This window comes from Panicum hallii, chromosome 1 (assembly GCF_002211085.1).
Source record: "Panicum hallii strain FIL2 chromosome 1, PHallii_v3.1, whole genome shotgun sequence".
In the NCBI taxonomy this organism is placed as follows: Eukaryota; Viridiplantae; Streptophyta; class Magnoliopsida; order Poales; family Poaceae; genus Panicum; species Panicum hallii.
Window position 1 is genome coordinate 7,894,916 of NC_038042.1, and position 123,751 is coordinate 8,018,666.

The window sequence follows — 123,751 nt, forward strand, 5'->3', positions numbered from 1 at the left end:
CCGGACTGCAATAACCCAGTACATCCTGCACAAAAACTAGTTGGAGGGGTTTCTGGAGCTGACGTAGACAAGCAAGCATGGCTAGCAACTTATGCTACCGGGCCGAGTCATGACAGTATGCACTCGGCCCCTGGATTACAAAAACTGGAGCAAATCAGCGCCATTCTGAGGGATCAGTTTGGCATATTACCAAAGATCAGAGCGATCGGCTATACTAAGCCGTATCCAAGTGACTATGATCTAATTCCATTGCCGCCCAAGTATCGGCTCTCTGAGTTTACCAAGTTCAGTGGAGCAGAAGGTTCTAGTTCTATCGAACATGTGAGCCGATATTTGGCACAGTTGGGTATGATCTCTGTATCAGATCCATTGCGAGTAAGGTTCTTCTCGCATTCGCTCACAGGACCGGCCTTTGGTTGGTATACGTCATTAGGTCCTGACTCCATCCGAATCTGGAAGCAGCTGGAAGAACAATTCCATATTCAGTACCATTCAGAAGCTGCAGAGGCGGGAATTGCTGATCTGGCGCAGCTCCGACAGAAGCGTGGAGAAATCGTGGTAGAGTTCATTCGACGCTTCAGGGAGATGAAGAACAGGTGTTATTCATCACGGATCGCAGAAAAGGAAGCTGTTGAGTTGGCGTCATTGGGATTACTGAAGCCGATCAGAGATCTGGCTTTTCAATTGGAGTTCACCTCCTTGGCGCATCTAGTCCAAAAGTTGACGACGCATGAGCAGCGTCACCCTGAGCTGTACCAAGAAAAATTTAAGCGCCAAGTAGCACTAGCTGATACAGAAGAAGCCGATGACTCCGAGGAAGAAATGGAAGTATCAGTTGCAGAATGGGCTCGTGGTGCAAATCCCGTACCATGCAAGTGGGTAAAGCAAACTGGGCCGGCAAAGGGGTTTGATTTTGATGTGAGTAAAGTGGAACAAATTTTTGACTTGTTATTAAAAGAAAAGCAGTTGAAGTTTTCAGAAGGATACAAACCTCCCACGGCGCAGGAGTTAAAAGAAAGATCATATTGTAAATGGCATGATTCTTTTACCCACAGCACCAGTGATTGCAAGGAGCTCCGTCGGCAAATCCAATCGGCTATTGAGCAGGGCCGATTGATTCTAGGCCAGACCGCTATGAAAGTCGACACTCAGCCGTTCCCTGGTGTCAACATGGTGGAAAATTACGACCGGACTGCAAGGCGACAACTGGACTTCGCGCTTGGCATCAACATGGCGGGGGTGACATCACGCCACCAGGGTAAGAATAGAGAGGCTGATCCCAGCGATCGACCCCAAAAAGAGAAGAAAGAGTACGTCACAGAAAGACAAGTAAGGTATGTAAGGAATCAACGGCCAACTTCCTCTGATCTTCTCAGGAAATATGAATACCAGTACCAGCAGCGCCTCCAGCGGGAATCTGAGGAAGACGAATATGAGCGCCGCATCAGAAAGCGCTTGAGGAAGCACGAAGATGCCTGTGATCATTGGCACTGCCCGTTCTTCAGGTACTGTTGGGATTCAGGTATGAGCCGGCTGCCTACTATCAGGGATTGCCCAGAGTGTGGACCGATGAAGTCAGAAGCAAGAGATTCAGTTTTCCGGCGGCTAAGACCTGCTCCAACCCGGCAAGAGCGGGCTCGGTCACCACGAGAGGAAGATGAAGAAGAAGATAGGTATCATCGTCCACGTTGGTGCCCCGATGGACTTAATCGTTCCCAGAAGCGCAGGGTTCAGCGGCTGCGTAGCTTGGAGGAGGCCGAGGCCAAGTACATCGAGACTTTAAGGAAAGCACGACCAGATCTGGCAGAACAAGTCCATTATGTGCAGGAAAAAGAGTCGCGCCCACCCAGGAAGTTATGGCGGCCCAAGTCAACAAAAGCCGATAAGAAGGTATCGGCTGATGCACACATGGTTTTTGTACTTCCTGCAGAGTTTCATGCTCGGGCCCAGGAGGGGCCATCGGTAGCCCAACTTGATTTGGGACCACGGCCGGTAATATTCGAAAAGCCACAAGCCAAGAACTACAAGCATCTGAAGGCCTTGTATGTTAAAGGGTATATTAATGGTCAGCCCGTTAATAAAATGCTGGTGGATACGGGAGCAGCAGTTAACATCATGCCGTACTCAGTTCTGCGCCGTTTGGGGCGGTCCACCAGAGATCTAATCAAGACCAACGTCATGCTAAATGACTTTGATGGGCAGACTTCAGAAGCTCAGGGCGTCCTCAGTGTGGATCTCATCATTGGAAACAAGATTGTCCCGACTTCGTTCTTCATCGTCAACAGCAAAAGTACCTACAATGTTTTACTTGGCAGGGACTGGATTCACACCAACTGTTGCATCCCCTCCACAATGCATCAATGTTTGATCCAGTGGGATAGAGACGAGGTGGAAGTGGTCCAGGCAGACGACTCGATCGAAATTTCGCATGCTGCCATGAGCATCTGGGATGCAGAAGATCAAGAGCCGATTTCAGGGATGAGCCTAGAAGGGTGTGACCGCATCGAGGCTACAAAAAATGGAGTAAGGCTGGTCTTATCCACCGGCCTTACAGAATAAAGGAGCCGCAAGGAGTGAGATGTTGCAGCGAAGCCACAGAGACCGATTCCTGCAATCGGCCCCAAAAAATTGAATTTGTGAGGTCAAGTGTTTTACATAGTTGTTATGGGATGGCCAGCGCTGGCAGCCGGCCTTATTCTTTTTGTAAAAACTTGGAAAATGATGGGATGCGTGGAACGGCCGATCTTAAGGATCGGTCGGAATTCTTTTTACTGTCTTCCTTTTCCATCTGCATCATTGATTTAACGGAGGAGGGGAAACTAGGATATGGTTTCACGTCGGCTGATGAACTTGAGGAGATAGATATTGGTCCTGGGGATAAGCCACGACCAACGTTTATAAGTAGGAAGTTGCACCCATCTATACGAGAGCCGATGATAACTTTGCTGAAGGGATATGCCGATTGCTTCGCTTGGGATTACACAGAGATGCCTGGGCTGGATTGGAGTATAGTCGAGCATCGGCTCCCTCTTAAGAGCAGGATTTCGACCATTCCAACAGCGGGCACGGCAGATGAAAGCCGAAGTCCTGGTTGAAGTAAAGAATGAAGTAGAAAAGATGTTAGAAGCTGGATTTATCCGGACTTGCAGATACGCTGAATGGATCTCCAGCGTTGTGCCCGTACAGAAGAAGGATGGCCGATGGCGGGTGTGCGTGGATTTTAGGAATCTCAATAGAGCCACTCCGAAGGACAAATACCCAATGCCTATTGCAGAGACATTGATCAATGCTGTTGCCGGCCATAAGATTTTAAGTTTCATGGATGGTAATGCAGGTTACAATCAGATTTTTATGGCCCCTGAAGATATACACAAAACTGCGTTCAGAGTGCCCGGAGCGGTGGGCCTGTTTGAGTATGTAGTTATGACCTTCGGCTTGAAAAATGCTGGTGCTACATATCAGCGCGCCATGAATCACATTTTGCATGATTTGATCGGCAATCTGGTGGAGATTTACATCGACGACGTTGTGGTAAAGTCAGCATCGGTCGAGGGACATCTCAGGATGAATCCAAAGAAGTGCGCTTTTGGTGTGTCAGCTAGGCAATTCTTGGGTTTTCTGGTTCATGAAAGAGGAATAGAGATTGGCCTAAAAAGTCAGGAAGCCGTACGCACTATGGTGCCACCCACCACCAAGAAGGAGCTCCAGCAACTTATTGGCAAGATTAGCTTCGTCAGGAGGTTTATTTCTAATCTATCTGGGCGAATTGAACCCTTTATGGAGTTAGTTAAAACCAAGACCAATGACGAGTTCCGCTGGGGGGCAGAACAGCGGCGGGCATTCGAAGAAATTAAAGGATATTTGTCGAGACCGCCTGTGTTGGTGCCACCACAACAGGATAGGCCATTTTACATATATTTGTCAGTTGGCGACACCTCTATTGCTTCAGTGGTAGTACAATTATATGAGGCAAGGAGAGGGTGGTATTTTATCTCAGCAGGAGAATGTTGGATGCAGAGACAAGGTACCCCGATATGGATAAACTTTGTCTTTGTTTATTTTTTTACGTGCACCAAGCTTCGCCATATCCTACTATCGGCTGAGGTAATCATCATTTGCAAATCGGATGTCATAAAACACATGTTATCAGCTCCTGTATTAAAAGGCCGACTGGGAAAATGGATGTTTGCATTATCAGAGTTTGATATCCGATATCAGCCCGCAAAAGCAGTTAAAGGGCAGGCGTTAGCGGATCTCATTGCTGAGAGGGTCAATACCGATATAGCAGCACTTTCTATACGAGCCTGGGCTATGTACTTCGACGGATCAGTTTGTGGAGACGGATGTGGCATCAGCATCTTACTGGTATCGCCTCGGGGGGCAACGTATTCTTTCTCGATCAGATTACCTGCTACCTGTACCAAAAACCTTGCAGAATATGAGGTGGTGCATAAAGGCATGGAATTGCTTCTGGAGGACAGAGCTGAAGCAGTGGAAGTCTTCGGGGATTCAAAATTGGTAATCTCCCAACTTACAGAAGAATACAGGTGTGAAAGTGAGCTGCTATTCCCGTTGTGGGTTCAATGCCAGGAGCTAATAGCCCAGTTCAGGTATATAAATTTTTATTGGATACCTAGGGCTCAGAATGCAGAGGCCAATGATCTTGCGCAACTGGCTTCAGGGTACAAAACTGATGGGTCAAATCATCAGGTGTACTTACTGGACCAGGGAGATTGGAGAGCCGATATCTTCAATTACTTGAAGGATTCGACTCGGAGGGCACCCAAGAGGATACGGTACAAAGCCATGAGGTATGTCCTGATAGGGGATGATATGTTTTACAAGACCTTGGAAGGATTATTGCTTAAGTGTTTGGGGCCGGTCGAATCCAATCGGCTCCTGCATGAAGTTCACGAAGGAACGTGTGGGACTCATCAATCGGCTCACAAGATGAAGTGGCTAATTAGGCGATCAGGGTACTACTGGCCCACCATGCTTGAAGATTGTTTTAAGTATTATAAAGGGTGTCAAGCGTGTTAGAGGTTCGGGAAGATCCAGATGTTGCCAGCGTCCGTGATGAACCCCATCACTAAACCATGGCCGTTCAGAGGCTGGGGTATGGATATGATCGGCAAAATCAACCCTCCATCTAGCAAGGGTCATCAGTTCATTTTAGCTATCACAGATTATTTCACCAAATGGGTGGAAGCGGTCCCAATGAAATCGGTGGCATCCAAGGATGTGATTCAGTTTGTCAAGCAGCACATCATTCACAGATTTGGGATCCCACAGACCATTACAACGGATGGTGGTTCGGTTTTTATTTCAGAAGAATTCAAGAAGTTTGCCGCTGATATGGGTATCAAACTGATTAGATCATCTCCGTATTATGCTCAGGCAAATGGACAGGCCGAAGCGTCCAATCAGAGCCTTATCAAGTTGATCAAGAGGAAGATTGACGAATACCCCAGACGCTGGCACAAGGTTTTGTCAGAAGCATTATGGGCGTACCGTATATCTTGTCATGGGGCGACAAAAACTTCCCCTTATCACTTGGTTTACGGGCAGGAAGCCGTGTTACCGTGGGAAATTACGGCCGGGTCAAGGCGCGTAGAATTCCAGAATGACTTATCTGCTGATGAATATGCTACTCTAATGAGTGACAATGTGGAGGATCTCTCGGAACTTAGGCTATGGTCGCTAGAGAAGATTAAAGAGAACAAGGCTAAAGTAGCCCGTGCATATAATAAAAAGGTCAGGCCGAAGGAATTTCAAGTAGGAGACTTGGTTTGGGAAGCGGTATTACCATTAGAGACTAAGGACGCGGCATATGGCAAGTGGTCCCCAAACTGGCACGGGCCGTACAGGGTTGACCAGGTCCTACCTGGGAATGCGTACAAGCTCGAAGAATTGGATGGAGTCAAGTTTCCAGTGGCAGTCAACGGCCAACATCTTAAGAAATACTTCCCAAGTATGTGGGTCGACGAACAGTAAAATCGATGGTACCCATCAGGCAGCAAGCCGATATGATCAGTAAGCTAAGAAAGGTGACACGGGCCAAGGTGATGGCGTTTTGGCGGGGCAAGAAATGAAAAATGAGGCCGATGAGTACGATCGGCTCATACGTTAACGAAACGCATTAGAACAGCCGATGTAAAACCATCGACTTTAGAAGTTTTTTGTAGCAATTAAACACCACAGGTTACCAAACAGCCGATGTCTGACCATCGACTTCAGGGGCACGACATGAAAAAACGGAGTTCATCTTGGGCAGGTCTTCTGGAGGAAATCATTGATGGCAGCAATGGCGTCAAGACGGATGTGGTCGACTTCAGCAATCACCGCTTCGTCCTCTTCATCTGCCCCCGGCACCATTTGTTTGCTCAGGCCACTCAGTTCGGCCAAGTCCGCCTTCAGCTCGGCAGTCAAGACCGCTGCCTCCTGCCTAGAGCTCGCGATAAGATCCTTCTCCTCCTGAATGCGCTGCTTGGTGGCCCGGACTTTAGCCTCGAGATCCTCTAGCTCTCTCTCCAGGAGATGAAGTCGCTGGGCAGAGGCGGATGTGTCAACCTTGGCGTCGAGTGTGGCTTTCTTCCTGTTGACCGACTGGCATGACTCAGCGATGATCGTCCTTAGGAGTGATTGAGAACGCCAAGTCTCAATCCTATGGCGAGCTTCTACTACCTTCGCTCGAAATGAAGAGAGGCACCCGGCCGGTAAAAGCTTGGCTTGAAGGCTCACAGGGAGCTGGGGGTTGACCTCGTCAAGGGCTTGTTTCACCGCGCTGAAATCCTGGATCAAGGCGTCGATCGGACCCGACAGGAGATTCTTCACATGGAGAAGTCGATTGGCAGCCCTGGTCGCATCCAAGGGAGGGTCATCGGCTTCTAGTATCGCCGACCCGATTGATGCAGGATCGAACGCAAGGAGTTCCGAGAGATTCAGAGTCTGGAGGAAAAGAGGGTAAGTAAGGCACTGCGGGAAAAGACCAAAGTAATTACAAAGAATAAGGCACACCTGTCCTGAGAGGGAGGTAGCGACAGCCGATGAAGGAACGATCGGCTCCTGGGGGCGCGTCCCTTCCGAAGGATGAATGGCGACGGTGGAGGCCGAGGGGCCACGCCTCCAGAAGAAGAAGTGGCAGCCGATGAGATAGCGGTCGGCTCTGCTGGAGCAACAGCCGATGGGATAGCGGTCGGCTCTGCTGGATTGGCCTCTCGAGCAGGAGAATCAGCGGTAGCTGAGGCGGTGGATGGTCCCTCCAGAGAGGGGCTAACAGGGGACACGGTCACGACCGGCTCCCGCGGACCTGGCGAAGCAGCCGGAACATCAGCCGATGCAGAAGGACCCTTCAAGGCTGCCGCATTAGGATCACGAAGGGTGATCAAAGCTCTAATGGGCACGTCCACATCCTCCGGTACCTCCGAAGCTAAACCCTGCTGGCAAGGGAGTTCTTCTCCACTAGAGACATCCACAACGACAGGCTGCAGAGGGAAGGAGTGGAATTAGAGAGGATGGCCGTGAGCAGAAGACAGATCATATAAAAAGGAGGAAGGGATCCAAACGTGGCTGGCGACTGGGACTTCTAGGTTAGGGGAAGATGGTGCTGCTTCCCTCCGGATTTTCCTGACGAGGACTTTCCTCGTCTTAGCACGAGCACGGGGGGCAACAGCTTCAGAGGATCGTTTTCGCTTAGGGGTCAGCTTGGCAGTGCTCGGCTGGATTTGCATTATGCTCTTTGAAGGAGAAGGCGCATTCTTGCCGAAGAGGACCACAGAGGCAACTGGCAGGAAACAAAAGGGGGACCCATCTTCATTCATCGGCTCTAGGCCATCTTCCTGCTGCAGAAAATGGAAAATGAGATCAGAAAGGGTTCAACAGGGTCAAAAGAGAAACACTAGTCGAGAAGCAATACCTCGTCAGCGGGAATTTCATATTCGGAATGGATCTGCTGCAGCATCGGACCCAGAGCTCTTCGGAAAATATGAGTTTTCCACATCGACCACCACCCATCAAAATCGACAGCCGAAGAAGTGAAGGTAAGATTGGCAGGGACAGATAGGGAAAGGTCTATAAACAGACTGTAGCACCTCTGGGTGGTCAGGGCGTCAGGGAGATCCACCCTATTTGATGTCAAGAAGTGAAGAAGAAAATGGGGAGACACCTGCCTAAGACCAAACTGCCGGGCTGCTATGACCGGCTGGTGGAACTCATAACCGGGCTTGATGATCCGATTAGAGGTACTCATGCCAACTGGAAGAAGGCAGGGCCGAACCATGATGGAATATAGGCGCCTAGTGTCGGCGTCATGGGAAAGATCGGCCAGCCGGAACATAGCCGAATTCTCGAAAAGTTCAGAATCGGCATATGGGAGGAAGTCTGGGCTATCTAGGCCTGTGTAGAAAATCCTAAACCAGCGAGAGGCATCTGGGGGATTCAATTTCCCACCGGGAAGACTGTATAAAGCTTGCCCAAAACTGGTACACCTAATCTGTCTCCCACTCAGATCAGGGAAAGAGTTGTCGACCAAGGAAGGGAAATTGGGGATGGAACTTTAGAAATAAAGGTGAGCCCACAATTGGATGAACCACCACGGACCACCAGTTCTGAGTTTCTTTTGTGAAAGAATGCTCGAAGTCATCAGATGAAGGTATCTGTAAAGTTCCCCAAGAAATAGTTTACCAAGGCCAATAGAGTGACCCTTGGCCAGCTCGTAAGCAAGAGAGAGGTAATTCTTGGTTGGGGCAAGGGAAGGGCCATAGAAGAGGAAATGTTCAAGCCACATATTTAGAAAGGCCGTGTGCTCCTTCTCTGATACAGGGCCCTTGCTTTTCTGGTGTTGGCTCAAGTATGCACTCCAGTTAGTACATTCTGCTTTGGAAGACAGTTTGAAGGGGACTACAGAGAGCCTGTAAGCAGAGGGGTAAGCTAATGATATGTCTAAGCCGGTGATCATCATGACATCCAGCAGCGTTGGTGTCATCGGACCATGCCGAAAAAGGAAGCAATTCAAGGCATCGGACCAGAAGTAGCCGATAGTCTTCAGAAGGTTCTCATCTTTTTCAAGAGGAGAAAGGAATAGAGACAGGGCATCGGCTATCCCGATGGATTTCCATAGGGGCTGGTAGGCATCTGCCATTCTGTTATACCAAACTATCCAACCTTCAGGAGGATTTGGCCAAGCGCAGAGGCTATCTGACCAAGACTCTAGGTCTATGTCCTGACTCACGAAAGGGACCCGATTGGCTTCGGATGAAATCAGATCTATGGGCTTCTCGAAGGAACGAGGCCCGAGGCAGTAGGAGTTGGGGGAAGAAGGGTGTGGTAAGAAGATATCGGAAGCCTGAAAAAACCCCAAGAAAAAAGGTTGCCGAGGAAAGAGTCATTTAACCACGCAGTAAATTTCAAGGTTGCTGCATTAGATTAATGGGGGTCGGAGTTTACCTTCAGACCGAAGACGGTGGCGGCGGTGTTTGAAGATTTCGCCATCGGGAGTCTTGAATCGAGATCTTGGAGAGTAGATCTAGGGTTGGCGGCGCAGGATCGAGTGTGCATTTCAAGGAGCCGAGAAGGATTTTGCGGCTAAAGTTTATGAGCAAAAGAGGTGCGCAGTCAGCCTGGATTCCAGAATCACTAGAGATCTGCTTTGGATTTGAGGACCGGCAGAGGGTAAAGCAAATTGGAAGGTTATTTCGGATCCGGATCAGTATATTCTAAGGCCGATGCGTTGCCATCGGCTCTTGAGCAGATTGTTATGCGCAAGAAATTTACTGACAGAAAAGAAGATTCTTTTCACAGCAAGGCAGTAAGTACAAAAGAGGAGCCGACTGCTCCTTGAAATAGCCTAATGGCGATGCTACAGTCTACCACCAGTACACGCCGGCGGTCCTGCGGCGCTTGGTCCGCGGAGCAACGTTAGCACCACTATCATCGCTACTGCTGTTGCCGCTGTCGTCATCTCCACCGCTGTCGCTGGTGAAGCCGTCATCGTCTTCGGCTTCGTCGGTGTCGTCGGAAGTTCCATCCGATGACTTGCCAAAAAGGAAGGTACCTGCCATCGGATCTTCTTCGGAGGAGAAGGAATCGGCTCTTTCTTCCGAGGAGGAGAGGTCTCCCCCCCAAGATGCATCATCTTCATCTTCCTCCAGCTCGGCTCCGAAGAGGAGTGCGAGATCCTCACCGTCAGTCAAGGATTCATCATCCTCTGACTGGGAATGGAAGTCCCATTCCTCTGCATCCCAATGCAGGGGGGCACGGGCTTCATAAGCGGCAATCGGATCATATTCTGGAGTGGGCTCTCGGGAAGATTCGGATTCATAAGAAATGACGGAGGAGGCAGAAGAAGAAGAAGCCATGGCAATAGAAGAGAGGAAGCGTAGTTGACAATGGCTGTGAGAGAAAGATGACTGGGGAAGATGCTGGGGGTAAGTTTATAAAGGCAAACAGAGAGGTGAAGTGAATCGGCACCGTGACGGTTCCCTAGGAGACTGATACAGAGCAGTCACATCCATTGGAAGTCGAAAGGGCGTGGCTGTACGGATCGGAAGCCGAAGGGTCGGGGCGATTTTAAAGATAAGGTGATTTCAGAATTACCATTGCCGAAACCAGGGGGGCATGTGTTATCGCCATAATCTGACCGGGCCAGAAGTGGGCCATGGAGCAAGACGGGCCTAGAAGATAGTCACGATAAGCTTGCGAATTGGACCCTGTGCAGGTGATTGAGGCCGGAAAGGCCGTATACTTTAGGTATAAGTAGTTAAGATTCGTGTCGTGTTTGGTTAGGGTTAGTTAAAGAGGATAAGTCTATGGACTATAAATATGTACCATGAATAAACGAGAAAAACAGAATCATTCATCAACAACTCTCGGTGCATCGCCTACCCTGTTTTAGACTTTTCATCAGGTAAGTGTCATGCGGCCCCGATCGCGCTCTACGCGATCGGGGTAGCATTACCCTTGCTCGTTTGTTCATATGTTGCTCGTTCTGAAGCCTTGTAGATGGCGAGTAGCATTAGTTATCCTAGCATGCATAGAGTGATGTTATTCTTCTTACATCTTGATCATGCTCTGTTCGTTGCTCTCGCGTGCTTAATCGTCGTGTTCGATCACGGATGCGATGATTGTATCTTGTTTCGCCTTTATCAGTAGATGCGATCTGTTATGGCTAGTTTCTATCTATTTAGAGGCTCGGTTTGATATGTGCATGATTAGGCCTTGCAAACGAGTTGAATGTTCCGGCAGTATGCTTTAGTATCGGCTTGTAGCTTGAATAGAGGTTGCTCTTGGAATCGGCTTTTCGGTTGTTTCTTTGATCTCTGTTTAGATTATTTGTTCTGACGCTTTCGTGTATCTGTTAGGCTCAATCACGCGTAGGATGTTCCGATCGTGCAGTGACGGCTCAGACTAATCTTTACATATGTCTATGCACGCAGGAGTTTGACACGTTACACCTTCCTGATCAGGTGCAGGATCAGGTGGCACGCCTAGCGACTTCAAGCCAGGGTGCGCGCCGGATCGCTGGGCCGTTGACCGAGGGACCGGGGCCCACCAGCCGTCCCGGGAGTCTCCCGGCTCCTCGTGTTGCCAGTCACTGCCCGCCGGCGGGTTTTGGCCGACAACAAATATCAATTATACTAAAAACAAATAAAAATACTAAAAACTATTCAAAACATAACTACTCTATAAAATATTTCCTAGATTATAGTTATTTTCAAGTAATTATACGGCTAGAATAAGAATATACCTCCAAATCGACGTGTGAACAGGGCTTCGCCGCTTCCTCTTCTCTCTTCCTCTCCTCTCTTTCTTTTTTTTCTGATTTTTGCTGGATAAAATGAAATTTTTGGGGCAGGTTCGGGCTTATATAGCCGGGCCGCCCGCTGGCCGGGTGGAAGGCCTGTTTTAGGAACCTCTTCGCGAATAAAAAACTTTTCTTATTCACGAAGAGGCCCCTAAAAATTTTTTTCGAACCTCCACCCGATGGGTGGGCGGGAGGTTCCTTTCCGCCCGTTCAAAGGGCGGGAGGTACCCATTTTCCTAATTTTTCCCACCCGGCTCCCCTTTTTCGAATTTTATTTTTTTATCCCTTTTTTAAAAAAACCCGCGGATCTTATCCTGCTGATGCCCTCGCCCGAGGAGGCAGCGGCGGCGCGGCATGGCCACCACCGTGACGGCAACGGCGATGACGACCGCCTCCCCTCCGACGTCCACGCTCCCCGTCCCCTTCTCGCCGGTAGGCCGTGCCCTCCTCATCCTTCCCCTCTCCTCATCGATTTCTCGGTTCCTCGGTTCTTGAGGTGCTTGCCTGAGGTAGTTGAGATCCGTGGCGCATTTGTATAGGATCTTGATTCGATTTCTAGGGAAACCCGAGGTCGATCTGTTCTTGAGCTTCTTGCCCTAGGTCGTATGTTACTGTGGTCGATCCCTTCTTGGTTCTTGAGGTACTTGATAGATAGCAGAAGCTGGAGATTTTTCGCTGTTATCTGCATGAGATTCAATAGAATGACTTTTCTGTTGCATATCAAACTAGATTGGTTGTGAATCCAGTAACAAGAATGGTGGTATACTGTGAATCAAACTAGAAAAGTTTACGGGCTCTTTTCTGTACAAGATTGAGTTACTGGTGTGTAGCAAAAGAGCACAAGGTCACCGGCTCTTTTTCTAGCTCTTTGTTTCTGCTCAACCAAAGAAAACCGTCAGGATATACCTGCGAAATTTTGCATCAAGTCCAAGTTTCACAGGCAGTTGGATTTATAACTTTCGAGTGATCTAGTAGATTTCTACTGTTTGACTTTAGGAACAAAAGTTTTTCCACACCATAAAAGTTGCTGTCTGGATTTGATGGGATTCTGATTTTCTTTACAACAGTAAAACATCTGCTCTTACGTTACATTACTTCTGAAATTTTCCAAAGAAAACAGTTGCTGTCTATTTCTTGCTTTGGAAAAGGAACCTATCGCTTTGACTAAACTCAATATATTAGTTTCTAGCAATTCTTTGTATATTATTGTGTCATGTGTCTGTTTTGACTTGCAAATGTATGACCAAGGGGCACTATAGGCTTGCTGCTTCATACTCAAAATTGTAATAGCTTGCCTTTGTGCGTGCTAGCATGGTTATCTGCTTCCGATGTGAAGTCACTTGTGCGTATTACTGGTGCCCTTGAGCTGTTAAATCATGGTTTCTTGGCATTTTACTATGTGTACATTCTGCACTGCACAAAGTCGCAATCCTTTTGATGTCTGATTATTACTGGTGCTGATGTTCAAGGAACTAGCTTTAGGGAACAGCAATGGTTGATCTCTATTCAATCTTTTTGCATATCTTCTATATTGAGTTCCTATCATTCACTTTGCTGAACACAGAACAGAGTCATTCATTTTGTTAAACTGTTCTCCTGTCATTCACTTTGTTGCAGCTAAGTAAATTAGGCCATGACATGATTTCTTGAACATATGTTGTTACCTAACTATTCAATAAGCTGCCAATCAAGCTCGTGATTAAATAAAGCGGAATGCAACAAGTATGTTGACTAACCCATATCTCTCAGTGGTTTAACTGTTTGAAGGAAGATGGTGTCAAGGAAGATGAGTCAGGGGTGCCACCATCTTCATTGTCTTGGAGTGTAACAAGTTCTTGCATCTTGTCCAGGCAAAAAAGTGATTTCATTGTTGCGTCTGATGGAGTGTGTTTGTATGGTAATTTATTGCTCAAGAACTTAAATTGTGTTTGTATGTGCCGGATGAAATGAATGAGTTGGAATTAATTACTGTAACATTTGTTATTCCCCTTGTTTGGTCGTTTGGTTGTTCTCTGTTGGGTGATATTAAGTACTGTGACATTGGTCGTTCCCCGTGTTTACATTCCTGGTCCGTCGAACACTAGTTTTGCAACCCTATTTCAAATCCTGGTCTGAAATGGATGCTGACCAGGATCGAGTGTGTGACCAGGATCCACTTGATCCTGGCCAGGATTGGAGTTTGGTCTGGATTCAAACTTGAAGAACTGAACGAGGCCTCAACGGTTTTGGTTCATGCAGATGAAGCAACCGTCAGAAACTTTATGACTTTCACAGAACACCATCACCGTCAATGCCTATAAATCCTAGGAGAGAAATCAAGGAGCTCCACACCTCCCGATCCTGGTTATTTGCAACATGCTCTATCCGAAAGGAAATGGGAACATAACGCTAGCTACCGTGTTCAACAAGGATCTCATGCAAGCGGATGATCATGGATCATTAACATTAGACGCGCAGCGCAGCGGAAATAGAGTTGGGGTAGCTCGCCCCAATATAGTCGCGCGTCGGTGAAAAGGAAGCAGATCACGGCTCACAGCTCCTCCTCCTTGTCCCTCCGATTAGAACCACAGCAACGCCTCCTCGAAGTCCACACGTATGGGGCGGGAACTCCGGTCACTAGTGTGCTAGCACCGCGTGCTCGGCTAGGGTGCGTGGAGAAGAGAGGCGATGGCATTTAGGGTTTATAGCACAAGAGTGTTCACCGCCCATAGCCCCGCCTCTCATTATATAGATCCCACTTAGTGGGCCTTCACGCTGGAAGCCCATTAGGATTCTAATCCTTCTCGGATCAATATCCGGCCCACGCATGATTTCCTCTTGGGTATATCACCAACAATCTCCCACTTGCACTCGAGACAATCATAAATGCAAGTTTTCGTTGCGTGACCCGTAAGGTTTATATGTGAGTAGTTGTACTGCAAGAACCATTCTTGCACCACTAATCAGCAGAGGCACCTAGCAAGGCGTGCTGACTCCCGCGCACGTATAAAGATCATCTCGGCAAAAATCTTTGGATATACATATTCACTAATTCCTTTGCCTCAGGATACCAGTCAAGCTCAAGACGAGTGTCGTGCCATCCTTGTGATAGCTCGACCATTTAACTCGATCTTGCAGCGGATTACAATTTATGACTAACTCTTTAGTCCCTTTGTGATTATCTCTTTAATCACTTTGGTATGGTCATGTACTTTCTTAATCCAACCGTATCGAGGGGCCCAGAGATATCTCTCCTGTTGTCTAGGAGGGGCAAATTCCATTTTGATCCGCTCACATCCCATTCCATGTTTCATGATACACCCAAAGACTACTTTTATAGCCACCTAGTTACGGAGTGGTGTTTGGTAGCCCCAAAGTGCACCATTACGCACAGTGATAAACAATAGCCATCTTAGGTCAAAGGATTTAGCAGGTATACCACTCAAGACCAACTGATGGCACATTTTAAGACAACTACCTCCGCAGTGTCTCGAGGTGGGTCAATTCAACACCATGTTCCCTAACGTATGCTAGTGTCTCCATATCCATAATCTGTGAAATATGATCATCAATCAATACATATGCTAGTTTATAAACCATTGTTGTTCCTCGTAACAGCAAAACTAGGGATCATTTCAGATCATGTAGAACAAAAATATAATAATAAGAGAGTTTCACAAACAAGCCACGCACTTGTTAATCAATGTAAATAATTGTCATTTAGGGAACAAATAACACTTTATTGAATAAAACATAAACTTAGACATGATTACAATAATCTCCCACTCACACTAGAGTCAACCATGCAAATATCTAATACCCATGGAACTCATATGGGCCTAATGTCGGTATTTTTACCGTCGGCCTACCTAGGGATACCCTAAGGTAGGTGTTTATTTGGTGAGGGATCGCCGGATCTGGAACTTGAAGGTGAACGCAAGGACACAAGACACAGATTTAGACAGGTTCGGGCCGCTAGAGTAGCGTAATACCCTACATCCTGTTTGGGGTGTTGAATATTGCGCCCTGCGCTTGGATGTTGAGCTGCCTATAGGCGGCTCTCTGTTAGATCTCTCCCTCTTGGTGGCTCTAATTGCTCTTCTAGTTGCTCTGCCTATCTAGGTACCCCTGTCCTCCTTTATATATCCTAGGGGGCGGGATTCCTAGTAGGATTATAAGGTAGGAGTCCCAATTGGATTACAGCATATGAGTCCTAATAGGATTACAGCGGAATCCTAGTAGGAATCAGACTTCTTTTAGCTCTCGGGTAGCTTTCTTGCGGTACCCAGGGGATCTATCCCTGACACCTAACGCTTCTATTTTGAGAGGGCCTTCGTCAACGGATCAGCAATGTTTAAATCCGTGTGCACCTTGTAAATCTTCACATCACCTCTATCGATTATCTCACAGATAAGGTGATAGCGTCGCAATACGTGTTTGGACTTTTGGTATGATCTAGGCTCCTTAGCTTGTGCAATACCACTATTATCACAATAGAGGTCCATTGGACCGGATGCACTAGGAACAACACCCAACTCAAAAACAAACTTTCTAATCCAAACAGCCTCCTTCGCAGCTTCCGAAGCTGCTATGTACTCGGCCTCCGTTGTGGAATCTGCTACAGTTTTTTCTTGCTTGGAACTTTTTCGGCTCACTGCCCCTCCATTGAGGCAGAACACAAAACCAGATTGCGATCTAAAGTCATCCTTGTTAGTTTGGAAGCTAGCATCGGTGTAACCATTTACAACGAGCTCCTGCTCACCTCCATAGACTAGGAACTTATTCTTATCCTTAGTTTTTCTAAAGTACTTCAGGATATTCTTGGCTGCAAACCAGTGAGCCTCTCCTGGGTTTGACTGGTATCTACTTGCACACTTAGAGTATAGGCTATATCAGGGCATATACAAAGCATGGCATACATGATGGACCCAATAGCCGAAGCATATGGAATCACACTCATCTTCTCTTGCTCATCAGATGTCGAGGGACACTGACTCTTGCAGAGACTGACACCATGTGACATTGGCACAAAATCCTTCTTTGAATCCTGCATATTGAACCTTTTCAATACCATGTCAATAAATGTATCTTGGCTTAATCAATTAGCCTTTTCAATCTATCTCTATAGATCTTAATACCCAAAATATATGCAGCCTCACCTAAATCCTTCATTGAGAAACTTTTTTCTACTGAAGATTTAGTAGCTTCCAACATTGGAATGTCATTTCCGATCAATAATATGTCATCAATATAAAGGATCAGAAATATAACCACGCTCCCACTAGCCTTTTTATAAACACAAGACTCTTCCTCATTCTTGATGAAGCCAAACCCTTTGATACTTCATCAAAACGAATATTCCAACTCCGAGATGCTTGCTTTAACCCATAAATGGACTTTTGAAGCTTGCATATTTTTCCAGCACTTTTAGGATTGATAAAACCTTCAGACTGTATCATATACACATCCTCACTAAGGTTTCCGTTCAGAAAAGCTGTTTTGACATCCATTTGCCATATCTCATAGTCAAAAAATACGGCAATAGCTAGAAGAATCTGAATATACTTTAGCATTGCGACTGGTGAAAATATTTCATCGTAGTCAACACCTTGAATTTGTTTAATCAAGCTTTATGGATATGAACATTTCCATCCATGTCTATCTTTTTCTTAAAAATCCACTTGCACTCCACCGGTCTCACACCATCTATGGGATCAACCAAGTTCTAAACTTGATTTCCGTGCATGGATTTTATTCGTATTTCATGGCTCCAAGCCATTTCTCAGAGTCTGGTCCCATTATTGCTTCAGTATGGGTCTTAGGCTCATCATTATCCAATAACAATACGTCGTGCTGCCCCGCGGTTAGGAGTATGAACTTTTCAGGTGCGCGACGTGCCCTTACAGACCTTTGTGGGGCTCGTTCTTCCACAACAGGTTCTACAACTCCTTGTTCATCCCGTTAAGGTTCAGTGGGGGCTGAAACCGTTTCAGGTACTTCCTGAATTTCTTGAGGTTGCACCTTGCTCCCACTAACTCCTTTTGAGAGAAACTCTTTCTCCAAGAAGACACCATTGCGGGCAACAAACACTTTGCCTTCCGCCTAATTTAAAAATAATATTCTTTGGTTTCCCTCGGATACCCCACAAAGAAATAATTGTCTGATTTTAAGGTGAGCTTATCGGATATCAAACGTTTGACATAAGCCTCACATCCCCAAACTTTGAGAAAAGATAATACGATACGTTTCCCAGTCCATATCTCATATAGAGTCTTTTCCACAAATTTAGTTGGAACCTTGTTCAGTGCAAAAGTAGCAGTTTCTAGAGCATAACCCCAAAATGACAGTGGAAGATCAGTTTGGCTCATCATCGACCTAACCATATCTAACAAGGTTCGGTTCCTCTATTCTGATACCCCATTCCATTGAGGCGTTCTAGGCAGAGTCAATCGTGGAACAATTCCACATTGTTTCAGATGATCACCGAATTCGTGGGTCAAATATTCACCCCCACGATCAGATCGCAGAAATTTAATTATCTTGCCCAATTAATTTTGTACTTTATTCTAAATTTCTTTAAACTTTTCAAATGATTCGGACTTGTGCCTCACTAAGTAGATATATTTGTATCTACTAAATTCATCAATAAAAGTGATGAAGTATTGAAAACCACCTCTGGCTACTGAGCTCATTGGTCCACATACATCGGTATGTACAAGTCCCAACAAGTCACTTGCCCTCTCACTTTGACCAGTAATGGGCGCTTTAGTCATCTTCCCAAGTAAACAAGATTCGCACGTGTCAAATAGTTCAAAATCAAGTGAGCTCAATAAACCATCTTTATGGAGTTTTTCTATGCGCTTCTCATTTATATGACCTAAGCGAAACCAAATAAAAGTGGGATTCAAATCGTTCGGTTGAAACCTTTTTGCATTAATGTTATAAACAGGTTTATCCTCAAGATCAAGAATGTACATCCATTCACCAATGGACAATGAGCATAAAGTATATCATTATAATAAATTGAACAACGCTGGTTCTTTATTACAATCTTATAACCATCAACTTCTTCCAAACATGAAGAAGAAATATTGTTCTTACTCAAAGCAGGAATTCAATAACAATTATTTAATTTCAAAACTAATCCAGAGGGTAATGATAAGTGACAAGTGCCGACCGCCATGACCCCAACCTTTGCTCCATTGCTGACACAAACATCCAACTCGCCCCTTGCAAATCTTCTAGTCCTTTGAAGTCCCTGCAATGATTTACAAGTGTGAATCATCGACCCAGAATCAAATACCCATGATTCACTAAAAGATATAGAAATATTAATTTCTGTAATATTTATAACATTTAATAGGTGCAGCTATTGGAAAAGGATATCAAAGTTCTCAACTTTAATGAGGGAAGCTATTCTATCATGATTAAAAGCATATCGACCATATGAAAGACATGAGAGAATAGCATGACAGATAAATAAACATCACAAGCATATAATCATATTATATTGTGAACAGTATGGCCTTTTGCATCACAATGGGCTCCATCGTCATGGCTCCACGGTGACCTCCATTGCCATCCTTCTTGTCTTGTGGTGATCACCATCACCATCATGCTTGAAGCCTCCAAGGACAAATACTAAGTTACTACATCTAATAGCACTAGTAAAGTAAATTACATGAGGGGATCAAGCATCACATGTCGACACGCAGCCCGTTATACAATAATAGGACAACCTCAACCCAACCCAGTTGTTTCAACTTGTGACTTACAGGTTACACAACTTATTACACACAGATCATCATATGATATTGAGGTCATACCATTCACATCATACCCTACAAAGATGAGTTAGGCGCAGAACGTATTCTACCGTAGGGGTATGAAGAGGTTGCTATCAATAGATTGCAATGGCTCTTCGGGAAATCATAGATCGTATCTATAGAATCGCTACGAAAATCTCATCGGATTGATCCAATCAAGCCGATTTAGGGTCATTCATAATGTCCCTTATTTTCACTAGATCAATCACATTGACCATCGCGACAGATACATCGGAGAAGACCGCAACATATGACTTAGATACGTTGGTTCAATCTCTTCTGGTTTGCACAGTTAGCCCAGATGGTGATTCCAGCCGGTATGGGCATGTCTTGCACACAGTAGAGAAAGAACACGAACCAATCTACAGTTATCTTGATGCTATCAACTCTTACCGATCCTACACTAATCTATACATCGCATATGAACAGATTGTAAAACCCTAAACAAAGTATATCTCTATATGCGCATCCAGACCAAAGGCTAAACATGATTGCTCTGATACCACTAAAAGAAAACGAGGATGCTATGCAGATGATCATGGACCATTACCACTAGACGCGTAGCGCACGGAAGTAGAGTTGGGTAGCTCGCCCCAACGTAATCACACGTCAATGAAGAGGACGCAGATCACGGCTCGCAGCTCCTCCTCCTTATCCCGCCGATCAGTACCACTGCAACGCAACAGCGCCTCCTCGAAGTCCACACGTACGGGGCAGGAATGCCACTCACTGGTGTGCTAGCACCGTGCACTCGGCTAGTGTTGCGTGGAGAAGAGGGGGCGACGGTAGTTAGGGTTTGTGGCGCAAGAGTGGTCACCATCCACCGTCCCGCCCGTCATTATATAGACCCCACTTAATGGGACTTCACGTTGGAAGCCTATTAGGGTTCTAATCCTTCTCGGATCAATATCCGGCCTACGCATGATTGCCTCTTGGGCATATGACCAACACTATCCAACCTTCTTGGTTACTTACAGAATCATATTAGCTCTCCAAATTAATAAAACACCTGAATTTAGAGTCAATAATCAGACACTTTCTTCCACCTCCCCATTGCCTTCCTCCTCCTATTGAACTAGGTTTCAATTCCCCCCTTGTCTAGGTTGTGTTCCATACCTTGTGCATGGTCTGGCCTCCAACTCCTACACGCGTGACAGACTGATATGCAATTTGCTAGCGTTATAGAATCGGCTCGAGGTCTTGGGTAGGTTAACTAGAATATCCTTTTGCTGGTCTGATCCTACAACGCTAGCAAATTATGTAATATCCTAGTGGGGACCTCAAGGACACAATGTTACGATAGAAAAATACATGTCTTGCATGGGCCTTATGAGAGGAGGTTCCAGACAATGCCCTCTTCATCCCTAAACCCGAGCCTTCTAATTGTAAGCCTCCCGTCGGGCTTGCTCTTCTTTTTACCCTCAACAACCCAAGCATGATTGAGCTTTACTCCAAATAGAATCATAACATATGCTTGCGCATTTCAAAATCCAATATTCCTTTAGCATGCTCTTTCAAGTTCCAACCCAAAACAAAAGTTCAGATGGGAAAATAGAATTGTTCAGCTCAGAAAATTTATACACCCTAACATATGCTTGCGTCTATCACCTTCCAAAGTCCAAACCATTCTTTCCTCAAAACAAAAAAAAAGTCTGAAGCATTCATTAGCATGCTCTTCCAAGTTACAACCCAAAACCAAAGTTCATGCGGGAAAACAGAAATTTTCAGAAAATTTATACATCCAAACCTCAATTCTTACCATTCTTCAAAGTTAAAGCAAAAAAAATGGATCCCTTCACAGCATGCAAAATACATAACCATTTACACGGATGCCAACATAAGACAATTTCGATGCACACATCAGAAACATTAGGTCAATTTCCAGCAAAAAGTAATCATGTTCCATACATACATACATACATATGTACGTACGTACATACATACATACATACATACATACATTGCTGTATAAACATGCTATGCAAGCAAATTACATCGAGTTAATGAAATAAAGAGAATAGAGACATGCCTTAGAGAAGATAACTCAATCCATCGTATATTGTAACGGCTTGTATTTTAGGCAGATGCATATATTCCTTCTTTTGATAATGGAAATGTTATCTTCCATATAAATATAATTTATTAATCTCTTGGATCCAATTAATAAGTTCGATCAACTACCCTCAAGAGTGTCACACTGTAGTTTGGTTACTGTTGTTTATTTTCCAATTATGTCTGATATTTATTGTGATTTGAGAGGTATAAGAGGAAGGATGTGCGCACTCAAGTTTTTATCCTTCAATGCATTGCAGTATTTGCATAACAGCTAACAGAGAAAACATAGTAAGTTAGTATTGACAAATGGATTGACAAATGGATTGAAGAAAGCTTATACGACAAGCACTCACCTTGAGGGTAAATGATAGGTGTTAGCGGTGGTGAACACGTATTAGATTATCATGGAACACGTGGCGGACATGGTGCTTGCATGGTGGTGGTTGGATGACAAATGTAAACAATATGATAGATGTCATTCCGCTATGTATGCTTTGATGGTGGCATGAATGACATTTGTCATCGGAGGTAGCACCTAAGGCGGGGATGGTCTGCGGCAAAGATAAGTACAAATTTTGTTCGGTGACAGCTGCCAGTCCATGACAAGAGTCGAGCCCTATAAGAGTAGCCAGCTCGAGGTGGAAATTAGAATAGGAATCGCTGAGCAACCAACAATCCCGTGTGAGAGTGATCTCTTCTAAAGCGACAATGCTTTCCCCACTGCTTGTGGAGGAAGACACCGCTGCCAATAAGGTGCTTACCAATGACGACCTTCTAGGTGAGATCCTTCCGCGCATCCACTGCCCTTCTTGCCTTTGCTTGTGTCGCACTCACCTGCAAGCGGTGGCTCCGCAACGCCTCCAATGAGACCACCATCCACCGCTTCCGTTCACGGATATGATCCCATCTACTCGGGGTCTACGTCTCTATTGATGGCTTCTCTAACCCGAAGTTCGTTCTGCTACCTGATGCCTCAAGGCATGAGCTTGCAGTTGCACTCCAGCATGGTAACTTTAGTTTTAGTAACATGGATTGCCCATTGCTGTGTATTTGGGATTGCCGCAACGACCGTGTCCTCTATGGATTCAGCGAATCCTTTAATGTTGCCCTTGGCCCTGCTGTGAGGGCGCCACTACGGTGCCCTGGAGAAAATACGGTCATACTCCCGCCACAACCATCCACAACCTGGCCCAATTGTCCCCATGCTATGCTCCTTCCTGATGATGACAGTGATGACACCTCATGTTATCGTGTCGACATCGGCAACAAGGACCGGACAGTCTACGCGAGGGTATTTGTCCTACGTGCTAGCACCTGGACCACTCAACCCTGGCTGATCTCGCTAAGTCTCCACAGAAGATCCTGACGATGACTCTGCTCATGCGCGGCAGATTTACATGTTGACCATTGCAGGATACATTGGATCTAGCCACCACAGGATTCTCTATTGTTGATCTCCCGAGAGGTGTGGAATTTGAGTACACCGGCAACCTTGTCCCTTGTCGGGGAGACAACACTGTTCTCTACCTCTTCAATGTGAAGGGAGACAAGCTTAGTGTCTGGTTCCGGATGATGGATGACAACAGCAGCGTTGGAAGCCGCCCTGGCGAGTGGCTACTCAGGGACACCATTTCCCTACTTGACACATGTGGCCATCTCATGAAGCAGGGTGGGGAGCCGTTAGATGGGCAGGAGTGGGAGGAGGCCGTTGTGTCGATCGTCGGCGTCGAGACAATGCTGAGTTCGTATTCTTGGAGTTTGAAGAAACTGGTGTCATTGCGTACATGCATCTCAAGAGCAGAAAGGTGAAGAAGGTATACCAGAGGCACCCAGACAACGATTTTGCTATAAGTGTTCTTCCGTTCATGATGGTCTGGCCTGTCGTCTTCCCAGAACTAGGTGTAGATGAAGGTGAAGGACTGCAGCAAGAGTAGCCACCCCAGTATAATAACCAGGACCTTGGCATTGGATGTCGCGCCGTCCTAGAGTTTATATATACTTTCTTTAATCTGAATAAGCTAGTTTATAGGTTCAGGACGTAGAAATGGAGCCTTGGGCATTGTGAGATTTCTGTTGTTCTGATCTTTGAACAGCTTTGCTTTTCTCTGGTGCTCCTTAAGACTTCAGCTGCATTAACAATTATGGTATATTTGTTCGCATTCTCTAATTCGTCCGGTCCGTGTTTGATTTAGAAGCTACAATTTTGTCGATTATTACACCTTCAAATTTGAATGTTTGTACAGGGTTTAGAAAAATTGCGTAGGTTTACTTTCTGCAGGTGATGAGATACTAACTCTACCTAAAATCTAACTATGTCCTGCTGTGCTGATTACTAAATCTACACATTTACCAATCCACAGTTCAGTTTTTCCTTTTCTTACAAGTCTCGATTGTAAAGGAGATAACGGACGAGACAACGTCATACTACTTGGCCCGGTAGTGACGCGAAGACATCGCACCTGCACACCGGGCACGTCGAGTGCCCGTGCAGCCACTGGTCGATGCACCGCTGGTGGAACACGTGCAGGCACACCGGCAGCCGCTTCACCATTTCCCCCTTCTCCACCTCGCCCAGGCACACCGGGCACTCCGGCGCGCCGTCCGGCAGCGCGCCGCCCCGCTGCTCGTACGCCGGGATGGCGGCGGCGGCGGCAACCGCCCGTGCACCGCCGTGAACCGGCCCCTCCCTGGGCAGCACGGTCATGACGGCCTGGCCTTGCCGTCGTCTCCGCACCGCGAACTGCGGCAGATCGCTGCCGCCGCGGCTGTCGTCGCCGCCGGCGCTCCAGGCTCGCCGCGCGCGCCTGCACGGCAGGCAGAGCTGCGACCCGGCGCCGCGCAGGCACCGCAGGAGCGCGGACCACGGGAAGAGCGAGGCGCAGAAGACGGGGTAGATGCTGGCGTTGACGCAGACGACGGCGAGGATGATACGAGGCGTCCTCATGCCGCGGACGTGCGCGTAGACGAGGAGGCCGGTGCCGCCGACGCCCACCGTGTTGATGAACGCCAGTATCATCACGCGGCAGGCCATGGCGGCGGCTCGGCTTGGGCCCCAGATTGCTAAGTGCTTGCCTTGCTACATGCTCCGAGTGATGGAGTGATGCGGTTGAAGACGAGTGAATTTCCTTGGTGTGGACGCCGGAGAGATTTCGGTTGAAACTTGTCTGGTTTTGCCAAGATCAGTAATAGCCTCGCACAAGTAGTGTTCCTGTAGAAATTGTTTTTTTAAGTATCGCACATAGGAAGCAACAGTTGGAACTTGGAAACCAACAAAGAATTCTGTTCTTGTCGCTTCTAAAAGGGGATGACTTTGGGGACACAATTTTGTTAGCGGAAAGCCAAACAAAACTTGGTGTTTTGGAGACATCCAACATACTTCACATTGATCCACACTCCAAAACAGCAAAAGCAGAGCAGCAGCAATGGTACAGCATAGGCCACGAGGCCTGATTTACTCTATTGGCGTGTCATATAGCGAGGAAATAATCGGAGTTGATTTTTGTGTTCCTCTTTCCTCAATGGCACTCCCGACTCGTGACGTCGCCAACTTTTGGGGACAGTCTAAGTTCAACGCGCGTCTATTCGTCAGAGCTGCGATGAGAATTCATATTCATCCAATCATATCAATCGTATCGCCTCGGTTCCGCCCTCCAGCAACCATCCCGGCGGCGTCGCCATCTTCGATCCGCCTCCAACACCCACCTCCACGCTAATCCGGTGACGTCGAGCTCGCCGTCCAAAATCCGGCTCCCCGTTATCCCCCGACTGCTGGGAGCCGGCAGCATCCCCGCCACCTTGCCGCGCCATCCTTGCAACCCGCCTCCACTGCTGGGCTTCCCTACCCCTCCTCCCCCTGGTGGCGGAGGACGGATTAAAACTAAGGTGTTGCAGAGTATATTGATCTTCAAGCAAATCAATATAAATAGTAGAACTGAATAGAAAATAGTTAAAGAATTGTACTAACATGGAAAAACAAGATATGGCAACAACCATACCCTGCCATGCTGGTTCTCCGCCACTGCTCCCCCCTTCCCACTTTAAAATTGCCGGACCTCAATGAGGAAGATGAGCAGAAGCACGGCAGTGGCCTCTGCGATGCCTCGTATCTCATCCGTGCGCGCGGATGAATAGATTCCGCTTTCCTCCCTGCCTAACTCTTCCCAATTAAAATGGTCCAATTTGTCCTTTTTTTCGAGGAGACCAACCTAAACCACCACCTTAGAAATTAGGCTGCAACAAGTATAATTGGCAGGGCGGCTCATGTGTTTTACCGTTGAACTTTATTTCAAGTTGGATGAACAACCCAATTTTATGATTATCACGTTACTTTACTTAATGAAAAATCTACAATATATAGGAATATAAATATGCAAATAAAATAATTAGAAAAATATAAGATAGAGTATTTCAATATATAGTGAAACACTTGAATTCAATAATCCAGAATACGATATGAAATATTTTCTATGAATACTATGCAGAGCCTCCCGTGTGGTCTGTGCGTTTGCTGAGTATTTCCGGACATGATGGATGTTGGGTTGGTATGGCAATGACACGGAGCCAGCCAGCAGAGACAAGAAATGTACGTCGGGGCGAAATGGCACCCAAATCTTTGGAAGAAACGTGTCACCGCTCCTTTTATACCTTTTTCTTTACATGTGCCTATAATTTTTCTTTTTGCGAGGTGCCTATACTTAACAAAACAATAATCAACTGTACATTTCGCAAATCACCATACTACATAATACACGGCCAATTTATGGCTCTAGAGACGAATTGGCAAGATGAAGAACGACGTCATACTACTTGGTCCAGCGGCGGTGCGAAGACGGTGCACCGGCAGACGGGGCACGTGCAGTGGTCGCGAAGCCACAGGTCGATGCACTCCTGATGGAACGTGTGCAGGCACACCGGCAGCCGCTTCACCATCTCCCCCTTGTCCACTCTGCCGAGGCAAACCACGCAGTCCGGCGCGCCGTCGGGCCGCGCGCCGTCGCCCGGCTGCTCGTACGCCGGGATGGCGGCGGCGGCGCCCGCCGGCGCTCCGCCGCGCACGGGCGGCTCCCGCGGAAGCACGCTGATGGTATAAGCACGACGGCCCTGCGCCGCGAGCTGCGGCAAGGCGGCGCCACCGGCGTCGTCGTCGCTCCTCCGGCGACGCCGCCGCGCGCACCTCGACGGCAGGTGGAGCAACCAGAGGGCGGCGCCGAGCGGCGGCTCCAGGCACCGCCCCAGCGCGGACCACGGGAAGAGCGAGCCGCAGAAGGCCGGGCAGACGGTGGCGTTGACGCCGAGCCAGAAGACAAGGAAGACGGAGACGACGGCGATGCCGCCCGCGCTGTGCGGCGTCCGCGCGAGCTTGACGAGCGCGAAGACGAGGAAGGCCGTGCCGCCGAAGCACACCGTGTTGGCGATGGCCAGCCCGTACACGCGGAAGCAGCAGTCCATGGCGGCGAGCACGGCCGGCGCGGCGATGGAGACTTGGCTGTGGCCGGAGCCTGAGTGCCTGACCCGATGATTCACAGCTCGCCCTGGTCACGTTCGCCGCGGCGTATGGGCATCGTAAGACGATAGGATTCGTAAAATTCGCAGAAATTCATCGGGAAGTTGCGAGGTCCTTGCTCATTTGGGCTTGCGAAACGGCAACGGAGACATGGTAGAAGAAGCCGTGTGTTTCTCTGGGAGCAGGAACCGTCGCAAGTGACAGGTCATCGGCAAGTACAAGGTATTCTCCTCCGTCGTAAAGCCAGCGGAGCAAAACAGGCGATGGTGTATTGTATTCTGGCCGGGCCCGCTGATTTCGTCTCTGTCAAGGGTCAACCGTATTTCAATGGGGACATTATCGTTTTAGAATTATTAAGACCCCGTTTGGAAGCTAAATTTAGCAATTATGGATCCAAACACGTCAGCTAATAGAGTAGCTAATGACATTCCAACTAATTAAAATAGTTATCTTATTAGCTAATTGAAACCAGCTAAAAATGTTAAAAGACCAATTTACCCCACCCTTGTTGATTTTCCCGCACTACCAGCATCCTTGTTGTCGGTTCCAGAAATGGCTGGCAGCTAAACCAACTCGAAGTGTGTATCACGCGTTATGATCGGATTTTCCCGCACTACCAGCATCCTTGTTGTCGGTTCCAGAAATGGCTGGCAGCTAAACTAACTCGAAGTGTGTATCACGCGTTATGATCGGATGTGGTCTAGCACGTAATGACTCAAGATTTATACTGGTTCAGGCAATCGTGCCTTACATCCAGTCGGTGATCAGTCGGTTGTATTGCTTGAGCCCAGGTGCTCGTGAGAGTTTGGGGAGTTACAAGCTTGCGAGTGGATGATGTGGTGTGATCGAGCTCTGTCGAGGTCTAGGTTTCTTATCCTTCCTAGGCGGATGACCCTTCCTTTTATAGTCCAAAGGGGGTCACCCATTACAGGGAAACTAAAGGTAGAAAGAGTGAGGTAGAAAGGGAGAGTGTTCCTTCCTTCACCGGTCGGGATTGTCAGCTCCACCAGCCGAGGCCACCAACTCTGTCAGTCGGGGCCGTCCAAAAACCACCGTCCAAGTCCTGCGTCGTGGGGCGGCCTTCTTGTCTTGTCCCTGTGCGTTGTGCTCCGTCGGTCGGGGGGCGAGGGTGCGACGATAAGTATGGTACGGTAGTCACGCTCTGTCCTGGCGCTATGCCCCGTCACTCTGTTGTGACGGAGGCGTGTCCGCCGCATCATGATGACATTGCGTCCCGTCCCTTCGTGAGGACGATTGGTGAAACTGCATCCTCCTGTAGTGGCAGTAAGAGGGACTGTAACCCCCATGGGGGGATTGGTTGGCCCTGTACGGTAGTTGACTTTGGTGCATTCGTGCTTATCCTCAGCACCTGGCCCCAAGGACGGTTAGCGTGCGAGGCCTGGATGGCCCCATGCCTCGTCGGTCGGGGAAAGTGCTACGTACGTGGCGGAGTTCAGTTGGCGTCTTAGGTCGGAACCATAGTACGGACCTAGACCTTGGTCGTCCCCTCAGAGGGGACATGGGCCGAAACTCCAGCCGACCGGCCGGTCGGCCGGTCGGGCCTGTGGGCCTGGACAGCCTAGGGTAAGTCAAGGCTCACGAGGACGCCTATTTGACCCACGCGTAGTCTTAGGCCATCTAGAATGCTAGCAAGAAGTGGGCCCGCTAGGGACCCTAGGTCCCTGGACCCGTCACAGACCTCCGAGGGGCTTTGCGATTTGTTTAATTGCGAAGGCGCTATTCTCACCGCGCCGTGTTTTTGCTTAGAGTAAGAGGTCGCATCGCTCTGCCTTAGCCGTAGAGAGACACCGTGTAAGAGAGGCTCCCCCTTGTGACCACGAGTCAATCGGGGTTGCCTTGATCTGACCGTGCAATAAGTGTGCCGCAGCGGTACCAGCTGCCTGCTTTTTGGTGTGAAACATCAAGGCCTGCCCGATCCGTCGCATCGGCCTACCGCAGAGGGGCTCCTCCCTGTTTCCTCATGAGGATTTCCATCCTTTTGAGGCAGAGCCGCGCTCCACACGGCGAAGCTGCCTTTCGGGAGAGGGGGTGCCCGAGCGGCTATAAATAGAGGCCCCCAGGACCCTATCTTTGAACCCATCTAGAACCTGAGTCATGGGCAAGCCTTGTCTTGTATAATGGAGTTGCTCTCAGCTTGTGTGCGTCCGCCCGACGGAGTCGGTGGTTCCTTTAGCATCTAGTGCTAGAAGAATGCTTGCGAGAAGCAGGGGATAGCGCGTAGGCAACATGGTGCGCCCGAGCTTCTTCCAAGCTTGGTCCTCCGAGTGCTTGGCTCAGATGATCGAGGGGAGCGGGTGCGCAGGCAAGGCACCGTCTCCATTGGGCAGTCGGCGCGGCTTCCCCAGGCGCCTTGGGCGACCACGGGGGAGGCATCGGCTCCATGTGGAGGATGTGTCAGTGTTTCCACCGTTCGGGTCTAGGTACGGGGAGGAACTCCTCGTCCCTTCCTAATGCGGAGCATGCCTGCGGGAGTTACCTAGAAGATCGAGCTCCTCGCTATCACCTGAGACGGCAAGGGAGTTCAGTTGGCAGCGGCGGCAAATGGACTACTCGCTGGCGTCCCCTGTGGAGGTGCCCTCGGTGCCCTTGAGGAAGTGGGTGCAAGAAGAAGTCTTGCAAGGAAGAAGCTCCTCACAATCTTCCCGCACTTGTAGCAGCCCTCCTAAGGTTACCAGCGTTACCACCCTGGTGGTGGTAATGGGTTTTTTCGTACTTTGCAATGGCCGTAGGCCGACTGTACTTTGTAATACTTATTCGTGTTTATGCCGAGGAGCATTGTATTTGCCACGCCCGTCCGTGAGTCCGGTCGGAGGCTAGAATTTTTCATCTTTTTCGAGTGGAAATGCAGTGCCCCGACTCGCCGCACCTTTGCTACGAAGGAGGGCAGTCGGGTCGACGGCGTCCTGGGCGCATATGCGTGGAAGTAACCCCGTCCACGGTCTCCGAGACCGGAAGGGTTGAACCGTCATCACTTGCCTCGATGGCACGAGTGACGGGTTCGGTGACCTCTTAACGGGTGTGCCCGAGCATAATTTTGGGCGTCCGAGTGGAATCCGGATCCGTCGTTCGTGACGGGGTCGGCATAGCTCGTAGATGCCATTCCACTGCTCCGCGACCTACCTCCCAGCAGATGTCCGAGTCGTCCGACTGACTCAGGTGGCCCACTGGCCTCTCCTCGATGGAGATTCTGTAGGCATGGCTCGAGGTTCGGATCGGACGAGAAGATTGAAATGACCCGAATTGCTGCCCGAGCAGGTCGGGCGAGTGCTGCTGGGGCTCATCTGTGTTTTTTCCCCTGGCACCATTTGATGCAATGCGGTCTTGAGTCCTCCACGGACCGGCCTTCGAACCTCAGTCGGTCGCATTCCTGAATCGGGATCCATTAGCACACTTTCATCGGCTGCGCTTTTTTTGGCAGTTTTAATGTTTTTCATGAATCAAACGATTAAATACGATTATTGACTAGGGATGTGACGCGTTGAGGCTTACTCGGGAGGTCAGTGCGTTGCCCCGTTTTTCATGCCCGCGTCGCGATTGTGGTGGGCCACCGACCAGCTCCACGAACTTGGAAAGAGCTTGGTGCCGGTCCCGACGGCGATTGCGGAGGCATCCACCATGGACTAGGTGAAGGCAGCTCACCGCGCGGATAGGGAAACATCCCTGGGCAGCTGCGGCGTCCAAGCAACAAAAGCCGGGTCGAGCGCCGCCCCGACTACGCTGGCCCCTGGCCAGGGGGCTCCTCCGGTTGACCCTGCAGCGCGGCCCCTCCCGCCCATATTGTCGGCCAACGTGGACGGGGTGCCATAATAAGATGCATTTGTCGCGTAGTTAGCTTTCATTTCTAGAGCAGTTTGTGCGGGGTCTTGAAGGGTCCCCGAGTGAACGATCTAAGTGCTTGTAATCGCTTTCGTTTTATGGTTTTTGGAAGCTGGTCCCGCCCATATCCCTTTGTTTCCTGGAGTGATTTCTACCTTCGCACTTTTCCTTTCGAACTTGCTCGTTAACCGTAGGCTACAGCGTGTAGCTGGGGGCTGGCCCGAGTGGCGTCAACTGCTAGTTTACCATAGGTTGTGATGAGGGTTCGGTAGGTCCGGTGGCCCAACAAACATCACTTAGGTCGCGTCAAGAGAACGGGTCGCCCTTTCGCTTGGGTGAAAAAAGTTGCGTTTTTGTGCGTGATTTACAAAAAGGAAAGAGGGGGTAACGGTGCGCGTGGCGGTGTATCCCCGTGGGGCCTTCGAGCGACTCGGGCCGAGAGTGCTCAAGCTGGGGTGCTGTAGGAGCCAAAATTTAAATGAAAACATGTGAAGGGACTGAATTTAGGGGAAGGAGCGATGTAACTGTTTGATGTTCCAAATGTTGGTGAGAATGTTGCCGTCGCTGTCCTTCAGTCGGTAGGTGCCTAGTCGGACCACCTCCACAATCGTGTACAATCCTTCCCAGGGTAGAGCGAGCTTGTGCCTGTCCTTGGTCGACTGCGTCCTCCGCAGCAGCAAATAACCAACTTCGAGGGTTCTTCCGTGGACCTTCCTCTCGTGGTACCTATGAAGGGTTTGCTGGTAGCAGGCAGCGCAAACCAGGGCCATCTGTAGTGCCTCCTCCAATCAGGTCAACCGCGCCCTGCTGAGCTTCCGCGGCTCAGTCAGGGTCAAAGGCTTTGACCCTTGGGGCGCCATAGTCTATGTTGGAGGGTAGCACAGCCTCTGACCCGTATGTTAGGAAGAATGGGGTGAACCCTGTGGATCAATCGGGAGTTGTCCTCAAGCTCCAGAGAACAGCTGGGAGTTCCCCAACCCAGCGCTAGCGAACTTTTTAAGCTGATCGAAGATGCGAGACTTGAGTCCTTGGAGGACCATGCCGTTCACTCTATCAACCTATCCATTGGTGCGTTGAGGCGACGTCGATCGCCCTTCTTCCTTTTCTCCCACCTTGAGGAGGGGCCCTCATCCTGATCCTCCCGCTTGGCCTCACCCTTGGCCCGACTATCAGTGAGGACCGCCCCGACCGCCTCCTCGCCGGAGGCTTGGTTCGTGGCGATGTTCAAGAGCTTGCGGGTGGTGCACGGCTTCCGGCAATCGAGCTTGTGAACGAGGGATTTGCAGGTGGTCCCAGAGAGGAACGCGCTTACGACGTCTGCGTTGATGATGTCAATAACCCTCCCAACGTATCGAGAGTCGACTACATCACCCCTCAACTATAAAACTGGATTTATTTTTAACCCCTCCAACTTTACAAAACTGTTTAAAGAACACCTTGAGGTGGTTTTGCCACGCAGACAAGCTAAGGTGGACTGAGACGCTGATGTGGACTAGTGACAAGAGGGCTCCGCTTGTCACTAGGCCTATCTTCTCTTCTCCACCTTATTTCTCTCTCTTCCTCTCATATCTCTCTTCGCTGTCGATATACCTCGCGCCTCCACCCTTTCGATTTCCCCATGGAGAGGCGCTTAAGCTCGAGGCGGCCATGGCCATGGCGAAGCAGCGCCCAAGCTAAGGACGGCGGGTAGGCGCGCCCGAGTGGAGGGGCCACGAGAGGAGAAGCGTAGTAGCACAACCACGGCAGGAGAAGTGCAGCAGCAGGGCCAGCGGGAGATGGTCACAGCGAACTGAGATGGATGAGGACATCGCCGTGGCTGGGTGAGAGGAAAGAGAGAGGAGAACAAGACTTACAAGCGGAGCCCACTTGTCAGCCCGTCCACATCAGCATCTTGGTCCACCTTAGCTCGTCAGTGTGGCAAAACCACCATGCAAAACCACCATATGGAGTCCTTTAAACGGTTTTGTAAAGATGGAGAGGTTAAAAATCCGATTTTATAGTTGAGAGGGTGATGGAATCGACTCTCAATACATCGGGGGGTTACGTAGATTTTTTCGTAGATGGTTTGACACACTCCATAGCAGTCACCTCCGTCTCAGCTTAGAGGGCACACAGCTTTTGAATTGTTCAGCAATACAGGACGCATCCCTTTCCAAAGAAAAATACCATTTACTCCGTCTGTTTCACTATGTTTGTTAAAATCGATGCAATTAAATTTCCGTTTCTCTCATGTGAATGACAAACATGCGTCGATCCACAAAAGACTGATTTCTGAAGATATACTGATTTCTGAAATCGAGCACTGATAATCGAGAGAGAGAGAGAGAGAGAGAGAGAGAGAGAGAGAGAGAGAGAGAGAGAGAGCGCGAGCGAGCGAGCGCAACGGCGCTAACCAAACAGCTTCCGGATCGAACTGCCGAATGAATTGAATGGAATTGGGGAAAAGGAAGTTGGTACGTGGTAGAGCAGGAGCGAACCAGGAAGGAGAACATTGGGAAGAAGAAACATGATCACAAAGGCTGACACGACATGGTCGAGAAACATGTCAGCTTGGGCGTGCTGCTGCCGGCGTCCGGACCCACGCTGCACGGCGCTAAACATGTCGAGGAAACGCGGCTACTTTTGTTTCCGCCGTAATCTGAACCTGATTTGCTCCTTAATTTCACACTTGAAAAAAATACTAACTGAACCACTAGGCTCCGTCTCCGGAAGCGAATTCTGACTACTTATTGCCGCGCGCAAGAACTTTGGCCGCAACTACTAGGTAGGCTAGCACACTGCCATCACTCCACTGATCATGCCGAGCTTGTACACGAGGCGGCTCTCGGCGATGTCCGGCGACGGCGGCGAGGCAGGTGACGCGGCGACGGCTACGGCGTCTTCGGTGGCGTGGCCGCGGACGCCTGGTCGCTGATCGTCGCGTCCTTCCTGCGTGCTCGCCGCGTCCGTCATCATCTGGGAGGCGTGCGCCTTCGCCGCCATGGCCGCGGCGCCCGCCGCCGGCGCCGCCTGGTGCCTGAGCGTCGTGGCCGCGGGCTGGAGCGCGAGCCGCGGGGGGTACGGAGTATTCGGCCGCCGCGCCGGGCGGCGGCGCGCGCGGGCTCGCCGAGGTGGACATCCGCGCGCTGCTGCGGTGCTGCCGGTGTCCCCGTACCACCGCCGCGCCGGGGGCGCGACGTGCTAGGTGTGCCTGGAGAAGGTGCGCGGCGGCGAGATGGTGCGGAGCCTGCCCGGGTGCCGGCACTTGTTCCACGTCGGCTGCATCGACCCGTGGCTGCACTCGCAAGTGACGTGCCCTCTGTGCAGGTCCGACCTCTCGCCCCGGCGACGAGCCACCATGGCCGCAGTTGCAGGACTACAGGGTGGCTCTGGCTCACTATCGGGATTTGCCGTCAATGTAGAGTTGTTTAATTGAAGAGTCACATTTAAAAAAAAAACCGTTTACATGTGCGTGTGTTCTGACCACTTTGGCCACCACAAGGGGAAAATGTGGCCTCACATTGAAATCTGGACGTGAAAATAAGGGAAAATAAAATCAGCGATGCCAAGTTTTTGTAAGAGAGTGAGAAACCGTGCTAAACAACAAGGCCAATTAGCCCTCTTGCCTATCCTTGGCTACCTTGATGTGTTATGGTGGCTCCTCTGAAATATGCGACCTTGAGTCGAATAGATGTGTTTTGAGCTCTTTCCATCCAATGTGTACATGAAGATGGCAATGGATCCATGAAGAAACAGGGTTGGAGCCTATTAGTGCTGATCAGCTCAAGGGCAATTTCTTTTTATACACATTGGTTTTTCGCCGAGTTGGTTCGTATTCCATGACTTTCTAGTAATCCCGATCTGTGGATATCTTCAGGATTGTCCAGGAATGTTGAATCAAGATATTTTGGTGTTCCTGGTTTCTTTATCCGGATTTTGCACCCCATCCTTTGAGTCGCAGAAGTATCTGTTGCCTTCGCTTTGAAGCAAAGCTCATGTCTCATGAGCTTAGATCTCCACTGCCTTAAAAGACTAGGCTTGCTCAGGCGGGTTGACCCCTTCGACCAAATGAGACCCAATCTTCTTTGCCAATTATTGTTCATCCTTTAGAAGTTTGTTTTGTGTGAGTGTGTTATCCAAGAATGTCCCATACATGTCATATTTTCTATTGTATTGCAATACACTCCAAGTAGACAACATATATATATGAAAATGAGATCATCTTAGATGTCCAGTAGCATAAGCATATGATTATGATATCAACCAGCATTAATATGGGTATAAAACCTATGCATAGTTACTGCAAATAGTTCTCCTTAATCAATTTTTAGAAAAAAATTTATGATTGCATATTCAACTAAGTAAAATAACTTTGTTTTCTTTCTACTTATGCTCGTCTAAAATAAGTTATGTCATCGTTTTAATAGTAAGAAAAAAACAACATGAAATCAATAATTAATTGAGCAATAATATTATAAAAAATATTCTAGAATATTGCATATGTGTACATTACTAAATGGGAAGCAACTCCTCTGCAGTTATTGCAGAGGGACTCAGGTGGCTGACTGGTGGGGCCGACATCCATCAGGCCCACATGCCAGGGGCACAGTCCCTCTGCAGTAACTGCAGAGGAAACTCATCCTACTAAATGTGTTGTAATTTGAAACTATGTTAAACAAAAAAGAGTTAAATGTTACATTGGAGGAGGAGCCCTTTTTCAAGTGAATTACAAATATTGCGGAGCTTTCATTATAGGATTTTTTTCTCCATTACATCCGCACCATCCCATTGACCATCATCTCCAAATAGTCTTCAATTGTTACAAGACCAAAAATACGTGTTTTAGGTGGAACTTGTAATGAAAGGACAACAAAACTAGCGCTATCCAAGAGCTTCCCTCCAAAGATATAGTCAATGATGGTAGATTATTTTGGTAATTTATGCTTTTCAATTTCTTCTATACATAGATCATCAAGAATATATTAGAGAAGTTCGCTATCTTGCATATGGCTACTGCACTTGAAGCAAATTAATGAAAAAAGATCGTCTGTGTTAAGTAGATAGTTCTCCTCTTTGTTTTCTTCACTTCCATCCTTCCTTTCTTCCTCCTCTTCCATCCTCTCCAGCCTTCCTAGTCCCATACCTGCTTCCAACCTTCCCATCCTTCATAGATTTCTCTTCCTCTTCTCCATCTCCTTCCTCCTCTTTCGTTTTTACATTCTTTTCCTTCTCTTCTTTCTTTTAGGCTAAAATTGAAATTGTAAAGGCATGGGTTACAAGGGCTGCCATCTCCAGGGGTGCCTCACCTTAATCATTATTTTTCGTGAAAAGCTTCTTTAAGAGAGTAGAAAGAGCCCCTTTTGGACTAGATTCTAGGTGTATCATCATCTTGTGCACGATACGAAGTGCAAGTAGATTCTGTAGGATGGCGTTGAAAGAAATATTTCCACGGCTTTTCATTCCTTTCATAGTAAAGCTCAACGATGAATCAATATCACCAATTCCATCCACTTATTTAGACATGGTAATTGAAATATCCTTCTCACATGAGAAGCAATATTGTTCCAAAATTTTTGTAGCCAACCAATGTTTATTTTCTATGGCACGTGTTCTAGCATGGCCCCGTGGCTTACCATATTCTTTTGTAGCACAAAAACGTTGAATGCAATGCAAACATACCCACATCACCTTTGCCAACTTTGCCTTTGCCTTTGCCTTTTGTGCCACAGTACGGGCCACATTACCAACTTTCTTCGGCTTGGCTTTCTTTGGGCATATGACATGTCACAGAACCCTTGGAAGATAACAACGCTGTGACAATGTTGTTCAACTTATTAGCATCACCATATGGTGAGAACACTGCATGGTATCCATGACATCCCCCTTGAACTATCCCCATGCACCTCCAAGGGTATTGCTGCCGCCTTTGTTTCTGTGGAGAATGTGGTGGGCATAGGCACCTTAGATGCATCCGATCCACCTCCTGTGCTTCCACTCGCGCGCCCCCCTCTATCTGCTTGGTGGCCGCAAGTATATCATCTACCAGCCCGTCTACCAGCCGAGTGATCTTCACCACAGTCCAGAGCCTCTGGATCTCCTGGGCCTTCTTCATTGTTGGCACATCCTATGGCTGCTTCCCCTCCATCACCTTCTTCTCCATGGCCACCTTTGAGGGCTTGGCCTCCGCCTGCTGCTCAGGTAGAAACTGGGCCTACTACTCGGGTAGCACCTGGGCTGGCACGTTCTTGGGCGCCTCGGAGGCATCCTATTGTGGGGCGGTGGGATTCTTGGCCTTAGCCTTGGCTAGGGGCGGAGGACCCGGTATGGTGAGGTATGGCGCTCACCATACCTTAATTCCTCCGCGAGTACCCCTACGAATCGCCGGCTGGCCGTTCTTGTCCGAATCTTTCATGGTTGTCGGCCACTCGCCTCCTGTTCTCGCTGAGCAAAAGGGATACGAGGAAGAATCAAACGTTATTTGAGCTACTGCTAATGGGCTTCAACGTGATTGACACCTGCGAGACTAGTCAATAACCAGCTTCTAGCCCATCCGTCGTCTTCCCCTAACGCTAGCTAGGTTTAGAGACACCGGACACCATGCACGCATCTGCTCTGCAAGATACTAACACGATCCATCATCCTCCATGGAAGTAGAATGTAGAGCCGTCAAGCGATGCTGGGCAAGGGTGCGGGGTTGCAATCAGGCGGCATGCCAATGCAGTCATGTACTTAGCTACTCGCGTCACCGTCGCGTCAACACGTGATACTGCGACTCTGAGTCTCCGAAGCTCCGAGCAGCCAGGCAGGCAAGTAAACTGCTGTGCTTAGTTGTTCTTACCTTTTATTTGTTTCATTGATAGTTGGTTGTTTAATTTAGTAAACACGGTGATTTGGTGAAACGATGCACCAAGAAAAACAGTACGATCAATATCAAAATGATATATGTGTAAAGCATAGGGTAGTTTTGAAATTTTTGGCCTTGGCGGCCTTGGCACGTCTCCCCATCACTTCTTGTCGATGAAATTTCTAGTCTCATGATCTGCATCATCCGGCGTCCTCTTATAAGAGAAGCGAGAGCTCCAAGATATGCTTCTGCAGCAAGCCTGCTGCCTGTGCCCTGCAAGGCTGCAACATACCGTTGTCCAGCTTGTCAGCTACGGTGTGTATTGCTCACGGTAATGCAACGTCAAGCCATCAACAACGTATTATTTTCCGAGACAAAACGGACCATATTGTCCAACGGCCAAATCTACATCGATTTGATGCTTCCTAGGACAGGTGTAATATCTTTTTTTCTTTTTTCTTGAAATCGCTCCACGTAAGGGCCGGCCGCCGTGCGATTCCTGTGCGGCCGGCGTCTGGACGCCCTGTCGAGCACGTCACGGCGACGGCGTCGCTCTTAATTCCACCGTGCGGTAGTCAGTAATCACACCCTTAATCCATTAATTATTCGTTAACACATGCGTAACAAGAACACACATGTTCACTAGCTGAACATTCCTTCTTAATTAAATTCGACCGGAAAAAATCGACCAAACTGCAGCATTGACACGCTAAAGCCTTGAGCCAAGTCCCCAAGGCGAACACTATAAATTTGCCGCGAAAACCTTCGTTCACGGCGGCAGGCCACACTGATTCAAGCTAAGTGGAAGCGGCAACGACTAAGCTCCGGAATCAGCTTCGTACGATCTCACCGATCACCATGCTCAACATGTACCCGAGGCACCAGCTCCAGCTCCATGCGAGCTCCGCCGCCGACGGCGACGAGAACGTCGACGACGGAGTCTACTATAACCCCTTCTACGCCATCGCCGTCGTCTGCGTTTCCATCTTCCTCTTCTGCGTGCTCGCCGCCTACGTCAGCGTCTGGAAGGCGCTCGCCTCCGCGGCGCTGGCCGCGCTGCTGCTCGGCGCCGCCGGCTGCTTCGCGCCCAAGGGGTGGTTCCGTCCGAGCGGGCGGGGCGCGAGCGCGGAGGTGGTCGTCGTCACGGTAACGTCGGCGGCCGCGCGGCCGGGCTACCCGTGCGCTCAGGTGGACGCGCCGCCGGCGTTCGCGTTCCGGTGCCCGCTCGAGGCGGGCGGCGGCGCGGGTGAGGCGGCGAGCTCCGTGGTGTGCTCGGTGTGCCTGGAGGACGTGCGCGGCGGCGAGATGGTGCGGCAGGTGCCGGCGTGCAGGCACGTCTTCCACGTGGGGTGCATCGACATGTGGCTGCACTCGCACCGGACGTGCCCGATGTGCCGCTGCGTGGTCTCGCCGCCTTCCCAAGCAGCAACGCCGAAGGCTGCGGCGGAGGAGCCACCGGAGTCGTCAGCTGAAGATGAGTTGCCGCCGGTGTAATCACATAGCTAGCCTAGTAGATGTGTACATATGCATCATGTCATGTATGTCTGCAACGGTGCAAGGTTGTTTTGCCTTGGTGGTTTTGCGTAGAAACGAGATGGTACCATCCTACCATGCCAATATATATCCCGGACGGTTGGTAGCTACAATTATCAATTATTGTACATAAAAAATAATCCATAGCTATTTGTTCCGCTAGTAATAATAAGGGCAGATATCAGAAAACTAGGAGTGAGGGTCTTTAGGCCAAATCTTAGGATGAGCCACGGTAAATCTAGACAAATCGTGTGCCAAAATATAGAGTTGAAGTGCCATGTAGATTTTTGCATTTTCTTTGTGAGGAGTGCTGCAGCAGGCAAGAAGCTGGTCTGAACTTTTATTAAAAGGTGTGGCAAACCATATATTACAAAACAGAGAGGTACAACTCAATACAAAGAAGAATAATATGGGAACACAACTTGTACAATCCAAAGGACAATATATGATACGGGCTAAGAGACGACCACCGCTCGCTGAAAAGAGTCACCGCCGAACAACATCCTCACTGGCCAAACCACGACCATTACGCATCCGCACCCCCCCTTGTAGCTACACCGCTCCACTGTCGCGCTCCATTTGAGGGACCACCCAATGAAGCGGGGACTAAGGGCAATGTAAGGCGCGCCAACCGCAGCTCGCCGGACACGACCATGTCCCATGGAGTTGGAGGCAGCACCAATTGTAGTACATCCAGGCTCCACGTACTGTTATCCAACGCCACAAGGGGAGGAATCATTAAAGGGAAATAACATAAGAGGTGGATAGACAGCACCCGGCATATGATTTGATGATCCACCAATAAGGACAAAGCTGACAGAGTAGAGGCGCCGAAGAAGAACACTTGCCGGACCACGGCAATAGCCACCAACCAACATCAAGCAAGTCCAAGAAGAGCACAAACGGAGAACAAAAAAGAAGCAAGGAGGCTTCTGGAAGAAAGCACCAACAACAATTGGGCGAACTCGGCAGGAGCGGTGATATGTGCGAAGGTGAAACACCTCCCCGCACACCAAGCACGGTACTTTCGCTGCACATCAGCCAATGAAGGCACAACCACCAGGCACAGGTGGACCAAGCGTCCTAGTGAAGCAAGACGAGATCCAGTACCATCACGAACCATTCCGGCCAAAACACAGTGGCACCAAGGAGCAAACCGCACCACCCAAGCCACCGAGAGCGGCTGAGGTGCCTCCCAATGCCGCCCTCCCCCATATGGCAGATCAGGGTTCCGGAAGGTCAACATTGACCACAAAGGACTGCACGGAGGAGGGAGGGGGGCTACCATACAGCGAGCAGCAAATATGATGGCCGGAGCAGGATGCCCCACCGCAGGGGCGCGAGCACTAGGCACGGGCTGATCGAGCGGAGGTGAAACTCCTCCCCGTGCACCAGGCGCGACACTTTCGTTGCTCGACCAAAGCCCAGCATGCCAAGTTTAGCTGAGAAGAGCAGAGATGAAGCAACATTCCCTGTTGCCAGCGGGGACAAACCCCGGCTACCACCAAGTCATCCACTGTAAGGGTTCCAGTGAAGCAAAGACGAGACCCAACACCACCACGAACCGCTCCGGCCAAAGCACATGCCGACCAGCACCAACATGAAGGGGAGATGGATAGGTGAGCTGCCGTGGACCTCTACGCAAATGGCAGATCAGAGCCCTCGGAGGTCGGAACCGACCACACAGGACTGCACGGATGGGAGGGTCGCCGCACGTCGGACCGCAACGGTGGTGACCGGAGCAGGTCACTGGAAGGGCTCTTCACGACGGTGGCGGTCGCCCCTCGCGTTGCCCCACCGATGAGACGCTGCTCCGACAGTGGGGAGGCTAGGGCGAGCTGATGTGGCCAGACCAGCACATGGCAGCCACCGAGCGCTGCCGTGAGGGCACCGACAAGCTAGGACGTAGATGGCCTCCCCCCACCAGATCCAGGAGCGAGCAGCCCGGGGGGCACGAGATCTGGCCCAAAAGTGGGCGGATCTGGGCGCCGCAAGCTCCATGGACAAGGCGAGCTCGTGGCGGAGAATGGCGAGATTTCAGAGATGGGAGCCGAGGGGGAAGAAGGGTGGGAGGTGGAGAGGCCCCGCCACCGCCATCCTAGCACCCGCACAAACTTTCGGTGTGTTCTCCGGCGGCGCGGTTCCGCCCGAGTCGCCCCTATGGGGGCTACGTGGGGCCGAGCGAGTTTTCGATTTGGCAATCCAAGAACCCTTAGATTTTTGCATTTCCCTACCTCATACCTTATACAAAGGAATTTGTTCTTCAATAAATACTCCCTGTCTTCTTTTTCAATAAAAAATGGCGTCAAGGACAAGCTAGTTACTCAGGGCTCATCCACCTGAAAAATGTTTGGGGAACCAAACTGGTTACTGATCCTTGAAACCAGCTCGTAAAGAAAAAAAGTCTACCTTTGATGCTTATATAACCATTAAAAATTTGGTATTTTTTGCTCATGACATTGTGTAAGCATGTATTTAGATGGTGGGTCGAAGTGGGTTGGGACGGGTTGAACCCACTTCGACCTGTGTTTGGTTGCAATTTTCAGTGGATTGGGATGAACCCAAATGGGAATATTCCCTGTAGATGCGGGTTGGAATGATCCCACCAAAATAAAGGGACCATCCGAACCCACTTCGTCCCCGTCACGCCTATTTTCTTTCTTGCGTCAACACGAGCGAGCTGTGGCACAACTTGGCGGCACGGAGTGAGCGGCAGGACAGCGCGGCCGGCCGTGAGCGGTCAGCACGGGTGCGTGGCGAGGGGAGCAGCGGCATGGTGCAGTCAGCTGCGAGCGGGCAGTACAGGCGAGGCCCGCGGCAGCCAGCTCCGGCGAAGGAGCGGTGCGTGGCGGCCCGTGGTGGCCGGCTTGGCCAGAGGGTGAGCACGTCCTGTGACGGACGACGCAAGGCAGGGGAAGCGAAGGAGTGGCGCGAGGTGGAGTGCGGGCGGAGGGAGCTTGTCGCGGCCGCAGGGAGATCGAGCGGAGGGAGCTTGCCGCGCGGCGGGGGAGCCGCGTTGCGGGGCGCCGAGGGAGGAGGCGGCGGGGGCTGAGGAGTGGATAGCGCGAGTGGCGCGGGGAGGTCAGGCGGAGGAGGGGGCGTGCCGCGGTCGGGGAAGGGGCAGCGGCACCGAGCCTATAGCGGCCGGGAAGGGATTGAGCGGGCAATGCCTGCGGCCTAGGCAAGGGCGCCGCCACCGAGCTGCCGTGGCCGGGCAGGGCACCGCCGCCGAGTTTGCGGCGGCGGCTTGAAAAGGCTCAAGGAAAAGGAGGAGGGAAGGAAGACGATAATGCATGGAAAAAAAGAAAAAATCAAAGAGACTGACATGTGGGATCTAATGATGGCACGTGGGCTGCACTGCTAACGGTGTTAAATTGACATACCTCCCACTTCACTCATCCTCTGCAATTAAACAAAAAATTGGGTTGGATCCATCCCTTGTAACCAAACACGAAATAGGTTGGACCGAGCTAAAAAAATATGAATGGACCTAACACAACCTGCTTGGTCCCAGAATCAAACACATGGTAAAAGTCGTTCTCGGTTGCCTTTTACTACTGCACAATGAGAACACCCGTACTGTTGAGTTGACCTCTCAAGCTGCCGTCATTTTCTACGTACATATAACGCGTAGACGACCGTAGTCTTACTCGTACTTCGATCGTACACCACTCCATCTCCATCTGGGCCAGTCGTCGCTTTCAACGCCGCCGCCGACGAGCCACTAAACATTCTAAAACTAGGGCTCAACGGTAAACATTAGCTGATAATTGCTGACGAGTGAAGTTTGAATAGAATTGACGCCACGCCCTCCATCTATCGTGTCAAACAATTATTCACCGGATCAATTTGTCTGCCGCGCGCCAATCAGCCACGGCCCACGGGCCCGCCGGCGCGCCATCAGGAGGCGACGACAAGTAGGCCATGCACGCAAGTCCACGAGTTCGAGCGGGCGCCTATTTCTTCCTTCCGACGTGCTCCTCCCCGAAGAGCACCACCACATCGGCACGTACATCACCGCCCGATGGGCTCGACCGGTGGCGCTACTCCTGTTCGGCGCCCTCGCCGCCTCCGTCGGCGTTCGCGTTCGGCGGCCTCACCCTGGTCGCCTTCGGTGTCGCCGGCTACCTCGCACCCGCGAGCTGTGGAGCGTCGGACCTTCTAGCGGCGGTGCCAGCGCCGAGAGCGAGGCCTACCTGGCGCGGCTCGAGTCGGCCGGGGTCGCACACGCTGGACGAGCTCCTCCGCTCCGAGGCGGACCGGGGCCGCCCCGAGCGCGCCGTGGTGTGCTTGCGACGTGTTCCTGCTCTGGGCGCCGCGCGTGGCGCGGAGGCACGGCGCCGCCTCGTGCGCGCGCCACGATCTACACGCACGCAGGCCTGCGCGGTGAACGTACACCAACGACGCGTTAGGCGACCAGGTGACCCTGCCGGTGCAGAGCCGGTGGCCGCAGGACGAATCAGGGTACATGGATATCCAATAGTATTTTTTAAGTTAACTAATTAATTAGAATGTGCGAAACTCTTAAGGTCGGAAGCTCAAACTTATATCTAATTTTATCTTTAAAATGTTTCTAATAATAGAATTGTTTTGTGTTTCCAAAGAAATATTTTACTTGAATTTGGTGGTCCAATGTGCGTCACTACCTTCTTACCCTTACGATTTGCCGAGAGCGACAACCAACAAACGAATACCGCATCGTCTTTCTTCCTCCACAAACGTACACAGTACACCTGCCAGCCACAAAGCGTCTCGGAAAGAAAAACAAGAAGAACACCTGCCACAAGGCCGAAACGGCGGCCCTTGGCTGGTAATCAGAGCCAAATCCTGAAAACCTTGTGCCCAGAACGCGCGCACGCTCCCAGAGTCACAGTGGCATCAGTTCCTAAAGCGATCAAACACTAACCTTTCCCCAGCTCAGTCCTCAGTCCCGCGCGATCTGCCTATTTCTTGACACGGCCACCGTGCAGCCATGGCAAAGCAAACCGTGCCATCCTTGTGCCAGGACTCACGAGCAGTGGCAGCTCGGCCATGCCCTCCACCGCGAGTTCGGCCGCAGGCGGCGGTGGCGAGCTGACGATGCCGCGGGTGCTGCATCGGCCCTGGGGTCGGCCGGGTGCGCCTGTCATCATCAGCTCGTTGGCGCGACGGCGATCGACGTGCCGCCGGCGTTCACGTACGGGTGCGCCGCCGATGGTGAGGGCGGCGCGCTGTGCGCGGTGTGCCTGGAGGGCGTGCAGCGCGGCGAGGCGGTGCGGCAGCTGCCGTCGTGCGGGCACCTGTTCCACAAGGAGTGCGTCGACATGTGGAGTGGCTGCACGCGCACGCGACGTGCCCGCTGTGCCGGTGCGACGTGCTCTTGCCGCGGACGTGCGCTGCAAAAGCCGTGACGGCGGTGGCGCATGCAGATGACGTCGGGTGATGCGCTGCCGCCGGTGTAGTGTTCCTTCTCTAGATTTCAAGAGTGGATCAAACAGAACTCGTTTGTCCTGCACATTGTTGTTGCGGGCCACATTGCTTGTCTATGATGTGATTTGTAAATGGTAAATACCGCCCTAAACCCTGTGTTTCCACAAGAAAGATGCACAGCGCAATGCGAGCCCGCCTGCAGTGAGGGGAGCTCGCTTCAACGACATGATGACTCCCGGCGTGCGACTCATAAGTGTCAGGCATCGGGCAAGTCATTCCGCCACGCTCTCACCCGCGGCCCGTCACCCACTCCATTGTGTCTCCGACTGCCTTGTCAAATCCGCCGCCCACTCCCTCACCATACCATCGATTCATGGCACCCGCCCCAACCCTCTCAACCGGCCCCCTCCAACCTCCCAAGGAGGCGGCCGCTGCTGCCCCGTCCAATGGCCACCATCTCCACCAGGCTGGCATGCCCTCGCCGGCCTTCCCTCTAGGACCTCCACCACTCCTCCACAAGAAATCCGAAATGTACCATTGGAGAAGACGCCGAATGCGGCGTTAATTGATTGTGACCAAAAAAAATTCTTATGTGGGTGTTCGGTGTTCATATAGGGAATTTGGCACTTCGGTGAATGCTGTGATAGATATAGTTTCATTTAGGACAATACTCAGAAGGTTACGACAGCCAAGAATTTAATATTGCTCAAAAACTCCATCTGTACATATTCCACCCTTTATATATATGTATATACATACAAAATAGGTATGGACCCCTGCTGACTTCCTAAGAAAAATAAATACAATAATATCACCGATCAACAGGTTCTAGACTCTTATCAGAAATGCATAGAGCAAGCAAGCATAATACAATTTCAATAAGCTAAATCACAAAAGGTTCACTTGCTAGTTTGTTACCAGCCACAAGGATAAAATACCGTAACAGATTTAGAAGCTTCATCAAATTCAGTGTAGTCTTGATCTCATGCCCATTTTATTGAGTTGCAAAATGTAATTTGCAGAGCGAGGGAATATATTGGCCTTCAAGCTCATTCAATTTACACAAAATAAGAGAGCAAAATATACTGTCGGTACTTGAACTTGATTCGTAGTGCCATCTAGATCCACAAACTTTCAAAATGCGTATTTATCTTTTTTTGTGGAACAGGAGGGGATTAGGATCCCCTACTGATTATATTTATAAATATGAAAAAAAGGAACAGAGTTTTACAACAGCAGCTTAAGAAACAAAGAACGAAATAAAAAAGATCTGAGCAATTATCCAAAGAGGGCTATCCATTCTTCTAACAGGGTTTTATGCTTGTTTTTAACCCCGTGCATAAGCAATACGAGTTCCTTCTTGAAGACAAAATGACAGATGGCTGTTGAGGGCTATCCAAAATACATATTTAGATTCTCGAACATACTATTCGTATTACGTGGATTCCAAATTATTATTTTCAAGTTATAAAGCAGAAGTGTTTTTGCTGATGTGGAGTTTACATACGGGTCCAATTTTATTTTTGACTTTTTATGCTCAACTCTTATATTTTTTAAAATTTTTTAATTTGTTTTCAAAAATTAATACCAGAATATTTTTTCCAACATTTCCTCCAAAATTTGTCCTTTTCTGTTTCTGATTTTCTTTTACAATTTTTGTCATATGTGTTTTCGTACAACTTTTTGACATAGATCTTTTGTATTTTAATTTAATTGTACTAGTAATTTGTTATGATTCTTTTGCGTGTATACATGTTGTATAGCAATTGTATTTAAAAAGAATTATATAACTTTCGATATAGCTTAAGCAGCTGTGATTTGGACCTCATGTGTTACGATTAGCAAATTTAAGATATGAATTTGTATTTTGAAAGTTTTGGGATCTGAATTACACCCCGAATAAACTTTAAGAACTGATGGTGCATTTTACTTTTTACAGATATACTCTAAAAGCAACAGGTATAAATAAACGTTTAACTCATGCAGACGGATAAACTAGGCAACTTACAAGTAGTAGATTTTTTTAAGAGATAAACAAATGGTAAATCTAATAATATAAAAAGCAAGCAACGTGCAGATAATGTCAAAATGTTCACGCATATATCCATCTCGGAGCTATAGCGGTCTATTTAGAATCTTGGCTACAAAGCCATCTAGTAGCAATGTTTTGGATAAGGGAACCTGTAGGCTAGGTCTCAATATCTTGTGTCCCTTTCGATTTGCCGAGCCACCGCGGCAGCAACAAACGAATACCGCAGCTTTTTTTCTGAAAACCTTGCGCCCAAACCGCGCGCACGCTCGCAGAGTTCACAGTGGCAGTTCCTAAAGCGACCGAGCATTATCCCTTCCCTTGCGCAGGCCCGCGCGCACGGCCTATTTCTTGCCGTGGCCGCCGCGCAGCCATGGCAAAAGGATTCCGTTGTCCGTGTGCCAGGACACGGGGAGGGCGTACTACTCATGAGCAGCGGCGGCACGATCCCGTTCTCCGCCGCGACGAGTCCCGCCGCGGGCCCTGACGACGACGTCGAGTGCCGGGCCTGCTACGGCGTCGTGGTGGCCTGCGTGTCGCTGCTCCTCTTCTGCGTCGTCGCGGCCACGGCCGGCGTCCTCAAGGCCGGCGTCGTCACCGGCACCGCCGTGCTGTTCTTCGGCGTGATCGGCTGGCTGGTGCCCGCCGGCGCCTCGACGCGGCGGCCATACGGCACGGGCGCGCGGCGGGCGTACGACGCCGCCGCGGGCGGCGCGGCGGCCGGGTGCGCCTGCCGGCTCGTCGGCGCGGCGCCGGGCGACGTTCCGCCAGCGTTCGCGTACGAGTGTGGCCCCGCCGACGCCGAGGGCGGCGGCAAGCCGGGGGGCGGCGCGCTGTGCGCGGTGTGCCTGGAGGACGTGCGGCGCGGCGAGGCGGTGCGGCGGCTGCCGGCGTGCGGGCACCTGTTCCACAAGGACTGCGTCGACACGTGGCTGCACGCGCACACGACGTGCCCGCTCTGCCGGTGCGACCTCGTGCTGCGGAAAGGCGCCGCAACGACCGTGACGGCGGCGGCGGCGGCGCAGTCGTCGCGTGACGTGTTGCCGCCGGTTTAGTTTTCCATGGCCGGATTTCAAGAGTGGTTTTCCAACAGAAAACGTTGCCCTGCCCATAATTGCGCGGGCCACATTGTTTGTCTATTATGAATGATTTGTATACTCTTATTATGTGGGTACATTGTTCAGATAGATACAGGTTCGTTTCCACACGACAATACCCTGAAGATTACAACAGCCAACAATATAAAACTGAAACCGATCAGCAAGTTCTGAACTCATCAGAAATGCATAAAGGAAGCTGCACAATATCATCATTTCAATAAACTAAACTACGAAAACATCACTTGTTACCAGCCAAGAATAAAATATGGCAATAGATTTGGAGCCTTTTATCAAATTCAGTGTAGGCTCGAGCTCATGCCCATTTTAAGTTGCAAAGATTTAATTTGCAGAGCGAGGGAAGGCGTTGAGTCATTCAATTTACAACAGCAGTCTGAAAGCAAGAGCTAACAGTCATAAACGCTTAATATTTGCATACAGATATACCAGCCAACATACTAATAGCAAATTATAATTTTTTTGAAAAAGCAACTTGCAGATAATGAAAAAACGTTCACATATGTACCCTCTCTAAAGTTTGGAAGAAATTTACTGAATTATTGAGTGGCCAGACCCCAGTCCGCGGTAGTCTCTCAGTCGCTTTCGATTTTGACCTCTGGACTCCCGATCCAGGCGGCCAGAAGAAAGAACCTTTCCGTCGTGTAATCACTCACTAATCAACGAGCCATTGACTAATGTGTCTAGATAAGATCTTGGCAAAAAAAGGATTAGCTTAAAGCTCCAGGAATCAAAACCAAAACTGGAATCAAACCACCAAAACAGCGGTCACCAACACATAGCTCGCCAATACCTGGTGCCCAAACCTGCAGCGCTCGCCGCTGGGGACCGGAAGCCGAGCCTATTTCTTGCCGCGACGGCACCGCGCGCGCGCACGACACGTTCCTTAATCTGGGTGGCTTCACGCTCGCGATCACGTACGGATGCTCAGCGTCCTGCACCGCCGACGGCCGCCGCCGCCGCCGAGCCCCCGCCCCGACGACGGCTCCCTCGCCTGCTACGGCATCGTCGTCGCCACCGCGTCGCTGCTCCTGTTCACCACCCTCGCCGCCACAGTCAGCCTCGCCAAGGCGGGCGCGCTCGCCGGCGCGGCCGTGGTGGTGTTCGGCGCCGCCGGATGCGTCTCCCGGTGCTGCGCGGGCGGCAGCGGGGCGGGTCCCGCGCTTCCGACGACGGTGGCGCCGGCGCCGGCGGCGCGCGCGAGGGCGGCGTGCGGGCTGGTGGACGCGGCGATCGAATCGCTGCCGGCGTTCGCCTACACGCGCGCCGCCGCGTGTGGCGCGGAGGGCGGCGGCGGCAGCAGCAAGTCCGGGAGGTGCGCGCTGTGCCCCGTGTGCCTGGAGGACGTCGAGGCCGGCGAGATGGTGCGGCAGCTGCCGGCGTGCCGGCACCTGTTCCACGTGGAGTGCATCGACATGTGGCTCCACTCGCACGCGACGTGCCCCCTGTGCCGGTGCCAAGTCTCGCCGCAGCAAGTTGGTGTGAAGCTCGCGGCGGCAGCAGATCCACCGGATGATGCGCCGCCGGTGTGATCCTACTCAGGGAAGAAGGCCATGTCATGTGGCGACTAAGATCGTCGATTTTGCTCAATCCTGCAACGATTTTTTGCTGAAGCAGAAGTTTGTGCATAAATGGTGTGTGAATCATCAAAAGCTTTGTTCACCTGATGCTCGAACAGATAGTGAGTCGGTAATTCTTGTCATGGATTAGTGGGTTTACTGCCGTCAGGAATCAGTAAACATCCCCAAAAAAACAGAAATCAGCAAACGCAATGGATAAGCATGAGATATCTCAGAGATTCTCACTGTACGGGAACCCGAGAAGACAATTAGCCACTCATTAGTCATTTAGTGTTATCAGTCTGACTGTTCCTGTGCCGCATTTGTCTGCTGTAACAAATTTCTAGTGTCTCTATAAAGCCTAAACATTATGACACCAAATAGGTATAATATGAAATTATATTTCATGGTGAATCTAATAATACGTATTCGGTATCACAAATATTGATCCTTTTTTAAAACAAACTTGATCAAACTTTGAATAATTTGATATAGCATAAAGCTAGAATGACATTGTTTTAAGGATGCAGGGAGTATATCACTACTCTAAAGAAGACGATGATATATGAAAAAGAAGAAGACAATGATGGGGAGAAAAGGTATGGCTCGACACATTTTGCTAGTACCACAGAGGATTTGAATCCCTTGAATTGTGGTAAACTATCTGTATGATGTTTTTTCCCTTACATCTTAATGATTATACTTGCCAATTGGGCAAAAAGAAGAAAGAATACCTACTAATTCACCTTTTCCATTTGCGTTGCTTCTAACGGCAATGAAGGCGTCGAGGTGCAACTGGACGGCTGCACTTGTAGGAGGTATCCAAATAGCAACACTATCAAAATGTCGCCCTATCGACACAACAAATTGCCGAAAATCTGACAACCATCTGGACAAGGCAGAGGTTTGAGTTTGTGGGTGTTAACATTTTAGGTCCACTATTGGATCCAAGAAATATTGAATATCACAAATCAGATAAAGATATGTTTAGGAAACCTATGTCTTGGAAATTATTATTTTTTAAAAAAAAAAGATGAAGCATTATTGGCGTAAAGGACAGTAGCATGAAAATACCATGATTTTGAGAGTGTACAAGTCAATGGAGTTTTTTGCTTTCCTAAATACTGAGACAGCATTCCCGGCACCCATCGGTGATGCGCTAACACATTTTGTGTGCTTCCAAAAAGATAAATGTTCGAATCAACATTCAGAGTTGGGGAACAGAAGGAAAATTAGACTTTGGGGGGGGGTGCAATATGGACAGTAAAACAATTTATTTCATGTCTTCAACAATCCATGAGGCCTTCCACAGCGTACGAGCAGCGCCGGAAATAAAAAGGGCACCACCGTACGAAATAGGCACCGCTCTCGTTGGGCTGCAGTGGCAGGCATTGCTTGTGGGTCCCATGTCACAGTAGAATAAATAAAACAATGAAGCATCAGGAAGAGCAAGCGACAGCAAAACTTCAGTTTATTTGTTTGTTTATTCGATGGGCATCGGCGCTTGTAGGTTCATCGCTCCCAATTTTCTTAGTTTGGGCATCGCTGGTTGCAGTGTTGAGAGCGAAGCCTATATACTCTGTTTCCAATTGGAGCATCACTCAAGTGATACATTGTGGAGGGCCTGACATCATTGACAAAGCTAGAGAGAATGAATATGATAAGTAGATGGCTAACTCAGCTCTAACAAAATTGCAGCCCCATCCTGAGTTCCTAATCATACTGATATTGCAATCAGCAAACAAAAATGATCCCTACTAAGAAATTTATGGGCAAGGGTTCGGGTATCTTGCATGAACATCATTGATCTCAACAAGAATTTCCTCGGGGAGATGAATCCTAGCTGCCTGAAGAACCTCATAAAGCTGCCATAGTTTAGTAGCACCAAAAACAGCTGATGCGACAAGCGGGTGTCTCAATACAAATGCTGAAAGCAACATTAGGATAAGCAAAGGATCAGAAGTTAATGGTCAACAAATGCAACTTTACATTGAACAAAACTGTTGACGCAACTTACCTATCGCTAAGGTTGCTGGAGAAATTCCATACTTCGCAGCAATCTGTGTGTATTCCTAAATATTGAAAAAGATATGTTGTGTAAAGCGGTTAAAAGGAGGTTTCCACACCATAAAAATCATTTACTCACCTTCACAGCTAATTTCACTTCAGGACTCTGAAGTTTGTATCGGGATTCGCCTTCAGAATATCTCCCTAACAAGCAGGAGGACACTAATGAGTAATGACATGGTGAAACCAAACTAAAACAAAACAGAGAGGAATAAGGCTTTGTAGCTATTAAAAATTAAAAACTTAGTACCTTTGAAAAGATTCATTCTTGCCTCTGGTGGACCAGAGTCATCAGAGGAGTGATACTTTCCGGAAAGTATACCCATTGCCATTGGGCTGTAGGCCAGCAAGCTGATTCTGCAAGTGCAATAGTTCAACAATGGAAGCTCCGAAACAATTTGAACAGACTTTGAAAACTGAATACAGTCTAGTAAATTTATTAATCATAAGTAAGTTTTGAGATGGCAATGTCTTTTTTTTCAACTAAAGAAATGGCGATATTTGTCAGTAGTCACTGGTATAAATAGATTATTGATGATAATAGTCAAATACAGGGCTTTTGAATACCAGAACATGTTAGGCATACCTCTCGTGATGGCAGCATTCTGCCAATCCAGAATCAAAATTCCGGCACAGCAAGTTATATGAGTTCTACAAAAACGCAAAAGTACGGAGAGTGATTTCAGTACTGAACATGTGAATTAGCTACCACTGTGCTAATTACCTGCACTGTCAGTAGCTTGGAATGCAACTGAAAGTCCTTGCTCAGCTGAAGAAACTTCATCAGGCCGTATGGAGTCTCGTTACTAAGGCCAATGTACCTGATCTAGCACCAGAAATTCATAAATAACTGACGCACTCTGAACATTTAAATTGGAACTAAAACAACACCTCCGCGACATACCTTTCCTGCATCTATGGCTCTTCCAAGAGCCTCGAGTTGTTCTTCCATTGGAACAGACGTGTACTGGCTGCTCGGGTCATACTCTGTTTCCCCAAACATAGGAACATACCTGAGAGTAGAAGATACCCGGTTAAGACTTCAGGATGCAGAGAACACAACCAGCAAAGAAGGTTGGAGGTAAGAACGCAAGCTAAAGCCAGAGACCGATCGGGCCAGTGTATCTGGTAGAGGTCGATGTAATCCACACCCAGCCTGCACAAACTGCACAAGAAGAACAAGAGACATAATGCACATTCAGATTTCGTAGAAAGAGCTCTTAATAACCACCAAGGCAAAACAATTCTTCCTCCATTACTTCGCTGTATCATCATTCAGATTTCATTGACTATATGCTCCCACGCAGTCAGTAATAAAAACTAAAAGCAGCCCCGACAAAAAAGGGACAAGCTTTCCGACTAAAAGCCCACGAAAGATAAAACTCATCACTGACCAGAGAGAACAAGACTGAGTGACTGACAAGGATCAGAGGACAAGAATTGAATGAAATTTGCAGTAGAATTGCACAGAAATGTATAGCAGTTAACCACCTGTCATCAATTGCATCCGTGATGTTCTGCGAATCGAGAGACGTAGGCCCGCCGCGGATCCACGTCATCTGGCCGGACGGCCCGGCGACCTGTGCTCCGCCCATCACAAAGTTCAGTTCAGTGCTACTTCCGCAGCGCGAGCAAGTGCAGCAAAGCAACTCGCAGCAGCTAGGAGAAGGGGAAGCGTCGACCGGTGGTGACCTTGGTGGCGACGACGACTTGGTCGCGCGGGGCCCGGCGGGCCCGCAGCCAGCGGCCGAGGAGCTCCTCGCTGCGCCCGCTGGTCTCGCTGCGCTGCGGGACCGGGTACATCTCGGCGGAGTCGAAGAAGTTGACCCCGGCGTCGAAGGCGGCGTCGAGGAGGCGCAGCGAGCTCGTCGTCCCGCTCTGCTCCCCCATCGTCATCGTCCCTGCACGAATCGCGCGCGCACGCGGGCGGTAAGCCAGCGCAGATCCACCAGCGGAAGAGAAAGGGAGGGAGAGGAAGGGAGCTGAGGTGGGACCGAAGCAGAGGCGGGAGACCGGTGGCAGGTCGGGAGCGATGCGGAAGGTGGGCATGGCCATCTCCTCGACTCCTCGGCAGCGTGGCTCCTCTGCTCGTTCCCGAGGACGAAGAAGATGCTCTGTTCCCACCCTATCCGTCTGCCTCTGCCCGAGAGGAAAAAGTCTACGTATGGATGATGGATCACATCACCCCTAATCTACAAAATCGAATTTCTAACCCACTAATGGTGTGTTCGTTTTCTACCCTCTAAATTTTAGACGTATCACATCAAAAAGAATCTTGTCATTTAGAAGTATTAAATAAAGTCTAATTACAAAACTTTTTGCACAGATGGATGCTAATTCACGAGATAAATTTAATGAGCCTAATTAATCCATAATTTGCCACAGTGATGCTACAGTAATCATCCGCTAATCATGGACCAATATACCTCATTAGATTCGTCTCGCGAATTAGCCCTGGGGTTCTGCAATTAGTTTTGTAATTAGACTTTATTTAATACTTCTAAATGACAAAATTCTCTTTGATGTCACCCCTCTAAACTTTAGACCCCAGGAAACGAACACACCCTAAACTAAACCGCTGAGGTGGTTTCGCACCCTGATTTTACTGATTGGCCGCCATGTTGGACAGGAATGACACCTAGACGTTGTTGGACCCACCTGTAAGTTCTCCATAGACTTACAAATTGTATTATAAATTACATAATTTTTGGAGGGCCTTTTTGCAAAGATTTGGGAGCATGCTCCCATGGTCGACGGCGGCTCTGCTCGATGGACACACTGGCGCTCCGGCGAGCTAGGGGTGCACTGCTTGGCACAAAGAGTAGAGAAGAGGGTGAGGAGGCCACGGGCGTGCTCACCATTGTCAAGCAATGGATGACGACGATGGTAGTATGGCGAATCGGTGATGGAGCGGGACAAAGGAGGTCCACAGCAAGTCGGCAAAGCTTGTGGTGGCGAGGAATTGCTCTGCCGGTGACCAACGTGCCGAATTTTGTGGCGGAAATCAGCGGCCGAGGTCCTTCTGTCGAGCGCGTGGAGCTCAGGGCCGGGGGCCGCCTCCTGTCGGCGAGGCATGCAGGGGCGCGGGCGGGATGGACCTGCCTCCTAGCGCCTGGCAGCAAGGCACGTGTGGGCTTTAGGGGCCGGCGGCGCGGGGAGGAAGGGAGTGACGATCGGTGGTGCGGGAGGGAGGGAGCGGCGGCCAGCGGCGCGGGAGGGAGGAAGCGGTCGGCGATAGGTGCTTCGTCTTGAGGAAGAAGAAGACCCGGGGTCACTGGTAGGTAAGATCCACTCGGCGGGATCACCAGGACAAAATATTGGTGGCCACCCCAGCATCCACCGTGGTGAAAAGCGCCTATGGCATGCCAACTTAGCAAAACCACCTTATAAATCCACTTTAGAGAGTTATTTATATGGTTTTGTAAAGGTGAGGGGGTTAGAAATCCGATTTTGTTGTTCAGGAGGTGATGTGATCCACCATTGATACGTTGGGGGTTATGTAGACTTTTCCATACCTGAGAAGGAAGAAGGCTTCGCATCAAGATTTATGCTCCGAGATGGCGAGGCGGCTGCCGGTGTGCTTGGATATAGTGTGTGTAACGCGTTCTTGCCCCTTCTGGTTTTCTTTTTGTGATGCAAATCTATTTGGCCTCTATAGATTTGCGAATGCCAATCTACCTTGATAGATTTTTGCATACCCGTCTCACGGCTAAACATTAGGCGGATCGTAAAATTTAGAGTTAGTGGCTGTGGCATGTATACGACCACCAGGGAGAAAAAAGCAATGAAGACTGTAGTAGTGGTGGATTTATGATGTAAATCTATAAGGTCTTATTTTCCTCCTCTTCTTCCTCCCTCTTCTCTTTTTCTCCTCTCTCTTCTTCATTCATGGTTGAAAAATGTTGGGGAGGTTTAGGGAGGGCTCCATAGGCTGCATAGAGGGTAGGAGGCTCCAGCCCCCCGCCTCCTGGATCTGCCCCTGGACTGTAACACTAACACACATAACGTAGTCTTTTCAGAAAAGCACACACAACTAGATTGACAAGGAAGTAAGAATCGGGTTTGATCCAGCCCAGTAGTCGGGTCAGGCTAGGCTCGGGCCAAAGAAAAAGCACCGGGTTCTTTTACCTGACTCAAACCCGACCCAACCCGATAAATGACCAAATCTATATTAGGCTACTTAGGTAGTGGTGCTATGGATGACAGTTGTATAACAGTTTATTTATGGAAGCCATTCCGCAAGGGAATGCTTCTAGAGTGTCATGATGCGGATATGTAACCATTATTGTTGAAGAATAGGTGGCGTCAGGCATGGAGCTTAGGTGGTGGTGTTCTCTAGCGCAGATTATCTACCATTTATTTGTGTGATAGCTCTTACCTCAGGAGATATGCTTACAATGACAGAATATGTGGTAACGGATACGGCTTATGCAGTCATAGCCTGCGCCACATCTACACACATAATTTATTCCGGAGATATCCACCATCCCATCATAAGAGCCGCATAAGAGCTGGGCACTATAAGATTAGTCACCTTGAGTGGAAATAAGAACAAGAACCGCTGAGCAACCAATAGTCCCATGTTAGAGTGATCTCTTCCAAATTAGTGATGGTTTCCCTACCGATTGTGGAGGATGAAAGCTCTGTCTCAAAGGTCCTCACCAACGACGGCCTGCTAGGTGAGATCCTCCCCCGTATCCATTGCCCCACTTGCTATGTTCGTGCTGCGCTTGCCAGCAAGCGCTGGATCCGCAACGCCTCGAACCAGACCACCATCCGCACTTTCCGCTCACAACACTCACCCCACCTACTTGGCATCTATGTCTTGAGCGATGGCTTCTCGCGTCCGGAGTTCGTGCCACTGCCTGATGCCTCAAGGCCGGAACTCGAACCTGCACTCCGTCATGGGAAGTTTGGTTTCGATGACTTGGATACTTTCTCATTGAGTGTTTGGGATTGCCGCAACGAACATGTCCTCTACGGATTCGGTCCATCCTTCGAACTTCCCCTTGGCCCTGCTGTGCAAACCCCACTGCGTTACCCTGGAGAAAATACGGTTGTGCTCCCACGGCTACCATGTACCATCTGCCCCCCTCACGCCATGCTCCTCCCTGACGACAATGATGATGACTCCTCATGCTACCGGGTTGACATCGAGAATAGGGACCAGATGGTCTATGCAAAGGTATTTGTCCTGCGGGCTGGCTCCTGGAGCATCCACTGCTCAGCCTCGGCCGATCTCGCTAGGTCGTCGGAGCACATCCTCAAGGTGACTCTGCTCATGCTTGGCACAATATACATGTTGACTACGACAGGGTACATCCTCACACTAGATCTGGCCACCGCAAAATTCTCGATCATCGATCTCCCGGAAGGTGTGCAATTCGAGTACTCTAGCAACCTTGCCCCTTGTCGGGGAGACGACTCCATTCTCTACCTTTTCCACGTGAGTGGGGACAAGCTTACCGTCTGGCTCCAGAGGATGAATGACCACGGCGGTGATGGAAGCACCGCCAGCAAGTGGATACTCAGGGACACCATTTCCCTGCTCGAGACATGTGGCCATCTTGTAGAGCAAGGTTGGGAGCTGGAAGATAGGCGTGAAGCCTTTGTGTCAGTGGTCGGTGTTGGGGACAACGCCGAGTTCGTGTTCTTGGAGTTGGAAGAAACTGGAGTCATTGTGTACATGCATCTCAAGAGCAGAAAGGTGAAGAAAGTGTACCAGAGGCACCCGTACAATGATTTTGGTATACGTGTTCTTCCATTCATGATGGTCTGGCCTGCCGTCTTACCAGAACTATAAAGATGTATGAAGATGAAGGACTGCATCAAAAGTAGCCACCCAAGTAGAATAAGTTGTGTCATGGGACATTATGCCGTCCTGGAGTTTTTGTTTACTTGCTTTAAACATAACAAGCTAGAGATTATAGATTCAGGAGGTAGAAATCGAGCCCTAGGCATTGTGAGATTTCTGTTGCTCTGAATTATGAACAGCTTTGCTTTAATTTGGTTCTCCTTAAGGCTTCAGATGCATTAAGAAGTATGGTATGTTGGTCTGTACTTTATAAAATTTAGCCAGTCTGTGCTCAATTAAGATGCTAGAGTTTTGTTGGTTACACCTTGAATTTGAAAGTTCAAATAGGATTTCGCAAAAAAAAATGTGTAAGTTTCCTTTCTAACAAAGCAAACTTATACATGTTGTACCTGACTAGAATTAACTTGTAGTGCAACGGAAAATAATCTCTACAATGAGTCAGAGGCCGAGCTATGAACAAGGTTCCCCACTTTTTTTTTTTTGAAAGAACATGGCAGGAGCTCTGCCTTTCAATTAAGTAGAAAAGAAGAGTGTTAAGAATTACAAGTGGTTCACAACATGCAGCAACTCAAACCTCCGGCTAGTGAAAAGCCTCTAGAAAAGGAATAAAGCCCAAGCACAAGAAAGCACGAAATGGAGATTAAGAATATCTTTGAAACGCCCGTTTGTACTCATCCATGTTCTCCTTGACACGAGTTGCCACACCCTGAGTTGTAAGGTATTGGTTATAAAAATTCTTCGATTTCGCTCCTTCCATATATTCCACATAATGTAAATAACGAGACCGTTGAAATGACGCTCCTTGTCGCTTGGAACTGACCGGATAGCTGACTCCCACCAAGCCCCAATGCTGTCAAACTGAGCTGGATGTGCATTTGGAAAGACATTGAAGTTCTCCCATGCAAGCGCTTGGGTCCAGACCACCTGGGCAAAGGGACAAGTACATAGATGAAGGCTAGTCTCCATTGGGCCATAAGGTTCCCCACTGTTTACCTTGATTTGAGTGCTAAGTGCAACCACCTCCACCACTCCTTGTTAGGGTAACCTCTGCAATGAGCTAGAGTTACATCAAAATGGGTAACAAAGGCCGTTCTGGATGCGCTATGCAGGCCTGGCGCCATGCATATGCTGATCTCAAGTAATGCACAGGGCTACATGAAACGCCACTCCCTTAACACAGTAGTTGCAAATGTTTCCTGGCCATGATATACCACCTGGTCCTTCCAATCATGCATTTCTATCCTAGGCAAACATTCTTATTACTTTATTCTAAATTTAAATATCATGAACGCGCTTGCTAGCTATTTGACAAACGCTGATTGTCATGTCATATCTACTAAAGGAAGCAGAAACAATAGAAACAATATAAACTAAAAGACATTTGTTTCAACCGTGAAGTCTTACTAAACTAAAGCGCAAAAGAAATCATTAAGGGTCAAAGGGTCAGATATAGCAACGACATGTATTTTGGGCAGACGCATATATCTTCCTTGTACACATAATTTTCTAGTCTCAAGGATCCAAATAAGTTCAAGAGTATATGGCTTGGTTGCTGTCATTTACTTTTTCCAAATCATGACTAATACTTGTTGTGGTATGAGAGGTATATGACGAAGGATGTGTGCACTCAACATTTCGATCCTTCGCTGCATTGCAGTATTTGTACAACAACCAACAGAGCAAACAGAGTAAGTCGGTGCTAACAAATGAAGAGAGATATGCTTGCAAACAGAGCAAGAATTATCTACCATTTATTTATGTGATAGCTCTCTATCCCGCGAGATATGCTTGCCATGGCGGAACATGTGGTGTCGGATGCTACTTAGGCAGCCATATCCCGCGACACATCTACACGCGTAAATTTATTTCGGAGGTATCCATCATCCCATGATAAGAGACTGGGACTGCAAGATTATCCACATAGCGCGGGAAACAAGAACAAGAACCGTTGAGCAACCAACAATCCCATGTTAGAGTGATCTCTTCCAAAATTGCAATGCTTTCCCCACCGACAGCGCGGAGGACGACAGCTCTGCCTCGCAGGTCCTCACAAACGATGGACTGCTAGGCAAGATCCTCTTGCGCCTCCATTGCCAACTTGCTTAGTTTGTGTTGCGCTTACTAGCAAGCGCCGGCTTTGCAATGCCTCCAACCAGGCCACCATCCGTAGCTTCCGCTCACGGCAATCACCCCACCTACTTGGTTTGGTATCTATGTCCTGAGCGATGACTTCTCACATCCAGAGTTCATGCCACTACCTGGCGCCTCAAAGCCGGAACTCGTAGCAGCACTCCATCATGGGAACTTTGGTTTTGATGACTTGGATGCATTCTCAATGACCGCATCCTCTACGGATTCAGCCATCCTTCAACCTTCCCATTGGCCCCGCTATGCGAACCCCGTTGCGGTACCCTGGAGAAAACACCGTTGTGCTCCCACCGCACCCGTCTAGCACCTGGCCCCCTCATGCCACGCTCCTCACTAACGACAATGACTCATGCTACCGGGTTGACATCACGACAAAGGACCGGATGGTCTATGCGAGGGTATTTATCCTGCGGGCGGGCTCATGGAGCATCCAGTGCTCAACCTTATTGGCTAATCTTGCTAGGTCGCTGGAGAACATCCTCGAGGTGACTCTACTCATGAGTGGCACAATATACATATTGACTATGGCAGAATTACATCCTCACATTAGATCTAAATACTGCAAGATTCTCTATCATCAATCTCCCAGAAGGCATGCAATTTGAGTACCCCGGCAACCTTGTCCCTTGTTTGGAAACAACTTTGTTCTCCACCTTTTCCATGTGAATGGGGACAAGCTTACTGTCTGGCTCTAGAGGATGAATGACCGCTGTAGTGCTGGAAGCAGCGCCGGTAGGTGGGCCTGCTCGAGACATCTGGCCATCTCGTAGAGGAGTGTTGGGAACCGGCGGACGGGTAGGAGACTGTAGTGTCGGTGGTCGGCTTCGGGGACAATGTTGAGTTCATGTTCTTGGAGTTGGAAGAAACTGGCGCCATCGTGTACATGCATCTCTAGAGCATAAACGTGAAGAAGGTGTACCAGAGGCACCCAGACAATGATTTCCCTATATATACATGTTCTTCCGTTCATGATGGTTTGGCCTCCCATCTTCTCAGAACAATGAAGGGGGAAGGACTGCATCAAGAGTAGTCACCCAAGTGGAATAAGTTTCGTCATTGGACGATATGCCATCCTGGAGTTTTTGTTTACTTTCTTTAAATTTAACAGCTGGAGTTTATAGATTCAGGAAGCAGAAATTGAGCTATGCGCATTGTGAGTTTTCTGTTGTTCTGAACTATGAACAACTTTGCTTTAGTTTGGTTTTCCTTAAGGCTTTAGATGCATTAAGAAGTATTGTACGTTGATTTCGCCAAAAAATGTGCAAGTTTACTTTCTAATAGAGCAAACTTATGCATGTGGTAACTAACTAGAATTAACTTGTAGTGCAACGAAAAATAATCTCTCCAATGAGCCAGAGGCCAAGCTACACGGCCCCCCACTACTATGTGCCTTGATTTGAGTGGTCAGTGTAACCACCTGGCTAATCTCTGCAATGAGTCAGAGGTATATCAAAATGGGTCATTGTAAATATGCCCATTGATACGGTTAGCAACTGTAAATTGGCCATCAGAATTGATCAGTACAAGGTTTCCTGACTATTCAATGCTTAGTTCATGAATGAGAAGAACACAAAGGTGGAAATGAGGAAATGGCCACATGCCCACATAACAGAGACGGCACAAAGGCCTTTCTGGCTGCTATGCAGGCCTGGGCGCCATGCATATGCTGAGCTCAAGTTATGCACAGTGCTACATGAAACACCACTCGCTTAACACAGTACTTGCAAATGTTTCCTGGCCATGATATACCACCTGGCCTGGTCCTTCCAATCATTTCAATCCTAGTCAAACTTTGTCATTATTTTATTAAACTTAAATATCATGAACACGCTTGCTATTTAACATGCGCTGTTTGTGTCATACATATCTGCTTAGAAGAAGGAAAAACAACAGAAACAAAAATGTTGTCAAGAAAGGACATTTAATTTGCTTCAACCGTGAAGTCTCACCAAACTGATCGAAGCGCAATAAAAACATTAAGGGTTCGAATAAGTTTCCTGTTTTTGATATATAAAAAAACTGAAAACTGCTAAATACAGGAGCATTGATAAGCATGTCGACATATTGGAGTGTAGATGATGGCTAAGATTTGTTGCCTGGTATATATTAAACAAATAATCAGGCACCAGTGAAATGGCATCTCCCATCACTCTAAACTTCCGCTACCCTTTGACACAAATCACAGGAATGGTGTAATAGATAAGGAATCCTAGAGACTGCGTAGTATGAAGTAATAGATAAGGAATCAGTATATGAGGATTCGCTAATGAAGTAATAGATAAGGAATCAATACAAGAGATGGCAACTGTGACTAGCTACTAAACATCCCCAAACTATGTTGCTCTTGATGAAAAACGTGCCTAGGTCGTGGGAAAAAAAAAGCACTTGGGAAGGACCATCTGAATTATAATCAGAAAAAAAAAGAAGGAAGGCTACATCACGAATCACAGAACTCATCCTAAGCACGAACAAAAACGAGCGAAGCAAAAGAAAGAAAATTAGCCTGTTGCTACATGTAGAAATTTAATCTGAGTCCGGAAACTGTGCCGAGGAGGTACCCGGGATCATCTGACCTTAAAATTCTGATGGTGACAAGATCGCCACACGTCTTGACAAAAGTGTCACGAGAATTGTCCTACCTGAAGTGCAAGTCTGTATGTTCTCCTTGTAATGCGACATTAGTGATTTTCAAAGTAATTTGGGACACCAACACATCGCAATCTCAGACTCTCAGTACCACTTAGGTTCTGTTTGGATTCTCTCCAGCGAGTTAGCTAGCTAATTGATAATAGTCTTTTTTAGCTAGCTAAAGATTAGTTAACAACTAATTGCTAATAGTTAATATGAATAGAACATGCTACCCCTGTGTTTTTAGCTATAAGTAAAAAATTGGTTGTAGCTGTTAATAGTACTACTGAAAAGAGAACTGCACATACTCAGGTGCATGATATCCAAATGTTCCAAGAACCCTAGTTGAATGATGAAGTCGAGCTGCCATATCAGGAGCTTGGTTTGACAAGTCAAAATCAGCTATATTAGATACATCATCATCGAACAGAAGTACAGTGCTGGATTTGAAGTCCCTGTGTATGACATGATGCTGTGCTTTCTCATGAAGATATTCAAGGCCTTTTGCTGCTCCAACAGCAATTTTCACTCGTTGTGTCCAAGACAGGAAGAGATGCAGGATTGGCCGGCGGCGGGAGAGACGCAGGCGGTGAAACAGATGCGATGCAGAAAAAAAACTCATGGAACGAGCGTGCGCTGCGAGTAAATATGGCGGGACAAGTGACGGGTCCAGGGATCCGGGATCTCAAGCAGGCTCATTTTTTACTGACGTTTTAGATAGCCTAAGACCACACGTGGGTCAAACAAACGCCCTAGACCACACGTGGGTCAAACAAACGCCCTAGACCACACGTGGGTCAAACAAGCGCTCTCCTGGACCGTGACTTTCCCAAAACCGTCCAGGCCCACGGTCCCGACCAGCCGGACAGTCCGCTGGAGCCTCGGCCCGCGTCCCTGACTGAAGGGACGACTAAGGTCTAGGTTCGTATTATGGTTCCGACCTAAGACCAACCAAACTCCGCCACTCACGTGTCACTTTCCCCGACCGACGAGGTCGGGGACCGGCTAGACCTCGCACATCGACCGTCCCCGGCCAGGTGCTGAGGATAAGGATAAACGCACCAGAGTCAACTACCGTATAGGACCAACCACTCCCCCCACGGGGTTACAGTCCCTCTTACCGCCGCTGCAGGAGAATACTGTTTCACCTACCCGTCCTCGCGAAGGGACGGGACGCAACATTATCACGACACGGCGGACACGCCTCCATCACAACAGAGTGACGGGGTGTAGCGCTAGGGATGGAGCGTGACTACCGTACCGTACTTATCATCGCACGCTCACCCCGACCGACGGAGCATGATGCACGGGGACAAGATAAGACGGCCACCCCATGACGCAGGACTTGGACGGTGGTCTTCGGATGCCCCGACTAACAGAGCTGGTGGCCCCGACTGGCGGAGCTGACAACCCCGACCAGCGAAGGAAGGAACACTCTTCCTTTCTACCTCACTCTTTCTACCTTTATTTCCCCTGTAATGGGTGACCCTTTGGACTATAAAAGGGAGGGTCATCCGCCTAGGAAGGATAAGAAACCTAGATCTCGACAGATCTCGATCACACCACATCATCCACTCGCAAGCTTGTAACTCCCCAAACTCTCACGAGCACCTAGGCTCAAGCAATACAACCGACTGACCCCCGACTGGATGTAGAGCACGATTACCTGAACCAGTATAAATCTTGAGTTATTGTGTGCTAGGCCACATCCGATCACGACGCGCGATACACACTTCGAGTTGGTTTAGCTGCCGGTCATTTCCGGAATCGACAGTTTAGCGCCGTTTGTGGGGAGGACATCGTGCGCCAACTGTCCCAGGGATCAGATGGCCTTCGTCTCCGACACGTCTAGCCTCACAAGCCTGAGCGATAGGTTTTGCTTCGGCTCGTTGGAGTTTCCCATGGCCTCGCGCGTTGGACTGTGGGAACCCCCCGTCTTCACACCCTTCCAGGCCTTCTGCTTCGGAAGCCTGGACTTCGTCGCCGATCGTCTCGGCATGCTCCGTCTCCACGAGGAGGCCACTCTTCTGATGCCGCTTGAGGGAGATACTTTCTCGACGACCCGCTGGCTGATCTCGACACCGAGGCGCTTGCGCGGTGCATCGAGCTCATGCTCGGTGCCAACACTTCAGCGAGTGATGTGGACTTGCTCCTGTTCTTGCTGCGCAACTTCTTCTGCCAACTCTCCGGACGGACCCTGTTGTCCCCGCCACGCTCGCCGCGTGGACGGTTCCCATTTGGCCTCACAAACGCCACGAGCATGTACGCCAGGGAGCTCTAGAAGATCATGTCACAGCCCCCGCTCGCCACCGAGTTCGCGGGCATGACGGGGTATAGTCTTGCCTCATTCCATGACCTCTTCTCCGATGACGACCTCCTGAGCGAGGGTTCCAGTGTTGGCGACGTGTCGTCCTTTGGCTGCCCCGCGCTGCGGGAATGCACCATAGCGGATGTGCAGGGGCGATAGCCGGTCCCGGTGGAGACTGAGGACATGCACACCCCACCAGACCTGCGCGCACAGGCCCTAGCTAATGCCCAGGCGCATGGTGAGGACTAACGCCAGCGGTGGCAGCACCAGCCGCCGCCTGCGTCGTTGCGCCCCTGGCACAACTCCGAGCCGAATGCTTGTAACATTGCGGGCAGCGCGCAGGCCCGCGCCTGCCAAGTCTAGCAGGTCATCGTCGCAGATGCCAACGGCCCCCCGCGGTTTGCGCGGGCCGGGCAGAACATCGCCGCTGCAGCGATACTCCTGCACAACCTGCTCGAGCCTGCAGACCCTCAACAGCAGGAGCTCCACCGCAACATCCGAACGTTGGTGGAGCGTGCCGCCGTGCAGCAGGCGGAAAGCTCCGCGCCACACCACCAGCACGTGATCTCCTGACCAGGGGGGGTGGCAGGGTCGCAGCAGCCAAACCCCTCAGTCCACCAGCAACAAGGGCGTCCACCCTAGGCGGGTCGCGACGCTGCGGTTGTGCCGTGCCCTGACCCGGCGCCCGCCTCGCAGCGCCCCCCGTTCATGATCGGCTCGGGGCCAACTACGATGCACGAATCATCATCCACTCATGGCAACTAGCCCGCCGCGGCGCCGATATCGACCGGGCCACCGCGGACGAGGCTAATGCCCACCAGCCCGAGGGGGAGCACAAGGAGGCGCCCCCCAAGCGTGGCAACCGACCGTGCGATCAGGACAGCGACCAAAGCCCTAGTCTGGACGGCCCAGGCCCATGGGTCTTCGGTCGTCGCATCCAGAAAGCGCCATTCCCACCGTGCTTCCGACCGCCCACTACGTCTCCAAATACACCGGGGAGACGAACCTTGCTGTATGGTTGGAAGACTTCCGGCTCGCCTGTCAGGCTGGAGGAGCGGACGATGATTACTTCATCATCCAGTACCTCCCAATCTGTGTCGGGGAGTACGTTCAAGCGTGGCTCAAATTCTTACCGTCCAACAGCATCCGTAGCTGGGCAGAGCTCAAACATATCTTCGTTGGGAATTTCCAAGAGAGGTACGTGCGCCCTGAAAACTCATGGGACGTCAAGAGCTGCAAACAGGAGCGTGGCGAGTCCCTGCAGGACTACATCAGCCGGTTCACCAAGCAATGCAGTTCTCTCCCTTAGAATTTTTCCAACTATGTATGATTTTTCAGCTTAGTGATGGATGAGTGCAACAACTTTGATGGGCCCATTGTTGTTTTTGGCGCCTTTTGTTGGGTTGGTCCAGTCGTGTATCCACAACACAAAGTTGGGCCAAACCTTACATGGACATTCACAATATATTTGCATTTTAGATCATGAAGCCCAATCACCCAATGCATGGAATAACTGGCCCAATTATAATTACTGGAGATTATTTTCAGTTTACATATTAGAATTAGACCTTACTCCTGTCAGCTTACATTCTAGAGCAAGTTTTAATTCTAGAGTAAGTTTTAGAGATTAAATTTTAATTCTAAGATGACATGTTTCTAGAAACGAGGGATTAGATTTCTTTTTTCTTATAATTTACATGGCTGAGTTTTATAAGATCTGAAAACATTTTCAAGAGAACATGTGTAGAGGGATGCAGAAGCATCTTTCTAAGACAGGGTTATTCGCTTAACGGGCCACAGGGGCTGAAGTTGGGGATACTTTTCTAGAGCAATCACCCTCTTCCAAACAGGCCTTCAGTAGTTCTGCAATCGTTTCAGGACTATGGTAGGAGTAGTTGGGACTAACTGCTCCTTTATCCGAGACAGTCTTGTGAAGCTGACAGTTGGTTGCAATAATGAGCCAATGAGCACAAAATTTGTATGCACATTTGCTTACGTCCCTGTAAATTTCAAACAGTGCACGACAATTTGGATTGCTCTGCCTAGCTAAGGGAAACAATGAGATCATCCGATAGATGCTCATCTCCTTTGATGTTGAACTGCTCTCCACTAAATTACAAGAAGATAAAAAAGAAAATATTTCATTGACTCTGAAGATGGTTTTTCTCAAATTTTCTGTAACAGGTCAACCTCAAGAACCAACTAGACTGGCCTGACCATTTCAACCTCTTTCATCATCGCGGGGTTCACTTCCAAATACTAACTTCACAATATTTTGACATCCATAATGGATCAGAATTGGACAAATCATTCCTCGCAAAAAAAAAGAATTGGACAAATCACACACATAAAAAAACAAGTTAATAAAAATCGCATAATCAGGCATCACGTTACGTCCTAAACATCAGCAAACAGGCATACGTAGATCTTAGACTAGCAGCTGAGTTCTTAATGCAATAATTCGATAAGAATTCTAGTTCAACTCTACTCTCTTTCCTTCTTGATCGAAAGGCAGAGCTCCAGCCATTTATATCAAAAAGAAACAAATTCATATATGATTGTCAAGCAAAATTCATGTTCCAAACATTGAAACCAAACTTTTATACCTGACAATACGCATGTAACGCATACACTAAATCTTACTTGATTAGTACACAAAACGGTGTGTTATTTCACATTTTCACTGACTAACTGCGATGCTTGCATTTACACCGGAGGCGCCAGGTCCTTTGAAGACGGCTCCTTGGTTGGCTCCACGGCGGCCCTGCAGAGGGGACACGTGGAGTGGGAGCGGAGCCACATGTCGATGCAGCAGACGTGGAAGAGGTGCGCGCACGCCGGCAGCCGCCGCACCGTCTCCCCCTCCTGCACCAGGTTCAGGCACACCGCGCACTGCGCCCACCCGCGCCCGCTGCCGCTGCCGCTTCCCTCGCCGCGGCCGGCGCCGCCTGCCACCAGGCCCCTGCGGAACACGAACGACGGCAGCGCGGCGACGGCGGAGGGGGTCAGCCCGCCGTCGCCGTCGTCGTCGCCGCCGTGCAGGAAGAAGGGCCGGGCCGCCACGTACACGACCGTGCCCCCGGCGCGGCGGCGGCGGCAGCACAGGCACTCGCAGAGCACGATGATGAGGATGGAGACGGCGGTGGCGCAAAAGCCGATGCCGAGGAGGACGAGCGTGTCGTGGGTGCTGTACCCGCCCTTGTCCGTCGAGTAGGGCAGCGAGTTGGTGCTGGACGACAGCGACATGGCTCACCTCGAGGCTGGCTGTACCTTCTGCAGCACGGTGCTATGGATGGTGCCGGTATCTTGGATTCTTGGAGAGCGAACTAAATTTGCTTGCCGACGGCTATATATATAAGCCGCGCAAGTTGGGCGACGAAACATTTTTAATTTTTTGCCTTGAAGTTCATGGATGTGATTAACGATAATAGCAGATTATGTCAAGGAAACTTTGTTTAGTTGAGAATACACACACCCTGCGGCGCATGCAGCTTGTTTGCCCACGGTATTGGAATTGACTTCAGAATTTGTAATTCCCCCATTATATGGTACGAAATGATGAGCTAGTTTACAAATTATTTTGCTTTTGTTCAGTCAAATAATTGGCGATCACAATGGGCCAAATTTCTCTGTTAGAATTTGAGGGGCATTTCTCTTTTGTTTCAGGAGCTAATTAGAAAGTAAAACACAAATTCTGAACTACTTTAACATGAAAATAGACATGGACAGCTACCCTATTCAGTTTGTGCAGTTAAACTGTGACTCAAATTATTCAGAGAAACTATTTCTACAAGGCGAGTTGCTAGGTCACTTCGAACTGCAGCAGAGTGAAGAGCACAGGTCTCGTAAATCCGGATTGGTCGAATCATAAGGAAAAGCTTCCCGCGAGTGCACAACGGTAAAGGTCAAACCGTGCGCGTATCTTGCCTGTTCTTGCGTCCATGCTCCCGTACGTGCGTCACGGATAACCCAGTCACCAACTGGAATCTCCACGCACGGATAACTTAGGTGCGTGTGAGAAATCTTTTCCGAGATCCAAGTCCATGTCACTCTTCCCGTTTGCACTGCGCAAGTGCTGCGTCGTGCGCTGGTTGTTTAAGGGTGTTCGATGGCCGGCTCTGGCTCTTCCTCCAAGTTGGCAGCCAGCATCTGATTAATAACAATGCACCTTGCTGAGCTCTGACAAAAACCGGTGACAGAAACTGATGTGGCGGCTGTATGTTAGTTTAGCATGAGATGAGTGAGAAGGAAAAAAATATAAAGATTCATGCTAAACTAACTGGGGGTAATTTTTCGGCCCAACGTGTGATGTTGATGTGATCAGCCCAAGCAAGGTGTGTGCAGAAAGGGAACGGCCCAGGAAACTGTTGAAGCGGTCTCGTCGGCCCAAATATAAATAAGCTTCCGATTTTAGGGAGGAGGAAGAGCTTTTGGGTTTGGAAAAACTTCTGCAAATGGGATAGAACGCATAGCCAGTTTGGTGGTACACCGTGGCAGGAAGGCATAAGGACCATGAGTTTGATAAGCAGGACAAGGTTGATCCTTTGGCAGGGATTAGGAAATTATTAGTAGGAGAAGAAAGAGGAGAAAACTCCCTATGTGGAAATGAACTCACAATATGTCAGGACCTGAGGGTGCTAGCTACCATGTCCATCTTGGTAGGGATGGGAATATAAACGTGGATATCCGAAATATCCGATATCCGGTTAAATATAATATGGATATCCGTATCCGTATTCGAATTTAATGTGGTAGTAGAGTGGATACATCTGAATCCTATTTTTATTGTTTTTCTCTATTCGATTCCACATCCTATCTGACATTATCCGTATCCGTCTTCAGTAGAACTATTTAAAAAGTTATATTTATTTTCATAACCAATATTATTAATTTTTAATAAAAATTATAAGAATATTAAATTTACTTGTAAATATTCTTATTTTATCTATTTATCGGTGAAATTAATTTTATAATTTTTCACTATATATTAATTAAAAATATTTGTATATTTATTCAAAATATATTTTTATTTCTAATTTTATTTTTTTATATATTTATTTATTAAAATATTTGTTGATAAATAAGCTATCTTTGTTATATTGTCATACTTTAGTTTGTACATATATAACTATTTTATATTCTAAAACTATCAATAAAGAAAATAGTTAAATGTTAGCCTATATATTGAGTAAATATCCAAATTCGAATCCGAATCCGAGACATCCGTTTTGCATTTGGATTCGAGAATATCCGAATTCGTATCCGTAGTCGAGTTAAAATATGGTAAAAAGTGCTATCCAAATCCGATTCTATGCGTATCCGATCCGTTTCCATCCGTACATCTTGGTACAACCAAGTCATATACATGTCTGATGTTACGTATTTCGTATTCGTATCTAGCATTATCCGTGCCTGACTCTGAATCAAGGGGAAAAATGATTCTATATATAGGAAGGCCGACGATGTTCATCATTATACCAACTATTGCGCATATTTACCTACAGCAGCAAAGAAGCACTTACATCATCATCATCATCATTGTAACTAAATCGGGGGCATCTACATTTATGTATCCACCCGCTGCGCCTCCACCACCACACTACAATATGTGAAGTTCCCCTCCATGTATCCACCCGGCATAAAAGCAGCTTGTGCTGATATAGTCATCTTTGGTCAACACTTATTGTTCTATCCTAATTCCTAAACACACGTTAGTTGATGAATTTGTGTAATAAAATGATGACACCAGAATTTATATTAAATAGGCAAATTCCTATATGATATTTATTCTGTTTTCTTTCGGAAGGATCTCTTGCAGATATTAATGCCACTGTCTAATGAGTACTTGGTTGTTGGCAATTGTGATGGATGAAGTGCTTCCATCCAGTTCGGCGCTGTCCACATGGTTTAGGGGTTCTGGAGGGCTAAATTTTAGCTCCGTTGAATCTTGTCATTTAGTACTAAATAAAGTTTACAAAACTAATTGTAGAATCTCTAGGCTAATTCGCGAGACGAATCTAATGAGGTATATTAATCCATGATTAGCGGATGGTTACTGTAACATCACTGATTAATTAGGCTAATTAAATTTATCTCGTGAATTAGCATCCATCCATGCAAAAAGTTTTGTGAAAAGATTTCATTTAATACTTCTAAATAATAAGATTCTTTTTACGTGATGGGGCTAAAGTTTAGCCTTTTTCGGAACCAAACAGGATCTTTTTGGAGCAGCTAGCTTGAGATTCCGCACAAACTGCTCCATCAAACTGAAAGAACTACAGAACAGTGACAGCAAATATGCAACAATGACACAAGATATTTTAGGCATTGGTCCATTTAGTTCGCCACGAAATTCTGAGATCTTTCAATCTACGCGCAGCACAAAAGTTTCATTGTGTTTTTAATTTTAATTTGCATCATTTGTTGAGTGGAAATGATATTATCTGTGGCCAAAAAGGAAATTATCACCATTAATGGTTAGGGCTTGGTTGTAAGACGTATTTCAATTTTAAAAAGCCAAAAATTTACCAATTTTGACCAATAGTTAGTCAAATTATATACATATATGTTTAGTGCACAAAAGTTACATCACTAGATTCATATTCAAAGGAATTTAAAGATGAATGGAGATTCTTTAGCTAGAAATTAAGAATATATTAATGAGGAATTAAAGGTCAAAATCTACCGAGACTTTCTCCTATAACAAAATACAGCCCACATTGATAGAGTAGGTAACAGGTATTATAAATCGAGATGTTATATGGTCCAGTGTCAAGTGACACCATGAGTTACAAGAACACAAGTTCTAGATGAGGACATCACAGATGGACATGTAGCAATAAGACAGAAGTATCCATTTCACAGATTACTTCACATTGGCTACCGTCAAATCAGGGTAAATGACAAACTAAAATTATTGTTCTTGTATTATCCTTTACGATAGATATAGATCCTTACAATATCCTCCCACAGCTGACCAACGTTGCCACCATTTCATCACCATCCTGTATTTTTTACACTCCAATCTAATCCAAATCCTTATCTGATCGAGTTCCTTCGTCTCCTGATCTAGACACACCTTTTATATAATTATATTTCGATATGCATCTTGCATCCATGATTGCAGATTATAAAAATCGCAAAACCAAGCGCATTAAAAAAAACCCAATCAGATGGCTAAAAAAATCTTAAATTCTAGCATCAAAATGGAACTATGTCTGTCTAGCTCCCTAGCTAGCATGTACAATTTCTGAGACGTCGATGTCATGGAGGGAAACAAGTTGAGCTAGAAGCCGGCGTCTGATCCTGGTTCGGCCGGCGGCGAGCTCAGACTTTCTCCGCGGCGGCGGCGGCCTCGCCGACGTCGCGCCGGCAGAGCGGGCAAGTGGCGTGGGAGCGCAGCCACAGGTCGATGCACTCAACGTGGAACAGGTGCCCGCACGCCGGCAGCAGCCGCACCGTCTCCCCGTCCCGAAACACGGCGAGGCAGATCGCGCACTGCGCCCACCCGGCGGCGGCGGCGGCGCCCCTCCGGTACGCGAGCATGGGGATCGCCGAGAGAGCGGACGGCGCCAGCCCGCATCGGTCCCTGCCGTTGGCGGCAGCGGCCCCGGCGCCGCCGTTCGCGCCCACGGCGGCGGCCGCGTACCCGTTGGCGATGGCGCGCCGGAAGCAGACGGCCACCGTGAGGATGATGAGGCTGGAGGCGCAGGCGAGGCAGACGAGAACCACCGTGTCGCACATCCGGTAGCTGCCGCCGCCGGCAACCTCCAACGCGTCCGCCGCCGCGGCGGTGGGGCCGTAGGAGAAGGACGACATGGCCGGGCGGCGTGGTGATTTGTTGCCTTGTTGGTTGGTGAGGCGCCGCAGTCTGGGCCACCGTGAGCCGCCCTAGTGGCGGCCCTTGGGTTTAGTAGACACGGGCTTTAACTTTTGAGCGTCTGATACGGCCTTTTTTCCCTCCAACACGGGCACTTTACCAATTTGTCATTTTTTTTACTTTGCGTTTATCGTCACAGAAAAAACGTGGAAATATGCTAATATCTCTGGTCATCACGAATACTTCCAAATTCTAAGGCTGAAATTTTTCACAATACATAGGTTGAAAATTTTTGAAATTATACGAGCAGAATTGTTGAGAAATACACTACCATAATTCAATTTTTTTGCAACATAAAATAACGACCGAAGCTACGTAATGTTTACTAACTGCGACTTGAGTGGGAACCATCTTTGTTCCAACAGACACGCTTCAAAAACATGAGTGAAAAAAAAAGAAGTATTTCGATTACCAAATATGTGCACAACTAAGTCTGTAGTACTGCATGCATCTAAAAAAAAAATCTGTACTGCATGTTTTTCAAAAAAAAAAAGTTTGCACTGCATGCACATTCAGAATTGTCATGTTTCAATATTGTCATATTTGCACATCGATACATACTAGAAGCATCTTTCTTCTGCGGACAAGGTACCTGCGACTGCGATGTCCTGAAAAAAACGGAAGATATGATGTGACTTGATATATGGATGGATTTAGACATTTGTTTAATACAAGTATAAGCCCATGGGCTGTGTATCAGCATGCATGCAGTCGATACCGGCCGGAGCATTACTCCTGGATTAGCAGTTTCAGTTCGTGCCAACTACATAGCCAATAGGGAACTGAAGCTGCTTGTGCAAGTTGCAACATATACACATAAGGGTCAGGTGTAGGGATCAAAATTTCAATGAAATTACGTTGAAATGTTGCGAATTTCATGATTTTGTTGAGGAATGAAAAAATAATAATTTTGGTAAAAAACTTAGGTAAATTTGAGTCAAAGTGTTTTTTATATACATTGCAGAAGCTTAGCTGAACACCCACCCTCTCTACTATAAGCAGGAGAGCGTTAGTTTGATTCTAAGTCTGGACACTATTTTTGCAAGAGTCTGATCCAGACTTTGCGCACTAATTAATTCCTTATTTTTACTTCCACTAACAAATGAGGTCCACCCACTTTATGATTTTTTTTAAAAAAATAATAGAATGGTGCATTTAAGTCCCGTTTGACGTAGCTTATGCCAAAACGGCTTCATCAGTGAAGCCAAAACTGGTGAAGCTAAAAAAAAATCTAACTCCATCTAGCTCCTAGTTCATTTTAGCATGGGTTTATAAAACAGCTTCACGCTACAATGTCTCGATTTACATGAAAAAAGTGAAGCTGAAACCAAAATAAACCATCTCCATTTGGTCTGTGGCCACCAAACCATTAATAAGCTGCACATTTGAGAAAGTGTTTAACTAAACAAATACCGGATTTCACAAAAATGCATTGATTTTGATGGAGGAAAAAGTTTAAAAACAAAATTGGAAACCTCTAGGACTCACCCACACCTATTTGATTTCTAGCTAAGCTTTTAAGATTTTTTTTCTCTCTAAAAAGTTGTGGATTGTTGCTTTTCTTTTCAATATAATAGTAGGTGTGCACCTCACTTATTGTCTCAAAATGAATCTGCAATGGTGAACTTCAGATGGTTTGATGTTATTCTCGTAGTAAAAAAAGTCTACAAAATGAATCTCTACTGCCAAAACCGACATGATTGTTATTGTCACTACTTGCTGACAATGGTGGAGATACCAGTGGTAGCCCCAAGTAGTGGCCCTTGCATGCTTCTTTCTGCTTTATGCCCTCGCCCCTTCTCCAGTAACCATCCTCCTAGAACCCTAGCTTTCTACCCCAACTAGATCAGCGAGTGTAGTGGCTAGATCTAAGAGATGACCGTTGTATGTGAAAAGCGGTTGCGAAAACGGTATGTGTGGTGGCCGTTGTGCCTAAGCCTCTATTGAGCTTATACCAGCTTGTTGAGGAGGTTGGGACTTTGTTAATAAAGATTCTCACTAAGAAGTAAAAAAGACTAGAAAACATGGTGAGTGTGCGCACCGTGTTTGCTAGTGTTTGCGTCTGCAATAAAAGAAGTAGAAACCATGGTGAAATGACAGGGTAAGCTCCTGTCCTCTCCATATGTAAATAATAGTGACGCCGCACCATACGGAGTGCCATGCTTCAACTGGATCAAAAATCATTGCTACCGTCCACAATTCCTAATCATTTTTCTCTCAGATAACCATCCCCATCCCTCTGTCCATACCTAGCACCAGGTATACCTCTGACAGTGATATACCTCCATGCTTCATCTATCCCAGCATGAGGCAGCACCAGGGCCGGCACCAAAGAAGCTGGGAGGTGGTTATCCCAAAGCTGAGGTCATGGATTTGAAATAGAGGTTGACGCCAAAATTTGGCTTGGAGAATTAAATTTTGATAATATTTTGCTGAGGTATGATTGGAACTAGCAATAACATTATTGAAACTCTCCGGAAGTTAGAAGCTTGAAAATAAAGTGCTAAATCCATGAAACATTCGTGCTAAACTGTCTCTCCTCTCCTCTTAATGAAAAACGCGCTCAGGCGCGGTCGCTAAAATAGAAAATAAAGTGCTAAATTGTTCTTGAAGAAAATTCTCTTATGCATACAACATACCGCATATACAAATTCCCATGTAACTCTCTAGAACTGCCTAGCTGAAATCTGCTGAAACTTGACCGGTATCTAAAACCCACTGAAGATAACATGCAACCGTTGGTTGGTAGCCGCCTTTCCACATGACCACATCCATACACTTCAGGTCGTTGTCCAAACCTGATCTATCTATGCTGCAAGTTTCGACGCCACGTATGGTTGTACGCCCTTATTAGTTGTGTCTCCATCGTATAAAATAACTCTTGAGACGTGACACCTTACGTGCAGAGAATGAAACCTAGAATTGATGGATCCATTTTATCTTCTTCAGAAGTACCCCTTCAGACTCGTGTACGACTGCTTCACGTTCAACAGCCACTGCGAAATAAATTTGGTATCCTGATCCCATCGTACGTAGGTCAGGCGTCAAAGAACAAAGGACCACCGAGTCCATCCGGAAAAGGAGATCATGCCACTTTAACAAAAGGATAATGAGGCCTATTCCAGTTTAGTTCATTTTCAGTATGCGCCAACATCTAACATTCTAACATTCCATCCGTTGCCAAAATAAAAAACGAACCTGCACCAACATCTATAAAATTTGCATAATTAGCCAAAGGCATATGAACAGATAGATCGATCCGCTTTATATATAGTCAACAAGATAATGTTTGGATTCCAACTAAAACAATAGTCGACAACAGGATAATGCAACATGGCGTGCTCATGTTTTTTTTTTGATGGGAGGCATGCTCATGTTTCAAATTCAAGATATGTATTCTTAAATAAATGAGTAGTTTGTCATCTTTGTGTTTGCCTTCCCCCATCTTATTGGTGCAAAATCTACATAATCTGACGCTCAAGGGCAAAGACTTCCGGTTGTCTATTAGCTGATCGAATCACAGCTTGGCTACGGTTCTAGCTGCTCAAAACGACATCGTTTGGGGAGAACTAAGTTCAGATAAATAAAAATGATCAAGATGTTGATCTATTGTGCTTTACCTTCGATTAGTACATCATGAAGGTGTTGTAACTCGTGATATTTCCTCGTACAGAATTTTGCAGTCGGCAGAACTGCAGAATATCTGCACCCTTGAGTAGCTTTCAGCTTCACCTTTTACCATTGGAGACCAGTTTCATTGTTCCAGTCGTCCAGAGAATGAGAGACCATGAGCAGGTGTGTGCTCATGGGGTGTTCCTTGTGGATAGGCATCATGTTATTGTCCACTTGCTCTGGATGCCTCTGGCCCAGTTCTGCCTAATTCTCTTGTCCCCATCATCACTCAAAAAATATTTTGCCCAGTTTCTTGCAATCTTGGCAAATCTGTACAATTCCACGAGCAACTTCAACAGGATGAAGAATCCGGAGGCGCCGCCGCAGGGATGGTAAAGAGAAATACAGAACCCTTCTGATGACTACAATATTTCACAGATTAAAAAATACCAAAGGCCCTAATCACCCCTAAGTGAACCTGTTCTTCGATAATTGTTTAGGACTTAATTCAGAGTAATCAAGGGCACAACCATCATTATGTCTTTGATATGGCCGGCCTTGTTTATTGTCTTTCATTTTTGTCGACACTCTAAATTATCTATAATATGTTTATGTCATTTTTAAAGTTATTGGTATTACCACCCTACGAGAGGGGGTCAACCTCGGATTTGCTAACACGCACAATACTAAGCTTTACACTGAGTCTGTGTCATATTAGTTGGACTAAAATTTTATTAAAAAAATAAAAGCAAATGAACTAAATAAAAAAGTAATTTTATAAAACCATCTGAACATTATAGGTCCTTGTAAAAATGCATGTTAAATCTAGTTTATTTGAAAGTCACCGATCCAGCCACCCCCCCCCCCCCCCACCAAAAAAAAACCCTCACTAGCTCACTTCCCATAACACATAACAATAAAAAAACAAACCCGAATGCAATTAACGATAATCCCACTATATTACTATGGAGCTATCGATGATCGGGTCAATCTAAAGCTCCAAATCTATGTGCCTTTTTTTCCCAGATCCAAATCTGCGTGCTCACTGCCACTCCAACCCATTGGCAGGATGGCAGTACCGTGCCCAACCGCACCATTCGTGGCAACAAAAGCCCGCTCCCCCTCAAGCTTTCCCCATCCATGAGCAGTGAGCACCTGATGAGCACACTGCACCAAACCGCAATTAACTAATCGCTTAGTCCTCACCCTAATCGCTTGCATAATCACAGATCCTCCCCTATACAAATTACAAACCTCCCGATCATTCCAGACCACCAATCCGAGCCGCACCACTGATCCCCAAATCCACATAACAATTCTCTCCTCGCACCAACCCGGCGACCAGTCGAGCGAGCCCAGGAAGAAAACGCGCGCGCGCGCCACGACGCCGTGCTCCTGCTCTGCGCCTTGCTTAATTACAGCGGCGCCATCCCAGCTGGTGGCTAGCTGACGACCGACCAAGCAGCGGCATGTCCACGGTGGACGCGACCGGGACGCCGCCGGCGCCGGCGGCGGGCCGCGGCAGGTGCTGCACCTCCGGCGCGACGCTGGAGCTGGTGGGCGCGTTCACGGCGGTGTGCCTGGTGCTGTACGGGGTGATCCTGTACATGAACTACCTGTACGTGCGCTGGAGCGGCCGCGACGGCGTGCACCGGACGGACTCCGGCGCGGGGCTGCCCGCGCGGAAGAGGCCCGCCGCCGGGCTTGACAAGTCGGCGCTGGCGGCCATGCCGGTGCTCACTTTCAAGGCGGCCGCGCCCGGCGGCGAGCCCATGGAGTGCGCGGTGTGCCTGAGCGCCATGCAGGACGGGGACGCGGTGCGCGCGCTCCCCGGGTGCCGGCACGCGTTCCACGCCGCCTGCGTCGACGCCTGGCTCTGCGCGCGCGCCACCTGCCCCGTCTGCCGCGCGCGCCCCGCGCTGCCGCCGCCGCAGCAGGCGCCCAAGGCTGGCGCCAAGGCGGCGGCGGCGGGGTCCTCCGGCAGGCAGCCGGACCTGGAGAGCCAAGTATAGCGCGGCCACAGCGCTGACCGTGTGCGAGCTGCTAAGGTAGGTAGCTGTTGCGTTTTGTTCCCAATCTGCTGTCTTCTTCTTCCTCCTCGAAGAGAGTCGATGGATGATTGGCTGTAGATAGGCTCCCTGAGTACATAATTTTGGTGTCAAATTCTTGTACTGGGATGAACAATGTCTGAACCATGGCATGTAATTCCGCTCGTGCATTGTTTGTCAGTGAAAAGTTTCTCTGAAAGCACTGTATTATAATAGCAATTAGCATTTTACGACAGATTTTCTGAGGATCCTGCAATATTTTGCATTGCATCTGAACACTTGTTTTTCAGTTTCCGTGTCAAGTTCTCTTCTTGAGAAAAAAGTCTGTCAAGTTTGTCATGACTCTCTGTGTTTCAGAAAGCATCCTGGTCAATGGTTGTTCACTTGTTCCCCAAATCCCTTTCATCTTACTCATTCCCTTGATTCCTCAACCAAAATCTGCACACAGTTAAGCGGAGTTATTAACCAAGCAATTAGTAGCTACTCTCTCGGTCCCAAATTACAATTCATTTTATCGTTTTAGTTTGTATCTAACATAGTGTAATTTAGAATGGAGGTAGCAGCTCATAGTTGCATCGTGGATAATCAGGTGGATGGCTGATCCAATGCCCGGCTGAAGGGGACATTGGAATACCACTGGCTGATGAGTTTGTCTAGTGTCTCGTTCGCTTGTGGCCAGATCGATGCGATTGAGGCATCAGCGGCACTGTCACAGCGACATCAAATGATTGTTTAACCTCGTGTACGGCATAATAGGGTATTATTGAGCAATTATCGACAAAACAGCCTCTGTACTTTGTAGTACCCACCAAGGATCCAAGCGTATCCTATTTCTGGGATTATCCAAGGCCACAAACTTTTTGGCCGGGTTGCGTTTCACATTGCGTTCAATTTGGTTGGATATATAGGTAAAATCCTCAAGATGTTTAACTTCTATTTGATCCGAGATTTTATAACTAGCGATGGCAGTTGGCCTATATAAAAATGAAATGGAGGAAGAACATCGAAACTCTGTTAGAGAGAACTTGGATCTAGGAAGAAATAATAGGCACTCAAGGTTGTCGGAGAAAAGAGATCCTAGGTAGGATCTTTTTGCCAGGCAGGATTGAACCATTTAGAATAGGATCGGCGAATCATGATTCTATCATATTTTGAAAAAATACATATATTTTATATACAATACAATTCTATGCAGGAGAAATTAAAGGCCTCTATAATAAGGGATGTGAGTTTTCGTTTTCTTGTCCATTAAGTCAGCCCCAACTTATTGGTTGAATGAGCTAATCGAGCCTAGGTTTTAAAAGGAAGAAAAATAAGATGCGAATGACAAAGTAGTAGTGCTCTCTCTAGTCATAAATAAGTGACATTTCGGACATTCACACTAGGTCTTCAGAACACAATCTTGACGAATACTGAGCAAAAATATACTTTTTACGAAACTGTATTTTGAGATAAATCTACTCATATGATTTTAAAATATTCAAAGTTGACACATCAAAAGTAATATGCAATAATGAAAGTATAAAATTATCAACTGAAGACAACTCAAAACATCATTTATTTATGACTGGAGGGAGTTATACGCGGTACTACCCCACATGGCAAGGATGGTGAGTGAGATTAAACTCATCTTCTTCTCATGTGCTGATTTAACTCCACCGTTTACCTCCTTGTAAAGAAGTTCAGTAATTCAAAAACGAAGTCAACATCTTGGACACCAGGAGGTCTGAAGCCCATGATTGTAAGAAGAAGTAAGATAAAGGTTTCCCTCATCTGTTACACTGTATGTCCTCCCTCTGTCTAGGCACTGCTTTGACCAATGTCCCATCAGGTGCTTTTCTCTCCACTCAGTGCTCATGGATGTCACACCACTTCTCTGAGTTTCTAGCCTCGTTTTACTCACCTCGTACTAAGTAAGCAATCGACCTCCATCGGTTTGATTGTGCCCTCCAACAGCTGAAAAGGTGAGAAGAACCATGGACGGTGGACTAATACTTCCATATAATTGACATTCTTGTTCCACTCAGCCTGAAGCTTCCACCCTGGTTACAACGACCAGATATCTGCCACGTTTTGTATATCTAGAAATGTTTTTTTTTCTGTCAAACGTCTATATAGTTTGTCGATTGAAACTCATGTCTATATCCAAAAAGTAGGCATCATGCTTGAAACGCCAGTGTGCCAAATCATACTCATTCGACTACATACACCATCATTAGTAGGTGTCTAGGCAGTTCCACACTCTGTAGTCAGCACAAAATAGATCTGAGCATTTTGCGACCGTGTCGGGCTGGGGTCAGATCTCTAAAATCATAGCCAAAGCCCGCCCAATAAACTCTATTGAGCGCGCAAAATCAGGACTAACTCATGCCGGGCTTGAGCTCAGGTCAAGTAGGTCAGTATTCTCCAATGCAAAATAAATATTTTAATTGTTTCTTTTTTTTGAGAAAAACCGGGTTTGTATTTCATATAGAGTTATGATAGTTTACATCCCACATCTTACAAAGACCCTCTTAAAAAAATATAAATTACACACAAGTCCTTGCAAGACAATCCCGGTTGTCCTCGTCGTTGACAATCGGATCAAGCTCGTTGAGGCCGACTACCCTCCCGACGAAGGAACATCAAAAATTTTCATTGGCACCAAAGGAATAGCACATCAGAAACTCCAATATGCTTTGTAACCGCTGAACGCTCAGGCTCGAGAAGATGGCTGGAGGCCATCGCTTCGTCAGACAACAAGGTATCTGACGTCACAACCATCAGCATCCTCCGCTCACCGTGCAACGATTCACCATGAAAGGGGAGGCAAACCACCAGAATAGGTGGTAGTTAAGACCCAACCCGGTTTTGAAACGAGCTGGTAGAACCTGTTGGAGCCACCGCCCAGGCCGCCGGAGTAAAGGATGGCGCCACCTCCTTCGGTCCAAAGACGGAGCCCACCAGGAAGTCCGCAGTCGGCGGCAGCGCCACCAGCCCGGAAGGGAAAGCTCACATGGAAGCACAAAAGATCCTTCCCCAATACAAATAGGAAAGCCAGAACTAACCTCGTGCAGATCTTGCCGGAGACGCCGCCACCGATGCCATCATCACTAGGGATACGCAAAGGTAACCTAACTCTAGCCGGAGAAATAGAGACGTCGGCAGGACAAAGGAGCTACTAAACCTAAGCCTAAAGCCATACTGGGCCCTCCCGCCAAGGAGCCAGGCACCCCTCTTAGCTCCATCGCCGGCAAGGATGCCGGAGGAGAGGGGGCCGGCGGATCAACGGACAGAAGAGTGAGTCACCCTCGAAATCGCCTTGTGTCACCGTAGGAAGGGGAAAGACGGTTTGAGGGAGCATTTAATTGTTTCCTGATAGGCTCGGGCTGGTCCGAAGGTCTTGGGCCACCAAATTAAGTGCCATGATGGGCCCAAAATCATTGTCGGGCTGGGCCGTCAGGCCAGGCCTATATTGCTCAGGTCTACCACAAAGATATTGATGACATGAAAGGAGGAAATCCATGTGTCTTTGTTTTTAAAATTAAATCATAGAATTACATGCACGGAAATACACGTTTGTGCATTTATCAAACGCATTTGGTGGCATCTATTGTCTGTAAAAGATCATACGCGTGTCACACTTAGATGTGCTCTATATAGGGGGGAAATAACGATAAGTTCGTTGGGTTATGCATCAAGAATTCAAGATCTACAACATTTAAGAGGGTGAACCCAAAATAATACTCATCAAACTACACAATCACTAAGTTGTGGTTTCCAATAAAAAATCACTAAGTGGAGAAAAAAAATTCCCTGTGCTTGTTCTAAAATCAAATTTGAAAATTACATGTGCTTTGACATACGAGCAAAAAGGACCCGTTTAGTGGCATTTTTACCAAGGAAAAAGATAAGCGCATTTAAGCAAGGAGTAGTACTTTTCTGCCTCACCAACGTACTCTTGAAATGCACAGTTACACACCAGTACTGTCGTCCAAATGGATGGATCTTGTCACCGGCCCGGCATCAATCAGCATCGCCGTATCACGTGCTAGTCGTTGGCGCGCCCAAATTTGGCGAAATTCCTCGGGAGCCGCGGCCTCCCAAACCGGGGCAGAAAAATTCGAACCTTCCAACAGCCTCCTCCCGCCGCGCCCGCGAGGCGGCCCGCGGACAACTTTGCAGCCTCCGCCTTCCCTCCCTCACCATGAACGGCAGTCACCTCCGCGCTCTCGAATCCAAATCTAATAAGAAAAACGCACGCCCTCCGCTGCCGAGATTCCCCGCGAACTCGAGCGACCCATGGAATGCAATGGGCTCCGCCATTTCCCACTCCCTCCCGAGCCCCAAAATTTCGAAGCCATGGCGGCATGGTCCTCCCCGACCTTTGCCCCCTGACCCAATTACAAATACCAGCAAGCGCCACCTCATGCTCAGTTATATTTAAGAAACGATCTGTCACATCCGATTTTAGAAACAAACCAAATGCATCTATATATATTTTATAATTAAGTTCACACACACGTGAATATACAAATGTATATCCGAAACAATATTGTAACGAAAGAGAGTATTAGAGTACTTTATTATATGACCGAAAATTTTAATCTTAAGCAAACAAATGAACGTCTTTAACTAGCGGCGGAACTTCAACTTTACAAACAGATGACTGGAAAACATACATCTAGAACTCCTCGAAGTCTTTAGGAACTCTAGGCAATTATCTTGTTCTGAGGAGCATTGATTTTAGTAAAAGAAGCGTGAGTACACTTATGGTTGGTACTCAACAAGTGGAGTAAATTATATGACATGCAAGACCAATTTCAAAGAATAGCTGACATGGTTTGACTGCGATAAGCACTTTTAGTGGGTCCAATTTTATTTAGCAAGCATTAACTAAGTGTATATATATACCATAAACTCTTAAGTAACTAAAAGAGATGGGTACCAACAATATAAATAAAGAATATCAATTTAAATCATCTTCAAGTTCAATTATCATATGAGGGTTCAAGCCGCTCTTAACCGTGAGCAAGACTGATACAGAGGTTGTACACTTTCCCCAACTCGTGTTTCCCTTGATGCTCGGATTTGCAAGGCCTTTAGACACTTCCGAGGTGTGTGGCAGGAATTCACTACGAGGCCTTTACAAATATTCTCTAACTTATTTCAATCCGCTAAGGTTTCAAGTCAAAACGGTCATAATTCTCCTTAACGAGGAACGCCTTGACCAAGACCATATCATAACCTCAACGAGGACTGAGCTATACCCGATGATGCGACCCCTCTTACCTTTTTGGTAGGATCATCATAAGCTAAAATTTCTAATTAATTAGCCAAGACCAAAGCTATGTAGTATTGTGGTTGCACTGTCTTCCTGGGTGGTTCTTCATATTTCAATTAAAATAATAATCTTATAATTATCACCGTAAAATATTCCAGAACATGAAGTAAAATAAGCGTACTATTATTTCCAAGTTAAACCAAAGTCTAAATAGATGAGCAACTAGCATAGTTACAACATAAAGTAAACAACCTAGGTTTAATTAAGGAAGTACAATGGAAACTAGACATGTTCTTAGTTTGGAATCCATCATATTATAGACATATGCATGCATATAAAGTAAAGGTGTGTGTCAGGGATAGATCCCTTGGGTACCGCAAGGAAGCTACCCGTGAGGAAAAAGAAGTCTGATTCCTACTAGGATTTCACTGTAATCTTATTAGGACTCATACCTTATAATTCTACTAGGACTCCTATCTTGTAATCTTATTAGGAAACCCGTCCCCTGAGATATATAAAGGAGGGCAGGGATACCTAGATAGGCAGAGAACCAACGGAGAGCAGCCAACAAGCTGTCGGTGTTTAACCGGCTGCCCACCAAGGGATATACCCAAGGTGGTAAGTTTTGGGCGAGGGGACGCCGAGATCAGGAACTCGAAGGTGCAAAGAACACAAGACTTTAGACAGGTTCGGGCCGCACGGAGCGTAACACCCTACGTCCTGTACGGTAGTTTGTATTCTCTTTGGTGTAGAATGACCTAATGATCTTCTGTTTCGAGGGGGGTCCCTGACCTCCCTTATATACCCGAGAGGTCAGAGTTACAAAGATGCTAACCAACCCCCACCGAGGGATCACACCAGAACTGATCTCGAGTAGATCCTCTCCGTGTTGGTTAGCCCTATCTCCTATTTAAACGGGATAAACAAGAGATAAACAAAATGAATAAGAGATAAGACGGACTTAATCTCTTAAACCTCCGTAGACTACGCTACATGCCCAGCCCGGTAGCCCCGGGTCTGACAAGCCCCCGAGCTCTTCGTAGCTGAGTACTGCAGGCTTATCGAGTACTTTCGAAGCGGTCTTCGACTTCTTCTGAAGCTTCGTCTTGAAACCCTACTTCGAGTACTTCCTTGGCCGCATCGAAGCTATGAGGTGCTCATGCCCCAAATTTTTGTAATCCTCCTTATCCTTCAAAGAAACTTGAAAAATAAGTAGTCGATGCTACGTACCCCGCAGCCCCCGAGCCTTGAATCCAAATCCCACGAAATTGGAGATAAGGGTCCAAAGAATCGTGGCATACAGGCTAAACAATGACACTGTAAGGAGAGACCAAAGTGATGGTACAAATGATGCAATTAGACCAAAGATTCGAAAAACCCCTTCTTTCGGGCTAATTAGCCCTGAAAAAATGATTAATCAAATATTCAATCTAATCAGACCACCAAGTGACCCCTCACCTTCGGAATATTCCACAAAACGTCTCTTGATCTTCTGAACAGTAACTTTTCCCCATCCCGCAAGTTACTTAACCCCGCGGCCATGGGAGGGAAATTGTGCTTTCAGTCCGCATTCCGCCAAAAACCACCAAAACCCCAATCTGAGCCGAACGCCGCCGCCGCTGCCCAAGGAGATCCTCCTACTCCAACCTCCCCGCCCCTCTCCCTGCAGCCCCCGAGCATCTCGTGGCGTAGCGCATTGGAGATGGCGCCTAAGAAGTCGGAGATCGAGGGGAAGAAGAAAGCGGCAGAACCATCGACCGAGGAATGGTCACACAGTAAGTGCTCCCTTAACAATCTGAACAAACTAGTTTCCGAGGGGTTGCTCCAAGAGAAAAACCTTGTTAACTGGCGCCCCTCATTCCGTGAACCTCTCCCCATGGAGAATGTCGACGAAATCGTCACATTCTTCCATTTTGCCGAACGGGGATTGGCCCTCCCCACTTGTTCTTTCTTCCGCGGCCTTCTTTACTACTACGGGCTTGAGCTCCATCACCTCAACCCGAATTCCATCTGTCACATCTCCATTTTCATCCACTTTTGTGAAGCATTTCTCGGAATTGAGCCCCACTGGGATCTATTCCGCTTCCTCTTCCGCGTGAAACCCCAGCCAACCACGAAAAAACTCGCCGTGGTAGGGGGCGCCGGCATCCAACTGCGACAGCAGGCCGGCGAGAGGTACCTTGCATATAGATTCCCCTCCAACCTTCCTGGGTGGAAAAACCTCTGGTTTTACATCGAAAACCATGCTCCCCCCCTGCCGACGAAGTCGAGCAAACCGCCCGTGGTGAGGGGGGAGTGGAACCTTGAACCCTCCGGCATGGAAATGATTCAAGTCAAGGAGCTGCTGGAGGCCATCGATGCACTGAAGAAGGAGGGGGTGACCGGCGCCTCCGTCATGTTCTCCTTTTACAAGCGCCGCGTTCAACCCATCCAGCAGCGCTGCAATCTGGGCTTCGAGTACACCGGCCCCGCTGACTCTTCTCGTATGTGCACAGAAGAGGTACCCGACGAAGTCGCGCTCCAGCGAGTTCAGCGGGTGCTGGTGGACGTGAACGCCGTGCCATACGTGCCCACTCTGTTCTCCGTGCAAAATCCGCCCCCGCCGGTGAGTGTTCGACTTCTTTTACTGGAGAAATCTGTTACTGCGCCGATGGTGTACTGAAAAACTTTTCTACAGGGGCACTCGGAGTCGTACTGCAGCTACCCGCCACAACCGGACCTCCCCCGAGCGTATCACCTCCTCCCCTCTGCGGCCGCGGCCACCAAGAATGCTCGCCTTGCTGCGGCTCAGAGCCGCAACGAGTCCGCCGAGAGCGCGGGCCCGCGGGCGGGGGGAGACGCCGGAGAAGAGCCGCGCCCGGCTGCCGCCGTTGTGTAACACCCTAATTTTGCAAAGTACAAAAGTAATTTGAATGGCATGATAGGTCAAAGGGTTACATGAATTTTTTTTATATAAGCAATTTTCTTAAGGTATAAAAATAAATATAGGGAAATATATGTGTCATGTGCATTCATGCTCTTTGCATTGCTTTATTGATTGTAGTTTATTTGGATTCAATTTGAGTTCAAATTTCAGTTCAAATTCAAAAGCCCTTTTGATTTTGTTTGATCTTCTCTCTTTTCCCTCTCCTTTTCTCCCCTTGGGCCCAGCCCAGCCCGGCTGGCCACCCCTCTCTCCTTCCTCTCCTCTTTCCCCTCTGCAGCCCGGCCCGCAGTCCCTTTTCCTCTCCCTCCTCTCCTTTGCAGCGCGGCCCGCTTCCCTCCTGGCCGGCCCAGCCGAGGCCTCTCTTCTCCCTTTCTTCCCCCGCGTCCCTCTCTTCTCTGGGCCGCAGCTCGGCCGCCGGCCCAGCCTCCGCGCGCACGTACCGCTCCCCCTCCTCTCTCTCTGGCGCTGACAGGGGGGCCCCACCTGTCAGGCCCTCCTCCTTCCCCGCGCCCGAGCCGGACCCGAGCTCGAGTCCGAGCTCGGTCCGCCGCACCCCGCGCCGTCTCCGCCTCGGGCCCGCACGCCCAGGCGCCCCTCGGCCGTCCTTTAAAAGCCGCCGCACCCCGGGCCCCCTAAACCCTAGCCGCACCGCCGCCCTAACCCTAGCCGCCGCATCCGCCGCCGCCGCCCTCGCCTCGGGTCGCCGCCGCCCCGTCGGTCCGCTGCCGCCCGCCGCCTTTTGACCGCCCCCGAAGCACCGTGTGGTGGTGAGGATCCCCCGGCCGCCTTCTCTCTTCCCCTCCCCGGCTCCCCCGCGTCCGCCGGCTCCGTCGCCCGATCCGCGCCGCCTCTCGCCGCCGGTAGCCGCCTCCGGCCGTCGCCTCCCCTTCTCTACCCCCTAAAGCAGTTCCCCTCGTCCCCCTCTACCTCCCCGTCCAAATCTCGTTCGAAACCGAGGCCGGGGACGCGATTTCGCGTTTCCCCGGCGAGCCGCCGCCGCCTCTACCTCGCCGCCGGCGTCCCGCCGCGGCTCAGCCGCCGCCCCGCGTTGCCCCGAGCCGGCCGGCCGTTGGATCCAAATCCAACGGCCCAGATCAGATCCAGCCGAGTCAACCAAACCGCGTACCGGTCAACCCGCGCCTCTTTTGCAAATAAGACCTTAAGTTTCCCCGAAATCAACCCGCCGTCCTGCCCAATTCAAAAGTATTCGCGTTTTGGTCCAAATTCTTCTATTTAGACCCCTGAGGTTTTTCAAAATCGAACCCGCCGTCCTGAATCTCTAGATTTTGCGTTCTAGCCCCTCTGTCTAGGGTTTAATCACGATCTAGCCCCTGGTTTCTCTGTTTTAGGTCCTTCTTGATCTAAATCTTCGCAGATAAGCCCCTGGAACCCCGTTTTAGCCCTAACTTCTTCGTTTTAACTCCGATTTCGTCGATTCTTGCGCTCACGCGATCCTTACGACTTGTACAATGTTTTCAACATATTATTTTGTTCTGTTTTCAATGATTGGTGTACTGTTCTTATTTTATTGTGTTTGCTTGTTTGTATGTGCTTGTGTGCGACGTTAGACGGTGCGCAGTTCGAGGATCCGCAGAGTCAAGACTTTGAAGAATTTCCTGAGCAGCAGCAGTTTGCTAACGAAGGCAAGTGGTCCTTGATCATGTTTTCAGTCCTATTAATATCACAATTACACCTTTACTTTTATGCGTGCATGTGTATAGAGCATGATGGAACCCAATTAAGGATATGACTAGATTTTATTTAACTTCCTTGTTAAACCTGGGTTGTTTTATTTATGTTATAGCTACGCTAGTTGCTTAATAATAGTTTTGGATGTTTGGAAAGCATGTTACCTCCTATATCTCTCATGTCCTTTGGAATATTGTTATGGCAATCAAACAAGCTTATCGAATGAATTGGAACATGGAGAACCACCCAGGAAAACAGTACAACCACAGTACTATATGGCTCTGGTCTTGGCTAATTAATTAGAAACCCTAGCTTGTGATGATCTTACCGAAAGGGCAAGAGGGGTTGCATTGACGGGGTACAGCTCGGTCCTTTGAGGCACATAGCTATGTGAACCTTGGCTAAGGTATTTTCCTCAATAGGGAGGGTTATGACCGCTTTGGCTTGAAACCTTAGCGGATTGTCACAAGTTAGGGAATCTTTGTAAAGGCCTCGTAGTGAATCCCTGCCACTCACCTTGGAAGTGTTTAAGGGCCTTGCAAACCCGGGCAAAAAGGGAAACACGAGCTGTGGGTAAAGTGTACAACCTCTGCAGAGTGAAAACTGATATATCAGCCGTGCTCACGGTTAAGAGCGGCTTGGACCCTCACATGATAATTGAACTTGAAGATGACTTAAGCCGTTGTTCTTTGTGGTTGATGTTTATTTACTCAGTTTTTATATAAGGGTTGGTATAAACTTAAACTTAGTTAATGCTTGCTAAATAAAACTTGACCAACTAAAATGCTTATCGCAGTCAAACCATGTCAGCTTATCCTTGTTTTGGCCTTGCATGTCATATAATTTACTCCACTTGCTGAGTACCAACCATAAGTGTACTCACGCTTGCTTTGTTAAAACCAATGCTGCTCAGAACAAGACAACTTTCCGGAGTTTCCCGAGGATATTGGAGACTTCTAGGCGAGTGTCTTCCAGTCAACTGCCTGTGAAGTTGAAGTCCGCTGCTATTTATCGACATTTATTTATTCGCTTAAGGTTAAGACTGTCGGTCATGTAATAAAGTACTACTATACTCTTATTCGTTAATGCATTGTTCGGATATTCGCTTGTGACGTCTACTGTATGTGCGGAACTTGATCCTGGCGCACATATGGGATGCATTCGGTTACCTTTTCTAAACCGGGTGTGACAGAAGTGGTATCAGAGCCGTGTTGACTGTAGGACGTTAGCCTAGCTAGAAATGGTCGAATTTTAAGTCTTATCTTGCTTAGTAGCCAAGCTTCTGCCTTCTTGCTTTTGAAAACTGCTTATTTTCTTGATTATATCGTTATTCTTCTACCTTTTTTCTCTTTGAAAACATGCTTGTCTCTCAAGTGTGTTGATGTTTGCAAAAATGCCATCTTGCTTTAAGGTCACTCGTAGCATCTACCTCTAAATATTCCCTATCTTGCGTTGCTCTCGTTTCTGTTGCAGATGGTCAGAATCAGGCAGACTGCCCGTAAGAGCACCCGTGGACCACCGCTTCCGATTCATCACTCGCAGGAAGTGTCCGACCCACTGGATGACCATCACTGTGACCACTCCAACGGGGGATGGGTGGACACCGACACTGAGGAGGAGCCCATGGAGTTGCCAGACGACCATCCAGAGGTTTCAAGTGGCAGCAATGAGGGCCCTGCAGGAGAAGATGGTGGTGATTCAGGTGCTGCAGATGGAGACAAGGATAAGGGTGATGCTGAGGACTCCGACGCGCCAGGAGGTGACGATGACGATCCAGATGATGGTCCGGAGCCAGCTGTCGCCACGACCCCACCACCACCTGAGCCTCACTACGGGAAGCAGATACTTCACTTGGAATCTGCCGAGGGTCCATTCCCTGCGCTTCTCTGGAGGGCCATGCAGAGGATTGGTTTTCCGCGGAACCCACATTTTGAGGCTCACTTGTTCAAGAATGCCCAGCAGGAAGAAGAATGGTTGGTGTCTGTGTTGATTTGCGTTCCGGATGAGAGACCTGGATGCTGGGTGGAATACTCTAAGCACATTGATGAGGTGCCCAGGAGGACTTTGGAGGCAGGGACTAGTGAAGCTGCCAGGAGGGCACTCTACTTTCTTTGCTACGCTTACAAGGAAGAGCTCCAGGGCACCGAGTTCCAGCAATTTCCACAACGCAAGAGGGGAGCTACTTGTGCGCAGATTCCTGCTCCACCCCCTGGGGAAGGAAGTCTGCTCCTGGATACCACACAGGAGCTGGTCGCCGCTCTCAGCACGGATCTAGATGCAGCCGGAGCAGAGATCCAGGAGGTCAAGAAGAAGCTAATGAAGACCATCCGGGAGAAGGCAATTCTGGAGGCTCGACTGAGAGGAGATCCAGTGTTACCTCCGGAGTGCGACAGCATTGAACCAAAAGAGTACTTGCCGGAGTCACCCCCTCGCAAGCGCATTCATTATGGAGAGCCTGGCTATCGCACCACTTACCGCTAGGGGATAGATTTAGGAGTTAAGATAGGAGTAAATTTTCTTTTAGAATAGGAGTTTTCTAAGATTCTTTTGTAATCGTTAGTACGAGCGATCTTAATAGTGTGTTAAATTAGATTAATGTGAAAGTGTGCTTGGTTTTGTGACAATGTTTGAGTTGGATCTTTGTAATGATTGCGATAGGTTGTGGAGTGATGACCACAACCATATCGAGTTATTAATACAAATATATAGTTAGTAAAATTTTGGGGTTGTTTTCTTTCCGTTGCTATCTTTATCTTGCCCTTGTTCCTACCCATTTTCCATGATTGAATTCATGAGTCTCTTTTCTCTAACCCAATCAGATGGTGAACACCAGGTCCGGATCAGGAGTCGATCAACCTGCAGCGCCGCGACGGAGGGTGCGCAACAACACCAACCCTAACCCGCCACCAAGTCAACCGCACCAGACGCCACCTGCAGGAATGGAGCAGTTCCTCGCCGCCCAGACTGAGCTGCTGACCAACATGGCGAACACCATCGCCAACATGCAAGCTCAGATGAACCAAGCGCCACCACCTCCACCACCACCAGCAAGGGACAGGCACAGGGAGTTCATGAGTCACAAGCCTCCCACGTTCTCTCATTCGCCGGATCCACTTCAGGCTGATGACTGGATCAAGACTGTGGAGAAGATGCTCAACCTCGCCCAGTGTACCGACAGGGAGAAGGTTCTTTATGCTTCAGGCAGACTGGAAGGGACCGCAGCGGATTGGTGGGATGCTTACACAGCAGCTCATGACAACCCCGACGCTATTGGCTGGCAGGAGTTCAGGAGCAAATTCAGGGAGCAGCACATACCCAAGGGCCTGATGAAGCTCAAGAAGCAGGAGTTCCTTGCTTTGAAGCAAGGGGCAATGTCCGTGAGTGAGTATCGGGACAAGTTCATCCAACTGTCTCGTTACGCCCCTGCAGATGTCGCAGATGATGAGGAGAAGCAGGACCACTTCAGGGAAGGTCTGATTGGTCCTATCAAATATCAACTAATGGTGCATACTTTCGACAGTTTCCAGAAAATGGTGGATAAAGCCATCATGGTGGAGCATGCCCGCAAGGAGATGGGTGAGCAGAAAAGGAAGTACGAGTCATCGACGCAGTTCAGCAGTAATGCACGTCCTCGCTTCAATGCCCCGCAGGGGACACCTTTCCGCTCAGGGGGACAGAATGTCAACTTCGGGCAGAGTCAGTACCCGCGCTTCAACCAACAGCAGCAGCAAGCTCAACATGCCGGTCAGTCAGTGCAGCGCTCCAACTTTCAGCAGAATCGCCAGGGCACCCCTACAGGCACACCGATGAGAAACAATACCACCGCTCCCGCTGGTGGTAATACTTGCTACCGGTGTGGTGAAGCGGGACATTATGCCAATGCATGTCCCAAGAAAAACGCTCAGCACACTCCAGGTCAGTTTAACAACAGTGGACAGAGGCAGACACCGCAGCAGCAGCAACAGCCCCGAAACAACATGCAGACGCCCCAGAGCAACAAGGGTCAGCAAAACTACGCCCGCGGGCGAGTGAATCATGTGGCCGCGGAGACCGCTCAGGAGGCTCAGGACGTTGTGTTCGGTATGTTTCTTGTCAACTCCGCCCCTGCATCAGTTTTATTCGATTCTGGAGCATCGCATACATTCATCTCCGCTGAATACGTAGCTAAGTGCTCCATTCCCCTATGCACTATGCCTAACTCCATGTTAGTAAACTCACCTGGGGGAAATATGAGGGTTGTGTACCGATGTCTCGGGGTAAAAATACAAATCATGGGCAAGGAATTCTGTGCAAACCCGATAGTGTTACCGTCAAGTGGTATTGATATTATTCTCGGAATGGGATGGTTGACAAAATACGACGCAGTGATTCATTGTTCCAAGCGATCCGTGGTTCTCACTAGCCAGGAAGGTGAAAGATTCGAGTTTGTTGCAACACTTCCGTCGGCGGCAGATTGTGCAGTGAATCAGTTGAAGGCAAGTTCGATGGAGGTTATCAGAGTGGTCAGCGAGTACCCGGACGTCTTCCCTGATGATTTGCCAGGTATGCCACCTGAACGTGACATTGAATTTATTATAGATCTTTTACCTGGTACTGCGCCTATTGCTAAGAGGCCATATAGAATGTCAGTTGGTGAATTAGAGGAACTTAAGAAACAACTGAAAGAATTGCTAGGTAAGGGGTACATTCGTCCTAGTTCGTCACCTTGGGGAGCGCCTGTGATATTCGTTGAAAAGAAAGATGGTACACAGCGGATGTGTGTTGACTACAGGGCCTTGAATGAGGTGACTATCAAGAACAAGTACCCATTGCCGCGTATAGAAGACTTGTTTGATCAGTTGAGGGGAGCCAAGGTATTCTCAAAGATTGACTTGAGGTCAGGTTATCATCAGCTGAGGATACGACCATCAGATATAGCCAAGACAGCATTCACTACCAGGTATGGGTTATATGAGTATACGGTGATGTCGTTCGGGTTGACTAATGCTCCAGCTTACTTTATGTATCTGATGAACAAAGTGTTCATGGAGTGTCTCGACAAGTTTGTGGTGGTGTTCATCGATGATATTCTGGTATACTCCAAGGATGAAGAGGAACATGAGGAGCACTTGAGACTCGTCTTGCAGAAGCTCCGGGATAATCAGTTGTATGCTAAGCTCAGCAAGTGTGAATTTTGGCTGAATGAGGTTTCATTTCTGGGTCATGTCATTACCGGCGGAGGTATTGCAGTGGATCCAGGGAAAGTAAAAGATGTGTTGAAATGGGAGCCACCCACGACGGTTTCGGAAATCCGGAGTTTCCTAGGACTTGCAGGGTATTACCGGAGGTTTATTGAAGGCTTCTCTAAGATAGTGAAACCCCTTACGTCACTGCTAGAGAAAGACAAGAAATTTATATGGTCTGCGGCATGTCAGGATTGTTTCGAGGAGCTGAAAAAGAGGCTGACAACTGCACCAGTGTTGGCTATGCCTGATGTTTACAAAAGTTTCGATATCTACTGTGACGCATCTAAGCAGGGTCTCGGTTGTGTATTGATGCAAGAGGGACACGTGATTGCATATGCATCCCGTCAATTGAGAAAGCATGAACAGAACTACCCCACGCACGATCTGGAGTTGGCAGCAGTGGTACATGCTCTAAAAATATGGAGGCACTATTTGTTAGGTCACCGATGCCAGATATATACTGATCATAAGAGCTTGAAGTATATTTTCACTCAGAATGACCTCAATCTAAGGCAGCGAAGGTGGTTAGAGCTGATCAAGGATTATGATCTGGAGATACACTACCATCCCGGGAAGGCAAATGTGGTTGCAGATGCCTTGAGTCGCAAGAGCTATGTGAACGCGACGATGATTAGCCAGATGCCTCGGGAATTGTACAAAGAATTTGAACGACTCAACCTGGGGTTCGTCGCTCATACGGAGGGAATTACTATAGAGGTTGAGCCGACCCTCGACCAAGACATACGGAAGGGTCAGCTTGAGGACTCTAAGATACAGGAGATAAAAGGAATGATAGAAGCGGGCAAGGCACCCGATTTTACTGAAGATGAACATGGGACAGTATGGTTCAGGAAGAGGATATGTGTACCAGATGTGGACCACCTCCGAGAGAAAATTCTGCAGGAAGCTCATGACTCAGCTTATTCTATCCATCCTGGCAGTACTAAGATGTATCAGGATCTGAAGGAAAGATATTGGTGGTATGGCATGAAACGTGACGTTGCAGCTCACGTGGCATTATGTGATGTGTGTCAGAGAGTTAAGGCAGAACATCAGAGACCGGCTGGATTGTTACAGCCTTTGAAGGTGCCGGAGTGGAAATGGGAAGAAATCGGTATGGATTTCATTGTGGGGTTGCCACGAACACGAGATGGGTATGATTCGATATGGGTCATAGTGGATCGACTGACCAAGGTAGCTCACTTTATACCGGTAAAGACTACATATACAGGTGCACGACTGGCAGAATTGTACATCTCGCAAATTGTGTGCTTGCATGGAGTACCTAAGAAGATAGTGTCAGACAGGGGTACTCAGTTTACGTCTCGGTTCTGGCAAAAGCTGCATGAGTCAATGGATACGAAGTTGAACTTCAGCTCTGCTTATCATCCGCAGACTGATGGGCAGACCGAAAGGACAAATCAGGTGTTAGAGGATATGCTCCGAGCCTGTGCACTGAAACATGGAGGCAGTTGGGACAAGAGTTTGCCGTTCGCAGAGTTCTCCTATAATAACAGTTATCAGGCCAGTCTAAAGATGGCGCCGTTCGAGGCACTGTATGGCAGAAAGTGCAGGACTCCGTTGTATTGGAGTGAGACAGGTGAAAGTCAGCTGTTCGGGCCTGAGATCATTAAAGAGGCTGAAAGGCAGGTACAGGTTGTTCGTGAGAACCTGAAGGTGGCTCAGTCAAGACAGAAAAGCTATGCAGATACTCGACGACGGGAGTTGACCTTTGAGGAAGGTGACTACGTATATCTGAAGGTGTCACCAATCAGAGGTTTGCGCAGATTCAAGGTCAAGGGGAAATTGTCGCCTCGTTACATTGGTCCGTTCAAGATTCTAGAGCGGAAAGGCGAGGTGGCTTACCAACTAGAGTTACCTGCACGGTTGTCAGATGTGCACAATGTGTTTCATATCTCTCAGTTGAAGAAATGCTTGAGGGTACCCGAGGAGCAGTTGCCACTGGAGGAACTGGATGTGCAGGAGGACTTGACTTATGAGGAGCACCCGATCAAAATACTGGATACGGCGGAGAGAATTACCCGGAGTAAGAGGATACGAATGTGCAGAGTTCAGTGGAGTCACCATTCAGAGGCTGAGGCTACCTGGGAACGAGAGGATGAGTTACAGGCAGATTTTCCCCAGCTCTTTGCTAGCCCAGCCGAATCTCGAGGACGAGATTCCTTTTAAGGGGGGTAGGTTTGTAACACCCTAATTTTGCAAAGTACAAAAGTAATTTGAATGGCATGATAGGTCAAAGGGTTACATGAATTTTTTTTATATAAGCAATTTTCTTAAGGTATAAAAATAAATATAGGGAAATATATGTGTCATGTGCATTCATGCTCTTTGCATTGCTTTATTGATTGTAGTTTATTTGGATTCAATTTGAGTTCAAATTTCAGTTCAAATTCAAAAGCCCTTTTGATTTTGTTTGATCTTCTCTCTTTTCCCTCTCCTTTTCTCCCCTTGGGCCCAGCCCAGCCCGGCTGGCCACCCCTCTCTCCTTCCTCTCCTCTTTCCCCTCTGCAGCCCGGCCCGCAGTCCCTTTTCCTCTCCCTCCTCTCCTTTGCAGCGCGGCCCGCTTCCCTCCTGGCCGGCCCAGCCGAGGCCTCTCTTCTCCCTTTCTTCCCCCGCGTCCCTCTCTTCTCTGGGCCGCAGCTCGGCCGCCGGCCCAGCCTCCGCGCGCACGTACCGCTCCCCCTCCTCTCTCTCTGGCGCTGACAGGGGGGCCCCACCTGTCAGGCCCTCCTCCTTCCCCGCGCCCGAGCCGGACCCGAGCTCGAGTCCGAGCTCGGTCCGCCGCACCCCGCGCCGTCTCCGCCTCGGGCCCGCACGCCCAGGCGCCCCTCGGCCGTCCTTTAAAAGCCGCCGCACCCCGGGCCCCCTAAACCCTAGCCGCACCGCCGCCCTAACCCTAGCCGCCGCATCCGCCGCCGCCGCCCTCGCCTCGGGTCGCCGCCGCCCCGTCGGTCCGCTGCCGCCCGCCGCCTTTTGACCGCCCCCGAAGCACCGTGTGGTGGTGAGGATCCCCCGGCCGCCTTCTCTCTTCCCCTCCCCGGCTCCCCCGCGTCCGCCGGCTCCGTCGCCCGATCCGCGCCGCCTCTCGCCGCCGGTAGCCGCCTCCGGCCGTCGCCTCCCCTTCTCTACCCCCTAAAGCAGTTCCCCTCGTCCCCCTCTACCTCCCCGTCCAAATCTCGTTCGAAACCGAGGCCGGGGACGCGATTTCGCGTTTCCCCGGCGAGCCGCCGCCGCCTCTACCTCGCCGCCGGCGTCCCGCCGCGGCTCAGCCGCCGCCCCGCGTCGCCCCGAGCCGGCCGGCCGTTGGATCCAAATCCAACGGCCCAGATCAGATCCAGCCGAGTCAACCAAACCGCGTACCGGTCAACCCGCGCCTCTTTTGCAAATAAGACCTTAAGTTTCCCCGAAATCAACCCGCCGTCCTGCCCAATTCAAAAGTATTCGCGTTTTGGTCCAAATTCTTCTATTTAGACCCCTGAGGTTTTTCAAAATCGAACCCGCCGTCCTGAATCTCTAGATTTTGCGTTCTAGCCCCTCTGTCTAGGGTTTAATCACGATCTAGCCCCTGGTTTCTCTGTTTTAGGTCCTTCTTGATCTAAATCTTCGCAGATAAGCCCCTGGAACCCCGTTTTAGCCCTAACTTCTTCGTTTTAACTCCGATTTCGTCGATTCTTGCGCTCACGCGATCCTTACGACTTGTACAATGTTTTCAACATATTATTTTGTTCTGTTTTCAATGATTGGTGTACTGTTCTTATTTTATTGTGTTTGCTTGTTTGTATGTGCTTGTGTGCGACGTTAGACGGTGCGCAGTTCGAGGATCCGCAGAGTCAAGACTTTGAAGAATTTCCTGAGCAGCAGCAGTTTGCTAACGAAGGCAAGTGGTCCTTGATCATGTTTTCAGTCCTATTAATATCACAATTACACCTTTACTTTTATGCGTGCATGTGTATAGAACATGATGGAACCCAATTAAGGATATGACTAGATTTTATTTAACTTCCTTGTTAAACCTGGGTTGTTTTATTTATGTTATAGCCACGCTAGTTGCTTAATAATAGTTTTGGATGTTTGGAAAGCATGTTACCTCCTATATCTCTCATGTCCTTTGGAATATTGTTATGGCAATCAAACAAGCTTATCGAATGAATTGGAACATGGAGAACCACCCAGGAAAACAGTACAACCACAGTACTATATGGCTCTGGTCTTGGCTAATTAATTAGAAACCCTAGCTTGTGATGATCTTACCGAAAGGGCAAGAGGGGTTGCATTGACGGGGTACAGCTCGGTCCTTTGAGGCACATAGCTATGTGAACCTTGGCTAAGGTATTTTCCTCAATAGGGAGGGTTATGACCGCTTTGGCTTGAAACCTTAGCGGATTGTCACAAGTTAGGGAATCTTTGTAAAGGCCTCGTAGTGAATCCCTGCCACTCACCTTGGAAGTGTTTAAGGGCCTTGCAAACCCGGGCAAAAAGGGAAACACGAGCTGTGGGTAAAGTGTACAACCTCTGCAGAGTGAAAACTGATATATCAGCCGTGCTCACGGTTAAGAGCGGCTTGGACCCTCACATGATAATTGAACTTGAAGATGACTTAAGCCGTTGTTCTTTGTGGTTGATGTTTATTTACTCAGTTTTTATATAAGGGTTGGTATAAACTTAAACTTAGTTAATGCTTGCTAAATAAAACTTGACCAACTAAAATGCTTATCGCAGTCAAACCATGTCAGCTTATCCTTGTTTTGGCCTTGCATGTCATATAATTTACTCCACTTGCTGAGTACCAACCATAAGTGTACTCACGCTTGCTTTGTTAAAACCAATGCTGCTCAGAACAAGACAACTTTCCGGAGTTTCCCGAGGATATTGGAGACTTCTAGGCGAGTGTCTTCCAGTCAACTGCCTGTGAAGTTGAAGTCCGCTGCTATTTATCGACATTTATTTATTCGCTTAAGGTTAAGACTGTCGGTCATGTAATAAAGTACTACTATACTCTTATTCGTTAATGCATTGTTCGGATATTCGCTTGTGACGTCTACTGTATGTGCGGAACTTGATCCTGGCGCACATATGGGATGCATTCGGTTACCTTTTCTAAACCGGGTGTGACACGTTGCCACCAAGGCAACTCGCCCTGCTACGGTTCGAGGCAGCGGCGAGTCCTCCGAGTGCGTGGACTCGCCGGCGAGTGAAGGAACCGAGGGGGGAGCGCGCCGGGAGAGCTCTTCCGACCGGAGGTTGGAGTTGGCCGGCGTTCTGCCACCGGTGCCGAAAGGTCAGCGGCAGATGCGCAAACGCAAGGCCGAAGAAGTCGAGTCCTCCAGGTACGGAGTTGTTGTTTGGGCCGGTTACCAAATTCAATGATGCCGAACACTAACAGCACCCCCTTGCAGTCTTCCTGCTCCACCACCCGGATCTGAACCCAAAAGGGTGGGGACAGGCCCCTCCGACGTCGCGGCGGTGACAATTGCCGTGGCGGGAACCCCTCCATCGGCCGGCCAAGCCTCGCCATCAGCGACGAGCGTTCCTCGGCGGGCCTGGCGGGTGAAGAAGGCTGCCAGGAAGAAGTCGACACTGTAAGTTTTGCTTCGATCGCTTGAAAAGCTTGACCGCGCCTGCGTGGATGACCATGTTGTCGATGTCGCCAGGGCTGCGAGTGCGGTGCAACTCCAGCTGGAACCGGGCAGGGCTGCGGCGCCTGCCTCAGCTGCAGCAGCCCCCGAGCCCTCGGCGCCTGGGAGGCCTGTACTCGCAGAGGTGGCCCCTGAAGCGGATGCGGGGCTCCCCGACTTGCCGCCTCCCGAGTCCCAACAAGAAGGAGCCAGACCCGGTGGCGATGAACAAGTCGTGGCCCCGGAAGCGGATGCGGGGCTCCCCGACTCGCTGCCTCCCGGGTCTAGGCAAGAGGGAGCCGGGCCCAGTGGCGGGGAACAAGTCGTGGCCCCTGGTGCCGCTCCTACCAGTGGTACAGGTACGCGCTTACCCGCCCGCGGCTTGATGCCAGGGTCCGAGGGCAATATGGTGACTACTTCGTATGCTTGCAGGTGTCCAGCCGCCGCCGTCCGGGGATGCCGCCGGGCCCTCGGAGAGTCCCCGTGAGGTGCTGAGGACCGGGCCAGGGTACCAGAACATCATCACCACCGACCTGGTGGATGATCTTCTGCTAACGGCCGAGAACCTGGAGACCTTCAAGAGCACCTTCAAGGAGTTATACAACTTCTCCATGGTAGTACTCGCGTAAAGTTCCAGGTGTGTGCATTGGTGGGTTGTTTAGTACTCATTCTCCTCCTTTGGCGCAGCATGTGATTACCAAATCCCAGAAGAAGTCGGAGAAACTCCGCGCGGTTGTGAGCGACGCGCGGGAGTTAGGTGCCCTGCACAAGCGCATCTCCGAGGAGAAGACGAAGAACTGCTATCTGCAGCGCGAGCTTGACATGCTGAAGCAGGGGAGGACTCGAGAGACCTGGCTGCTCAAGAATGACCTGAAGAAGCTTGAAGCGGCCAACTCCGAGCTCCAACAACGGGTCAAGGAGCAACACGCAGAGTACCAGGAGCAGCTCAAGGTGGAAAAGAAGGCGCACCAAGGTAGGCCCCCGCTTCCCTCGAGTACTTTTCCTTAGTGATTTCACTTGCTTGCTGAAACATCTTCACCACAGAGCTTAGGAAAGTAATAAAACACAAAGAGGAGCTGCTTACTGACGTGAAGAATATGCTGTATCGTCGTACAGATGAAGTCGAAAGGCTGCAGAAGGTGATCGACGACACTGAACGGCAGTTCGTCGACTGCCTTCAGCAAGTCAAAGCGCTGGGCGAGAGGGACGAGCAGCGACGCAAGGAGCTGGTGGACCTCCAGGGTGCCACCCAGGAACTGGTGGACATGGTGGACCCGCCAGAAGAAGGCGAGGCAGGCCCGCGGCCCCTGCTGGGACGGCTCCGTGAAGCCCCGAAGAAAATGCTCAAGTTTTTATCCGAAGCTCCAGTCGCTTGCGTAAGCAACGCCCTTGCATATGTGAAGTCCTTCGTGCCCAATGCGCAGTTAGGCATTTTTGCGCAGGGGATGGCGGCAGACTGCTCGGACGAGCGTTTTGAAGAGTGCCTGCGTGAAGCCCAACCTGTAGCAGAACAAATTGTACACAGTGTACTGCAGGATTAGGGCATGAAGAACAAGTACTCGTTCTCTTGTATATATGTTTATGTCGATGTCTCTACTTGTGTGCATGTGCCTATGCTGAGCGAATGTCCAGGCTTACAAGGCGCAAGTAGTAGATACTACCCCGGGGTGCAACGACCCTGAAGGTAGCCGTAGCTCCGTGTAGGAACTCGTCTAACAAGTGGTCCACAACCCGAAATTGTAGGCCTAAACTCGTTAGGAAGGAACGCGAGCGTCGTCCCGGGATTGTCGTGCGTAGGGCAAAAAATTAGGACTAGCTCGAGTGCGGCGACTCTGAGTGTAGTCGAAAGTCGCTCCTGCTTATGAGCGTGCTCCGTAAGCTGTGTAAGACCCGGGCGGACAGATCGGGCTTGTTAGGAGCAGATGCGGTCGTTGCCGCGGTTTGGCCATTCTTTTGGCAAAAACATGACTGTTCTGAGTGCCGCCACTCAGGATGTAGTCGAGGTAGCTCTTCATGCGAGCCTGTCCAACGTGCTGTTTTTGAGCCAGTCGAGCGGATCGACTGAGTTGGACAAAGTGCGACTGCGGTCGCGTGCGACCACCTAAGGTCGCGGTGGAACTCGATATATCGAGGAGTTTTAGCCGGAGCAGATGGTTCGACAAAAAATAAAGTCGATAGGTTGTGAATGTAGTCACAACTTTATTCGCGACGAGCGGCCAGTCTACACGAGTGTTGGTTCGTGGCCGTGGCTGTCGTGCGCCGGAGAATGAATGTTCAACCCGAATATTGTGGCTCATAGCCTCCAATATGCATCGAAGAAAGGAGATCTTCCAAGCCCCTGAGGAAATCGGATATCGCCGGGTATTTGCTTATGGGTAGAACTTACGCAGGTGTTGGACGTTCCAGGAATTTGGGATGTCCTGGCCCTCGGGGCATTGTAGTCGATACGACCCTGGCCGTGTGACCTGCTTGACGACGAACGGGCCCTCCCACCTTGAATTGTGTTTGTGTAGGCCAGATTCGTCCTGGATACGACGTAAAACCAGGTCGCCGACGCTGAATGACCGCTCCTTGACGTTGCGATCATGGTATCGGCGGATCCCCTGCAGGTACCTGGCTGACTGGACAAGGGCGGTGCAACGAGCTTCTTCCACAGAATCGAGCTCCAACTGCCTCGCTTCGTCCGCCTCGCCTTCATTGTACATTTCAACCCTTGGGGACTTCCACATGATGTCGGCTGGTAAAATTGCTTCAGATCCGTATACAAGGAAGAAAGGTGTTTGGCCTGTGGCTTTGGACGGCTGAGTCCGAAGCCCCCAGACTACATGCGGCAGCTCATGTACCCATTTGCCTCCCTTCTTGCTGTTTTCATCGTATAGTCGCTTCTTGAGACCGTCAATTATCAAGCCGTTCGCCCGTTCGACTTGTCCATTGGCCCGCGGGTGTGCAACTGAGACATATTTGACTTCGATGCAAGCGTTCTCGCAGAATTCCCAGAAATGGTTGGCCGTGAAGTTTGACCCCAAGTCCGTGATGATAGTGTTGGGGAAGCCGAATCGGTGCAGAATATCTGAGATAAAGTCAACGACCCGGTCTGGCGTGAGCTTGGCGATTGGCTTGTACTCGATCCACTTTGTAAACTTGTCGATAGCCACCAGAACATGAGTAAAACCGCCTGGCGCCGTCGTGAAGGGCCCGATCATGTCGAGACTCCAACAAGCAAAAGGCCACGATGGTGGTATAGTGATGAGGCTATGAGCAGGAACATGGGTCTGCTTGCCGAAGAATTGGCAGTTTTGACACCTGCGCACGAGATCCTCCGCGTCGGTTACTGCAGTGGGCCACCAGAAGCCGGTCCTGTATGCTTTCCCAACCAGCGTTCTTGACGCCGCATGGTTGCCGCAAACGCCTTCGTGGATCTCTCGTAGTATGTCGTACCCATCTTCCTTCGTAACGCACTTCATAAGAACTCCTAACCGAGCGCCGCGCCTGTAGAGCTTGGCGTTGACCAGGACGAAACCCTTGCTTCTTCTTAAGACGCGCGCCGCTTCCACGCTCTTAGCGTCAATTCCAGCTGGTAGCCGCTGGTCTTGAATGAAGTCGATGAAAGCCGCTCGCCAGTCCTCCCCCAGCGTCAGAACCTCTCGATCGGGTTGTTGGGAACCCGAGTCGATGGTTACTTGCGGAGAAGGCTTGATAGATGGCTGATCAAGCTTCTGGACGAAGACTCCCGGCGGGACTTGAGCACGCGTTGACCCTAACTTGGACAGGATGTCCGCGCCAACGTTGTGCTCCCGTAGCACATGGTGAACCTCCAAGCCAGAAAACTTGCCTTCCAGCCTGCGCACTTCCTGAACGTATGCATCCATCGTTTCCTTGTTGCAGTCCCACTCCTTATTGACCTGCTGAACGACAAGAAGAGAATCGCCATACACAAGTAATCGCTTGATCCCTAGTGATATCGCCAAACGAAGCCCGTGAAGCAAGGCTTCATACTCGGCTTCGTTATTAGATACCTTCCATAAGATCTGAAGGACATACTTCAATTGTTCGCCTCGTGGGGAGATGAGCAAGACACCAGCGCCTCCGTCGTCGAGCTTGAGGGACCCATCAAAATACATGGTCCAGTGCTCTGGCTTGTCCACTGGGGTTGGGACTTGATTCTCCCTCCATTCAGCCATGAAGTCGACTAGAGCCTGTGACTTGATGGCAGTGCGTGGCTTGAAGTCGATTGACAAAGCCCCCAGTTCCACTGCCCACTTAGATATGCGTCCCGTGGCATCTTGATTATGGAGAATATCCGCCAGCGGGAAGTCCGTAATCACAGTGATCTTGTACTCGTCGAAGTAATGGCGCAACTTTCTTGATGTGATCAAAATTGCATACAAGAGCTTTTGGACAGGTGGGTACCGTACTTTTGACTCGGAGAGGACCTCGCTGACGAAATAGACGGGCCTCTGCACTCCGAACGCATGGCCTGCTTCGCCTCGCTCGACTACAATGGCGCTGCTGACAACATGAGTTGTTGCCGCAATGTAGAGTAGTAGGTCCTCTTCCGGTAGCGGAGCGGTAAGGATCGGAGGCGACTGGAGGTGAATTTTCAAGTCTTGTAGAGCTCGCTCGGCCTCCTCCGTCCATTGAAACTTGTCTTGGCGTTTTAGGAGCTTGAAGAAAGGTAGTCCTCTCTCCCCGAGTCGGGAGATGAACCTGTTCAGGGCCGCCATACAACCTGTCAGCTTCTGTACATCCTTGATTGTGGCCGGAGCCTCCATATCAGTGATGGCCATGATCTTGACAGGGTTGGCCTCGATGCCCCGGTTGCTGACGATGAACCCAAGCAGTTTCCCAGAAGGTACTCCGAAGACGCACTTGGTGGGATTGAGTTTCCACCGATATCTGCGTAGACTACTAAATGTTTCTTCCAAATCTTCGATCAGGCTATCGGGATCCCTGGTCTTGATGACCACATCATCCACATAAGCCTCAACATTCCGGTGCAGCTGATCCGCGAAACACATCTGGATCGCGCGTTGGTATGTTGCTCCTGCATTCTTCAACCCAAAAGACATTGTTTTATACGCATAAGTCCCGTATGGGGTGATGAATGCAGTCTTGATTTGGTCTTCCTCCTTGAGCGCAATCTGATGATACCCTGAGTAACAATCAAGAAAACAAAGAAGGACACACCCAGCCGTCGAATCGACGACTTTGTCAATGCGCGGCAGCCCAAAATGATCTTTTGGGCAATGCTTGTTGAGATCGGTGTAGTCGACACACATTCTCCATTCATTGTTTTTTTTCTTTACAAGCACGGGATTCGCTACCCACTCTGGATGAATTACTTCTTTAATGAATCCGGCCGCGAGGAGTTTAGCGATCTCTCGTTTAATGGCCTCACGCTTGTCGTGAGCAAACCTCCGGAGGCGTTGCTTTTTGGGCATGGCCTTCGGGTCTACATTCAAAGCATGCTCGATCAACTCCCTGGGCACCCCTGGCATGTCCGCAGGTTTCCATGCGAATATGTCTCGGTTAGCCCGAAGAAAGCTGACGAGCGCGAGTTCCTATTTGTCGCCTAAGCCCGCGCCAATGACAGCGGTCTTAGATGGATCTCCCTCCTGGAGCTGGATCGACTTAAGGGCCACGCCATCAGTCGACTGGATGCTCGACTTGCTGGCCTTCTTGGAGGGAATTTCCAGCCCAGACTGGGAAAGCTGCTGCGCGGCCGCGAGTACTTCTCCCGAAGCATCTGGCACCCGAGTAGTCGAAGCATATTGGATCGCCTCCTGGTTGCAGTCGTATGACTTCTTCAAGTCGCCACGGAGGGTGAGCACTCCACCGAGTCCTGGCATCTTAAGAAGCAGATAAACATAGTGCGGCACTGCCATGAACTTAGCCAGTGCCGGACGACCCAACATTGCATGGTAAGAGGAATCAAAAGTAGCCACCTCAAACTTGATGAACTCGGTACGATAATTCTCCCGCGTGCCAAAGGTGACTGGGAGGACCACCGTGCCAAGCGGATGCGCCGCATTACCTGGGACGATCCCGTAAAAGGGAGACTTGCTGGGCACCAGCATATCCTTGAAATCCAGGCCCATCTTCTTCAAAGTACTAACGAAGATGAGATTGAGCCCGCTTCCGCCATCGATGAGGACCTTGGTAAGCTTGACCTCTGCCACCACAGGATCCAGGACCAATGGGAACTTACCGGGCTCTGAGAAGCTCGTCCACTGATCGTCGTGAGAGAACGAGATGGGGACCTCCGACCAACGGAGCGGCCGTGGTACCGCCGGCTCGACGGACAAGATCTCCCGAAGAAGCAGCTTCTGGTCCCTTCTGGAACCGAAATCCTCATCACCGCCGAAGATAACGTTGACGACCTTCGAGGAATCCTGAAACTTTGGGTTACGCCCCTGGTCATCGTGATCGTCATCCTCGGGTTCTTTGTCAGCAGGCTTCTTATTCTTCTTTCCACCACCGGTGTTGCTGAACGTCCTCCGGAGGTGGTAGCAGTCAATGGCGGCATGGTTGGCGCCCGGATGCCATGGGCACTTCTTCTGCAGGAGTTTCTCAAATTCCTCCTGCGTCGTCGACTTCTTGCCCCGCGAAGGACGATCGATAGCCGCGATGACATCATCTGGCTTTCGTTTCCGGGGTGGCCCAGAAAAGTCCCGCTGGCCTTTGTCGCTGCGGTTGTCATTTGGGCGCCGCAGATTGCTATCATGGCGCCGCGGCAACCGCTCCCGCATCTTCTCCTCCTGCTCGGACCAATCGTGCATCATATCACGAAGGCCCGCAACGGTCTTCGGCCTGTTCCGCCCGAAATCTCTGTATATGCTCGGGTCGGTGATGCCGTTGTAAAAGCAGTCGATGATGTCCTCCTCCGAGATGTTCGCGATGGTGGCGCGGACGTCAAAGAAGCGATGCGTGTAGGACCGTAGAAGCTCGTTACGTTCCTGCTTGCACTGGGCAAGATCGTGTCGAGTACCTGCACGGGTAATTGCTCCCTGGAAATTATCGATGAAGACCTTCTTAAGTCGTTCCCAGGAGTCGATTGTGTTGCTGCCAAGGCTCTCCAGCCAGGTGAGCGGCGCAGGGTCCAAAGCCATCAGGAAGTAGACGACTTTGGTGATATTTGAGCCCCCCGCGACGTGAATGGCCGTGGAGTAGCAACGAAGCCACTGCTGGGGAGCCTGCTTGCCGTCGTACTTGGTGATGCCGATCGTTTTGAAGCCCTCCGGGTACTTGTAACTGCTAAAACGAGCAGAAAAAGCAGGAAACCGATCACTGCAGTCAGTACCTTCATTCTCGACTTCTTCACGGGTCTTGCGCCTGGAAGAAATCACGGTGCGCGCGTCGCGGCCTTCATTGATGTGTTGGCGCAGATCCTCCGGAAGGGGTCGATGATGGACTTGTCGTGGCTGACCCCCTTGCGGTGGCTGCTGCCTCCCGCCAGGGGTCTGGCTCCCGCAAGCATTGTCGTTGCTGGGTTGACGTCGAAGACGGCCGCCAGCCGTTCGGCTGTGGGCCTGACTTCGACTCTCTCCCACACGCTCCTCCCAGATGGTAGGCGCCGGGTTGTGTTGATCCAACTGGATCCAAGCCCTCTGCGCGTACAAGAGTGCTTGACGTACCTCCGGGTCATGGCTGCGCTCGAGGATGGCCGTAACCCTAGCGATGTTGGCCACCGGAGTCCGAAACCCCCGCTCGCTAACGGCGGCGAACTCAGGATCAAGCTCGCGATGCATAGATCGCCTACGCTCGTTGGCCTTCCTCCGCCGGATTGTGCAGGCCCTGTTTCTGGCCCTCCGCGCTTCTCGATCGGCGTCGTTCTCGTCACCAACATTGGCCGTGATCTCGTCCTCGGAGATCGCTTCAAAATTGTCGATGAGAAAATCCCCACCGTCCTCGCCTTCTTCGGCCATCAGCACCTGGCGGGAGGAAAGCTCGTGAGAACCTTCGTCGACTAGTTCAGTCGTTCCCTCCGCCGCGGTGGCCAACGGCCTGCCTTCCTGAAAAGGCAAGGGCTCGAGGTGAGCCACGAGTCGATCCTCTGCTTCGAGTGATTTGGGGAGCGTTACGCCCCTCCAGTGCACCATGTGCCCCCCCGGCAAGGAGGTGACCACCAGATCACCAGAACCGGAACAACCCGAAGCCCCCCGACATGCGGTGGCTTCGAGTTTTCCGATCTGGAGTAACAAGTTCAGGTCCTTCTCAAACATGGAAAGGGACCCGAAGGCGTCGGCCTCCTGAAGACCAGTGGCCGATTCGCACGAACCGAGCTGAGATCGGCTAAGCGAGTCCCTAGGTTGGAACAAGTCCAAACCAGGGAGAGTTGCCGCAACACCAGAAGAAGTCGAGGATGAAGCGAACTCCACCTTGTCCTGTGCTGCGGGAGCGTGGAGCGGCAAGTTGTCGAGGTCGTCGACAAACTTGTCGAGGTCGCTGCGGAAATCAGTAGCGGTGGTCCTTGGCTTCATGTCGACAAGGAATCGCCGGAAACTGCCCGCACCATCTGCGATGCAGACCCATGAACCAAAAACAAATGTCGTTCCCTGAGAGGGAACCGACCTGACGAATCTGAACGAAGCCATCGAGCTCGCCGGTGAATCTTCGACGCGTCCCCCTACCTGGCGCGCCAGCTGTCGGTGTTTAACCGGCTGCCCACCAAGGGATATACCCAAGGTGGTAAGTTTTGGGCGAGGGGACGCCGAGATCAGGAACTCGAAGGTGCAAAGAACACAAGACTTTAGACAGGTTCGGGCCGCACGGAGCGTAACACCCTACGTCCTGTACGGTAGTTTGTATTCTCTTTGGTGTAGAATGACCTAATGATCTTCTGTTTCGAGGGGGGTCCCTGACCTCCCTTATATACCCGAGAGGTCAGAGTTACAAAGATGCTAACCAACCCCCACCGAGGGATCACACCAGAACTGATCTCGAGTAGATCCTCTCCGTGTTGGTTAGCCCAATCTCCTATTTAAACGGGATAAACAAGAGATAAACAAAATGAATAAGAGATAAGACGGACTTAATCTCTTAAACCTCCGTAGACTACGCTACATGCCCAGCCCGGTAGCCCCGGGTCTGACACAAGCAACTCAACACCCAAGCGTAGTGCGCAATATACAACACCCCAAAACATGACATAGGGTATTACGCTACTCTAGCAGCCCGAACCTGTCTAAATTTGTGTCTTGTATGTCTTGTATCCTTATGTTCACCTTCAAGTTCCAGGTCCGGCGATCTCTCACCAAATAATCACATACCTTAGGGTATCTCTAGGTAAGCTGACGGTAAAAACACCGACAGATGACGCCCACCGTGGGGCCAATTGTCGCGATCATTGGGCGAATTTGAAGGACCTCTTCATCAACATCAATCCACTCAAGATGGTGGATCGCTACTTCGTACATATGCATCGGCGGATCGATTCATCGAGTTCGAGATCGGATCCTTCAGTGAACGACTACATCGACCTCGACTACTCGGCTCGACTTCACCTCGCGCTGCAACGTCGATGCACCGCGGCTGCCGACCTCGATGACCCGGTTCAACTTCGGCTTATGCCGCAATGTCCGCGCGCAGCAGCGACGAGTTTGACTACTTCGACTTCGCGAGGAGGCTCAGCAGCCCGCCAGCGACTACTTCGACTTCGCGAGATGGCTCGGCGGCCCGCCTGCGATCACTTCGACTTCGCGAGGATGATCGGCGGCGCGCTGACGACTACTTCGACTACTCGTCTCGACTAGAAACTAGTGGAGGGCGAGCCTCACAGCAACGACTACATCAACTACTCGTCAACCTGAAAACTAGTCGGAATCAACTCCGACTAGTCGAGCTTCATCAACAAACCATCGTAGCTCCATCAACGAGCTCCACGGCTTCGTCGACATTCGTCCACGAATCAAGCTAAGTGACTTATACCTTTTCCGACTTGTTCTTCACAAGATCAGCTACCTTTTTGGTTACGCCTCTCGACAGGCATGAAACCCTCGGGGGCTACACCATGATCGACTACCTATCTGTGTACGTCTCTCGACGGGCATTGAAACCCTCCAGAGCTATACTTCGCCGACTACTTATCTGTGTACGTCTCTCGACGGGAATTGAAACCCTCCAGAGCTACACTTCGCCGACTACTTATCCGTGTACGACTCTCGATGGGCATTGAAACCCTCCAGAGCTACACTTCGCCGACTACTTATCCGTGTACGCCTCTCGATGGGCATTGAAACCCTCCAGACCTACACTTCGTCGACTACTTTTGCACACTGCGCATCCTCTTTGTTGCATGACGACTACTTTCTGCTCGTTGTCTCCTCTTAACGGTTACTAATCTACTCGAGTAGCAAATGCCTTAATCCGTGAAACCTTGAGTCTCCAGTCATGACCTAAGCGACCCGTCCTGTATGAGCGAAGGCAAGAGACCTAAGCGACTCGTACATGCTATGGGCGAAGGCTAAACTAGGACCGGTTAATGTAAAGGGTGGACTACTCGGGAGATTTAAATGGCCCAAAAAAGAGCTCGACATAGCAATTTTTACACTGAATAAATTTTGGTGTCTTCACATTATTACTGAGTACTTCTCGGTATCTTCGCATTATGCTACATAATGTATGCATTGTCTTTTTTCAGATCAAGCTTCGGCAACAACCCTCCAGGCAGCACGGCGTGCCATCACAGTTCTACTAGTTTCGAGGCTCGGGGGCTGGGCGATGCACACTACTCAACATGGCTCTTTCGGCTCTCCTGGCTCGTAAGCTCGGGGGCTGGACACCGCAAAACTACTCGAAGGTGACTCATATGAAGACTGAGAGTGCAGAAGAAACCCTAAGTCACCGCGTGGTTAAATAAACCAGCGGGAGGCTCAATTTCACTGTGCAGAAGGGGAAGAGTTTTTCTCGGGATTTTAGAGTAACACCAATGCCACGATTCTTGGATCCTTTTTCCGAACCTAAGGGTTTTGGATTCAAGGCTCGGGGGCTGTAGGATATGTGTCATCGACTACTTATTTTTCGAATGTACTCGAAGGATAAGAAATGAAGATTCAAGACTAATTTGACCCTCGGCTTGATTCTTCGATTCAACCTAAGGCTCGGGGGCTACTCCATATGGAGTGCGATTTTCCATCGCACCCCGTACAAAAGAAGACTTGAAGCTATTCGGGGCATGAGCACCTCATAACCTCGATGCAACCAAGAAAGTACTCGAAGAAGACCTTCAAGACGGAGTTTCAGAAGAAGCCGAAGACTATTTCAGAAGTACTCGAAATGCCTGCAGTACTCGGCTATAAAGAGCTCGGGGGCTTGTCAGGGATAGATCCCCTGGGTACCGCAAGGAAGCTACCTGTGAGAAAAAAGAAGTCTGATTTCTACTAGGATTCCACTGTAATCTTATTAGGACTCATACCTTGTAATCCTACTAGAACTCCTACCTTGTAATCCTACTAGGAACCCTGTCCCCTAAGATATATAAAGGAGGGCAGGGATACCTAGATAGGCAGAGAACCAACGGAGAGCAGCCAACAGGCAACTCAACACCCAAGCGCAGGGCGCAATATACAACACCCCAAAATAGGATGTAGGGTATTACGCTACTCTAGCGGGTTGAATCTGTCTAAATTTGTGTCTTGTGTCCTTGCGTTCACCTTCAAGTTTCAGATCCGGCGATGCCTCACCAAATAATCACCTACCTTAGGATATCCCTAGGTAGGCCGACGGTAAAAACACCGACAGTGTGTATTAAGATTATTAGAACTGAAATATGATCAAGGACCACTTGTCTTCCTCAAAGAGTTGCTGCTACTCAGCAGTGCCTTCAAAGCCTTGGTCTTGCGGATGCTCGAACTATGCACTGTCTTTCTGTTATCGCCATAATTTAGGCAGGCCAGAAAGTGGGCCGCGGAGCAAGATAGATTTGAAGGATAGTTATAATGGGCTTGCGAATCGGACTCTATGCAGGTGTTTTGGGCCCAGGATGGCTATGTATCTAGATAGGTATGTATGTTTAAATAGTTTAGATAGAGATAGTTAAGATTTGTGTCGTGTTTGGTTAGGATTGGTTAGGAAAGGAAAGTCTACGGACTATAAATATGTATCTTGGGTAAACAATAAAAAATCAATCATTCATCAACAACTCTCGGCACATCGCCTCCCCTGTTCTAGGGTTTCTCGAGTAAGTGCCGTGCAGCCCCGATCACGCCTTGCGTGATCGGGGCAGCATCGTCCCTGCTTATCCACCTTTTTGTGTTTCTCATTTTGAAGCATCGTTGATGGCGAGTAGCACTAGTTATCTTAACGTGTATAGAGTAACATCAGTCTTTCCATGCTTTAATCGTGCATCGTTTGTTACCTATAGACGTTCAGCTGTCATTGTGCCCGAACTCGGGTGTGAAGGCAGTATCTTGCTCTGTTTTGGTTTAGTAGATCCAATCTGTTATGGTTAGTCTCTGTTTATCAAAGATTTAGTTTGATATCTGCATGTTTAGGCCCTGCAAACGGGTTGAAAATTCCGGCAGTATGCTTGGTATCTTGTAACAGCTTAAAAAGGGATTGTTCCAGGAATCGGCTTTTTGGTTGGTTTTTAGGCCTCTATTTAGGTTGTTGTTTCGTTACCTTTTGTATTTGTTAGGCTCAATCACGTGTAGGATGTTCCAATTACACAGTGAAAGCTTTAACCGTCGTAGATTGGATTAGCTTAAGGTTTATGGAGTAAGATTTATATTATCATTGAACGTGTATGCTTCATTTATAGATCTGATCCGGTATTGAACACAATCGTCTCTTCACTGCCGATACCGGGAAGCTCCCGATGAGCCGATCATGGCTCGGACTAATGTTTATACGTGTCTGTGTATGCAGGAAACTAACATATAACACCTTCCTGATTAGGTACAAGGTCAGGTGGCACGCCTAGCAACTCCGAAGCCAGGACATGTGCCGGATCTCGGGCCGTTGACCGAGGGACCGGTCCCACCAGCAGTCCCGAAAGCCTCCCGGCTCCTCGTGTTGCCTGTCGCTGCTCGCCGGCGGGTTTCGATCGACAACAAATTCTGTCACGCCCGGTGGGACCATCGTCGCCATCTTCATCATTTTCATCAATTTCGTCATCTTCTTCGACTCCATCGACTGCTGTTGACGAGATGGCGAGGGGTGAACCGATCACCTGCGAGGAGCTGTCTGCTGAACATAAGCAGAGATACGATGAGATTAAAGCTCAATTCGAAGCCGATCTCATCGGCTCTTTCGAGAGGACCCGCCACCACGGCGTCAGGTGGAAGGGGTTTTCACCTGAAGGCGCCCTTGATGGAGTGGATCTGTCCACCCCATCGGAGGACCAGAGCTCTACAGCAACAAGTAAACTACGCGGTGGCCCACTCACTACACCGACACTCTGAGAGCTTGGTTAACGCTTCTGAGCGTATTGCCCTGCGTGTGGTCCAGGAAATTATGAAGCATCAACACTCTGCAACGGGACCTACCTTGGGGAGTCACAAAGGGGAATTGCCATTCCAAGCTAGGCCACCACTGCCTTATGCATTCGCAGCTGCGGAATCACATGGCTCTTCGGCCTATGTGGATTATAAGGTGGGAGGTGATCCCATGGATCACCAATTCTTTAGCGAGCCGCCCAGGGAGATCCCACATGGATATATGTGTGCTTATATACCGGATAGCAGTAATCTGGTACATTCAGCACAGAGAGTAGCTGGAGGAGTTTATGGAGCGGATGCAGACAAACAAGCATGGCTAGCAGCCTATGCCATCGGGCCGAGTCACGATAGTGCGCACTCGGCCCCAGGATCACAGACGGTGGAGCAGATCAGTGCCATTCTGAGAGATCAGTTTGGCATTCTACCAAAGAGAAGAGCGATCGGCTATACCAAGCCGTATCCTAGTGATTACGATCTAATTCCCTTACCGCCTAAGTATCGGCTTTCTGAGTTTACCAAGTTCAGCGGAGCGGAAGGTTCTAACTCTATTGAGCACGTGAGCCGATACTTAGCGCAACTAGGGATGATCTCGGTATCGAATCCTTTGCGAGTAAGGTTTTTCTCGCAATCTCTCACAGGGCCAACCTTTGGGTGGTACACGTCATTAGGCCCTGATTCGATCCGCACCTGGAAGCAGCTGGAGGAGAAATTCCATATTCAGTATCATTCGGAAGCTGCAGAAGCAGGAATTGCTGACTTAGCGCAAGTGCGGTAGAAGCGCGGGGAAACTGTGGCGGAATATATCCGACGCTTCAGAGAAGTGAAGAACCAATGCTACTGGACATGGATTTCAGAGAAGGAGGCAGTCGAGTTGGTATCTTTGGGATTACTGAAGCCGATCAGAGATCTGGCTTTCCAGTTGGAGTTTACCTCTTTGGCGCATTTGGTGCAGAAGCTAACAACGCATGAGCAACAGCATCCAGAGCTATATCAAGATAAGTTCAAGCGTCAAGTAGCATTGGTCGATATAGTGGAAGCTGAAGACTCTGGGGATGAGCAGGAGGTGGCAGTTGAAGAATGGACTCGGGGGGCAAACCCTGTGTCCTGTAAATGGGTGAAACAAACAGGGCCTGTGAAAGGGTTCGACTTCGACATGAGCAAAGTTGAATAGATTTTTGATATGTTATTAAAAGAAAAATAGTTGAAGTTTTTGGAAGGATATAAGCCTACTACAACGCAGGAGCTGAAGGGGTGATCATATTGCAAGTGGCACAACTCTTTCACCCACAGCACAAGCTATTGCAAGGAGCTCCATCGGCAGATTCAATCGGCTATCGAGCAAGGCCAATTGATTTTGGGCCAAACCGCCATGAAGGTCGATACCCAGCCCTTCCCTAGTGTGAACATGGTGGAGGTTTATGACTGGTCTGCAAGGCAACAGCTGGACTTCGCGCTCGGCATCAACATGGCGGGGTTAGCGTCACGCTGCCAAACCAAGAATAAAGAGGCTGATCCTAGCGATCGGCCCCCAAAAAGAAGAAAAAGGATATGTCACAGAAGAATAAGTGAGGCATGTCAGGAATCAGCGGCCGACTTCTTCTGATCTTCTCAAGAAGTATGAGTACCAGTACCAGCAGCGTCTCCGCGTGAGAATTAGAGGAAGAAGAGTACGAGCATCTACTGGGAAGCGTTTGAAGAAACACGCGTGATCATTGGCATTGCCCGTTCTTCAGGTACTGTTGGGATTTTGGTATGAGTCGATTGCCTACTACCAGAGACTGCCCAGAGTGCGGACCCGTGAAACCGGATGCAAAGGGGGTTTCGGTTTTCTGGCATTTGGGACCTGTTCCAACTCAGCAAGAGCAGGTTTCATCACCACAAAGGAGGGTGGACCTTGATGAAGAAGAAGACAAGTATCATCGTCCGTGATGGTGCCCTGTGGACTCAATCGTTCTCAGAAGCGTAGAGTTCAGCAGTTGCGCAGCTTGGAAGAAGCCGAGGCTAGATATCTCGAGTCATTAAGGAAGGCGCGCCCGGATTTGGCAGAACAGGTCCATCATGTGCAGAAAAGGGAATCACGCCCTCCCAGGAAGGAGTGGCGGCCGAAGTCGATAAGAGCCGATATGAGGACATCGGCTAATATGCATATGGTGTTTGTGCTCCTTGCAGAATTCCACGCTCGAGTCCATGAGGAGTCGTCAGTAGCCCAGTTTGACTTGGGGCCCTGGCCGGTAATGTTTGAGAAGCCGCAAGATAAGAATTACAAGCATTTGAAGGCTTTATATCTCAAGGGGTACACATAAACGGCCAGCCCGTTAACAAGATGTTGGTGGACACAGGAGCGGTAGTTAATATTATGCCGTACTCAGTTCTGCGCCGCTTGGGGCAGTCCACCAGAGATTTGATCAAGGCTAACGTCACACTAAGTGACTTCAACGGGCAGGCCTCAGAAGCTCAAGGCGTCCTCAGTATGGATCTGACCATCGGAAACAAGACCGTCCCGACCTCTTTCTTCATCGTCAATAGCAAGAGCACATACAATGTCCTAATTGGTAGCGATTGGATTCATACCAATTGTTGCATCCCTTCCAGAATGCATCAGTGTCTAATCCAGTGGGATGGAGATGAGGTAGAGGTGGTTCATGCAGATGACTCGACTGAGTACTTTGTTAGAAGGTTTATTTCCAATCTTTCTGGGCGGATTGAGCCTTTTATGGAGTTGGTGAAAATTAAAGCCAATGAAGAATTTTGCTGGGGGGCAGAGCAGCAACAGGCATTTGAAGAGATTAAGGAGTATTTGTCAAAACCACCTGTGCTTGTTCCACCCCAACAAGATAGGCTATTTTACGTGTACCTATCAGTCGGTGACACCTCCATCGCGTCGGTAGTGATACAAGTGCATGACAATAAAGAAAGGGTTGTATTCTACCTCAGCAGAAGGATGCTGGACGCGGAGACAAGGTATCCTGATATCAAAAAGTTATGCCTTTGTCAATTCTTTACATGCACCAAACTTCATCATATCCTACTATCAGCCAAGATAATCATTATCTGCAAATCGGATGTCAGAAAGCACATGCTATCGGTCCTGTGTTGAAAGGCCGATTGGGAAAATGGATGTTTGCATTGTCAGAGTTCGATATCCGATATCAACCCGCGAAGGCGGTCAAAGGTCAAGAATTGGCGGATCTTATTGCAGAGAGAGTTAATACTAATATAGCAGTACTTTCCGTACGAGCATGGGCCATGTACTTTGACGGGTCGGTTTGTGGAGATGGATGTGGCATCGGTATCTTGCTGGTATCGCCTCGGGGGGCCACGTATTCTTTTTCAATCAGATTGCATACCGCTTGCACCAATAACCTCGCAGAATATGAAGCGGTACGTGGAGGTATGGAATTGCTTCTGGAGGCTGGGGCTGAAGCAGTAGAGATTTTTGGAGACTCAAAATTGGTAATCTCATAGCTCACAGAAGATTATAGATGTGAGAGCGAGTTGCTTTTCCTGCTATGGGTACAGTGTCAAGAGCTGATGAACCAGTTCAGGTACATAAATTTCTACTGGATACCGAGGGCTCGGAATTCAGAGGCTAATGATTTGGCACAACTAGCTTCAGGGTACAAGGCTATAGCAGGCGAAACCGATCATCAGGTGCACCTACTGGACTAGGGAGATTGGAGAGCTGATATCTTCAATTACTTGAAGGATTTGGCTTGGGGGGCACCCAAGAGGATACGCTATAAAGCCATGAGATGTGTCTTGATAGGGGACGATATATTTTACAGGACTTTAGAAGGACTGCTGCTCAAATGCCTGGGGCTGGTTGAGTCCAATCGGCTCTTACATGAGGTCCACGAAGGAACCTGTGGGACTCATCAATCGGCTCACAAGATGAAGTGGCTGATTACGCGATCAGGGTACTATTGGCCCACCATGCTTGAAGATTGTTTTAACTATTATAAAAGTCAAGTGTATCAGAGGTTCGGGAAGATTCAGATGGTACCGGCGTCAGTGATGAACCCTATTATTAAACCATGGCCATTCAGAGGCTGGGGCATGGACATGATTGGCAAAATTAATCCTCCATCCAACAAAGGCCACCAGTTCATTTTAGCCATCATAGACTACTTTACCAAGTGGGTAGAAGCGATCCCTATGAAGTCGGTAGCATCCAGAGATGCTATTCAGTTCGTCAAGGAACATGTCATTCATAGGTTCGGGATCCCTCAAACCATTACAATAGATGGAGGTTCGGCCTTTATTTCAAAGGAATTCAAGAAGTTTGCCGCTGACATGGGCATCAAGTTGATCAGGTCATTGTGGCAGAACCAACCTGAATTACACCGGCTCAAGTACGCAAGTCCTCTCTCAAGGGCTCCAACGTGCTTCAAATGGTGTAACCTCTTGGCCTGTCGGGTAGAGTCCCGATGAAACCACCTAACTTCCGGGATCGAATAAGGTTCCCTCACACGAAGGTGAGTCCAGAGATACAGTCACCATCATATTTTACATCACAGGGAATTACATTACAAGAGTTTCTAAAAGTAGTACTAAGTTCCACATTTAGTAAAATTATTACAAACCGTTAAAGTTAAGATTCTTGGCAGCAGAAAACAAACGCGACGATTTACAACACGTCGTCAAGACGGATGTCATTCTAAGCCCAGGCATGACATCACTCGGTATCATCAGTATTGGCTGGGGACGGATCCCATTCCACGGACCAACCATCTGGAAGAGCACAGGGCCAAGATAGGGGAAGAGTAGGGTCTTCAAAGATATTACCTGAAAAACATATAACTAGCAAGGCTGAGTATACTAATACTCAGCAAGGCTTACTTGTTTCATGGTATACTTAGCCATGTAACTAGACTTATGAAGGCTTATAATGGTTCTGGGTTTAATTTCAGCTGAAAAGCAACAAAGAGTATGAGCTAACTTTCATATTTTAGCTTTAGATTCTAGTTTCATTAACCATTCTAGGTAAGCACCTATGCTAGACAAGCAAGGTAGAGATTATCATCCATCAAGATTATTCCAACATTAGTTGCTGTTCTTACTCTATGTAGCAGAAGGAATAAGCAGTCTCAATCTCCGTGAGAAACGGACGATTCCTGAATCGAATTTCAAACCTTGCAAGGGTAAACCTAACTCACACGCTTGGAATATCCAAAAATTGTTCCGAAGCAACCATTTCCCTCATATTCCGGGTTATGGATTAGGGCCACCACAAGCGACTGCAGGACCGTACGTACACCAATTGTGCAGGACATACGACTGTAGCGCGACTACATGACCGTATTCCTGTCTGCTTTGCAGAACGTACTCCCACACGTCGGTGCGTGTAAACATAAAATAAAAGTCGAGTGGTGGAGACATGTCCATTTGCCGAGCCAATCAGGTACTAGGCTTACCGCTTTACCATATTTCACGGCATGTGGCTAGTACTTTCAAACGCTTAGCCACCACTACCACACACTGCGACCTTATCAACTTTTATCAACACAGACGGGGTAAACTTCCAAGTCATGTTACTGCATATGACCTCGTCCATGATCCTTATAGTGATTGCAAGATAGTCAACATTCAACTCTTATATCGCGCGAGTGACAAAAAATCACCCGACTTCTACCGGTCCTATTAGCAGAGCGTCTATGCGATAAGGACTCGGGTACAATACATTGGATTCCTAAGATTTTATGCAACTAGGGTTTCATTTCAACTCCTAGACGTAATGCAAAATATATAATATAATAATGAAATTGTAATAAATTGAAATACTGGGGTATTCATCGGGGCTTGCCTTTACTGGTGGGGCTGGAGTCAGTAAAGTTAAGATCTTTCGAACCTGGGTTTGGGCCTTCAGAGAATCTTGCAACAACGTTCACATGGTTTTCAGAAACATCCTCTGCAAACTCCTGGGAGATCTCGTAGGTACCGTCTACGGAAGTAGTCATATCTACATGCAATGCAACATTATATTCAAAGTGTGTACATAAACCTATTTTACTTCACGATAAAGTTGCAATCCAACACTCATTTAACATACTACTCGCATAACAATCAAAAAGATCAGAAACTAACTTGAGTAGAGCTTTAGTTGGACAACTAATTAAAATCGGTTATATGTTGAGGATTACCACAGAGCCGATTGGAGCTCTACTGGTGCTAGCTGATATGTCATCTAAGTCGGATGTCTAGCTGATCACTACGCTTAACAGAGACTCTTACTGTGCTAACTTGCCGATATGTGGTGGTGTGTTTCGGCAGGTGCAGCCGATATGTCATCTAAATCGGATGTCTAGCTGATCACTGCACTCATCGGCTTAGCCGGTTTGTGTTTTTAGCAAACTAGTCGATCTGTGAACATCGGCACGCTAGTCGATCAGTGTATGCAACTATTCAATATTGGAAGTAGCCGATTGTGCAACAACTACTCGACTCGTGTGACATGTAACTATTCGATTGCGCATTGGTAAACTAGTCAAGAGTGTGAACATCAGCCGAGCTGGTATGTGCACATGTGCTAGATTTGTGAATTGGCACAAGTAGCCGATCAGTGCATTTGCAAAACTAGTTGATTAGTGAAGATCGGCTGAGCCGATTTGTGTACGTGTACTAGTCGATCGGTGAATTGGCCTACTAGCCGATTTAGTGCATCGGGTAGAACTAGTCGAGTGACGTATTGGCATAGCTAGTTGACTAGTGCGAGTAACTAGCCGATGGTGTATTGGTAGACTAGTCGAACTATGTATCTGTCAGACCCGGGGCCACCGGGCTGGGCACATAACGTAGTTTAAAGAGGTCTAAGAGATTAAGTCCGTCTTATCTCTTATTCATCTTGTTTATCTCTTGTTTATTCCATTTAAATAAGAGATAAGGCTAACCGATGTAGGGGGAATCTACTCGAGATATGTTCTGGTATGATTCCTTAGCTGGTATTGGTTAGTATCTTTGTAACCCTGGTCTCTCGGATATATAAGGGAGGTCAGGGACCCCTCTCAAAAGAGGAGGAGATCATTAGGTCATTCTACACCAAAGGGAATACAAACCACCACACAGGACATAGGGTGTTACGCTCCGTGCGGCCCGAACCTGTCTAAAAGTCTTGTGTTCCTTGCACCTTTGAGTTCCTGATCTCGGCGACTCCTCACCCAAAACTTACCACCTTGGGTATATCCCTCGGTGGGCAGTCGGTTAAACACCGACAGCTGGCGCGCCAGGTAGGGGAGCGCGTCAAAGATCCACCGGCAAGCTCGATGGCATCTTTCCAGTTCTCCAGGTCAGTTCCCTCTCAGGGCACGACATTCGTTTTTGGCTCGCGGGTCTGCATCGCAGATAGTGCGGGCAACTTTCGTCTATTCCTCATCGACATGAAGCCAAAGACTTCCGCGGCGGATCCCCGCGTCGACCTCGACAACGACGATCTCGATGACTTGTCGATTCATGGATCCGCTACGAGGACCGAGGAGTCTGCTCTCAGCTCAACTTCACCTCGTGCTGCAATGTCGACGCACCCCGGCCGCCGACCTCGATGACCCGGCTCGAGTTCGGCTTGTGCCGCAATGTCCACGCGCAGCAGCGACGATTTCGTCGACTTCGACTTCGCGAGGACGATCGGCGGCCTGCCGCTGACTGTTTTGATTACTTGTCTAGACTAGAAACTAGTCGAGGGCGAGCCTCACATCAACGACTACTTCAACTACTCGTCTCGACTTGAAAACTAGTCGGAATCGACTCCGACTAGTCGAGCTTCATCAACAAACCGTCGCAGCTTCATCGACGAGCTCCACGGCTTCGTCGACATTCGTCCACGAATCAAGCTAAGTGATTTATACCTTTTCCGACTTGTTCTTCACAAGATCGGCTACCTTTTTGGGTATGCCTTTCGACGGGCATGAAACCCTCGGGGGCTACGCCCTGATCGACTACTCCTGGGATGCTAGACCGACAGCTACAGCTTTGGTGCACCGAGTATTGGAGGTTCTGCCACAGACTTAATGCACCGAGTGCTGGCGGCTTTGCCACGGTCTTAGGACACTGACTACGGAGGCTACGCCACAAGGTTGTGTTCTGAGTGCTGGAGGCTTCATGGGACTACACCCTATGGAAGTATAGATCTTTGCGTGTTGCCACACACGCTCTCGCCGACTACTTATGCATGTACATCTTTCGATGGGTACGAAACCCTCCAGAGCTACACATCGCCGACTACTTTATGCGCACCGCGCATCCTCTTTGTCGCATGACGACTTCTTTGTCTTCTCTTAACAGTTGCTAAAGTACTCGGGTAGCACACGCCTTAATCCATGAAACCTCGACTCTTCTGTAAGCCTATGCTCCTACGCGTGCATGCGGCTAAGCTCTCTACGCTATGGTCTACGGCCATCAGGGATCAGGTGCTTAAACATAACAGGCTAACTGCCCGGGGAAATTACATGGCCTAGCAAGAGCAAGACGCGAAATTTTTACACCGAATAAATTTTGGTGTATTTATATTATTACTGAGTACTACTCGGTATCTTCGCATTATGCTACATAATGTGTGCATTGTCTTTTTTCAAGTCAAGCTTCAGCAACAACCCTCCAGGCAGCGCGGCGTGCCATCGCAGATTCGCTAGTTCCCAGGCTCGGGGGCTGAGCGATGCGCACTACTCGACATGACTCATTCGGCTCTCCTGGCTTGTAAGCTCGGGGGCTGGACGCTGCAAAACTACTCGAAGACGACTCATATGAAGACTGAGAGTGCAGAAGAAACTCTAAGCCACCGCGTGGTTAAATAAACCAGCGGGAGGCTTAATTTCACTATGCAGAGGCGAAGAGTTTTTCTCAGAATTCCAGAGTAACACCAATGCCACGGTTTTTGGACCCTTATCTCCAATTTTGTGGGATTTGGATTCAAGGCTCGGGGGCTGCGGGATACGTGGCATCGACTACTTATTTTTCAAATTTCTTTGAAGGATAAGGAGGATTACAGACTAACGGGACCCTCAGCCTGATTCTCCGATTCAACCTAAGGCTCGGGGGCTACTCCATATGGAGTGCGATTTTTAAATCGCACACCATAACAAAAATTCGGGGCATGAGCACCTCATAGCTTCGATGCAGCCAAGCAAGTACTCGAAGAAGGACTTCAAGACGAAGCTTCAGAAGAAGTCGAAGACTGCTTCGAAAGTACTCGATAAGCCTGCAATACTCAGCTACGAAGAGCTCGGGGGCTTGTCAGACCCGGGGCCACCGGGCTGGGCACATAACATAGTTTAAAGAGGTCTAAGAGATTAAGTCCGTCTTATCTCTTATTCATCTTGTTTATCTCTTGTTTATTCCATTTAAATAAGAGATAAGGCTAACCGATGCAGGGGGAATCTACTCGAGATATGTTCTGGTACGATTCCTTAGCTGGTATTGGTTAGTTTCTTTGTAACCCTGGTCTCTCGGATATATAAGGGAGGTCAGGGACCCCTCTCAAAAGAGGAGGAGATCATTAGGTCATTCTACACCAAAGGGAATACAAACCACCACACAGGACGTAGGGTGTTACGCTCCATGCGGCCCAAACCTGTCTAAAAGTCTTGTGTTCCTTGCACCTTCGAGTTCCTGATCTCGGCGACTCCTCACCTAAAACTTACCACCTTGGGTATATCCCTCGGTGGGCAGCCGGTTAAACACCGACAGTATCTGTACGGTCTGTATCTCAGCGTATTCAGCCGATTGGTGGGTCGGCTGTGTAGCTGGTTTTCACCTTTAATGTTCTCCTATATTTACTGGGTCATATTAGCCGTGTAGTTGATTGTCCTACTTTGTAATAACTGGGCCTAACTAAGATGTGCTTAAGTATTATTCTAGGTAACTAGGTGTGGTTGTATCGGCTTGATTGCGTCAGTACAACAATTAAGTGACGTATAGCTGATGGGGTTATCTAAGCCGGACCTGCTACAAGAACTAGGTGGAACAGAACACTAATATTGGACTAGGCTGATGAGCTTGTGCCGATGAGGATATGTTTTACAGATGTGCAGCCGATTGGAGTGTGGTTGAGGGTATGTGACCGATAGGTATATAGCTGATTTCTTAGCCAATAAATCGGCTGATAGAAGTGTGCGGATAAGGATGGGAAAACTAAGGATTGATCGGCCATATTTGACCGATATGGAAAACAACTAGAGTCGGCTTGGATCGGCCGATAGCAAGAACCCTAAGATTGTGTGTGCATCTCCGATACATCGACTATGTGCAACCGATGTAGGACAGAACAAAAGAATTGTATCGGCAGTAGCCGATGGTAGAAGCATATCAAATGAATTGCATCGGCTGACAGCCGTTACAATGAAACATCATAGATTCAATTTAAACGGATGCTTAGCGGCTGAGCTAATAGCCGATGCTGAAGCATAGTTACAGAGATGTATTAGCTAAGCAGCAGATTCTCATGAACTAACAAGGATCCTTATACGAAAGGGACCTTAAGGAGACTGCAATTAAGACAAGGACAATGTCTTGATGGCAGAGACATGAGCACTCGTGTGAAACGATTAACTAAACATCACACATCTCTATCACAAAAATATGAGCTAACACTACCAAACTTATCAACAATGCAACACGAAAAATATTCTATTTATCAAACATGTTATTCACTCTTTTACTGGGCATTCATTTATCGGGTATTATCTAAATTGTTTAGTTACATTAGGTAACAGGGTTAATTACCCTAAACATCTAAACTAAATACGTTAGGTAATATACTTGGTTATCTTAAGCAAACAAACTAATTACACTTAACATCTTTATGCAACAGATTAATCAAAATAAATGATTTAAATAAACAACATGTAAAACTTAAATGAATTTTATGGAGCAATGCACTTTAAAACTAGGGCTATAAAAATTACTAAACATTGCTTTAGTCTAATTATATTTACTGTAAATTTATCAAGATTTTATTTAAACAGGAACTATGCCACAAAATTAAACAAGAACACACATTAAATGATTAAGATATATCTATAACTGTAGTTCTATACTAGATCTAGGGTTCAAAATTTATGGACATGTTCTACTATACAAGAGTAACATTCCAGCATATTATCATAATTATTCATGAACTAGAGCTATTGTTTATGAATTTTCTTTAAAAATAAGCATAAATTCATAATTTGGTGTATAGCCTAATATTAATCCTAATATTTTTACTATGGGTTACACATGCAAAAAAGGAAATTATAGTATACATTTCAGATATAAATATTAACATAAGCATCCTTAAATAAAATCTAAGCATTGTATCAGCATACAACAAAAGTACTCGAATTGCTAAGTAATCGAACAGTAAAGAACTCGAGGTTTTTACACAGAGCTACACATGGGACATACAACCTAAGTTCCAAAAATCAGCCACAACACATGCACATAACATGAGATACAAATAAAATACTAATTTCCTAGTATTTAATCTACATCAGAACATACACACATATAGCTCAAACTCACTACATAAAAGTAGTCGAGTATAACTTAAGAATTCTAACAAAACTGGTTTGGCATTTTTCTAATTTTTCTACAAATTTCTATGGAATTTAGAAGTTCACTGATTTGAAATAAGG

The 123,751-nt window shown here is 48.7% G+C and overlaps 10 protein-coding genes and 1 pseudogene across 11 annotated transcripts; 6 read left to right on the top strand and 5 right to left on the bottom strand.

Moving 5' to 3' along the window:
* The first annotated feature begins 22,867 nt into the window (after window positions 1–22,867).
* LOC112895476 lies at window positions 22,868–23,657 on the top strand (annotated as a pseudogene).
* Window positions 23,658–24,079: 422 nt separating this feature from the next.
* On the bottom strand, window positions 24,080–24,830 carry LOC112872795 (E3 ubiquitin-protein ligase EL5-like). The gene has a single exon (XM_025935865.1). The coding sequence runs from the start codon at window positions 24,689–24,691 to the stop codon at window positions 24,080–24,082; it is 612 nt and encodes a 203-aa protein (XP_025791650.1). The 5' UTR covers window positions 24,692–24,830.
* A 1,627-nt stretch (window positions 24,831–26,457) lies between these two features.
* On the bottom strand, window positions 26,458–27,490 carry LOC112895485 (E3 ubiquitin-protein ligase EL5-like). The gene has a single exon (XM_025963440.1). The coding sequence runs from the start codon at window positions 27,106–27,108 to the stop codon at window positions 26,458–26,460; it is 651 nt and encodes a 216-aa protein (XP_025819225.1). The 5' UTR covers window positions 27,109–27,490.
* An 11,191-nt stretch (window positions 27,491–38,681) lies between these two features.
* LOC112895497 (probable E3 ubiquitin-protein ligase ATL45) lies at window positions 38,682–39,317 on the top strand. Its single transcript, XM_025963451.1, has one exon. It carries the CDS (start codon window positions 38,682–38,684, stop codon window positions 39,315–39,317), a length of 636 nt encoding a protein of 211 aa, XP_025819236.1.
* Window positions 39,318–46,947: 7,630 nt separating this feature from the next.
* On the top strand, window positions 46,948–47,981 carry LOC112895506 (putative RING-H2 finger protein ATL69). Its single transcript, XM_025963461.1, has 2 exons — window positions 46,948–47,466; window positions 47,566–47,981. The coding sequence occupies exons 1-2, from the start codon at window positions 47,223–47,225 to the stop codon at window positions 47,847–47,849; spliced, it is 528 nt and encodes a 175-aa protein (XP_025819246.1). The 5' UTR covers window positions 46,948–47,222; the 3' UTR covers window positions 47,850–47,981.
* A 774-nt stretch (window positions 47,982–48,755) lies between these two features.
* Window positions 48,756–49,837, top strand: LOC112876799 (RING-H2 finger protein ATL39-like). The gene has a single exon (XM_025940979.1). The coding sequence runs from the start codon at window positions 48,833–48,835 to the stop codon at window positions 49,439–49,441; it is 609 nt and encodes a 202-aa protein (XP_025796764.1). The 5' UTR covers window positions 48,756–48,832; the 3' UTR covers window positions 49,442–49,837.
* Window positions 49,838–50,914: 1,077 nt separating this feature from the next.
* LOC112892051 (protein tas-like) lies at window positions 50,915–53,698 on the bottom strand. Of its 2 annotated transcripts, none has more exons than XM_025959149.1 (11): window positions 53,530–53,698; window positions 53,228–53,436; window positions 53,027–53,115; window positions 52,644–52,700; window positions 52,440–52,548; window positions 52,260–52,361; window positions 52,122–52,186; window positions 51,786–51,892; window positions 51,615–51,679; window positions 51,486–51,540; window positions 50,915–51,395 (listed from the first exon to the last, which is right to left on the bottom strand). In XM_025959149.1, the coding sequence occupies exons 1-11, from the start codon at window positions 53,588–53,590 to the stop codon at window positions 51,235–51,237; spliced, it is 1,080 nt and encodes a 359-aa protein (XP_025814934.1). In that variant the 5' UTR covers window positions 53,591–53,698; the 3' UTR covers window positions 50,915–51,234. The 2 variants fall into 2 exon arrangements, with proteins under 2 accessions (XP_025814934.1, XP_025815008.1); XM_025959223.1 differs by having other exon boundaries at window positions 53,549–53,673.
* Window positions 53,699–56,144: 2,446 nt separating this feature from the next.
* LOC112895517 lies at window positions 56,145–57,450 on the top strand. The gene has a single exon (XM_025963472.1). It carries the CDS (start codon window positions 56,145–56,147, stop codon window positions 57,336–57,338), a length of 1,194 nt encoding a protein of 397 aa, XP_025819257.1. The 3' UTR covers window positions 57,339–57,450.
* Window positions 57,451–66,956: 9,506 nt separating this feature from the next.
* On the bottom strand, window positions 66,957–67,804 carry LOC112878729 (E3 ubiquitin-protein ligase EL5-like). The gene has a single exon (XM_025942940.1). It carries the CDS (start codon window positions 67,678–67,680, stop codon window positions 67,141–67,143), a length of 540 nt encoding a protein of 179 aa, XP_025798725.1. The 5' UTR covers window positions 67,681–67,804; the 3' UTR covers window positions 66,957–67,140.
* Window positions 67,805–71,330: 3,526 nt separating this feature from the next.
* On the bottom strand, window positions 71,331–72,407 carry LOC112902392 (E3 ubiquitin-protein ligase EL5-like). The gene has a single exon (XM_025971451.1). The coding sequence runs from the start codon at window positions 72,250–72,252 to the stop codon at window positions 71,761–71,763; it is 492 nt and encodes a 163-aa protein (XP_025827236.1). The 5' UTR covers window positions 72,253–72,407; the 3' UTR covers window positions 71,331–71,760.
* A 4,548-nt stretch (window positions 72,408–76,955) lies between these two features.
* LOC112902041 (RING-H2 finger protein ATL39-like) lies at window positions 76,956–78,275 on the top strand. Its single transcript, XM_025970940.1, has one exon. The coding sequence runs from the start codon at window positions 77,395–77,397 to the stop codon at window positions 77,935–77,937; it is 543 nt and encodes a 180-aa protein (XP_025826725.1). The 5' UTR covers window positions 76,956–77,394; the 3' UTR covers window positions 77,938–78,275.
* Window positions 78,276–123,751: the final 45,476 nt, after the last annotated feature.

Bases quoted from the DNA above. Each gene is read 5' to 3' on its own strand.
- LOC112902041 (XM_025970940.1), top strand. From the start codon at position 77,395: ATGTCCACGGTGGACGCGACCGGGACGCCGCCGGCGCCGGCGGCGGGC.
- LOC112872795 (XM_025935865.1), bottom strand. From the start codon at position 24,691: ATGGCCTGCCGCGTGATGATACTGGCGTTCATCAACACGGTGGGCGTC.
- LOC112892051 (XM_025959149.1), bottom strand. From the start codon at position 53,590: ATGGCCATGCCCACCTTCCGCATCGCTCCCGACCTGCCACCGGTCTCC. The intron at 53,437-53,529 runs GTCCCACCTCAG...CGATTCGTGCAG, and splicing joins GGTCTCCCGCCTCTGCTTCG to GGACGATGACGATGGGGGAG. The intron at 51,396-51,485 runs GTAAGTTGCGTC...TGTTGCTTTCAG, and splicing joins TCCAGCAACCTTAGCGATAG to CATTTGTATTGAGACACCCG.
- LOC112878729 (XM_025942940.1), bottom strand. From the start codon at position 67,680: ATGTCGCTGTCGTCCAGCACCAACTCGCTGCCCTACTCGACGGACAAG.
- LOC112895497 (XM_025963451.1), top strand. From the start codon at position 38,682: ATGCTCAACATGTACCCGAGGCACCAGCTCCAGCTCCATGCGAGCTCC.
- LOC112876799 (XM_025940979.1), top strand. From the start codon at position 48,833: ATGCTCAGCGTCCTGCACCGCCGACGGCCGCCGCCGCCGCCGAGCCCC.
- LOC112895506 (XM_025963461.1), top strand. From the start codon at position 47,223: ATGAGCAGCGGCGGCACGATCCCGTTCTCCGCCGCGACGAGTCCCGCC. The intron at 47,467-47,565 runs GCACGGGCGCGC...ACGTTCCGCCAG, and splicing joins CTCGACGCGGCGGCCATACG to CGTTCGCGTACGAGTGTGGC.
- LOC112902392 (XM_025971451.1), bottom strand. From the start codon at position 72,252: ATGTCGTCCTTCTCCTACGGCCCCACCGCCGCGGCGGCGGACGCGTTG.
- LOC112895485 (XM_025963440.1), bottom strand. From the start codon at position 27,108: ATGGACTGCTGCTTCCGCGTGTACGGGCTGGCCATCGCCAACACGGTG.
- LOC112895517 (XM_025963472.1), top strand. From the start codon at position 56,145: ATGGTTTCCCTACCGATTGTGGAGGATGAAAGCTCTGTCTCAAAGGTC.